General features: G+C 39.0%; 1 protein-coding gene across 3 annotated transcripts; it reads right to left on the reverse strand.

Moving 5' to 3' along the window:
* Nucleotides 1–36030: 36030 nt before the first annotated feature.
* On the reverse strand, nt 36031–120694 carry LOC134529421 (sodium/potassium-transporting ATPase subunit beta-1-interacting protein). 3 transcript variants are annotated; one of them, XM_063363477.1, is made up of 7 exons: nt 120469–120694; nt 106091–106228; nt 72497–72577; nt 71739–71942; nt 59211–59271; nt 52037–52150; nt 36031–36903 (listed from the first exon to the last, which is right to left on the reverse strand). In XM_063363477.1, exons 1-7 carry the CDS (start codon nt 120520–120522, stop codon nt 36260–36262), a joined length of 1296 nt encoding a protein of 431 aa, XP_063219547.1. In that variant the 5' UTR covers nt 120523–120694; the 3' UTR covers nt 36031–36259. The 3 variants fall into 3 exon arrangements, with proteins under 3 accessions (XP_063219547.1, XP_063219549.1, XP_063219548.1); XM_063363479.1 differs by lacking the exon at nt 106091–106228; XM_063363478.1 differs by lacking the exon at nt 52037–52150.
* Nucleotides 120695–139012: the final 18318 nt, after the last annotated feature.

Consider the following 139012-nt stretch of genomic DNA (forward strand, 5'->3'; position numbering starts at 1 on the left):
ATTTGTTTCAATAAAATAGTTAATATTAATTAATAAAGTAGCCAATAAAGTTTTTGTTATGGCGAATGAGTACTGTGGTCTAGTATTTTAGTAACAGGACAAACATTTTTAACAGGGTCAGAACTGGAACTATTTTATGGCTAGTAACAAGCCGCAGTTAGTCTTCCAAAATATTAAAAATACTTAATACCCCTAAGTCTGGCCCCCCCCTACAAATTATCATATGGGCGCCCTTGAGAAGAAGTTGATGTACAGTTGGTGCAGTCTGTTAATGAACAGGATGGGTAGCCTTTTGGTGGTTGAGGTTGTAGTGTGTAACCCCCAAAAGGGAAAATTGTGTAATGTTTATGGCTGTATGTAATCGTAATTTACTGTTTCTGTCTTGTCTTTTTCTGTTGTATATTTTGTGTTGGAAATGCTTGAAAAAATGTACAAGTGATCTGGTATACAGTTAATAAAAGAAAAATTAATTGTAACAAGTTGTAATGTCTAACTTCATGTGGTAAATAAAACACAAAGTTTCCTTTGCTTTACCAAGTTTTCATAGAAACTATACTGCTTGAAAATGATTCATGCAAACTGTGGTGCAACTTTTTCATTTGATGAATAAACAGAAAAAAAGAAACTGAAATCTATATATACTAAAGATCACATTAAAAATTATAAAATTGTTTTATATCTCTACAATCTTAATTTGTCCACTTTCTTAGTAACTGTTGCAGCCGCGTCTCCGATAGAGAACAGGATTGTAAGGCTGAAGTTTGCCTGGTGTCAGCACAAGGAGAGCAGCCCCATGCCGGTGGCAAATCGGAGACATTGACCCAGATGCAGATGCCGTTGAGAGTAACTCCAAGAACACACTAACTTGCCTACAGTGTTCACGGTCCGGGGCCATGCCTCCACCCTAATGGCCTAAATAGCCGGTTCATTAGCCAATACTTGGGAATGTGTTCACTCCTGCGGAATAATACGTGCACCTGTCCGGTCATAAAGCTGTTTTTATTGTAGCAGTGGGAAGTGCAACTATAACAATACATATGATGGTTAACACTAGTCTACAAAAAAAATATCTTTTTATGTAACATGAATACTTTTTACTTATTCCTATGTACTTTTACCTGCTGAATCCGAAAATGACACTGAAAAACATCTACCAAGTCTGGTTTTTTTGTTATAGAGACACTGGCAATAGAGTGGTAAATATAGGAAAAATAATGCCACAGACTTATTATAAAAACAAAAATTTGTAATGTAATTGTACACATTAATTTTTTTCTCTTTCAAACAACTTAAACACATTATTTTACCTATGAGCATCTTTGAAATATATACATATATACAGTTTGTTCATGTTTTTCATTTTTTTCTTTTATGTGGAGTGGCATCTTCCTTCTTCAAAAACCAACAGTAATCTCCGAGCATTGCAGGATCCCAGCGGCCTTGGTATCTCGTTTCAATAGTTGCTATATCCTGGTGGAATCTCTCACCTTGTTCATCACTTATAGCTCCAAGATTCTCCGGGAAAAAGTTGATTGAGTGAAGGAAGTGAATTTTAAGGGACATTCGGCAACCCATAGCTCTGTATGTTTTCAAAAGGTTAAGAACTAAAGTAGTTATCTTCTCTGTTGTTGCCAAGAAATCCTTCTACCACCTTCACAAATGCTTTCCACACTGCCAATTCTTTTTTGTTTAGCTTTTTTTTTCAAATTCAGCATCACGTATGACCTTCCTGATGTCAGGTCCAGTGAAAACACCTTTTATTTTCGCTTCACTAAGTTTTGGGAAAAGTTCCGACAAGTACTTAAAACCGGGTCCCTCTCTGTCCATGCCTTTTACAAAGTTCTTTATAAGACCCAACTTAATGTGCAGAGGAGGAAGTAGCACGTTTTTAGGGTCAACCAAAGGATCGTTTAACACATTTTGGTCCCCTGGAGTATAAGATTTTCTTGGCGGCCATGATTGTTTAACAAAGTGCTGTTTTTGGTCCCTGCTGTCCCATAAGCACAAAAAACAAAAATACTTTGTAAAGCCACCCTGAAGTCCCATTAATATAGCTATCACTTTCAAGTCACCATAAATTTGCAACTTAAAATCTTCATACTTGATTGCCCTTAGAACTGCACCCAAGTTGTCATAAGTCTCCTTCATTGAAACAGAGTAAGCAACTGGAATTGACAGCTTTTTATTTACATTGTGGAGTAAACCAGCCTTGAGGCTAGACTAGGAGTCAATAAAAAGTCGCCACTCTGTAGAAACATTAGTTAGTCCAAGTTCATTCATTAACCCCACAATGTCGAAACATACACACATAGGCCCCTCAATTTTGAAAAATACAGAGAAGTTAGCATTTCTCTTTCTAAAGGACCTTATGGTTGTGCCTTTTGCTAAAATATTCCACTCTTGTAATCTTGAACCTAGTAGTTCAGACTGCTGCTTTGATAAGCCTAAGTCACGGGCCAAATCATTTAGTTCATTTTGCTTGATAAGGTGAGGCTCACTAGACGGAGGAACATATGTAGGATCAATGGTATTTTCCAACAACTCTTCAGTTTCCGAATGTAAGTCTTCATTGTCATTTAGTTCTGGAATTACCAAATCTTCCCAGTTCAAAGGTGGAGTTGGAACGGGTAGGCCTTCACCATGAGGAACAGGTTTAATGGCTGAAGGTACAGTTGGATAGTCAATGTTCTTCTTCTTCTTTGAATAACCTTCAGTATTAGTAAGGCAAAAGTAGCAGTCATTAAAGTGGTTAGTTGGTTCACGCCAAACCATAGGTACAGCAAATGGCATACTGCTTCGGTTACCCTTCATCCACTGAATAAGTGTTACGTGACAGCTCACACAACTACTATGTGGCGCCCATTGTTTATCTTGGTCTCCTATTTTGCATCCAAAATACAAAAAAAAAATGCTTTTTTTACATCTTCATTCACATGCCTACCTTGAGATTTTAATACATAACGTCCACAAATATAACAAAACTTATCTGGTGAATTTATACAAAGTCTTCGCTGCTTTGATGCCATTTTCGCACAAAACTTTAAATGAAAACACACATAACCTCAATTCACAGATGCAGCACTTCACTGTCAGTGACAGAAGAAAACAAAGAACATCAAACTGCCCCCCTCCCTATTCTGCAGTGTTGCCAACTGTCGAGCTTCAAATAGAGAAATAATGTGATATTATGGTAAAATATGATGGTACCATATGTTGTTCACATAAAAATGGGACGTGATAGCTATATTTTACTAACTATTTCGTTATCAGGAAGGTAAACACATAATAAAAATGCTATTCGGATCTGTGTTACATACACCTTGTTTACCAGTGTAATTGTAAACCTTTGAACAAAGGCACAACCAGTCGAAACATGTGTGTTGTAGCAGCCACGTGTGTTCATAGGCGAATTAACCAGAAATAATTGTGTGGAGACGGTCATGAGGTATATTGTCGCCTGCAATGCGAGCCAAACATGGCAGGGCAAAACTGAACACTTAAGCCCTTGTTTCAGGAATTCAGGAATGGTTAGAGCACACGTAGAGGCCAAAAAAAAAAGGATCAAATTAAATTAAATTATTGAAACTAAAGAATCTGTTACTGCAAAAATACACGCTGGACCTACACAGGACTGTGTCACTATGTCCGTCCCTAGCAGCAGCTGTATTCAGACTGGTCATTACTACAGGGATGTTACTTGTCATCAAGGGACAAGTTACGTGTACATAACACTTGATTTTAAAAATAACACACAGAAGTTTTTTTTTTGTAAAGGTTTAATGAAAACACGTAAAAACCAGTATATTATACCATCCTTCATTTTCTTACTGTGGTAAGAAATGTTTATATTTGTAACTGATGCTGATGCCAGCAGTGGCAGTGTGCTTGGGAGGAATGGGAGTGTGTTTCCCATGTCCCGCTGCGTTGCTCACAGGGCTGGACTGGCTTTGAATACTGTCCATGTCATAATCTTATATTTCTCCTTTCAGTGAACTTGAGTGAAAACCAGAGAAATTTAATTCTTGTTTCCATTTGCACACTTGGTGCTGAGATGTCCAAGTTGTGCTGGAATCGCTGCTTCAATAGGATTAGTCCAGTTGTGAGCTAGAACTTGCATTTCTACAGAGAAGCAAGGAGAACACATGCAATCAGCTGCTTGTCACCACTGCTGTAGCCTTGAAGTAACACCTTCTTAACTTACTTCAGTTCAGTTTATTGCATCCATAAGATTTTTTTGTGTGTACAAGTTTGCACAAATATTGGACAAATCATGTAATACAAAATAAAATAATACAATGGCAACAAAGAAGTTAAATAAACACTTATTTCTTCTAAGCTTCTATTTTCTGAAACACACTAGTGGCCTCTAATAAGGCTCTCATGCCCCACACTAGCATGATCACTGTTCATGTCCAATTTGATATCTGACAGTACCCAGCACAATAATGGATGAATAAATATTTCTGGGCAGGCAAGTAGAATAAGTTTGACTCTCTACCTCACCATACCCTCAGTGAGAAGAACCCAGCTTCCAGATTAGCAACAAGATGGCAAGTTGTACAGAGCCTATGGTTAAAATCCACCACTCAAGACATTTTTATTCCCCAATGATTAGCCAGGAATAATGTGTTGGCTTGACCTTTTCTGCAAAGAAAGCTCCAAATGTGACAATTTTCCACCGGAGTACAAAGGAATCGTGATAAACGAGAATAAATAGAATTCCCTACACTTATTACGAGGAACTAATACTTTAGAAATAAAAATTTAAATTGTGAACACAAGTCACCACAAAACTAAATAGAGTTATCAAATTTTAGCCTAGTGAGACATTTTAATCAAGGCAGATTGCCACCTTCACCAGAGAAACATGGACCTTGATGATTTGCATTGAAGGTCTTCAACAAAACCTTAACACGAGTGCAAAATGACTACTAATGAATTAGGTAGGTGTAACCTTATACTTGGCACACAAATTTTCAGTTCTCTATCACTAGAATGATGGGTTGTAAATTTCAACTAAATAATTCTTTGGATAGTAAGGAGACAATTGAATTAGTATAACTCCTCTATTGAAATGATATAAGTATCATGATCAGTTTTATAAATGCTTAAGTGAACTACAGACAAAGAAAAGTTGCTGTCCCAAAAACTTTCATGTCTTATTTTTTTTTTGTATGAGTAAACATCTTAGCTCTCTGTATACAGCATTTGGTAGGGGTAATTTAATGAAAAAGTGGAACATAATTCGCTGAACTAAAATGAGTCGCAAAGATGGCAGACCCTGAGGTAGCATTATAAACCCATATATAGTCACTTTCATAAACATTAGGGGACATAGCAAATGTATTGGTGTGCCAAATGAAACTTTATGATAATGAAACTACCCTTGAATATATTTGGATAGCTAAAATGGTCATACTAAAAAGTAAAAAGTAAAAAAAAAAAAGTTTTAAAATATCTAAGAAAATGGCATTTCAATGATTACAATACAGATGCTTCTAATCTCCCAAGAGGCTTACTAGTTTAGTAATATAAAGCATGCTTGGCAACCTCTAGGGGCAAGGTTCAAATCTAGTCATTTGAAAACTTTTTGACGTGATAATGTCTTATAAATCGGTGAACGCCGGCTGCACGCACAAAAAATTGTCACGTTCCGCCTGACCCGAGCGTGCAAGAACCGGCAAACCACCGTGCGAGAAAATCTTCTATAATATCAAACAGGTTAAGGCGGGATTTTTAACTAATTGTTTGTGATTATATTTAAACAAATTATTTAAATTAAATTTGCAAAAACTGTAAATAATATTTGAAAATTAAAAAGTATGCAATTTTTCATCAATGTTTTCTCATGACGTTATCACGTTATCGTCCGTAAACCGACTTTACAAACAACCCTTCCCCCCCCCCCCCTTTTTTTTTTCTTTTTGTAATAGTAGTGAATTTGAATCAGCTCTATAAGATTAAGGTTTGTGTGTAGGAAATATTTGCAGACTGATTTCAGTCGTTTAAGCAAAACCAAATATACAAAAACATACCTAGCTTTATAACTTGTGTATTTTAGTACTGCCATAGAAGTATAACTTGTATCATGTGCGGGAACTTTATAGTATTAATTGTTTAGTGAATTTTAACAAGATGGACAGTCTTTTAATAAAATTCCTTGTTCAAATTCATGTCTAAAGCTGGGGTTTTATCGGAGCCGTTTCTAATAGTTTAAATTTTTTCGTTGTTTCATGCTAATAATTGCTATCATCTGTGTTTGGTGGTGGCAAGCAACATTTCAATTCAGGTAACAAATTCTAGTGGTGGGCGCAGAAAGTGCCTGTGTTATTTGCATTCAGAAATTTTGGTATTTGAAAAACGACTATTTTATTTATCAGTTTATTTATCACGCTCGGCGTTATTTTAAAGAATTATATGTTAATTTTTGTGTCAGAGTTCTGTATTATAAGTTTATTTGCAACAGGAACAACATGATAACCAAGAGATGTTTACACATCACTGGCAAGTATTGACAGACTCGGTCACAGTTTTTTTAAATTTATTTATTTGATTTAAGTTTGTCTCATGCCCGCCAACAGTTGGGGAACTTTTTAGGTAGATACCAGGACAGTGTAGGCTCTACAGGCAGGCAAGCACCAATTCCATGCAGGCACAAAGTGCAGTTAGGCACCATCTGCCAGCAGATAGCCAACTGACACTACCTCGTACTACATAGCTGGATGGACTACAACACATAAATCTGTAGGATTTGCAAGGGGGGCATGCACAGTCCAAGAGTTTTGCACTTGGGTTTTAACCGACTTCAGTCATCTCTGGATAGGGTGCTTGCATGTTGTATACTGCCCTTATTTTGGCCTAAATGCTCACAATAAGCAGAAAATATTAAAATGTACACAAAGTTTTCCTTAAAACATAGTTTAGACGTTTATGTTTATCAACCTCATTTCACAGTTACGATTTTGCAATAAAGGGCTTCGTAATTCCAGGGGAGGGGTGAGCCCCCTGGCCCCCTGGGATATATGCCTATGCCAAAGTACGATTCACATAAAGACAAGAGCAGGCATAATAATTACATATATCAATCAAAATATATATGCCAACACAAATCTAATATGTGTACATTATCAAATGACATAAAAAAAGAAAAAAACACATAATAAGAAAAAAAATTATAAGTCAAGCTGGGTAATATTAAAAACAAAATGGAGGTAAGTTGTAAGAATTTATATTAAATAATTATTATAATTTTAAAAAACTTAAAAAAATGCCTTTATCAGTACACAATAAAAAGCAGAAGAGTTCCACTATCTACCTCCTGGCTCCATCATATCATTTTTATGGTACCAAATTATTGCATTATCATTCAAATGACATGACTTGCAAAATTTGATATCTATACAATTAATAGTAGGTTAAAATATAAAATTGAGTTCCAAGATTTGTTTACATCATTAGTTGAAAGTTAAGTTAATACAAGCATGTTAAAAAGAAGACAAAAAAAGGTGTGTGTTTTTGTGTGTGTGTGTGTGTGTGTCGCCTCATTAAAATTTTTTTATTTATATAAAATAGCACCAATGTTTTTAGCCCTATTATACTGTCAAGAATAGCAATTTATCTAGGTCATTAAAATTGTTAATCTATATATATTATTAATAGTCATTAATAATTTTATTGAGTGTTTGATTGAACTCTGAATCCAAAATTATCAAGGAAATAATTACAACTTATTTTGGAACTACAGTAGGTGTGAACAAAGAGCAAATCTAAATGATTTCTGAGTTCATTTAAGGTCAGGGTAGGAAAGGTTATGAAAGATGCTTTTGATTTGTAATTTTAAATAGTTTATTTTGTATGTTTTTTTGTTTGTTAATGTCAGATGTGATGAGTTTCAAATTACTGAACCATACCCTAATTTAGTTATAACTAATAAATAATAAATTGTAAGTAATGAGTCAACATTTGAGGCATAGTCAGTAATGTATTTAATCAAATCTATGGTTCTGTGTGAACTAGATACCAAAGAGTTAATATATTGTTAAAAATATAATTGAGATATTTAATACAGAAAGATTTTTCTAAAAGTAGATTATCTAGCTTTTAATCATACTGAATATAGGAAATAGTGCCCTTGTGTAGGAAATGACTTAAGTTTATCTTTATTGAACATAACCAAATTAGCTTTATACCTTATTAGATATTTCAGAAATGTCATGCTGAAGTAGCTGACAATCATTTTCAGATGTACCTAGCTAGATGTAATAATTGGCCAGGAGAATAATTAAAAACCTGAGTTATGCCATAAATAAAATGTTAAATAATAAAAGTGATAGTGTGCCTCTATTTTCAGGGACACCAAAGAATGCTTGGTGTGAAGAACAGTTAAGTTGTTTACAAAAACAAAAAAGCATCTTGTGTTTGAGATAATTAGAGAACCAACTGAAATATTTATCACTTACACCGAATCTTAAAAGTTTTTCAAGTAATATTGAGTGGTTCACTGCATCAAATGCCTTAGCAAGGTAAAAGTAGCAAGCATCAACTTGACTCCTATTAGTTACTTACAGAAAGTAAATTTGTTAACCATCCCAAATCTAAAACCATGATGTTCTGATAATCTGTTTTTTAAGGTTGAAATTTAGTTCCCCAAATACAAATTTTGGGAAACCATTTAGTACTTGGTACCTTGAAGTTTACTGCCTTTTTTATGAATTGGGATAATCTTAGCAATTTGTCTTTTGTAGGGGAATATTTCTGTTTTCAAGCCAACACTAAATATAAGCTCTAACAGAGGCATGATTAGATGAGAATAACCTTTTAAGATGGGATTGGGTTTAGCTACCATCAGGTCCTTTTGTATTGGTAGGTTTTAGTACCAAGCTCTCAGAAATTAAGAACTGAATCAAGGATGGGATTCACAGTAACATTGGGAGCATGACATTCAGCAATAAATGAAAACTATAAATATACTGACGTTGACCCAAGTGTCTCCCCGGCTCCTTCCGGCCGTTATGCCTCGTCAGCGCCCTCTCTTGCTTTAGTGGTGCAGCTCAGTGTAGCGTTTTGATCAGGGACGCACCCGCGTGTGCCCTGGACTGCTCACGGACGGCCACGTATTTGTATCATGTTTGTATTTTATTTTGTAATTCATTTGTATTTGTATTTTTATGTATATAATGTTATTTCAGTGCCTGTGTGAGTGTGTAGATCCGCCGCCTGGCCCACCGCGAGCTCGTGTTCTCCCGCGCCGGCCTGCTTTCCCCCCTCCTCCACGGCCCGCGTGGGCGGGCGGGCGGAGTGTCAGTCGCTGACTAGCTGCCGCGCGGAGCAGACCTGCGTCGCTCCGCTCCGCTAGAAGTTACACGTCACGTAAGGTCGAGTTTCGCGATTAGCTGCGTACATTACGGGGCTGCCTACAGCCGTCTTACGAGACCGCGTTTTCATCATTTTTGTAATTAGGGAGTCCGGGTCGCGGCTTGGGAGAAACATCCGTCTCGCGACGTGGTCGGCCAGGCTGTGATAGGGCTTCCGTTAATAAATCCCGCTCACGGAAACGGACAAGACGTACTTATTCCTACCGCCTTTACCAGTACCTCCAATTTCCCCGAAATCCTTTCCCTGTCCCACTCATTCCGGTCCCGGCTACGTAGGCCTGAACTCACTACTCTCCGGCTGAAGCTACGCGGGCAACTGAACGAGTTCTCAGGGCAATCTTCGACGGGGACCAAGGGACATAGAGCCGAAAGGACGTCAATACTTAGCATTTAAAATTAAAATAGGGTTTTCTGAAACAACCCCATTGACATTTTAGGATGAATTTTGTTAGTGACCATTCTTCATAAGTTTGACATATAGTCAACAATTTTTTTTTTCTGTTTTCTTAATGTTATTGTTTATCTTACATGACCAGTTGATTTTGTCTCTTTTATGCTAATAAAAAAATTATGTATAATATATAATATTATTTCTTAGAAATAATTTATGGAAATGTTTTATTTTATTTCAAAGCTTAAATTAGGTCCTTGGAGAACCATTCGGGTAATTCGGAAGTTCAGGCAGACAACTATGGGATAAAAGAGTTTGTATTATCACATAAACACTTCGATAATTCTTATTCTTTTATGACATTATGAAAACTTAAATAATTACTGTTTTTTAATTTATATACGTGGAGGGGTCCTTATTTGTGATTAAATAAATTTCCATAATGATTTTAGTATTGAGAATAGGATGTGGCAGAGCTTTAACTAAAGCATCGGCTGCTTTTGAGGCCACACATTCCGGTAGATTCGTGAAACACATTGTAAGATCTGCATTTCTCTCAGTTCTGATAGTTAAATAAAGATCAGTACAGTAATGAAAGTTGTTAACTGTTACCACGTTTCGGTAAATCATAATAATGTTGAATATGGGCAATATCATCAAAAAAATCCAGTAGATTTAGTTTTTAAGCCGCTAACATTTTTGATAAATTTTATTTCCTACTTTTGGGGCAAGGCATGGATTATGCCATTGGAACTCCTCCCTACACCATGGTAGAGATGACATCTGAAGCAGGCTTATCAGTATTGATTTTAATATTTGTAGCACCACAAACAGTTGAACTGTCATGAGCAAGTTGTTCAGGATCAATTTCCCATAGACTTGACTAGTGAGGCACCCATTAGGCCAAAAGACAGAGTTGTTTGTTCTAGGAAATTTTTTTTCTAAAATTGAGAAATGGAATTAAGCATATTTGGTGTTAAGTTTAGTTACTTTCACTTGTGAAAGATTCAGTTCATTTGGGATGTAATCAGTAATTTCGTTTTCCTGCACAGAAGGTTCAAAGTGTTCCAAAAAATGCTTTTGTTTTCTTGACTAATGGTTTTACTAATTGTTTTGAGTCTAGTAGAGTTCCTAATTACAACTTTCATTGGTGTTTTTTTATGTTAATTTGAAAGTGTGCTAGACTCGTGATTGCTGTTAAATTTAGGTATGCGTGTGTGTTAACTAGAGTTAGCTTATTCTGAGAACTGATAACGTTGTGTTAACACCTGAGTCATATGGAGGTCAGCGAATGAGCCATGTCACCAGATGTTGCCACACATTCCTGCGGACCACTGCTGCCTGATGTTGCCTGATTTTGCCTGATGTTGATTCACGTTTTGATTTTGAATTCCCTGAATCTTGTTTGAGAACTTGCCGTTCTTAGCTCGTAGTCCTGCTTTATTTGGGTGATTTCCTGTTTTAGCTTAAATACTTACGATCTAGAGTCTAATAACATAGTCTTTAAAACATTTTCAGATCTAAGGTCATCAATTTTCATATCTAAAGATTTCACCAGACTAAATAAAGCATTAAATTTACAAGTTTATATTTTGAATTCCTTTGTACTTTGATTCCACTGTACCAGTTTTTTTTTCGGAGACTGGAACAAGTTTGTGGGGGTGTAAAGAAGAGTTAAAGTTGTTTATAGAAACAAAAAAGCATCTGTCTTCTAGATAATTAGAGAACCAACCTAAATATTTGAGGGCATGCCGGTGTTACGATCTGAATTATTGGTGGAAATAGTGGGCGCCACCACGTGAGTGGGCACGTGGACCCGGCTTGATACTCTTGCTCAGGGCGTTACGTGGCCCGTGTGCGGCGAGATATTAGCCCTCCTGATATCTAATTCCACAGCTGTCCCTACCCTAGCCCGCTCTCAGCGTCGGGCACACTTTTACTTAACCGCAGTGGGCTATTAGGGCATCCCACACGCCGCTGACTGGGTTAAGGATCCACGTGGCCCCCCCGAACACAAAGACACGTGACTCAATTAAGTTGGTTTTATTTACTTCTATGTTACACGTCCTCATACAGTCCTTCCTTTACACTGTTAAAAACGCCCGAGGCACGAATCGGTTTAGTTGAGGAGGCGGACCACACACGTGGTTGCCTCAAACTTTTACGTAAAGCACAAGTGGTTAAAAAACTCCTGAGAGCATAGAAATTACTAATTAAGCAGCCCCACCGACCGAGAGAGGCACCGAGGAAGAAAACAATTTGAATAATTATTATATAACAGAACTACTTATCGATGAGACAACGGTGATGTCCCCGGGGTGTCTGCAGAGACGTCCGCTCTCGGCCGGCTGAAGAAGGAGACTGGGGTGAGACAAGGGCTTGCGGCAGGAAACATGGCGCCCTTCGTGCCCAACACAATTACCGTTAACGTCTTAGCTATTGCGTACCCCGGGTTATTATAAAAAATAACATGAACCCTTTATAAAATTACCAGATACACATCCATGACCAGACCATCTGTAATAATTACTTATGTGGTAAATTAGTTTGAATAAAGTTACATGTTGGTTCCGTCGTCGCCCGCTAGGGAGCGTCCTTGTCCGTGCTTGCACGTACTTTATTACAAAAAATATAAAATATTAATAAAACAAAAGACACTCACTTACTGATTCGTCGGGACACTATTTTAGGGGCGAAAAGAAAAGGTTACAATATTATTAATTACATATAGAGGTGCGGCGCACTGGCTCTACAGCGCCCTCTTGCCGGGCGACCAACACGCACGCACGCACTCGTTAGTGGGAGGTTTGAACAGAGGGTGGTGGTGTTTGGGCGGTGGCATATCGGGTTGAAAGGGGCCGCAGGCCTGGACGACGTCATATTTATCACATGCACTAAATCTTGAAAGCTTTTCAAGTCATATTGAGTGGTTCACTTTATCAAATGCTGTAGCAAGGTCAAAGTTGCAAGCATCAACCTGACCACTATTAGTTACTTCAGCATATATAGGGTTTATAAAAGAAAGTAAATTTGTTGTTAACATCCCAAATCTAAAACCATGTTGATGTTCAGATGGTTGATGTCCAGTCAGTACTTATGGTTACCAGAAAACAAGGGTGATCTTGAAACACATCTGTCGTCAACGAAATTGCGGCCGCTAGGTGAAAAGTTTATATTTTTCAATTTTTTTCAACATTTTCAGTAATTTAAGAGCTGTACCCCCGAAACTCAATTTAGTCTAAAAATGTAACGAATTTAGTTCATGTTCAGAATGGAAAGCACAAAAATTTTGTTGGCAAAATGTCAGAAATCATTCACAAAACTATCCCAGACACCATATTAAAAATTAGCTCTACCGGGAATTTTGCATCTATTCTTAACTATTTGACTGGACTATAATGATTCTATTAATATAAAGTAATGAAAGCATATTTAGACAGTTATATGTATTTGTAATAGTTCTTACGTGTATTGAGTTATTTTTATATGGAAGAGAAATAATTATATTATTTTCATAAAAATGTTTTAAATTGTAACTATTTATTTCCAACTATACAACTAGATATAACTGGTAGCAACATAATTCTCAAATTTTGTTTTATTTAAATTAAAATTCTTTTTGTACAATAGTGTTTTGTTAAAAGAGAAATTTTAGGCTTCCAGCATTTTGTACCACATTTCAGTTTAGTGCGATTGGCATGTGTTCATGAAACTATGAAGTAACTTAGTGTAGTATTAGAATGTTTGGCTGGGCCCATAATTGTCTGCCAGTCAGGATGTAGTGCACAATCATGTACTGCACCAAAGTGGCTTTGTAAATACAGCAGCTATGTGATTAGCATGTTGTTGGAGCCACACCATAAGTGGATGGTGGTTTTAAAGATAAAAGCATCGGTGGGATCATTTTCAGCTTCTGGCTTAAGCTATAAAAATTTAATTTAAATCTTTTGGCAGGTGTCCGTCCGAAAAAGTAATTTTTTTATCATCACTTAGATGTTTCAACCTTCAAAATTTGTCACAATTTGTGGGCTACAGATGGGAAGCCTTTTTTCTCCTTGTTGACGTGTTCACGAGTGAGCTTAGTAATCATTAAGTCATTGCAACCTTCACAGCCCTTTAGTGTGTAACAGCTTCTTGGGACTGTAAAATCAACAATAAATAAAATATTTTGAGAAGCAAGTTTTTTCTTCAGGATTTTAATCTCATTTAAAATTTGTTCCGTAATAATCACAATTAAATTTTAAACATATTTAGGCTGGTGGCACCCTAACCATCCAGGGAATCTTCAATTCACCATCATTAAAATTTTTTGATCAAACATCATTTGGTAGCACTGAATCCCTCTCGTAGTCATAATGAGGTAGAGTAGTGTGTCACTCATAAATACATATACATACATACGTACACACACACATACATTATGTCTACAGAGGCTACTAAACAAAGAGAAGAGCTTTATACATGTTTTTTTTATTATGATAATGGTAATTCTTTTAGCAATGTTATCTCTGTAAAAAAAAAATTGATTAAAAAAATTGAAAATGGTTAGTATGTGTTGATTTATTTATATTCACTTTTTAATAGCCTTGTCACCTGTGCCCTTAATTAACATAAAATAATTACATACTACCAATATGCAAGTGCTATAAACAAAAGTTTAAGCTTATGAAAAACCATTAATCTTGGCAGTGTAAAGGTCACGTCAGAAACTGTAAGTTAATCAAATGGCCATTTGGAATCCTGCAGCATATCTTTGAAATAATTATCACTTGAGTTTAGGTATATGATTACTAAAAACATAGCTTGATAAATGCTGTTATTATTCCTATATGCTACAGTACATAGTCTCATTTTTTAATATTTGCCCATTATTTTTCTAAGTTCAATACATCAACTCAGAACATAACAAATTAAAATATTCAAACCTATAAAACAAAACTTTGAAGAGATACCTACTGCAATGAAAGGTACCATAAGCTATAACATGGGTGGATTTATGTTCCCATTAGCTCTGTTACACAGCAATTTACTGTTCACATTATATCTATTAAGGGGCCTCCCTAGTAGCATCAGAAGTTAGCGGAACACAATGTTTTTAAAATAATGATGGGACTTTATTAATCGACACAACGAAACTGAAAATTTTTCACCCACGAGAAGATACTACACGAATTGTCTGTATACTTTTACATTTTTGTTTTTTTCTATCAAAATATGAAATAAAAAATCACCAACTTGTCCAACTTTGGGGCCATTTTATACTGCTTAGGAGAATGACAGAAAAAAAGTACAAGTCTAGAAAAAATGATAATTTTTTTCTGAAGAAATTCATGTATTTAAAACATATAGTCATCGCTTTGAATTCCGAGATATCTTTTCCACAATTTCTGCAAATCCTGAAAGTTTTCCGCCGTCTCGTGCTGCCGCTCGGCGAAGCCAGCTCGCAGCCCACAGCTCAGGTAGCGTGGTGGAGGAACACGTGGCCGGAGGGGAGGCAGGCTACCTGTGTGTGCGTGCGTGAGAGGGAGACAACCCACGGTAAAAGATAATCCCGTGACCGAAAGAAATTCTCAGAATTGCTTTTAGCGTGCCTCGCCACAGTACCATGTGCTCGACTTACTCTGTGACTATATTCACGTATCTCTAAAACATTGCTTTTGTTTAAACTACAAATAATATCCTAAAGCTTACCATACTAGATCATGTATTACGAAATAAAGTATTGAAACTAATCAATCAACACATTAAAAGTTGTCGTACAAACTATTTATTGGTGGCTTTACAGTCTCGCTAGCTAATTCGACAAAATTTATATTTAATTTTTAACATGAAAATACACTTCATTGTTTTTCCTTTTATTTTTAATAAAAATTCAAGAAACAATTATTATACTACTCAATATTTTTTTAAATTATTATAGTTTTCCAAAATGATTTTACACATCTGACAATGCCGGGGAAAAATTTTATACTGGTATTAACCAAATGGTTAACTATTTGCAAAAGTTTTGATACTTAAAAATGTAGGTTTACCTATATAAAATGTATCTTAAATTAAAAGAAAAATCGTATTTTGAAAACTAAATGTCATTTTGCTATGCTTTTTGGTTAGATAGATATCTGATTGTCTGCACTGTTTTAAAAATGTTCATGGAATGATAAATAAAAAATAAAAACTAGGGAAGTTCTATATTAAATAAGCTAGTCAGAATTATGTAAATGTTCCTCCTGGCGCAGGAATCACGAGGAGGATTGAAGATGAGGTCAGTGACCGATCGCTCATATATGTAGTTATGGAAGGTACATTATTAATTACAAAATTCAAAAACCATTTTGAAGTTAAAAAGTATAATTACTGGCAATGTTTAATAAAGATGACGTAAATTTTCAGATCAACTTATTTCTACAGCTCGATTAATTAATAAGGGCAGTAAATAAATTTTTTACAGCAATTATACAAAATTATTAAAATTTTACAAACCACAATTAATTTATCCAAAAACCAAAATTAAATAAATATTGCCCACACATTACAACATCCAAGAAAGAACCTTGCAAATAATTTTTGTTAGATGCATTATTTTGCATTCAAGTTCTTTATTTTTTAATACTTCACCTACTTAAAATTGTTACATATTTGGCACATGGTCCGTCACGTCCAATTAAAGGGCCTGAATAAGTAGAACGCGTTTCTGATCAAATTGCACGCCTGTTACTTTACCTGCAACCCGGAGCGGTGTGAAATAAATTATTGTACATTCGTGACGTTGGCAATCAACTTAAATATTTATGAGTTAAAACAAAACATAACTATAATGGATAATCAAAGAAATTGTGAAATTTTGAAAGCTTGTTCTGTTTTTATATAGTACACAAAGCAGTTAAACCATAAATTATTTGTTGTTGAAAAAAAATAATCCTTAATCTTTCGTGATTTTTTTCATTTTTTTTATTACCAGATATTTCCGTTGAAGTAATACTTTATATATATATATATATATATTAAAAACAATATAACAATCTAGAAAAAAAATTAAGGTAGCCTTATTCCAAATATGTTATGATAGACGTTAGTTAACTAAGAATATAAATTTGCTTTACAACCGCAGCTTGTACACAAGTCGTAAAAAAAACATGGGTTCTACTTACAGGCTGTATTGAACGTAGGGTAGGTTTATGACAAATACAACAGCAATAAACATATGGCTGAGTCTGCTTTCATGTACACTTTTTTTTTAAGTTATCACTTTTAAAGCGGGTAAAGTGTACCTATCAAGTAGCTTAGCATTACCCAAAGTGAATGTCGTGCTCCAGAAAATGTTCGAACTATGTAATATTTGTATCACTGTTGCGATACAGACCTGCAACTTTTTTCAGTGCGCGATGTCACTCTTATGTAAAAATATGTCGTGTTTAGCGCAAACGTGTTCGAATGAATCCACATCGAGCTGCCAAAGAATACCTATCGATGTCGGCAACATACATAAGTATACAAACCAACGTTTACAAGTGTATTCATACGTAAGTATAAAACTGGCGGCGGGCCATGATGCAGTTGGTTCTTCGCGTACAGTCCACTGACGGAATAAGAAGCGTCAAAGATCTTATATGGCTATTCTGTAAACTTGTATGTCATTTCACTGCCTGCTTTAGACAAATAAGATCCATTACTTTTAGCTTTGGCTTGAAAAGAATTACTCCGGCCGGCTTTATTATATGACTTATTTCAGCTCCCCGTGCGACCAGTGTGTATAATTTGTCCGCGGCCTTATCTTTGGGTGAAAGTTATTTGTAAGGGAAGTTGTATCGGTAATGTTCATCATGTATTACATAACAATTCGACTTAGATACGCACATGTGTTTTTAAAATATATGTTTAATAACTTGCAATACAAAGTATGTGTTGAATTTCATGTATTGAATTTTTTTTACATTATGTACGAACATAATAATCAAAATATTTCATGATAAATTTTTAAAACATTTTACAAAGCAATCTCTAATTTCTTCCACACCTCATGGTTAACCTTACTATTTTATTTCATGTTTCAGTTGATTTAAACTGTTTCGAATCATAATATGACAGACAATGAAGAATATTAGTTTCAGTAAATTTTATGAGAGGATTTACTTATTACATTAAATATACCTCAATTTTTAACCTCAAAGGAAAAAGGTTGCATATCATAAAATGATAAATATTTGTTTCCCATTAATATAGTTTATGAACATAACTTATTGTGATAATACCTACATTAGTTAAATTGTGTTTTTGTAATGCTCTCCTATTGCAGTAAAATTTCTGGGCAAATTGAATAGCATATAGTAGATCTTTAACATAAGCTTTTGGAATACATAAATGTAATAAATTATGTTCTCGTGATTAAACAATTAAATATTTCTTCGCATGAAAAAATTAATTAACTAAAAAAATATTTCAGTAAATTTATACTCAAGGACTAAAAAATTTTATTTTAATTTTAAATAATATTGTATGTATGTATACTTTTCTGAAAAAAGTAGATTCAAGAAAACAAATTTTCTTTTTTTAAATTTTATTCTTGAACTTACTTGACAAGCGATATTGAACTTCAACTTTATACTTTCGGTATAGCACTTTTCGATTTATTTTCTCCAAACGGGAATTAAAAGTAATGAATAAATAACATTTTCCTCTATAATATTGCAGCCGTATAGTGAAAAGTTTAACTTTCCTTTATTTGCATGACGCGGAGCGCCTAACTACACAAAATTGTTGTTATTTATTTTGAACTTTATATTTATGTTTCCTTACAATCTTAAATGAACCTCTTAACATTTAATTTCATCAAAAGTTATACAATATAAGTATCAAGTTAAAATATTTTTAAGTGAATTTGTGGCTATTTTGTTGTTGAAAATGACACTCTTAAGTTTGAATGAAAGTGAGATATGATAAAATTATATTTGTAGTTAAAAACAGATAATTCATTTCAAATTCAATCTTTTGTTACATGCATATTGCCAAATAAATTTCACAATAGGTATATTAAATTCTATGCATTTGAATCTATTCGTATATTCTGCAGCATTAATTCCTATAAGCAAATACTTATTACGTACAATGTACTTTTAGTCCTGTCGTATAATTATGCAAAAAATTGTATCTAAAGTATTGTTTCTTCTATGCGGTTATGGTTGAAAAAAAAGAAGTAATTTATATTATTTTTAAATTCGGTTGTCAGTAAGAACACGTATTTAGTGTAATACGACATATATTATTCTGTTTAATAAAACATTACTATCGATAACTCTATTTTAGATTTATCTGTCTATGTTATATTTAAAATTGATTTTTTTTCTTCGGCTTATGACAGCAGCAAATTTTGTTTTATCGCATATGTAATGTTTTTATGTTTTGCATATTATAATTAATGAGTTAGTATTGTTGGCGGGTGAGGCTTTTTCACAAATGGACGCGTTCTTGGCGGCTAGCAGATAGGACGCGTGTATTACGCAGGCTGGATAGGGAAGTACGACTGCGGGTGAGCTCCAACATGATAGAAGCAACGGGAGTAGTATCACTCGGCTATTTGTATAGGTTGGGATAGCTGTGCGAATGGTAGAACAGACCACGGGTCTATGGTGAGGAAAAAGGTCCCAAGCTCGACATCCCGACGATGAGACCATTTACGAACTGTCGATGGATCATCAGGAAAGTCAACAACTTCTTCAGAAACTTGAGTCCCTCTTTCAAAATTCAGTTTAATACCTGGAGATGATTATATTCGGTGTTTTACTAAGCGAAGCATACTCTTAATTCATTACTAGTTGATGTTTAATATTTTGACGCAAAATAAAATTCTGAATTAGCCTACTTTGCTCATGCCAGGTTTTACAAGTTTTGTCAAAGTTAATTAAATGAATAAAAATTGTGTCCCTTTGCTGCTGGCTACCCGCAAGAAATTATCATGGTGAATAATAATAATTTTAAGTCGACATGTAATATTATATGATTTTTATGGGATTGTGTTTTGGTAATGGTGTGTGTAACTGTCTTGTGTATTTTATTACATTCACTTCACGTAACGAAATGTCTGAACGTAATGTTATTGTTTGTTTGTTTTAATATTTCGTTTTATTGAACAAATATACATAGTTTGCCGCTTCGAGCGACTACAGAAATGACAATACAATTAGTTTACAGTGTTCTAAACATTTTAGTTTCCTCTACTGTACATGGGGCGAATATTTTTTATGTTATGTTTACTGAAACCATTATACGCGCTAAGTGAGATGTTGCGATTGAGTAGAAGGGAAAATATGTCTTAAAACCCTGCGTAATGTTATGAATTTCATTCATTCGTTTACTCTGTGATCCGGAGGGTCTGTTGTTAAGACTGAATACATGTGCACTTCCTCTATGTAGAGTGGCTTCATTGAGATGAAAGCAAAGCTCACGTTGATGAAATACTTATTAATTAAAAAATAAAAATGTTATTTTATGCTTCACTTTCTGTTAGTGTCGTACACAGATTAAAAATGTAATGCAGAGTTCCTCAGTTTTATGTATATTGAAATTTGCTCATGTGTAGAGTAGTTATTAAAAGCATAAAAAACAGATATGAAGAATTGTTGTGTATTATTTCCATTAGGCGTGACCATGAATATAGATAAGATTTTATCATTATGTGAAATATACATTTGAAATGTTGGCGTTTAAATATTTATGAAAGCGTGTGATCTTAAAGCACTATTTATCTATTTAGGAAGTAGGTAGTTTCTTTGATTTTAGAAGGGTTTTTTAAACAAACAACTAAATTAATTCAAAAATTTGAACTACTGCAAGCAAAAAATACTTTATTCCATTTTTATTTTAAAATTAGCCATTGTATTCTACCTTGCTTACACTCTATTATCGAAAAAGATTTTTTTTGACAGAGATGAATACCGTAAATTAATACACAAAACATACATGTTTTCGTATGATACAATAACAGCTAGTGACAGTGACGAAACCAAAATTATTTTGATAGTTTGTATAGAAAATCCCCAACAGTTGTGGTGGTATATTTAGGGATTTTTTTGTAGATGGGTACTATTCCACAATAAAAAGGAGTTATCGTCAATTATCAAAGCAGCCATATTTCGTATCTTCTTTGACAGCCTAAATACAGCACCAAATGACGTACCTACTTGGCTAAAAATTAATTCCAGCTGCATGCGTAGATTCCGGGAGGAGGGGAGAATCTCAGGGTGGCCCGAACCTCCCTGAAATAAAAAAGTCCGTCTGAGGGGGCCCGCTTGCATTTGCAAAATCTTCACGTTATTCCGCGGGCCTCATGGGAATCCTACAGATTTTCTCCCGTGATTCCAGCTATACACTTCACTGACACCTTGAGCACAACAGTCAGTGCACACTGAGTTCTTACATACCACCCGCACTTGTCTTCGATAAAATCTGAACTCAGGTGGATTCAGCGTGACTGACTAAGCCTGCAGTCTGAATCCACCTGTTGGCCGCTGTTGCAACAGCTAAGAAATTTACACTGCTCGTAGTAAACAGTCAGTATGTAACTCGGAACGGGATTCCAGTTCATTCGTGTATACTTATTCATCATATTATGCAACGTTAAAGTCATTAAAAAAATATGCAAAAATAAAATAAAATTTTAAACATGTAATAAGTGTGAAGTGGTCGGTGCGCTGTGATTGAACTTCCCGCCGCGCGGCGGGCTTTGGCACTCCTTCCCTTCCTCCTTTCTCCCCTCCCTGCGTCTAGTTCTGTGTTTGACTTCCCCTCTTGAAGTGTCCGCGCATGCGCGTGGCGCCCTCTGTTTTACTTAAAACTGCGTGTATTGCCTTGAAGGCTCTTCTTGTTCGTTAGCACTCATGTAGATTGGTCGTGATAACCTGTCGGTGCTGGTATCGCACTGAATTAAGCATGTAGGTCAGATAGTTGATTGTAGAGAGAGTGTGACAGCGGGGAGACTGCACGTAAGTGTTTGTAAGGTGGTGACCCTTACAGTCATGTAACTGGTAATAGCTAAACTCTAAATTGTTTATTCGGCCGTCACCTTCTAAATTCCATTTGGCATTTTTTACCCTATTCGTTTTTTTGATTAATTGCTCTCTTTGCTACGTGTAGGTTGTCTGACGTTTCTCCCCGTTATGTCTTCACTCTTCATTAGGACTTGTCTTTCGCTTTTACGTAATGTATGTAATGTGTTAATTTGTTACATTTGTTGGGTTTTCTTTTGATGTCATGCTTTAAAGTAAGTTTCATACTGCCAAGTGTAGGTTAGGCCGCGGTCGCCTGCATGTCCATTTACGGGTTTTGTATTGTCTAATGAGGCATTAGTCTGTGCTAACGACATTCTTGGTCGCTGTGTGTTAACGTTAATTTAACTATAAAGTATTCTTTATTATCCAATACTATCCAATACTATCTGTCTAAAGTAAATACTAAAGTATTTGTAATATAAAAATACGTTCACGTATTTTGCCGTGACATTTGTACTAGTGCTTTTCTTGCTAATTAATCAGTATTAATTTATATGTGAAAGAATGGTGTAATTGTATGAGGATTTACATGAGGCTTTTGCCCATGATTAAACGAAATGAGTTAATTTAAATACTTGCTAATTTAACCTTTGCATCTCTCCTTGGCTATAATTAATTGGAATACCCCTTTGAACACTGTTTACTCAGCTCAAATTATTTTATTAATTTTTAAGGAATGTGTTACACGCGGTTGAAGGTTCTCGTGAAAGTACTTCACCTGTTGACACTTTCCTATGAAGCTCATGGAAGCCTTCAACTGCGCAACTCTGCTGTTTTGCGCTGAGTGCTAAATTGTTTGTTTCTCTTTTGTCTTGCATGCACCATGGGGTCACCGGTCACGGGATGGGTGTATCGTCTGCGCCGTGACGAGCTGGTTCAAATCCTCTCCGAGGAGGGCGTTCCCTTCGAGGAGGGTGCTACCGTTGCTGTTCTGAGGAGCCTACTCGTCCAGCATGTTCGTAACTCCTGGGAATCGGCGGAGGAGGTACCGTCTCGGCAGTTCCCACCCCCTTCTGGCCCCGCCTTGAACTCAAAATTTAATTCAAAAATATTTTTTCCCAACCTCAAGCTCCTTCCTCGGCTTGATAGCTGCGAGCCACGAGCTGTTTTGGATTTTTTAAGTGCGGCTTCACGTCTTGAAGGGCTGAAATAAGTCAGTGAGGCAGAATTGTTAAAGGCCCTACTAAGTCTCTGTGGAGCCGCATTTTTTCAATTACTTACTGACACAATTACTCAGAATCTTTCTTTTGCTTAGTTCAAGAGCTCAGTTTTGCAATTTGCCTGTCCTCCACGTGTGCTTGAGAGCTGTAAACGGGACTTAGTATTTAGGTTTCAATTGCCTAACGAGCCCACTCTTCAGTTTATTAATTCCGTGGCCAATTATGCGGCCGTTCTTAATTTAAACCTCACGGAAACTGAGTTAGTACAAACTATATTAGGGAATGTCTCTCCGCTTGTGCTTCAACATAGCGCCATGCTTAGTCCTCCAACAACCTTGAATGCCTTACGCAAGTGGAGCTCTGAAGTGGAGAAGCGCTTGCTCGCAGTTAGAAAATATAAGGAGGAATTTCCCATTTCATCTACATCGCGGTTTTTTAAGGGGATTGGTGCAGGACAAAAAACAGTCATTCGTCAGAATTTGTTGGAAATGAGCTTAAGTGTTTCATAAATGCTTGTTTATTACTATTGTAAGGCCAGCCAGCACGTATATAAGCTAGCGGCTTAGATTTGGCAAGTTAGTGGCGAGAGAGCTTCTGTGAGGGGAGCTTGTCGGAGGTTGCAGCTCTGAGGCCTGCCATCTAGCGGGAATCTTTCGAAGGTCTTCCACAATATCGCCTATCTCTCTCTCTCTCTCTCTCTCTCTCTCTCTCTCTCTCTCTCTCTCTCCAACACGGACGGAAAGCGAACCACGAAACCAGATCTTATCTTCGCTTCCCATCTCGCCCTATCCTTCATTCTCGGATCAGGTAGCCGCCCTTCCCCGCGTAGACTTTCGTGTTACTCCAGGAAACCAAGACTTAAAAAGGCACAAACCTGCGAAAAATTTGTCCAAAGCTGGATTTTTGTACTGTGGTAGAGTTGACTATGCTTAATAATATACCGAAAGTTTACCGCTGTAGACCTTGTGCGTTATCACCGAAAATTTGCATTTAAGTCCTAGGTGACAGCAACTTACATCAGTCCATTAAAATGCTACCCAAGTATACAGTTTTTAATTTTGACTGTCCGTAAACCTACCAAAATAATCTAGAAACTGTAATACACCCATTAATGTAAGAAAAAAAATTAAATTTTTATTATTTAAGATATGATATAAAGCGATTAATTCACGACATATATTTTTTTTATCTTTGCCACTCAGATAAAAATACGATTTACACCGATTTGAAGAGCCCAATGCGAAAAAATGTCTAAATAAATGGTTATAATTATACTTTTAGCTTTAAGATAGTATATTTATAGAGAGTCTAGCATAATTAGTTGCCTCATGAAAGCTGCCCGAGCGTTGCAGTGTACTGCGGCCGTACTGATCTCGCACGGCCACCGCCGCGCCGTTCCAGCGCGGCATTGCGACACACTGCGTACTGCGACACTCATTCAACTGGGTCTTATTTAGGGATTACTTAAAATATATTTAATGCATATGATAGGGTGTATTCATTTTACATCTATTGAGATATACTACATATTCTTTTTTCTTATATGAATGATTTTTGATACATTAAAATTAACAATAAACAATTTCTGCTTGGAACTTGTAAATCAAAATTTTAGAGGACCTCTGGTTTTATATATGTGTGTTCGTATTTTGTTATAAAAATTTAATTATTAAAAATTATTTTAATACCAAAAAATATAATTATTTTTTTATTTCTAATACATTATATTATTTTTGATCAGAACTACGCAAAATTTTAATGTAGCCTATATTATAAAATATATATATATTTAATTGTATAAAATTAGTTTACTAAATAACAATTGAAGAAAACGATACACCGTAAATGTGAGTTTTGTCACTTTTATAACATAATTCGTATGATAATATTATTTTTCCCAGAAAATAAATAAAACATAAGTTGTGTTATAAAATGTATTGATAGAATTACATATTTAGTATTTTTTTCTAAGTTAATTTATTGGAGTGCTGCACCTAGCTGACTTCGTTGAATTGCTAGTGGCAAAGAGTGGTGGTGGATGTTTTTGCAAGAGTTTGACCGTATTTTATGACTCTAGCTGTGAGAGGGTGTTCGTCCCATAAATCCTAACGGTCAAGGAAAATAGCCTTTCTCTGTAGTCACGTACGGGTCTGCTACTCGCGCAATATCGTCAGTTTATCACAACTTTCTAGGAAGTTCTATTGTTGTGATTTATTTATAATTTAGAAATTAAAGAGTCCATCATACTAACATTTTTACCTAAGCAAATCGCATCCTGGAAGATTTTTATCTACGTTTGCAGAAAAAATCACTTGTAGTTAGGAAACGTTTATTCTTTCAGAGTAAAATTCAGTCTGGAATTACCATACATTAAAAACCTTAGTTTTCTGGAGCAAAAAACGTCCCAGCACAAGCGACTTTAACACTGCTGCAAACACACTACGCAGCTTGAAATACATCAGTGGTCAGACTATTGTACCAGACACTCAAAATATACACATTTAAAACTTAAAAAAAAAAAAAAAAAAAAAAAAAAAACAGACAATATTTATGAAGTGATTTTGACGCTACGCACAACATATTTGTGTAACATGTAGTCAAATTTCTATAAAAAAATATTTTTTTCTTACTTTTTATGATTAAAATTACCAATTTAATAATAGGACGTTTAAACTTTGAGGTGTTTATCACAATTACCATGTAGGACATTCTTTTATATTACTTTGGTGCCATAATGAGAACCGACTTAAAAAAGTATTAAAGTTATTAAATTTACGAAACATTTTTGTGGATCATTGTAGAAATTATCATTAAGGACTCAACTGCTCATTATTGGTGTGATCACAAGGTTTCATCGGTAAACTTTTGACGTGTTACTAAGAAATGTTCATTCTACTAATGTACAAAATTTTTGCTTTGGGATAATTTTTCATGTATTAAAATTTTTTGTTTCCTAACAGCGAAATTCGTCCCAACCCGAGCCTACTTCGGCTATCTCGCAGTAGTATACACTACGCGGCTCGGATCGCTTTAGTGGTCAGACTAATTGTATGAGACACTTAAAAAATATACCAATTTAAAGATGAATAAATATGCAACAACGTTTACTTTAAGCGATTTCCACGTTGGGATCTTTAAGTTTATGTAAGATGTATTTATATTTCCTTAAAATTGAATGAAAGTGAATTCGTTAACTTTAATGATTTAAATGGTCTATTTTATAGAAACAAATTTAAACTTTGTGCTTTTTATCACTATCCTCAGATAGGGCAATGTTTCTAGATTATTTTGGGTTCCATACTGACGGTCTAATCCATAAACTGCATTTGCAATATCCATTATTGTGGATCGTAGCAAAAAAATGTCATTTTGGACTTAACTGCTCGTTTTTGGTGTGACGCACAAGGTTTGCGGCAGTACTTAAACTTTTGACGTGTTACTAAGAAATGTTCATTCTACTACTGTACAAATTTTCGGCTTTGGGATAATTTTCCATGTATTAAAAACCTTTGTTTTTTCACAGCGAAATTCGTCCCGACCCGAGCCTACTTCGGCAACCTCGCAGTAGTATACACTACGCGGCTCGGATCGCTTTAGTGGTCAGACACATTGTACCAGGCTCTCAACAAATAAACTAATTTAAAATTTAAGAACTAAATCGTGATCGTAAAATGGCCGCCATGGTGATTTGCGAAATAAAAGCAGTTAAAATTTTATGTAGTTTCCAAGATACATTATTACATCACCAATCATCTAAAGTAACAGGTTTACCATAATTTCAACATATTCAGTAACTAGTCAGTTTTTTTTTCAAATGTGTTACTATTAACAATCTAGACCATATCTAGTCGGAGAGGTCTGTATTGTTACAGACTATCTGTATTCTGGTATTTGGATTTTGAAGCTACTTAATGATTCGCTTTCAATGTCTATTAAAATATACCTAATGCTAATTGCAGGAATATTTCTACTCGATTTCAAAGTTATAATTCCTGAACATTTGTAGCGGACACATTTCAATGTAACACTTACTGATTTTCGAGTTGTGTTGAGGTTTCACATGCGTGGCCCCTGCTCTGGTAACAATGAGTCATCACAACCGGTGCCGTCTGTACGAGCGTCTTCACAAGTTATCCTGAAATATGTTCTTAAATATTAATTCAAGTGAATTCTTAAAATCCTACACACCTTATCTTAAGTGTCGTAAATTAATCGTTATATTTTATAAATCCATATAATATAGGAGCCAACATGGCGCGAAGCGATGGACGCGAAACGAATAATATATATTTTTTTTTACTAACCACTACATCAGTAAATATTTATGGTTTCCATTCGCTATGGATTCAAGCATGTAACATTTGTACTGCTTCTTCAATTCGGCCACAGTTAAATGGGAGGCTCTGAATCACTAAAAACTCCTCAACAAAATCAACGATGAATCACAGGCATTACAACAAACAGTTGTCACAAGTCAAGTAGCCAATGAGCAGGTGACATTTTTCGAGTCCGTAGGGGATTGTTGAGACTATCGTACAAGTCATTGGCAACGCGCCCTTACGCGCATGGTTAATACCCCGCATGAGTAGAGTGTAAAGGCGTAAGCATGAGACACAGGTCCTCATCTAACCGCGCACACTTAGATTTAACTCAGGATAGGGTGAAAAATGTTTACTAATTTTGCAGTCCTAACAGTCACCAACGAAACGCCAGCAAAATAAATTAATAAGCTCACGAAAATTGTTTGTGAATGAAGGCGAAGCTGATACTTTGGAAACGTTACCAGCAGATATTAAATAATGTTTAACTATTATTTACGTAGCTTACGGTACTTCTTAAAACTGCATTCATGTAAACTGATTTTGTGTGAGACTATGTTGAGTGTTTACTGCTACACTTATTTTTCTGAAAAAAGTCTATTGTGGCTTAATAAACTTGTTAACATTGATGCCTGTCATAAAAAAATTCAAACGTAATTATACGGATACATGTTGAATATAGTTTATGAACGGTTCACGCATTGCTGGAAAAAAAAAATCATGTTTACAATTTTACACATCTTTTTGTTGTCGCATCGCGTCCATCGCGTTGTACATACGCAACTCTGAAAAATAAATGTATGGTAAAAAAAAGCTATAATAAAATAATCTCTTATCTTTCTTTATTCTTTTTTCTAAGCGCTCTAATGGCTTTCGATAGTTTTGTTCTTTTGTGTACTCTGCTTGGTGGAGTTTCTTCGGCATTTTATTCCTGAATAAATCTCACGCTTACAACAAAAAAACATCTGGCTAAATCACTGTGCTAAATAATAACAGAGAATAACCATTCAATTATACGCCGAGCTAGACCAAGCACGTTCTCTTATCTACTGAAAATGAGTACGTTGGCCTTCATATCAGTTTCGCGCGAAATCCCGTCTCCCCTTCGTAAACAGCAGACAGCTGTGGCAGGGTGGGCTGGCTGCAAAAAGTTGGGGAAACAGTCGCAAGGTGTCACTACTGTCCAGCGCGCTCCATAATTTCTCGTATCCGAGCTTGCACGCTGCTCAAACTTCTACAGCTACGTTTTTACTTTAGGTCCGACTGCAATAAACTAAAGACTAAAATAAAGTCAATCATTCAGCCGACAGATATGTTGGCGTTTGAATTAAAAATGAAAACGCGAATGTTATTAAATTCGCAAATGAATATCACGCAATTTCGTAGCAGCTCAGTTATTAAAATTCAAATTGTAAATACATTAAAATAATAATGATTACAGATAAAATAATGGTCACAGTCATATCTCCCGTGTCTGAAAATTTATCTGCGAAAGTTTTACCACTGAATTCTTTATAGTTTTTTAATAAAGCTTGAATTTAAAAAATTCCCGAAAATCAGCAATAACTAAATTAAAATTAAAAAATTAAAAAATTTTTTTACACCAGAATGGTTCAAATTTTCTCTAGCAGCTGAATCATTAACAAATATATTATTTTTTTAATACGATGCTGGTGCACCAATCCCCTTAAGCCCAAAAACTTTGAATTTCAGCCTGCTGTGAATGTTTATTCTCAGTCCGCTCGTGCTACTCGCGCACCGCAGCTCGTCGATTGTGCGGTCAGTGTAACCGAGCCCCTTGTCGGGGCCGGCCGCGCCACCGACAGGCGCCCCCCTCCCACTAATGCGCTTGGCCTTAAGGCCAGCCGGTCCAGGTGTGCCAATTGCGGAAAGTTCGGTCACGCGGTGTCTGAGTGCACGCAGCCCGCCGTGAGCCGCGATTTACGCAAATGCTTTAGGTGCAACCGCGCAGGGCACTATAGGGATCAGTGTCCGGGAAACGGGCCCCGATCGAGGCGTATGAGCGGTCGCCGCGATCGTCGTCAGAGAAAAGCCGCCTTTCATAAATTTTACAACTTCGTTCATGTTAATTTATTTAATGACATTGTTCCGGCTTTAGTGGATTCTGGAGCCACTCGTTCCTTGTTGAGTGCTGATTTTTTGATTCCTTACGTAATAAACATCCTGCATTGCAGAGCCGTGTGACTACTTGCCCTGACGTAATTATTTGTGTAGCTAACGGAGAAGTAGTACGTGCTAACATGACAGTTGAGCTTCACATTAAAATTGCCGGATTTTCCTGGAACTGGCATTTTTACGTTATTCCTGGTTTGTGTCATCCACTTATCCTTGGTCTGGATTTTCTGGGGAAAACTCGTTGCTTGATTGACGTGGCTAATCAGCATCTTGTTTTTGGTTTTCGCCCTTTATTAAATATTAATTTAATCCCGCAGGATGCCGCCCCTGAAGTCATGTCTTGTCCCGACATGAATGATGTGGCCTTCAGAGACTCTCTGATTTCGGACGTCTTCAGTCGTTATCCTGACGTAATAAACAGTCGTATAGGTAGGTGTGATGTATTGCCCTACAAGTTTTATTTAAAGGATTGCACGCCTGTTAAGGCCAAAGGCCACAGAGTATCACCCCCTAAACTACAAAAAATGAAGATTATTGTTGATCGCCTCATGGAAGCTGGGGTCATTGTTCCTTCCATTTCTGATTTTAGCTCGCTCACCTTTCTAGTTCCTAAAAAGGAGGCTGGAGAATTTCGCTTGGTTCACAACTTCAAATCTTTAAATGATAAGGTCATTCAGGACTCTTATGAATTACCGACGGTAGAGAGCGCTCTACAACACCTAGGAGAGGCAGCCATTTTTTCCGTCATCGATTTAAACGCCAGTTTTCATCAAATTCTCTTTCATCCTGATTGTCGTAAATACACCGCATTTTCTACCCCTTGGGGACAATTTCAGTTCAATAGGGTGCCCATGGGAGTTTCATTTGGTAGTCAGGCCATGAGCCGCGTGCTGGACCATATTCTTTCTGATTTAAAGTATACATTTGTCTTTAACTATATTGATGATATTGTTTATAGCGCTAGCTTAGAAGAGCACAAACAACATCTAACCCAGGTGTTTGACCGTCTTTGAGCGGCTAGGTTAACCGTTAATCCTGACAAACTTCGTTTGGCCCAGGACCATGTTAAGTTCCTTGGTTACATTATTTCCAAGGGAAAGCTCATTATGGATCCTGACAAGGTTTTACCCATAGTTAATTTTCCGCCCCCTAAAAACGTCAAGGGAATTCAGAGATTCCTAGGCATGACAGGTTACTATGCACGCTTTATACCGGACTATGCTGCGGTCTGTGGTCCGTTGAATAAGCTGCGCAAGAAAAACATAACCTTTGAATGGGGTGACGCACAACAGAAAGCCTTTGATAATCTTAAGGCCCTTGTCTCTTCTCCCCCTGTTTTGATCCTTCCGGATTTTCAGCGTAGGTTCGCACTTCAGGTCGATGCGTCAAGCATTGCTCTAGGGGCCGTCCTGGGTCATCTCGAAAATGAAAGATTACGTCCCATAGCTTATGCTAGCCGATCGTTGACAGGCGGAGAAAGGCGTCTCGGCGTGTATGAGAAGGAAGCGCTTGCATGCTTGTTCGGCGTTGAGAAGTTCGCCTCGTACCTGGACTGTCAGGAATTTGACCTGTACACAGACAATCAGGCGCTTAGCTGGTTATTTAACCACCCTAACCAGCTAGGAAAATTAGGGCGCTGGGTGTTACGGCTGTCCCTTTTTAACTTTAAGCTACACCATCTTAAGGGTAGTGACAATGTGGTCGCGGACACGTTGTCACGGATGTTTACCCCTGAGGAGTTTGACACCAGTGCTTTGCCAGTATCCTGTTCTGAGCCAATTAGTGCCGCAGTGTGCAAGGTTTTCCCAGAGTCTTTCCTTAGTATCCGTGATTGTCAGAAGGATGACCCGCAGTGTGTTCACATACGCAGGGATTTGCATCATGGCACTGTTACGCCCTACGTAGAGGAACAAGGTGTAATTTATTACACAGGGAAGTCTGGCAAGCAGAGGAAGGCTGTGATCCCTGCCTCCCTTCGTCCGATGGTTCTTAAGTATTTTCACGACTCCTTGTTGGGTGCTCACTTGGGTATAGAAAAAACGTTCCGCCGCATCAGCGCGCATCTGGCATGGCCTGAACTACGAGCAGACGTACGTCACCACGTGAGGTCGTGTGTTGACTGTCAGGTTTCTAAACCCCCGCAATGTGCCAAGGTTGGCCTGTATTGTGCGGATCCCCCGGCTGCTCCATGGCACGTTCTGCATATGGATATTTTTGGCCCCCTTACATGCTCCAAAAAGGGAAATATTTGCATTCTAGTTGTTTTGGACATCTTTTCCAAATTTGTGTTGCTACTCCCCTTAAAAAATATGAAGGCGACTAGTATTGATAAAGCCTTAAGAGAGCAAGTGTGGAAATTTTTTGGTGCTCCTGCTATGATAACCTGTGATAATGCCCGTTACTTCCGGTCTGTATTATTTAAGGATATGTGTTTTGAATGGGCGATTAAACCCATTTACAGTAGTCCCTATTGCCCCCAGGGCAATCAGTCTGAACGTGTAAACAAGGTGCCTAAAGCCACTCTTACTGCTTATTACAGGGATGATCAGTCATTGTGGGACAGTGACCTTGAATTCATCAACGTGGCGTTTAATTCTGCTGTCCATATGGCGACAGGGTTTCCCCCTTCCATCCCCTTTCTGGGCCGTGAGTTGACCCATCCCTTGCTTAACTCCTGGGAACTGCCACCTCTGGAACTCGCCTCTGACAGTGATTCCCTGGAGGCCATGCTTGACGACGTGAGTTGCAATCTTAAGAGGGCCCGCGAGGCTGTAGCCGCCTCTTATAACGCTACGCGGAGACCACATGGTTTTGCTGTTAATGACTTGGTTCTCTTAAAGAATTTTAATTTGCCAAAACTGGCTGATAATGTTAATTCAAAATTAATTTCTGCTTTTGTTGGGCCGTTTGTCATTGATAAATTTTTAGGAGACAACACGGTCCTATTGCGTAACCCTTCTGGTACTAGAAAATATAAAAAGGCCCATGTGGGTTAATTGAAGAAATTTCACCAATAATTTTTTTTTTTCTCTCTCTTAGACAATAGTTTTTTGTTGTTGTTTGGGTGTTCGTGTTTCTTTCCCCCTTTTTCTTTTTTTTTTTCCTTTTCTCCCACCGATGCTCCCGCCACGCCCAGAAGAGGACTTCGCGCCGCAGCGCACCCGACGCTCCTCGCCCTGCCCGAGATACCGTGACCGCAGCCGCCCGCCGGGTTCGTCGTGTCTGCGAGGTCACTTGCTTGCTGGGACGTTGGTCGCCGTCACGTCACCGATGAGGAGCGGTGGCATGCGGTCGCCGCCGTCTCCTGCCCGTGAGGGGCCGTGACGCTTGCGGAGACTAACTCTTCTGCAGCGGCCGCTTCGGATGGCCCTGCCTGCCAGGCGCCGAGCGTGGGCAGGCGGTGGGGACGCCCGCCGTTCTCGCCCTGGTGTTGCGCTGGGTGAAGGCATGCTGTTCCTGCTACTCTGGGATGAAGGGGATGCTGCTCGAATGGTACTTATTAGGGACGTCCCGTACTCTAAACTTTCTCTTCAGCACTGAAGAGTCTTTATTTCAGTGGAAACACTGAAGAATCCATACTATGTGTCTTACACGGAAAATTATGCCAGTCATGAACTCGCTTCAAGAAATCGTCATTTAGAAACACTATTTGTTATTGTATACACATGGAAATGTGTTGAGCTCGCTTCAAGAAATCATCATTTAGAAACACTTTTTGTTATTGTATACACATAGAAATGTGTTGGTTATTGTATACACATAGAAATGTGTTGAACTCGCTTCAGGAAATCGTCATTTAGAAACACTTTTTGTTATTGTACACACATAGAAATGTGTTGACTTGACATTTGAGATTCTTTACTTCAAGAGTGTTGTGACCGGACCTGCAGTGCCTGCTCGTGTCCTTGAGACTTGGTAGGCGAGGCTCGCGGTTGCGCTCCGTCAAGGGTGGGGGAGTTGAAGTGGTCGGAGCGCTGTGATTGAACTTCGTGCCGCGCGGCGGGCTTTGGCACTCCTTCCCTTCCTCCTTTCCCCCCCTCCCTGCGTCTAGTTCTGTGTTTGACTTCCCCTCTTGAGGTGTCCGCGCATGCGCGTGGCGCCCTCTGTTTTACTTAAAACTGCGTGTATTGCCTTGAAGGCTCTTCTTGTTCGTTAGCACTCATGTAGATTGGTCGTGATAACCTGTCGGTGCTGGTATCGCACTGAATTAAGCATGTAGGTCAGATAGTTGATTGTAGAGAGAGTGTGACAGCGGGAAGACTGCACGTAAGTGTTTGTAAGGTGGTGACCCTTACAGTCATGTAACTGGTAATAGCTAAACTCTAAATTGTTTATTCGGCCGTCACCTTCTAAATTCCATTTGGCATTTTTTACCCTATTCGTTTTTTTGATTAATTGCTCTCTTTGCTACGTGTAGGTTGTCTGACGTTTCTCCCCGTTATGTCTTCACTCTTCATTAGGACTTGTCTTTCGCTTTTACGTAATGTATGTAATGTGTTAATTTGTTACATTTGTTGGGTTTTCTTTTGATGTCATGCTTTAAAGTAAGTTTCATACTGCCTAGTGTAGGTTAGGCCGCGGTCGCCTGCATGTCCATTTACGGGTTTTGTATTGTCTAATGAGGCATTAGTCATTGCTAACGACATTCTTGGTCGCTGTGTGTTAACGTTAATTTAACTATAAAGTATTCTTTATTATCCAATACTATCCAATACTATCTGTCTAAAGTAAATACTAAAGTATTTGTAATATAAAAATACGTTCACGTATTTTGCCGTGACATTTGTACTAGTGCTTTTCTTGCTAATTAATCAGTATTAATTTATATGTGAAAGAATGGTGTAATTGTATGAGGATTTACATGAGGCTTTTGCCCATGATTAAACGAAATGAGTTAATTTAAATACTTGCTAATTTAACCTTTGCATCTCTCCTTGGCTATAATTAATTGGAATACCCCTTTGAACACTGTTTACTCAGCTCAAATTATTTTATTAATTTTTAAGGAATGTGTTACACGCGGTTGAAGGTTCTCGTGAAAGTACTTCACCTGTTGACACTTTCCTATGAAGCTCATGGAAGCCTTCAAGTGCCAGAAAATAATAATATGCAGTAATATTTAGTGTAACTAAATACGACGTGAACCCTAGAATACAAAGTTGACGATGTGTCGTTGGTGGGAACACTTGTTTGTTCCTGTCATTTTTTTTCTTTACAGAATTTTAAAGTGAGTTTGACATGCACTTTTTCTTCAGGAAGTAAGTTAAATTTCTTTGTCGTTATTGCAACTTATAAAGTTGATTTGTGTCTAAGAGTAAAAATATTTAATATTATTTTCATCATTTTATTCCCAGTTTTATTACTCAATCTATTAGTAGGACGTGATTTCTCGTCGCGGTGCGGAAGACTTTTATGAATGAAAGCATAAATGTTCGTGCAAAACCATTCATTACACAAATGTCAGTTCGAAAGTATAATGTTGGAAATTTTTTTAATGATATAATTTTTGCATTTTTTTTCTGAAAACACAAGCTAACACATCGATTGTTGGTGACAGCATTTTTTGTAATGTATGTAAATCTCTTAATTATGTAGAACGTTAATTAAAAAATAAAAATACATGTTTTAAACAGAATTGACTATTGGTTGTATTTCATGGATATGGACTGGATCGCAACAGTAATTTAATGTTTCAAGTTAATAAACACTGTCAGGAAGCAAGCAAGGCAATGCGAGAACATTATCCTTTTGGTTGAATGTAGCGAAAGGGAAAAACAGTCACCTTTCTTGCCACGATCTTGTTCGCAGATAACGCAGGTATGAGCAGCAAATGGACTCCACACAATGACAAAAGAGCCTTCCCCTCCAACCCTCCCATTATTCCGCCCCCCTCGCTGAAACGCCCTCTCCCCCCTCCCCCGCGGCTCAGGCGACAGGCTCAGGTATATTGCCCCGCCCAACCACTGGCTGTAGCACGTGGCCAGTGGCCCAATGCGCTAAAAATATTTACTAGGGAGGCCCCTTAATAGTAGAAATTCAAAATATTTAAGCAAAATAATAGCGAAACTTTAAATATATTAACTAATGACAATAAATTCTAATTATTATAATCATAAGAAAAATTAATAAAAATACAGAGCTTTGTCACCAAAAACGGTGAAATTAAATCTAAGAAAAAGCAAATATATCACTGAATGTAATATACAATTTTAAAAGCAAACTAAATGGAGGTAATTTTAATTTATTCACACTGCACTGGAATTCTAAGAGATAATATAATCCTGGTCAAAGGGCCTAGTCAACCATAATTTTTTTTTTTATGGACATAACTCCTGTGTATACAGTTGTCTTTCTTACCAATTGGATTACATGCTTCAGTTAAAGCAAAATGTTTTGGGTCGTGATGAATACAAAAGTTATCAACCATTTTATCACATTTTGTGTGTTAAAAAATGTAATTCAAGGACACGTATAATCCATGATTTTTGTTACAAAACTTTATAAATATGTACTAAAAAATTTTTGTGCCTACTCAGCAAAGTACACAAGAAGCTAATTTGAACAATGTTAAAAGGCTAATGCATGAAATTATAACTGAAAGAATTATAATTTGTTTGCAAAAATATTTTAATTCTCTGTGCAAAATATACTTATTTACAACACATTGTTTAAAAGTTTGCATTGTGCACCCAAAAATTTACAAATAACTTCACTGACAAATGTTCCAGTTCTAACATCTCACTGTTGTCCAATATTAAAAAAAATCACATTTTTTATGTAAAAAATTGTGTAATATTTGGTATAGAATTGTTTACCATCGACATCTATTATCAATTTTTCATATAGCAGTCTCGGAATTGAAATTTGCACTACTATCGTACGGAGGAGGTCCACTGTTTAGAAAAGCTGTTGTCGAAGGAGTTCTGTGGCTACTACGTCTGTGTGTATTCGCAACAAACACTTGTGGGGTGGCCTGGCTACCAATGTAATAGGCACTTGCACCTCCAGGTTCCACAAAACAACTGATGGGTCTTGTCCCATGATAGTTTGAATAACTTGATCTAGCAGATGATGGTCGATTATTGTATATGTCATCATTACTCAAAGAATGAGTACAGTTCTGCTGATGCAAAGGATTCGTATGACTTAAAGGCTTCTTCCAATGTGGAGAAGATGATGGAACAAGACTAGACTGTGACGAGACAGGGAAAGGAAGCTGATTCAATTCACTAAACGTATTTGAACTGTCAAGATTGTGTTGCTGTTGTTCTATGATGCGCGTAACTGGATTTTGATGTAGGATTTTAGGTCGGCGGTAAGAAGCCCGATTCGATCCGTGGAGTGTATTATTGTAGCGCACACTTCCATGTTTTTCATGTTGCGATGAACGACTCGTTGACCCACGTGAGATAACACTGCGACGTTTCACTCTTCTTGGTGTCATTGGTCGAGGAGAAAGTGGTCTGCCGCCTGGCGTCCTGCCTGAAACATTTCAATATCGAGATGGAAAAACTTTCAAGTGAGTTAGGTACAGAACTAGGAAAATATAAACACTGGTTAGGTAATTACTTAGTAATGAAACTTTCTAAGATTGCAATTTATTATTTTAATTATTAGTTTCTAATTAATTTTTTGGCCCACATACAAAAATGTGAACGTAGTTGCAGTAATAAAATCTATCTAAATACATTCTGAAAATGATGCCATAAAATGTATTATACATAAGTTTTCTATGTGGTGTGCTAAACACAAAACAGACAAGACAGTGTTAAACAGCTCTGTTGTCAAGCAGTGAACTAATTTTCATTATGATACACATTTTAACACATAACTTAATACTAACACAAATTATCAAGAAAAAATTATAAAAGTCAAATAGCAGTTCAAAAGTTTCATTTCAAACAAAGGACAGATTTTTTGGAGACAAAAAACCATTCTGCTGTCTTTGGATCCATATTTACTCAAAAGAAATTGAATCATTATTGTTTGAGACATAACATAGCACTATCAATGACGGGATGAAGACTGACTGGAGCAGAGGCGAGGCGTCCATAGAAGCTGTGGAAGCGGCGCTTCCCTTCCATTAACCAGTAAACAATAAAAATATTTAATTTTTATATTATCTAGAAAATGTAATAAGCAACAAACAATATTATCTAGAAAATGTAATAAGTAACAAAAAAAATCATGGGCAGTGTAGATGCATGTCACAATCTAACCGTAGATGAGCAGTCCGCCCATACTAACAACGACCACTTCGTACATACTAAACCAATGGAAGCTGCTGCCTGTCGGGCCTTTGCCAGTATCTGCGCGCGCAGTTGGACTGGTGCTTCTATCTAGGAGGGATATAAGGAACTACGAACTGGGCTTGCGGGAGTTGCCGTTGGCCTGGAAGCGGCCTCGCCTGCAGCTTCCAGTTGTGCAAAAACAGTATAAGAACCACGTGTGAAATATAAAAGATAAAACATTATACGCAGGGACGTCGGAACAGGGGGGTAGCAGGGGCGAATCGCCCCCGTGCAGTTATGCATGGGGGGGCGAGAGTAGCATTTTGCCCCCCTCCTTTTCCCAGAATAAATGTTTGGTCCTTGTAGTATTTTTCTCAACCAGTAGTTACAAACGTTGCATTGGTGATCACATTGATTATAAAATCAAATTTTGATTGCCAATATACTGTAAAACGATTACAAATTCCTAGATGGTATTTTATTTAAATTGTACTACATCTACTGTCATAGTATCAAGCCATTCCATGGCCCAGAACAACAGAGCGGCGATTTGTCGAGATCTAGGGATGAGCGTTAATATTTATTACATACTACGTCATCAAATTCTTGGAATGGTATATTTAATATTTTGGTTTGGAAACTCATTAAATAGCACAATTTTGCATCTAAAATCCCCGGACCCCACGCTCTAGGACTGAGGTAAGTGTGATACATCTTTTTGCCCCCCCCCACTCATGAAAACGTTCCGACGTCCCTGATTATACGTATGTTTTAACGTTAACTAATGAATATAGAGTATCTTAAAATATGCTTAAACGTTTTGTTAAGGTGAATAGCGGTGGTCTATAAATAAACCGTAAACTTTTCTTTCAATACACGAGCTGCGATACCTATGCATGTGTAGTGTGGCGGGCTATACTGCGGGCTGGAAGCTGCTGTGAAGAAAGCTTCCACGCCAGAATAATGGCGAGTAGTGAGGTTTCTCAACCTGGATTTTCAGGTAATGCTTTTTTGTTGGGCTCAGAGGAATCGTGCGTCAATAATTGTAAATGTATTATAGAAAAACTAATAAACAGTCCATTTAGTGCTTTAACTTTTGAACAAAAAAAATGAAATAATCCTCAGTGGCAGACCTATACCTCCGTTAGCTCTGGAGACAAAAGTAAAAGCATTAACTAGGCATTTTCATCCACACACTTAAAAAACATAAAACCTGGTTATGTGGCTGCAATAAACTGATGAAACTTTTTTGTTGGCCTTGCTTACTCTTTTCAAAAGAAAATTCAGTGTGGAGTACTTTCGGCTTTTGCGATTTAAATAATCTTCAAAAAGCAGAAAAACAGCCCAAATTATCCCACAGCCACATTATGTGTTTGAAAGAACTCAAACAGTTAGGTAAAACGTATTGAATTCGCAGTAAGCAGTCAGTATCGGCTAGGCATTGAGATGCATAATGAGAAAGTGCGGAAAAACAGACGGATCGTTAGCCATTTGATAAGAGCAACTTGTTTTTTGGCTAAACAAGAACTGGCTTTTCACGTTCACGATGAGTCTACTTTGTCACTTAACAAGGGTAATTATATAGAATTTCTTAATGAATTGGCTGAATATGACAATGAGCTCAAAGCTCACCTTGAGAACTCAACACAGGTTTATCGAGTGACATCCAGAATAATATTCTGTTTTCTCTGTCTGACTTACTGACACGTGAAGTAAAATAAGAAATATCAAAGTCACCCTTTGTGGCACTGATTTTTGATGAGACAACCGACATAGCAGTCAAATCACAACTATCCTCAGTACTACGCTATGTTACAAGAAATGGGGATGTTGAGGAAAGATTTTTAAAGTTCGTGGATGTCAGTGATGATAAAACAGCTAATGGACTTTACCAACATGCCATACAAATTTTAGAAGACTTTAAATGTGTCGATAAATTAGTAGCGCAGACATATGATGGAGCTGCAGTGATGGCTGGAGAGCATGGTGGACTGCAAACAAAACTTAGAGCAGTCTGTGATCAAGCTATTTTTGTTCACTGTTACGCCCACAAGTTAAATCTTGTTCTTTCACAGTCTGTAAGTTACATCAAACAGTGCAAGGTATTTTTCATCTCTCTAACAGTGTTTGGCAGTTTTTTTTTGGAAAATCAACGAAGAGGATGCAGGCTTTAGATGCAGAGGTGAAAAAGACGTTTCCCGCGCTTGCTCCAACTCGCTGGAATTACAATAGTAAGCTTGTAGAAACTGTGTACAAACACAAAGAAAATATAGCAGATCTTCTAAGAGCCATGATAGAAAATGCTGACAAGTGGGATTCCGAAACATTATGTTCTGCCCGTGGTCTTTTATCATATTTGAAAGATTTCGATTTTAATTTCTTTCTTGTCATATTTTCGTACATTTTCTGGCATTCTGATTCAATTTTCCAAATACTTAAAGCTAAAATCAGTGACATAAATTTCTATATGAAGAAGATTGAAAACTTTAAAACCTTTCTAAATGGTTTAAGAAATGATTTTGACCGAATGTGGGGAAATGTTTGCTCAGAGTGTGAAAATACTCTCCCAACAGCAAAACGTGCTCGTGTAGATTTTTCCTCAGGTGAGGATAAAAAAAGTTATTTACAGAAGACTTTTTTTTCAAATTGTGGATGCCATTATTGTGCATGTAAATCAAAGATTTTCAGAAGTACCCAAGCTAAAATTTGTAAGCTTGTTGGATAGCAAACTTTTCCTTCAGCATGCACAAAACTTCCCGGAAGAAGCTTTTGTATCTCTGAAGAAAAACTACGGGAAATTCTTTGATTTGTCAAGCTTAAGAAGTGAGTTGTACGTTTTATTCACGGACAGTGACATGCACAAATGTACTGTGTCAGATTTCCAATTGTATTTGGTAGCATCCGAACTAAGTGACGTATTTCCAGAAACACTAAAACTTTCAAAGCTTATCTTGACAATGCCAGCTACAAGTGCTTCAGCTGAGAGATCATTCTCAGCTTTGAAGCGAATTAAAGACTACTTGCGGAACAGCCAGTGTCAGGAAAGATTGTCTGCCCTTGCACTACTCAGCATTGAAAAAAAAACTGCTGCAGAAACTAAGTCGTGGATCATCTTTCAATGATGATGTGATCAATATCTTCGCAACTTAAAACTGCAGAACTGAGCTGAAATATAACATTTAAGGTAAGAACTACATTTTTATGAGGTTCTTCTCTTTATTTTAAGTACTTACTTTGCCATGTGTTGTCTGTTTATATATTTTGTACCAGATATTGATGATACTACACTCCCACTTAGTATATAAATAATGTAGAGTAGGTATTTTATTATCAGAATAATGTAATTCAAACATTATTATTTTTCAAAAATAATTTATAATTTTAAAAAAATGTCAATTTTTCTACCTGTGGAATAGTCAATGTTCAGTTAAGAAAACTACTTAAATAGCACCCTTTTGTACCTTGAAATCCATATTTTCCCGGGGGAGGGCCCCCGGACCCCCCCCCCCCCCCCTCGGCCATGTTTTGGGGTGAATGGAGTTGTTGCTTCCCCTCATGTAAACCTCACGCTTCGCCACTGGACTGGAGGTGTTTGGATTAGGTGGAATTACTAGTGCAGAGGGCTAATAGAGGGCAATATAGTATATTGGAAACAACTGGTGCATGAAGAATTATGAAGATTGAGAAAAATGGAAGAGCATGAGCCTGCAAAAAGTAGAATCATCAAAAGATGATGAACAAAAATAACAATTTGTGACATTAATTTATGGCTCAGTGACTATAAAGTACTTACTTGTTTATTTTTATTAATATTTAAATAATAATTTTTACATATTACATAAACTTTACCCAAAATGTAATTAGATCCTTTGAAACACTAAAAAAAATTGTAGAAATTAATGCATTGTCTTAAGTATACATTATTTCAGAGCTTCCTTAATTTGTTCAGTTTCATAACTTCCCATTAAGACTGTGGATACAGTTTAAATGGGACTTCCTCACTTGATAAAACATCCCTGCTTGAGACGACTTGGGACTCTACTGCACTACAGAACTCCATGCTCAACACTTCTTACTTGCCTGCTCAAAAGAGCCTCCCCACTCTATGAGACTTCCTCACTTGCAGTAACCTTCTACCACTAAGGAACTTTCTTGCTCAACTGGGTGTGTTTTTTGCCCTGAAAATACATATTCTTTCTGTTGACACACGGGTTTAAATTTGCACAAGTTTAATGCAGTTTGCTAAACCTCAATGATGTTTGCAGTTTCAATGTTGTGATTGATTTGTACTACACGTCACAATAACAGTTTGATTTTAATCACATATTGAAATAAAAGTATTTACTACCAACTGTGCCAGAAGTCAAGAAATTATATTTTAAATAGATCATATTTCTGGAATCTCTTGAGTAATTTTCAACACAAGTAGAGGTTGGACTTACTAGCTGCACAATAATGATGTGAACCTTAATTGTAACCAGAAGAATGTGCTCCGAAGATGAACTGAATCTTACACAGTGACCTACGAGATATGATACTTAATGAATTATAGATTACCTTCATGCTTTTCAACTGTTTCTTCAAAAATGTATGAAAAAAATTATTTTTAGAAAAAGTTTGTGTATATAGGTATATGTAAACTGAAAACATTGGCTTTGTTAATCTGTTTATGAAAGTTTATTGTAACTAGCTGGTATCTTAGAGTGCTGTAATGAATCAAAAGTGTGCCTGTGAGATTCCAGAAAGAGCAATGCAATTTTCATTAGTTTGTGAATTTTTTTTAATCATACAAGTTGTGAAATTAAACTTGTTCCCACATGTAACAAAACAATAACTATGCAGCAACATGTAAATTGCTAAATATGTTGGTGGAGATAATGCCCAAAATTTTTAACCCCAGTATAATTAATGAACAATAAGTTTTAGTAATGGTGTGTGGGGCCGTGCTCTCATATATAGACACTGATCAAATTTCCACAGATTTTTGTGAAAGCAAAAATTTTTGAAAGCTGTTGTAATGTTCTTGCTGAACTTTCATTGTGCAAAATGACAATTTATATCACTTGGTGTCATGTAGAGCACATACTTAGAAAGTGCATGGCTGCCAAAGCCTTGGCGACTATCATGTCCTGGCCACAGCTGCAGAGGCACAGTCGCTCCGTGCACACACCTCTTTTGTTGTGCAGTGCTGCACTTTTAGGGTGCATGCACATATAATAGCTGCAGTGTTTCGGAAACCTTGCCACTTCCACTTGCTTACACAAGTACCCAGTAACATTTATCACTTTAATAAACAGCTAATAAGTGCGTGAGAAGTGATTCTGAAGTTAATATCAATCAGAAGCATGTGATTTATTTAGTGGTATCAGCCATACACAGACAGGATTATTTTCTAATTTATGATGGGATTATGTGATGGTAAGGAAATTTATTATTCATTCTAGGAATACCTACACCAAGAAGTAACCCTTTAAAAATTAGAACTGATAATGTAAATACCCGTTTCAAATACAATTAACTAAAACATTTTTGGCATTCCTGATAGCACATTATGGTCTAATATGGTATTTTAAACATTTAAAAGAATAAGTTTTAATTGTGTATTTATTCTTTAATATATAAAAATCAGATTGTTCACACTTTTAGAATATTCTGAACCAAGCAAACTCATACCACACTACCAAGAAAATTGTAGTATCTTAGAATTGACTAAAAAGGCAGTAGTTTGCTGACTACGAGTAATAATATTTGCTGTAACATTTTCAAGCTACTGTGGTGCTAATTAGTTAGGTTTGTGGCACTATATATACCTTTAAATTAATGACAACTTAATGATTTTTCAGTAATGTGATCCCACATTCATGTTTTGAAATTTTTATTGGGTTTTAGTACTGTTTGGGGGTTTCTACCTACTCCAGTGGTCTGTGGACCCACAACCTGTCTTAGTTCCCCACAGCCCCACCAGACTTCAGCCCACTTCATTTCCTGCCACGTGCATGGTCAGCCTTCCCTTCGGCTAGTCCACGCCAGTTATCGTATACTGCACACAGCCGTAGGGCCCGGTTGTACGGCCGTATAGTCATGCTTTTGTCTACAGTGCACCACGTCTTTTGTATGTAGAACGCTCGGGTTCCTCCCGGTGTGTGCACAGCGCAGCACTAATAATTATGCCAGGAAATGCCACGACAGCCTTGCTCCCACGCCAGGTAGCATTCCTAACTCCCCCCTCCCCCATCGCTGGCACTCAGCAGCACCGGAAGGACAGCAACACTCGTAGCCCTCCGTGAACTACTTAGGTGCTCTGGCTTCCCCTCCCTTCTGGTCCTAACACTACTTTTGCCAGAAAACAAATACAACTAAGCCCCAGATCCCTGGCTCTCGACTAGACGTTGGAGCGAGAAGTATATCGACCATCATCGTGTCTAGACGTGAGCTCCTTGTTTCGTCCAATTATTTTTTTTTGGTCAGAGTTTAAAGTGCAGACCTCTGCACCAGCATGTAGTCACCTATGTTTGGAAGAGTTTCCGAAACCACATTATGTAGTTTTTTGCTGTGATCTTTCATCTCTTTCTTTTCCGTCTCGTGTATGTGCCACGCATCTGGATTAGGAATTCTCCGGCACTCCAGCTCCTCCTCGTGATGCCCAAAGGACATAATTTGTAGCCACATAATTTAATTGGTAAATGGAACGTTATTTTGTCCTATGACACCCCCCCCCCCCCCCCCTTTTTGGAAGTAACGACCTTGCATCAATTTTTTAATCGAAAATTTTGATATTAATTACACTGCATTATTTTAAGCAGTGGGTCCCAGTTTCCCCATGGTTCTATGTCCTCTCCAGTTTATTTGCTTCCGATGATTTACTGCATCTTCCCGTTATCGGTGCTGAGGATGTGTCTCCGTCACAAGATTTCCAGAACATCTACCCAGCTACTGGTTTGAAGGGACGCATCTAAATTTATTTGATAATATTAACTGCACTGGAAAATTCTGATCTGATATCTCTTTCAATGTTGACGATCTAGTCATTAATTTCTTACACTAAACAAATGATGCACAAGGTATCTTTTTTATGTTTCACACTACAGCTTTGGATAATGTCTAATCCATGTTTTTGTTATATGTATAAACAAAACAAAAAAAAAGGAATTTCAGTGTGAAAGAATAATAAAGTATAGTGCATAAAACTTAAAGTCGATTTAGTTTTTATTATTTTAGCTTTAATTCCTGGTCATTATAAAGACTCTGATTCACTTAACTAAATTACATTTGTAACTGGTCCCTCAACCTCTGTCTTAGAACTCAGCACGCAATCACAATATTATTAACCAATTATCAATAACAAAGGGCCATTACACTACTGGATCAGATTAAAGTAAAGGAACTAATTAAAAATTTAAAATGTACCTTTTTAAGTATTATAATCCTTAAGAAGATGTGAAGCTGTCAAAATGGTTGTATTAAGAAGCTATCATTCTTTACAAAATTTTCCAAGTTCTCGTCTAAGCATAAACACATAATTTAAAAGGAAAAAAATATTCAGCATTTGATTTACAATTAATCGAGAATGTAAGTCATGCACAGTATTTTGTTAAAAACAGAAGTTATATAATTCAGTGGGTATGAGATTTAGATATTAAATGTAGGAGAAAAATCATTTATAAATTGAAACAAATTATGTTTATATCAGCATAAGAAACCATTTTATGTCTAGGAATATCAAGAATTTATTTTTTTGATAAGAAATTTAAGGTTTGATTTTTAAAATAATGTTACAAGTATGGTGGATGTGAGGCAACGAGCCAGGCTAGTTCGCCAGCCATCCTGCCTGCCTTCAGATGGGGCGTGGTCCATTACCTTACATTCCTAATCGGATTTGTAATGGAACCTCACTGCTACTACCCCCCGCCCCACTTCACCCTTCCTCGCCAATCATTCAGTGAACTCTCCGTCCCTCTGGAGGATTCTGCAAGCTCCGGGAGCCTACCGTGTGGAGTGGTGTAATTAGGATGCCATCGTTCTGGGAGCTTCGGGTGTCAAGTCGACCCTGATGACGCAACACTTCAAAGAGGTGCGAGACCATTCCAGAAGAGGGCAGAGGGGTATAAATAGGGACGCCAGCCTCTGAGGTAGTGAAGTGAAGAGGGCGAGTGACCCTCTTGGTGAGCGAAAGCGGAAGACAAGAAAAAGGGTTCGTGTGCAGAGACTGGTGCATCGGGACTGTGTTGTGTGCAACGAACAAGTGTGTAGTGCGAGACAGTGTGTTGGGACAGACGTGCGAGGTAAGAGACGAGCAGTAGGGAGAGCCACTGTCAAGTTGAGCTCCTGTGGGGAGAATAAACTGTGGACTAAACGAAAGAGTGATATTTTGTAGATAGACATTTTAAGTGTTGTAGTTTTATTAATAGTGTAAATAGTGTTTAATAAATAAAACTGTAATAACTAACTGGCCAATCTTTTTTGAATCTGTTTTCGAACTCATAACAATTAAAATTAAAAGTTAATGTAACTAAATTAGTCATATTTTCAGCAACAGATCTCAGATTTTATTGGCAGAAACTTCCCAGCCCCTGTCTTATTGAAAGAACTAAGATGCCTGCCATCTTAAACAGCATCATCTATTCATGGCACAGGTGAAATACATCCTCTTCCAGAGGAGGCATGGCAAAGGCAGACATTCGGCAACGTGCATAAATAACTCCAGAATTATAAAAATTATCCAACGCTGAACCAAAACACCAAGTATCACTGGGTTCGCCATATGCGTAACATAAATTCTGTGATAAAAGGCAGACAAGACAAACATGAGTCAATAGTTCAAAAAGTAAATGAGTGCTAAATAGGTAAAGTATAAATGCAAATTTATCAAACAAACTTTTACTAACCAATTTACCATTGTACTTTTGCTAGCATTTTTTTTACAACCATGAATTAACAAACTCAAAGAGTCGATCATGCCAAAGAAAAATAAATGTGTGGTCTTACCACAACTTGAAACTTATTCGTAATCACAAAATAATTATACATTAATTTAACTTATTTCAAACAAACTGTGCCCCTGACCAAAATACATAGTTAATTTTATTTCTTAAAGTCCCAATAAAAATCATAATGACTGTGACCTAAACCATGTCTCATAGATTTCATAGTTTATTTTAGCCACTTATTTTGTCTCATGCCCAACAGTTCCATGATGTAATTTCCGTCATAGCTTCCTACTATTCGGCGATTCCAAAACCTGCATCATGTGGTTAATGGGCCGGACCAAATACACACTCACTTGTATGTCTATAAGCCAGTCAGTAATCTCGGTTCACAAAATAATAGTAAATGACCAAACGTCCAGCAGTCTTGTTATCAACGATGTACTCAAACACATTTGATGCTTTTCGTATAAAGTGTTTTATTAGAAGTTCTCTCAGCAAGATATAGTGATTCAAAGTTTACATGCTAACCAACTTCTACTTATTAGCGACAAACTCCTCACTCATGGCGTGTGGGGGAAATTTAACTCCCACTATACTTACTTTAAGGCCAGCTGACATACTACCAAGTAACCATAAATATCACAAAGTAGAGTTTTAAACAGTAGTTCCTCCTTTCAAATTTTGTAGATGAAAATGTCTGACATTTTATAACATTTCTCAAAACTTATTTAAGTTTGCCAATAAATTAATAAATTTAAAACAGCAGGTCTTGGTTCGCACAATCCACGGGCATGGTATCAGCACTCGTCCATCTCTCGACCTACACTGTCAAGTCATGTCCAATCCACCTGGCAAACACGAATTCGCCGCGACTCTCGGTGTGCGCGGCCGCATTCATCCGTCACTTAGCAGATGCTAATTCCCAGTTCTCGTGCACTCCAATCGCTGGCTCCGTCCGCTACTTTCCTCACAACATGAGTGCAGCCTTCGGTGAAACATTGAACCTCAGTTGGTCAAAGCATTTCAACTTCTCAGAAACTTCCACCTCCTACCTAGGCACAGTATTACTATCACTAAATTAGCAAACTAAGTTAAAAAAAATTGGTTGTCTGTAAAGTCGGTTTACGGACGATAGTTTAACGTGACGTCATAACAAAACATTGATGAAATTATTGCATACTTTTATGAATAAAATTGAATCATTTTTATTGAATTATCACTATTTTGTATGGATACAAAGAAGGAGTGAAATTATATCTACAATTTAATTGATAAATTTACTTTTATTTGCACTCATTAATTCAAATATGTTTATTACTTTAATGAAGAGATTATTTTAACTATAACTTTTATACATGTTTGCTATTTAACTTCTTCCAATCTGTGTTATTCTGTTAAGGATCGGACGATGATAGGAAAAGTAGGAAACGAAGGGAGTGTTTCAAGTATAATGTGCCTCGAAAAAGTCAAATCGATGGTTGTTCCAATCGAGTGGACGAGAGATAGATACGGCGCAAGCGTACAATGAGTGTAACGGGACACAGCATAACGGGACACTTTTTCGTGGGTGCAGCCGGCGTTCATCGATTTATTAGACATTGTCACGTCAAAAAAGTAATCAAATGTCTAAAAAAATCCTTATATGTTATTTAATCACAACTTGTTATTTTTTCACAATGAAAACATTTAATTTTTTTATTATTTTAGACCAGCCATGAAACTTCATTCCTAAATTCTTTAACTCGGCAGGTCTTTCAAACAAAATAAGCAAACTTACAATACTCTGTTCCAAAGAACATAAAGCTGCACAGACCCAAAACATGGTAAATTTCCTTAAAATTAATGAGGTAGAATATCTGTTTTGACCAGGAGGTCACACAGGTATAGATTCACACATCGACTGTCACTGGTTAATATAATTTTAAGGAAACTATCCTTCCTGATAGTAAATATCTGGTAAAGTTTGTCAAATGTTATGTGTTTTGGATGTAAAATTAGTTACTAACGGAATATTCAGTCACACACAGGAAAACCACTCTTTCAGCACCATGAGAAAAATCTGGGCCATCAAAGTTGTTTTATAGATATGTTTTTGGTTTGAAGAGATACATTATCTTCTGTGATAACTCATTTACATAATACTGACAAGGGAATTTGTCTGAAAATAAATGTAACAATAACAAAACTATTAGGAAGAACAAACCTTCTGTTGGTGTTGTTGCTACTTTTGTCAACAGAAATGTCTATTTTTCTTGAACAAAATAACTTTTTAAGCCTCACCCAATCATTAACATCTATTTATTAATTACATAAGACAATGTTTTGGTTAGTTGCATGGAGCACCACAGGGTGTGGTAGCATTGCGAGCCACAGATGTCAGTGGTAAGTATCAGGTGATCACCACTGCAATATATGTCCAGAATGGCCTGGAGGTTGTACATGTGCGATGGAGTGAAGTTAGCATGTGTGCAGCAAAAGGCACATGGAAGTGTGATACCTGATATGGCCATGAATCTTCGTCATGTTTGATCAGAACACTCTGGGGCCTCGTCTGACAAGTGACAGAGCCACGCAGCACTAGAATGGCATCCTTTAGCACAGAAAACTTTAGTGCTGGATTAAAAGGGCATGATGATGATTGCATGAGCCCAACTGTTTAGGAGTGTCAAGAAACACTTTTCCTGAGGTAGACTAAGCTCTGGAATTTTAAAAATCTCTGATTAACTTTTATTTTACGTAAAAGAAATAAAAAGTGGTTACAAATTTAACTTTTTGGTGTTTGATCCATCATAAGGCCGTTGCGCCACGAGCGAGCATGCTCCATATTAATTGAATGGGAGCAACTTGTTTCATCATTGAGTCACTTTGAGACTTTATTACATATATGGGAACTGTCAACCTTCTGGAGGTCACTGAACTTCAATTTATTATAATAATGTTTAACACAAAGGAAATAAAGGCGAGAACTGTTACATGTAATGTAGCAAGACAGTTAACTGAAGTAGTTTGATTTATAGGGTTTTCTGGGACATTTAGGGTAAAATTTATATATGTTATTAATCATTGCACCAATTTATCTTGCTATCATGAAGGTGTCGGTTTTAAGCATAAATGTTTGTTCTGTGCACATGCATATGTTTCTTTAAGTTTAATGCACTAATCAAAGGTTATGTTAAGCTGAGACAGAAAATGGCTGTCGTAAGTAATTTCGTGAAGTTAGTTAATTGTACTGAGCTGGTGCTAACTCAAATATTTAAAAAGTTAGCATATTTTATTTGTTTGATTTCATGAGTAAACCAGCCCATGAACATGCACAAATTTTAATATTCTTATTCCTTATACTCTGACGTCAGCCGGGGCTTCGCTTCGTAAGCCTGGTCCGACTCCATTATCCTGTTCCCCTCCTTCCTGGCATTTGTACCGCCGACGTATATAAACGTGTGTGTGTTCAAATTGCGCGCCATGGACTACTGCAAGATGGCGCTTAGCGGCAGTGCGACGTCACTGAGAAACCAATAAAAACAATTATTATTTAAGTATTAATATATAAAGTAGTGGATGTTTAAGGTTCTGAGCCCGGATGAAGGATTGTATAAATTATAAGAGTGTTTTGGCTCTTCCTTAAAACTAACCCTTGACGCGGGATCACAGGATAAGAATGACGGTTTTGTTCCGGCGAGAAGCTGCCTGCTTCCCGCGCGCAGAGTGCTGCTCGCCCCAGTTCCTCTTCGTCATCGGCCGAGGCCAGACGTGCGCGGAGTCATCAGAGATGTGTGGCCACGTGTCGCCAAACCCATGGGTATCCTTGTAGGCTGATCAGTGTGGCGTGCCCGACGCCTAGAGCGGGCCAGATCTTAAGTTTATAAGCTCGATTAATTAGAGGACTAATATCTCGCCTCACACGGGCCACGTAACGCCCTGACCGGGAGTCTCAGCCGGGTCCACGTGCCCACTCACGTGGTGGCGCCCACTACAAATAGCCTCGGGTAATAAGCAGCTATGTCCTCAATTCTTAAAAGGTAAGCAAGTTGTTCAAAGGATAACAGTAAAAGGCTAAAATCTAAAAACCACCAAGCAGTTAGAGATTAAAGTTCTGCCAAGTATGCCAAACAGACACACATTACATAAAATAGTTTGATACCACATATGTAGGGAAAAAATGAACAGAAAGTCAGTTAAAGTGTTCACAAAGATTCTAAATATTTCAGCAGTGAATGTGTACATGCTGCTTACAAAACTAGATCTCATTAGAATTCAGAAGTTATTGAGGTAAGCAATTTTTATTGAAAATATGGATGTGTCACTAGTATAAGAGATCAAAAAGGCATTACTCTCATGAGGCAAAGTTCATGAGTTCAATCTCAACCACCCGGCATGACTGCATGCGCAACGAGTCAGGACCCAAGTGGTTTGGACTGTGTATAATGGTTCCATTACCTTCACCAGTACCAGAACACACTCATTGATAAGACATGCTTCTAAAGAAAAACAAAATAATATTAGTATATCAAAAAGTACTTGATAAAGCCAGCACAAAGCATAGCATTGTGCCCTCAATCAGAAAAAAATAATTTTAAAACATCTGTGTAAAATCTGGCAAATACCTATACTTCTTAATCTCATTTGCTTCAACTACAAACCAAATTTACTTGACACCGCATTGCTGTATACAGCCATTTCAACTGAACACAGACTGAAGATAACATAGCATTTTAAAGTACACAGTATAGATTATATAGCAGAGGACACAGCATTTAAGTATGTACAAGCTTAAATTAATTGGGTACAACCAAGCATTCCAGTTCTTTAAATAGTTTAGTCATCCAATAACTACAAGTTATGCAAGTAATCAATATAACTTGTAAATTCAGAAATACTACACTATAAAAAAGCAAGACAATCTGAATGTAAAGGCAGTAGTGAAGTTTTGGTGTAAAGCAATTTTGAGTGCCATTGTTTAATCCAAGACCTCATGAACCAACTGATTACTGCTGTAATAACTGAAAGTGAAAGAGCAATGACTATTTAATACTACAAAGGCATGCAAAAAGTGCTGATAGAAAATTAAATGGAAACATTGTTCCCAGCATGCTTGGTATTCGCTGCATAGAATACTTTATAGGTAATAGCAAAGACCTATAATTCTCGACATTGATTGACTACTAAATTTGCATTAAAAATTCAAAACATAGATAAAAGATTTCTAGTCTCTTCCTAAAATACCCTTTTTCTCACCAGATTCCCAAACAGCAAATAAATTCCTTTCTTATTCCCAGTTTCCTAAACTTCCTGGCTTGGTGGCCACCCTGTTTTCTGAAAAATATTGTAAGCATTACATTATAACTGTGTTATTGTTTTTTTCTCAAATGTTGAGCTCAAAATTCTTGCTAATGTTATATATAAATAATTTAAATATTTTAATTCAACAATTAAGTAATAAATTAAATTTTCACTTACTTTCTTCTTCATACTCAATGTTGTCATCAACATCATGTTGACTGAATTGTATAGAGTATAAGGAGGTATGGTTAGTGCCACCATTTTGCTTCGCATTGAACTTATTTTTTACTGCTGTAAGAAAAGTGAATGCAAAATATTTTAGCAAGTTAAGAATGCAAGGTATTTAACAAGAGCACTAAACAATTCAAAAATTAGCACCAGCTAAATTAAAGGGCACCAAAATAAATGCTTTCACTGAGATAGTTTCCAACTTCGAAAAACTTATTATTTCTTTTTTGTCAATTATTATTTCATACAGATTGTCAGCATGACAAAACAAATACACGTACTAAGAACATAAACATAAACATATGCATTGTACACCTGCCCCTTGAAGTAATACTGCTTGATTTGCATGGTTTTGAAGAACGAAGCCAATAAATTACGGCATGATTTGAAGCGGCGCAGTGTAGATTCAAAGTAGCGCTATTTTCTTTTACAAGAATTTTTATTTCCATGCGCGCATAATGGCAACAGCACTTGTGTAGCATTAAATACAATGCAAAGAATTTAAAATGAGACGAATCAACAAAAAATATTTTTCTCTTTCCTTAATATTTATTCACTTCCATCATCGCATATTTACCTCCAACGACGGCCCGAGTGTTAAGCCAACATTTATAGTACGCCATTCCATATGTCAACAGCAGTTCTAGTGAGAAAAGCCAGAAGATTTCAAGGCTAGTTTACCTCATACTTAGTTACTTAGTAGGATGCACTACTGCACTAGTGGTAAAAATGGCAGACACACCTTTAGTAAACAACAGTGTTGGGAATTACATTAACAGGTTAAATATAAATAATCTTTCTAATAATAAAATTGTTACTGCCCTTGTGTGGTTACAGAAAACTTTATATTAATTATGTTATAAAAGCCCTAGAAGCTGCTTTAAGTAAGCGAAAGATACAACATTATACTCATAGAAACATTAACAAAAAAGAACTCACTTCTCACAATAGGAAGTAGAAAATGGATCATATTTCAAGTAATAAATAAAACGAAGGTTGCTTAAAGCTTACCCTTTTTATTGTTAATTATAATTTTCATTATTTTCTTTTGATGATCTCAGAAATTACCAAATTACACTGATCAGAATTAATGAGGGGGAGGGGGGGAAGCGGCTGACAGAGGTTATCAATTACAAATAAATTATAAATTGCACAAATTTAACAATCATGTTTGCACAAAAAATAACATAAATAAATTTAATTAGGAAATTGAAACATTTGTTAGCCCAACCAGTGCAGGACCATATAAATTCTGATTTCACAATATTTGATCGCTAACTGTTCACTGGCAGTGACTAGAAGTGGGAGATACTCTTAGAATCCATTTGAGAGGGAAAGGCGCAAATTTAGTTGACTTCCGGGATGGGTTGAGCCGGAGAATACCCTGCACTCTTGCACCATCTCTTTGACCCCACTGGAACCAAACGAAAAAAGAGGTCCAGTGGTCAAAAGTAGAAATTAAAGAGTGAAGCCACAACAATCGAGAAGTTAGGGCAAAAGTTAAATAGAGAGCCAACTATAGGCAAAAGGGTGTAGAATTTTCCACTTACCATTCTGGGGGTGGAATGAAGAAAATCACTCCCTAGGAAGCTGCACGAGTGCTCGTGGTAGCCACACGGGAGTCATGCTAACGAGATTACCTAGTAATCAGACCTAAAACGACTAGCAGACTAGAAATTTAAAAAAAACTTGTGATCACTCCCGGACTCTAAGGATCACATCCCTTATTTTAGTCGCGGCAAGACTACTTCTAAATAAAGTTGCAGGCGATAAGCACCGGAGAGATGCGACCACGTTGACGACAGAAGGATTATTCCCTCAATGCATCGGAATGCATGTAATTAAGAACTTGTGTAGGGGCCCGGAGGCCTAGGGAGTGGGGTAATTAGTCTCTGATTGGCTGGAGGTAGCACATGGGGGGCTCGCTCTGCCGACAAAAAGAAAAAAAAATAACAAAGATAGCTGGTGGTCTAACTTAAGGGGCATTGGAGGTTAATCTCGCTCCAAAAGCAGTGCGCTCTGATCAGGGAACAGGCGGAACCCACTCGGGGTTAGTACGCAAAAGTCCCGCGAGGTGAACTAGCGTAAGCCTGGCCCTTATGGGGCCAACTGGTTCGCACTCTGTCCATGGGCGTCGCAACTGGTGTGGTGGGGGGGGAGGGGGGGACGGGGGACAAGTCCCCCCCCCCCCCCCAATAATAAAAGTCTTCATTTTCGTCCCCTCCAATAATATATTTAGTTTCGTAGTTATATTAAAAATATGATTTCTGTGATATAACCCATATGTTGCGCATGATGCATTTAGTCCAATCGTGGTAATGCGAGCACTTTTTAATTCGATCTTCGTGTAAAATCCAAATCAGGTCCGATACCGAGGAGAGCTACTATAATAATAGTGAATATAATCACTTTATTACTTATGTTTGTGTACATGTGTGAAATATTCTTAATACTGCTGCGGCATTTAAGTGTAACATTCAGGTTTCTCCTGATGTTTAAATTAATGATTTTGTGTGGATATAGCACCAGCAGATATGTTAACTGAGTTTTTACAAATTTGTTCTCTGAAAATATTTTTTATAAAAAATAAATCATATATTGCAACCAACATTAATTAAAATATTTAGGAAAGAAAAATGCCTAAAAACCACCTTTTTGCACCTTCAAACCCCAAATTTTCCCGGGGGAGGACCCCGGGACTCCCCGCTTTTTTCCCAGGGGATGGATATTCCTCAACAACTAAATCAATTGAAGTCCCCCCCAAAAAATATATCTTTGCGACGCCCATGCTCTGTCGGGCTAAAAGGGAACTAGAAAGAGGTGTGATTGTTGCCGCTAGAGAGCACGCTCCAGCGCCGAACTAAGGTAAGTTAGTTGGCCTTGTCGCCGCGGGATGGCGACTGCAGGCCTTTCGCCGGCCAGCAGAATGTCCTCGCGGCTTAGGGAGGTTAATGGCCCCGGTCGTTGTTCTGGGTGTAGTTCCTGGAAAAGATGGAAGAGAGGGGCCTGGTGGCTTCTTGTGAGAAAAGACTTAAGCCAGGCGCCGATACATGGCCGACAGCCCTGGAACATTATAATGGAGCATGACTGGAGCTGCCAACCTCAGCCAAACTCTGGGAAGTGGGTGCCTTGGGAGGTATCTGAAAAAAGCTCTCTTGGTCACGAAGCCCGACACTGTTACTGGTCATGTTCGTGGCCAAAGGCAGGAAGAAAAATAATGGCTAAAACAAGCCTGGCGAAATCACATAAAACTATCAGTTACGGCGCTGGGAAAACGTCGCGGGACTCTAGTAGGAAAGATTTGATCAGGATGAACAATGGGCTAACAAAGTTTATTTTAGGGAATTTAGTTGAAAAATAAATTTGTACCAAATATTTCAAATTTGCAGCAGAGAATACATTTAATTTATTATTTTTTTTTAAATCTTACTATAATTGAAACATCTCTTCTATTAATAACATTATTATTTTGTAACTCAGAAATATTGTTAGAGCCTCTTAGGAATGTTATGCACAAGCCCTACTATGTAAACAATGAGGTCTGTGAATTCTTAAATTTAATTTTAAGTTGTTTAGTCTCAAAATGTTACTCAGCATTTATTTAAATGTACTTAAAATGTATTTAGACACATAATAGTACTGTAAATTGATTTCCGGGAATAATGTCTTGATTAAAATATTTGTCAGCAAGCACACTTACTTGATTGGAAAACAAATTATTTTGACTAACGTAAACTTTTATGGAAAAATGTATTTGTTTTGCGCTGTTTTGATTAGCGCTCCTTTTTCCTAGAACAGATTAGGACATTACTTTGAGGGGCGGGTGTATATGAAATATCATAAGAAACACTATTGCTATCAAAGAACCTAAATATACATCTAAAAAAATACATTTCTATTAAGTTTTTGCATCAGATACATAAGTCAATCTATATCTAAATATCTGTTAACAGACCAAGTCACAATGCCATTACAAACACAACTCCATCAAAATAACAAAACCTTCCAATTCCTAAACTGAATGTCATCTGATATTAAACTCTACTAAACTATAAAGAAACAGTAGCATACAAAGTAAGGGTGCTATTATCTGTTGTGAGAGACTGAACCCATATCTGAGTGCCAACCCTCTAAGTTACCAAGTCTGGCTCATGGCCGAAGCAGAAATGCAGGTCACAACCAAAATTTCTATTTAGACTGAGACATTTCTTAATTTCATATTACACTGTTTGCAGTCAAGTAAATTATGATGTTATCTTGAACACACCTATAGATTGTTTCATTATTTTTAGTCACCATGGCAAAGTTAAGGTATCTAAAATGAAGATTCTTCAAGATCCCATGGCATCAAAAATTACATTTCTGAGATAAAAAAAAATTACTTCAAAATCAATATATTGTAAACAAAAGTTTGGTTGAATATAATCCTCATTTATGTAGTTATTTTATTACATTAGACCACTTTAACATGTGCTCTGCTTAAATCATGAAAATGTAAAATTGCACTCAATTTCTGGCCACAAGTTTTTTGGACATGTCTTGCCACACCCTCGATATCCAGTTTTGGCAACCAATTACCAAACCCTTGGGACTTGGTTGGGTACTTCCAATAAAACACAGTTTGAAAAACTGAATCAAATTCCCAGATGGGTTTTTTTCAAGTGAAATCAGAAATAAAAACAATGTTTTATTGATTAACAGTGACTTCGTCCAGGGGCTGTGCCCCTCGTTAATCCCACTGCATTAATCCCATAGCATTCCAGCCCATTCCTCCTTTAATTTTTTTTATTTATGCATGTGCATGTGCATGAGAATGCGTGTGCATGTGCATGTGCATGTGTGTGTGTGTGTGTGTGTGTATGTGTGTGTGTGCACGAGTGATTTTGAGCACACCCACCACTCCAAGAAGAGAGGGAGGGTGTAGTAGAGCAGAGCTCAGCACCTCTTAAATATTCATGATAGAATTATTATTTGCTTCTTTTTGCCCCAAGGGTTATGTTTCTTCCACAGGCACAACCAATTGTCTCAATGCCTTATTATGCAGTAAATTGTACTGGAAAAGAGATTGGACCTGAACAAACCCCAAGTTGACATCATTTAAATTATATATCAATTGTGTCTTTTAATAAGAGTTAAGTTTGCATGAGAGGGCTGGTTATAATTCTACGAGAGTAACTGTATATTCTTTTCCTAATGTCTGTGGCACTTTTTTGAATAGCCCAATGGAATTTTGTGTGGTGCGGAGATACCATCCAGCACCCGTTGTGATCAGTTCTCAGCCCAGTTGAACTTCAAAACCGCCCGAGGCCAGATGCTACCAGCCTCCCCCACCGGACATCATCTTTGTGCGCTACTGATAATTTTATTTCCATTGTTCTCAAATCAACTCAAACCTTTTTTCGTACATCCTCAGAGCCCACCTCGAGAGGCAGACTGTTTTGATGAGTAAATTGTAACCCTTAATTGAGTCTATGAAACTAACGTAAGTACTTCTGTTCTGCCAAGTGGGTGAGCTGAACTGCAATTAAGCTGATTCATACTGCTGGGCATATAAACAGTTTAATTATATTTTGTTTTAGTAATTGCTGTGTACTCTTGAATTGCAAAGTGTGTAATAAATATGTTCTGCTGGAACTACTTGTTGCTGTTTGACCATGTGGATGTGCATGGACATGTAGAGGGGCTTGCCCTGAGAGTCCATGTGTTCGGTAAGCATTAAGTATGTCCGATGCTCAGAGCAGACCAGATCTTTGCTAAGGCATCACTATAAAGAGAGGAGGGGGGGGTGAGTCTCATTTTCCCCTCATGGGCTTTGTTACACCTTGAGGTAGGGGTCTTATTGGTCCGTATGCCACAAACATACGATGGCGGCCTTAAAAAACACATTAGTAATTGGTATCAAATACACCACCATATTCTTAAAAGACCCATATAAAAAAAGTCAAGTGAAGTAATTGTGCAGTAAACCTGGTGGCCATTACCTTGCACCCTCCATGCTAATCAAATGGTTTGGAAAAATTACATTCAAGAAGTCACAGATAATAAAACTTACGTGATGTTGTTTTGTTGGAAAAGTATGAATAGCTAATACTTTTAAATGTTGCACATCTTCTGAGGTGCAACATTTACACGTAAATGTTTTCTGTGTGCCCATGTCTAAAATAAATGTTAAAGAAAATGAAATCACGTTGCAAAGACCTAGGTAAGACATAGCATAAAACTAAAGTAGTTGTTTAATAAAATGTTATAAATCTCAAGCTTTCCAAATGTACTGTAGTGCCCAGGGTGATAATTCTTATCACTTGCATGTGAACCGGATAGCTCAATATCTAACGACACACTGTATAAATCAACCAAGAAACTCAATGCGAGGCACATCCATGACATTATCATGGCCCTTGCCTTCATATGGCCATGACTACGTTCAGCTGACGTAATCAAATAATTTGTGGTGTAATGCAGCACCTTACATTCCAATGACAAACGCCCTGGCATGCCCAAAGTCTGTTAGAACCAGTTCTCCCCACTCCTTGGCTGCCCACTATGTAACTACACCCAACTGTGGAACACCATCTTTCTTCTGGTCACCGCCGACACTCTTGCTGATCACTGAGCACTAACCTGGGGGAAGACTCAAGGTGTTAGAGATCCGCTCTGACCTCAGTAGTAGGGGAATGATAGTAAAGTGCTCTTTGTTTTGACATTGTGCCAGCCGTCTTCCAGAGTACATAAATTGTATTATTTATTGCTTAGTCTGTTTTGCATTGATTTGAACCTTGCTGCCCAGGTTCATAGTAAATATTGTTACCAGATATTTTTGGTGCCAAGTTAAGTACTACAGTTGTTATTGGATTGACTTCACTGGGTGGGGTATGCTTGATGTAAATTGGCTTCCTTCACCCATATTAAGGCCATGTCAAATAAACTTGACCTCAATTTGTTTCTGTTTAGCAGTCAAGGAATGAATTGCAAAGGTTTGCTAGTTTGAAAAACTCAGGAAGTAATTAATTTGTGACAATTAATAAAAACCTCAAGTTTAGAAGTTAAAAATATTATTAATTATTTTTAATGTTGGAACTGTAAAGCTTGTCCGATATATTGAGGAGAAAATTCAAATACTTACAAGGTTCATTTTCCACATTAAATACACAACATAGAGTAGCACCGCCAATACCACCCAAAACCTGAAATCCAGACATTATTTAATTATATAAACAGCATAACACTGGCAAACACACACACACACATATATATATGTATAATACTTTGTATGAATACAGTTGCATAAAATTCTATCAGTATAAATTTTAATCATAAATTAACACAATAAAAACAGTAAGCCTCAAAATCTATATTTTATTTGGTTCTTCAAGGATTTTGTGATAAACCACAATAAATAAAAAATTTTTGCCACAAATTTTTTTTTAAATTTAGGCTGGTACCTAAATCACCACAGGTTGTTTCTACTAAAGGAAAAAAAAAATACTGAGTTACTGTAATCCACTGATAATAAATAACATAAGTGTTCCTCTTTTACTATGTATGTTTATTTTATTTTTAAAAACACACAGCAGACTACACAATGACAGCAATAAGTTGCACAAAACTGAAGAATATGAAGATGCAATTAACACATTATATAAAGTTGCAAATTTAACAACCATTAACCTGTCACAGGATTAAATTAACTGAAGTTGAATAAATTAAAAATACAAAACAGCACAAACAGCAATTAATAGATGCTACTAATGAGTTATTGTGCACCAATTTAATCTGCATTTTGTCCACTACTTACAATACTAAAAGGATGTTTAAAGAACTTCTGTTCACATTCTTAAACAAAACTAATGATACAAATATTGTCACACATGTGGCAAAAGCTGGTTAACACATACATTACTAAAAAAATAAATCATATTTCATAGTGAAAAATCATCATTTGAAAAAAAAAATTATTTGAAATAAACCATGGTAGCTTCAACATAAGACCACTAATTTCAATTTACTCTTATAACGCTTGAAGAAAACCAATTAATTAATTAAATTATTGCTACATTTTGAGTGCCAGCCAAACAGTCATGGAACCTAGGGCGTTATTCATATTTATGTCTTGTGCAATTCCTTTGTCAATAAATTTTAATGCATTCTTCTTTAAACATTTGTGTGCAATAGATGTTGCTTGAGATTGTCTCAAGTGATTGTCTTGATGAAGACCGTCTTATGATAGACCCATATTTCTTATTTCTGAGAGAGCATTCTCCTGTCTCATAGTCGTTGATTGAGAACACCATTTCTGAAGCATGTTTCATAGTCATTGAGACTATGTGTTCCTAAAGAACACGAATAAGACCGTCTTTGCCAAGACCACTGCAGACATGTCTCAAGCAACTGCTTGTTCAGATCGCAGATGTCTGATTCTCGTGAACCTCATATTTTTGAACTTATATAAATCCTGTATAAACTGCTAAAGCAAATTGATAGTGTTTTAAATAAGTTTAGTGTTTGTTTTGTGACGGTGGCTACCCTTTCAAGTGCTAAGCAGACCCTTTTATTTTCATGAGTACAATGGATGTGGAAGACGATGCATTTAATGATGGCTAGAAAAATTAAATATGCATTCGTGATGCCCAGAATCTATTAAAAAAATAATAATAATAAAAAAAGACAGTGGCATTATACTCTTGATGACACGTAATATCTCATTAATTCCTCAGAGCCTCGGTGGCATAATGGTTAGAGCGTGTGGTTTGGACACAGGGGTAATGATATTAATATGGTTCAAATCTCATCACTAATGAAACTTAATTTTTTTATATTACAGATTATTGAATATTAAAAATATAGCTTTAAGAAAAATGTATTAATAATTTTTAATTATCTAATTAATATATTTCAATGCATAACTCAAACCATTGGTTTGGTTATTTCATACTCATTAGATTTTGCGACATACTGACTGTATAGTCTTTATGTTTTACTTATAATAAGAATAAATTATAATATCACAAGTAACTTGAACAAGAAAAATTAACTTAAATTATATTAGGAAATGAATGTCAAATATTATTGATGAATAAACAAATACTTCATAGGAACTTAACTACATGCTGTTATAAATGATAACACGAGATGTTTTTTTTTCACTTAGGATTTAAGTTTATTATGGGAACATATTCATTCTAAAACCTCCCTTGGTAAAACATTTGTAAGTTGAGTTACAATTTCCCAAAGTAGGATTATAAGTTAATAATCAATTAAAATATTTTAAAAAAGGTGAATCGTAGTTTGAACTCTTACAATGAAATTAGCTCAATGAGCTGTCTTATAGTGTAATATTATGAATATATCATAAATAAATACATTAAAGAAAAACCCAATACCTGCTTATAAGTTTAATTTTATATAACTAGAGTTTAAAAGTCAATCTCGTTAAGTCTCAAATTCCACTAAATTTTTTTAACACTACAACAACTTGGTTATTTTTTTGCAAGTGATGTGCAGAAGGTAAAATATTAAAATTATTCATAGATTACATAATTTTAGAATAAACAAGTTAAATTTTATACCATTTCAAGTACACCAATCCCTCGCTTAGCACGTCTTCAAATTGCGCAAATTCATTTAGCAAGATGTTAATTTTACTGCTCCAGTCTTGAATGGCACGTCTGTAAATTTCAGTTAGCATGCAATAAATACAAGCAAAAAAAAAACTCAGGCATGATGCCACGAAGTCTGCATCAACTTGGAAAACAACAGATGTACTGTAGCATATAGTTAGCTATACAAGGGGGCGAAAGATGCACACGCAGGTCTGACTACGCTATCAACTGTTGTACAAACATCAGCTATATCAAGTTCAGTTGCGGTTAATAAGTGTAAAGGACTAAATGTTTTTACGTCCAAGCGTATGCCATCATACCATTGTCGCCCGGCTACAGACCAGGCTTTGATGAACTTCAGTCTAGCTAGTGGCAGGGAACTCGCACAATACAAAGCAATGTCTGCACAATCGTCTGCTGGTAACTGTACATGCGCAAGCACCTGTAGTTGGAATCATATTGGAATCATGGCTTCCAAGTGAGAGCATAATGCATCGTGTTCACATATTTGAGACAAAACTAGAAATGTTATGGTATGCAGAATGTCATGAAAGCCACACTTAAGTTGGTCGTACTTTAGTTTTAAGCAAGCCAACTGTGCGCACATTTGTACGAAATACAGTTGATCTCGCGTAAGACGTTCCCTCTTACCACGTTTTCCCGCTTATTAAGTTCACAAAATTATTCCCTTGATCACTTCCATACATCCCTAAGTTCATTTTTCCCATTCATAACGTTTGTGTTAATAGATGCTTACCGCATATAACATTCAGCGTTTGTGTAAAAAAATAAAATAATAATGTTTATCTTTAAACTTTTAAACTCTATTTATCGTTAATTTTTAAAAATAAACTTATTTCCGAACGATAACCAAATACTTTGAACTTGCACAATACCATCGAAACCTTTGCCAGATGCCTAACGCTGTTACAAATGTATTTCTCGACCAATCATCTGCTTGCATTTGTATAGACTGAGAGGCTCTTCCATCTGCATGCCATTTCCCCTATTCAAGACAGAACATCTGACAAATGAGAAATGTTCATGACCGTCGAAACCTGTGCCAGACGCAGCACGCTGTTACAAGTGTATTTTTCGACTAATCATCTAATTGCATTTGTATGGACTGAGAGGCCATTCCATCAGCACACCTTTTTTTCCTACTAGAGTTATAACACATGACGAATACGCAGCAAACCATATTTACCCCCAGCCCTTACTAATTTTTTAGGTTTGCGATCTTTTAGGTGTGATTTTAAGGTTATCAAGCATAATAAATGTTCCGGTTGTGTTAAACAGTGCATAACGGCATCTACAAGTAGTGGAGAACCCATTAAACACAAGGCTTTATCGTTTGAAGAAAAACTGAACATAATATCAGAAGTTGATGTGATTCCTTTGATACCAAGAGTGAGTACGGCAAAAAAACTCGGGGTGCTGCCGTCTACTTTGATCGGAATCATGATGAAGCGAGAGCAACTTTTTGCTAATGACGTTTCGTCAAAGTGTAAAAAAATTAAGATTGGTAAATACAAAGAAGTTGAAATTTTACTCTTGTCATGGTTTAAAGAACAGAGGGCACTTGGAATTCTGACAAACGGCCCAATTTTAAGACAGAAAGCTGTACAAATAGCACAAAACACAAGTGTTGAATTTCAGCTTTGAATGGCTGGCTCGACAGATTTAAGAACAGAGTAGGAATTGTCTATAGAACTGTAAGTGGGTAATCTGAGAGAGTGTGTGTGTGTGTGTGTGTGATGATACTGTCCAGAGTTGGATAGACACAAAGTGGTCTTTGAAGCAAAAAATGAATTCAATGTTGATGAATGTGGTCTGTTTTTCAACATGCTTCCAAACAAAACCTTTGTTTTAAAAGGTGAAACATGCCATGGATGCAAACAAAGTAAGGAACGTGTGACAGTGTTATTGGGTTCCAACATGGATGGCACTGAAAAGTTACCATTGCTGGTAATTGCGAAACCAAAAAAACCACCGTGTTTTAACAACATAAAGACATTACTGTGCAAGTATGCAAACAATAAGTCTGCGTGGATGTAGGCAGCATTTTTGAAGACTATGTGAGAGCATTGGATGCAAAGATGGGGTGTAAAAATCAGAAGATTTTGCCCTGCTCATCCCAAGGAAATATCCAACCTTAGAAATATCCAGATTGAATTTTGCCCACAAAATTCAACATCCATGGATCAGGGAATTATAAAAATTCAGAAACAGCATTTCCTTAAGCTACTTGTGTTACAACTTATAACAAGAATGAAAAGTACCAAAACGAGTGGTTATAAAATCAACATTCAGGACACCATGCATTTTCTTGTTGCTTCATGGGAAATGCTTGACTCAACCATCAGTAGCATTTGCATCAGAAAAGCAAGCTTTGGTGCTCAAAAAGTTAACGATATTTTCCCTGAAGAAGCATGTTAGGACAGTGAACCAATTTCATGTGCAAATTGGAAAACTCTTCAAGAGCACCTAAATTTTTCATGTACTTTTGAAGATTCTGTCTCAGTTGATAATGCGGTTCTACCATATGAGCCTCAAACCATCGAAGATATATGTGCACAACACAAGGATTTAGCTGAGGATGAGACTGGCAATGGTGACAGCAATGAAAGTGATTCCACTTCCATGCCAACTTACTCCGAAGCACTTGACAACCTGGACAAGCTGATATTATTTGTTTATGGAACAACAAATGTTCCACATAGTGTGAGGAAGAGTTCATGGGAACAAGACAATTTTGTGATGCATCAGAGCGAAAATGTGTTGAAACAAACTACTCTGATGCAGTATTTTTCAAAACAGTGAATGTTAGTTTTTTTATATTTTTTATGTGCTTATTAAAAATTTAATTTTAAATAATTCAGTTTACTGATATAATTGTATGGTTTTTCCAGCATGTCGAAGATAATTGGTAAGTGTAATTTTGAGATAAGCAGTATGTCATTTGAGTAAAATTTGTTTTTATGATTCAAATGTAATACCTTTTTAAGAAGTTTTCCCTGTTTAGAAGTTTTTAAAATCCAGTCCCTTGAAAAATGTCTTAACAGGGTTTTACTATAAGGACTCTATCAAACATTTATATAAGTCTGATGCTGCTTGCTGGTTATACAAGCTGGAATATATTTGACATTAGATACCAGAACAGAAAAGGTTGTTAAATGAATGAAGCAATGAAAAAACAAACCACGGGTCTGACAGGACTGGTGTGAACCAAGCGGTGATATGCAAATAAGCACTTTAATATTTGAAAAATTAAATTATTAAGTAAATTAGCCTTGCTATTTATGGAGACTAATGCTTCAGAATACACAATTTTGAATAACATGAATGTTTTTAGGAATGCATTAGTCATACTAAGTGAGGGATTGGTGTATTTGATTAAACGGACGATAATATGTTTATCTTATCCAAATATGCTTGCTTTGATCAGCAAATGTGTTGGCAAGTTTTCTGTTAGCACTTTAAGTATAGCGTGTATGGGAAAAATAATTCTTTCTCCTCTTCTGCTATATAAACTATAATGCCCACTTTTAAACCAATGGGTATAACAGAAGGTATGGCAGAAATTTGGTATTGTGTAGGGTGGGCTTAATGTTAATAGTGCATGGACTTCAGAAGTACACAGTAATCAAGTGCTTCCTGTGCCTCCATTGACCTAACTACTTGTTTGTCTGTGATATTTTACCCCAGAGTCATTCCAGGTAAGCGCATTTGCTATAAAAACATTTGTCAAGGATTAAGTGCCAGACAATAAATTATTTAAAATGCAAGGTTTATAAGGTAGATTTCGAAGAAAAAACTGCCCATTGTAGCTGTTACCACGGTGAGACATGTGCTTCAATTATATTCATTAAAAGTTCAACACTGTGTCATCCTTCAGCAAGCATGACCATTTCCGCCCAGAAGCCTGGGCTGAACATCTTGAACAATTTCAATTTTGGTTGGATTTGAAAGGGCAAGTGACTAATGACCAGAAACGAGGGTTATTGATCGAAATACTCAATTACCATACCATTCGTGATTCAAACAACTGGGCTGCGCCTAAGACCCTGCGTGATTGTACATACGTAGAGCTCGTTGACATTTTGAACAGTAACATTGCGCCCAAAGTAAACCCCATGTTATGATACAATAAGTTTGTTAACATGGATCAGATGAAAAGTGAGAATGCTGTCGTCTACATGTCTGAGTTAACGTTTAGCATTGCTCTGTAATTTTGCAAGCAATGCCACAACCATGATGCTATACCAATTTGTTTGTGACCTGCGAAATGCTGACATACTAGCAAAGTTGTTCTCTAAGACAAGAGTTAACTACCACTAAGGCCTTAGAAATAAAGTAATGGTTGAACGTTCAGAAGCCAATGTTTTGGAGGTTAGAAATTCTTGCATGGACGAGGTTCACAAACCTCAAAATATTGGAGCCAATCAATTCAAATTTGTGTCTCCATCTGTTAGTTTTACACCCTGTTTCAGATGTCTAGAGAAGGGACATACTGCTAGAACTTTCCTACTACTCAGAGAATAATTAAAATATCAGAAATTTAATAAAATTGGGCATGTTGCAAAAGTTTGCTAGCACAAGGAGAAAACATTGTCACATTTGGTAGAGGAGGATCATACAATTTCATTACAGTTGACCAGCAGACACCGCACACCCCACCACAGGCGGGTACATTGGGCCATTTTTGTTCATTGCCACAATCTGAAAGCTTTTTTTTTTTGTTGACTGATTCATGCTCATATCTAAACAAAAAAAACCTTACTTGATGCAAGAACCGATTGACAACTTAATTGTGCACTTTTGGGTTAATTCTGGCGGGAGTGGGCCTGACCTTGCGGGGAAGGTGATTGTTGCTTGAGGTGTCGGGCCGTTCTCGCTCTAGTTATCAGCGACATGATCAAACAGGTTCAGAGAATAGGTGCAGTGAAGCGAATATATAGCCTCTCCGCACCAATGGCAAACCTCTGCCTCTTCGTGGCACCGCTGTTAGGGGGCATGATGGTGACTATGCTGAGATGGGTTTCCTCAGCCCCTGGTCATAGCTACTTCTCTAACTAAGGGGGACTCTACCGGGCGTAAACCCGCCTCACGGAATCCTCCTCACGGAATCCTCCTCACGGAATCCTCAATTGCCTGACTGGGACCAGAAATGATGAATGGGCTGAATCTGCGGACAAAGGCAGATGCTATTAAAACCTTTCTGGGGGGTTTGACTGCCGAACTCTGGTGTCTGGGTCCCAAAGGCCCCTCATAATGAATGAGAAAATGCCCATGGTAATGGTAAGGACTGAGAACGCCTGTGGCGTGAATGGGGGCACCCAGGCCTAAAGGGCTGTAAACTGTCTGAGCTCTGCCCAGCAGTTGGGGGAGGCACTGAGATAACTTCGAGGCCCTCCTGCTCTTTTACACAGCTAGGTGGTTAGTTATAGCCACGGCTTTCGTGGTCACCGTCGGAGGAGTCCAGGCTGGTCCGGGCCTTAATCAGCTGTAAGCCCGCAGAGCGGAGGTACAGCGGGTCAGAGGGTCATACAAGAAGACAAGGTAGACCCAATGGAGTGACTCAGATACACAGCTGGTCGGCTAGCTGTAGGTGAACAGTCCATGCTCAATAAAGACACAAGTTGGTAATAGTACGGGAACGATCCGTAAAAGTGAAAGGATCCCCGTTGAGGTTCCCTCTAAGGCCCCGAATCAGATTGGGTAGGTCTCGCACTTGGTGGTGGTGCTCCGATCGCATGATTGTTCCCTAGCCCTTTAAAGAGTCGACGTTGTGAGCAACGACACAGCTCTGGTACTAGCCTGGATAGCTAAGAGAGGTTGAATAGGACTCCACCGGACCACGGGTTCACTGAGTGTTTTGAGGAGTCCCAGTGTGATGTGGTAGATCGGGTAGGTGCCAGGAGTGCTGATATAGTCAAAGGGCTAAGAACACAGCCAACTATCTGGTTAGCTGAGAGGCAGGGAGCCGAGGTGGTGACATGCTGGGATGGATAGCCCTAGCCTCTGGTCATAGCTGAAGCTATAACACCTTTCCCGATTCGTGTATACGGCGTATTCTGTATCCCCACCCACCTCACGCCGGTAGGGCTAAAGCTAAGAGGGCTGGGTTAACAAACCAAAAAGTGGGAGCAATCCCCTACGACATTTATTTATTTATTTTTTTGAACACTAATTAATGTGGTCACATTTAATAGATATTGTGTAAATAGGATCAACCAACCTGTTCTGTATCAGACACCAATCGAGTTGCACACATGGGTATCTCAATTACTGACTTAATGGTGAATTCCAAGCACCCATTCAGCACAAGGAAGTCACAGTCATGTTGCCTGTGCTCGTTGTTGAGAATCTTCTAGGTCGTGATGGTTTGATGCCCTTGGAATTTTCAATCTGTGTACATTTTCTGTATCCTGATACACCCTACCACAATGTCAAATGAGAAATTTTTGCAAACAGTCATGAAGCTATGCTGTGTCAGTCATTGGGACAGGTTGCTCTAAAGGGCCACCACTGTATCTAGATTTAGAGCCCACAGTTCCTCCAGTGTATAAGCCTGTTACATTGTCTTATTCTCTCTCTACTAAGATAGCAGACAGCATTGAAGCAAATGTCAACAGAGGGATATGGATTCCTATACACCATGCTGGATCCTGGGAAACTGCTAGCTATTGTGCCTGTCCTAAAGCACAATGGTTCGTTACAATTGTGTGCTGATTACAAAGACTCTGTTAATCATGCTTTGTCTGCTGATACCTACCGCTTCCCTACTGTTGATTAAGTGTTATCTGGTTGTCAGGTGGTGTATAATATGGTACTATTGATTTAGAAGAAGCTTACACTCAGATTCCAGTTACTGACGAGACTTCACATGCTCTGACTGTCAATATTGCACCAAAACAAGTTGACAGACGTGTTTATTAAACTTTTATTTTTTATATAAGATGATTAATAACATTTGGGTCTATGAACTGAAGTCAGATCTACAACACATAACTCTATGCCTCAGATTGGTCCAGTACAATTTCATTACTCAAACTCTTCTAAGGACCACTGACCCTGTCAGTGGACTTAATTATTATTTTTATATAAACTATAACACTTTCAGTGTGATTATACTGCATAAACAGCGACATTCCTCACTTAAACTGTATTGCTGACAACTTATTTGTGTGATTGTTGTGCCGAAAGATGTTGGTCAGCACGGCAGTCCAGCCAATCAGCAACCACCTTTCCTACTTAAAGTGATTTTCGAACTAAGTAACCAAAAATCCTTCTACTACGATGGTGATGCATGATATGATGACACTTACGTGAAGCACGGAACACAATTCCGAAAGTGTTAGCTGAAATTAGTAGCATCTAGTTGCAACCCAATGCTAACTTGAAAGTTTTAAGTTAATTAATGTAGTGTGTTAAGGCAGTGCTTAAAAAAGAACTGTATTTAGGAGTGAAATGTGCAAGTATAGTTCTTCACAGTAAGTCTCTAATACACACACTACCATCATCATTTGGACCGTTAACAGATGCCGAAAGCATTACTTAAAAAATAAATACTATACAATCAATTTAACTGAAATAAAGTACATGACAAACGTAACTAAGAGTTCAGTTAAATATATTACATTTTATACTGCAGAAATGCAGAAATGAACTGATTCATCCAGTGGCCTCAATTTAATTTGTCTCTTTGCTAACCACTGTTTTAAGTTAGCTGCAGAAAACCCTTATTAGCGAATCAGTGGAGTAAAATAAAGTGTTGCGTTATATTTCATTTTAATCTGAAACTGAGACATTATTACAGACGCTATAGTTATTTTCATGTGTCATTCCCATATCTGGCGCATTAACCAGCTAAATTGTGTCAAACCCTTAAAAAGCCCTGGTTTAAAAATATGTCATACTGTTGATGACTTAGTATCAATTTGAATTAAATGCATTAATCAGAGAGATAATAATAAATTTTGTGTGCCATTCAGATGTATACTTTGGTCTATACAAAGGATGTAGACTATTGTAAATTGATATTCTACCAGTATATAAAATTATTTACATTTTTTATTTCAAACTTATTTCTCTTGTAAGTGTTTTTGTCTACCTTGTCATAACACATACACCTATGTGCACAGTCAGAAATTATAGCACGGACTTATGAATCTGTCAGCCATAAAGTAATAAAACTTTTTCCATTTACTACTACAGAGTAGTAACAATAATTATGCAAATTAAGTAAAATGCAGAAAAATACGGTTCAAGGCCTACACAGTGTCACATGTTTACCTTTCAGTGTCAAGGTGGCATTAGCCGCGTTTGAAAGAATGGTTGATGGCTTGTAAGGACCTGTCAGGGGAGTTATTGCATACCAGGATAACATATATATGAAAGGAGCAACATTAGCAAAACACAGCTTCCGGCTCACTCAAGTTCTCCAAATTCTTGGTGACATGGGTTAGAAGTCAATGCTAAGAAACATTGTGGCAAGCTACGTCGATTAAAATCCTTGGATTCTGGGTAAATGACAAGGGTATTTATCCTACTGCTGAGAGACAACTGCTATTACCAATGCTACTGTTACACATAAGAAACAAGAACTACAATCTTTGCGGGGAGTGACTTCAATCAATGGCAGATTCTTCAGAGAAAAGGCCAAAATTCTGAAAATCTTACACCGCTTGCTCAATTCATAGGCTACATGTGACTGGACTTCAAGGCACCAAACTGCACTCCAAACTGAACTTCAAACTGTAAAAACTATGTTAATTTTTCCTCAGGTATTGTGCCATTAGAATCCTAAGTTACTGTTGGTCGTTATAGCCCATGCTTCACTGGTAGGGGTTGGTGTGATTCTCGCACAAATCATATTAAGTGATGACCAGCTAGGTAAAGCTACACAAGTATCAAATGCTTAGGCATCACTATCCCTATCAAGTTGTACATGATTATTGCAAGTTGTTTTCTGAAGATATAAATTCTTGTTCCATTAATATTGGTAAATATCTTCAAGGCAATTAATGCAAAGAAAATATAAAAATAAATAACTCTTGTATAAGGCGTTCTTAATAATCCTACACCAAACTCAGTTAACACATATTAAACTTGTGCTGCAGTGTCACACTGGGCCCTAGTAGATTCGTTCCCTACCATGTGTCATTCTCCTCAATTCCCACATTACTTTCAGCATCAACCTTACATGCACATTCTGGCTTCACTCCACTTCCATACTCATGTTGACATTTCATCCATATAAAAAACTGCACTAATTTAAACAAGCTCATATAGCTGAAGCATTTACAGTTTTCCTGACCATTTCCTTACTTTCAAAGAGTTGAAAAATTCCCTGATTATTCCAGGTTTCTCCATAAATCACTTTATGTTTCTACTTTAATATTTGTAGTATCCAGTTTTGAATTAACAAGGTGTTACTCTACAGAGAAGTGAAAGAAAATTGATATAGTTAATAAAAATTCAAACAAGAACCCCTTGTCATTGAAAATTTATAAATAAAATAAAAATTACTGGGTAGTCAAAAAAATTTTTTAAAAAAAATTTAATGTAGTTGGAAACTAATTTCATATATATTAAAAATGGTTTATTTATGGGTATGCACAATTGAGTAAAGATATGAGTGAAGATGATATGAAATTTATTTCATTTTGATTTCATGTCATAAATTAAGGCATAATGTCCAATCAATATTAGGTGTATTAACTTAAAAAAAATTACAAATGAAGGAAGGTGTTATGTTCAGAACTAAGTAGAATTTAAAAATGAATGCGAGTATAATGGGCACATGATACGTATCACCTTCATTCACTCATGTCTTTAAGTATGAACATGTTAACACCTAGGTTGGCATGTCATAAATATGGGCAGCAAGGTTTATTTGTGTTTAAAACCACTGTAATTAGAATATAATATACATATATTACGACTTGTAAGGGAAAAGCTGTCACACATTTTGTCTTTTCCGAAACGGTTATATTAACAAAGTTCATTCTTTATAACTGTTTAACAGTACATAAAAAATTACTTACTGCAAAGAAACACTGAACAGCAGCATGTAAAGTTTCAATGTATTGATATTCTAGCACACATCCTGTAACTTGCTCCGGACGGATGGGCCGAAATGGGTATGGTTCGGTTAATGTGAGGTTTGTGGAGTACACTGGCCTGCACCCTGCGCCATTCACTTCCCACCAGCTGGCACTGCCAGTGCCCAAGTTCAACACATCACTGTCCTGGAACAAAAAAAAAATTATTTGAAATAACACCCACACTTTGGAATTAAATATTTATATCAAATAATCTCCAGGAAAATAAACTAAAAGTTAACTTGATTATAAAATAAATCAGCAAAACTTCCCACATATTTAGTAAAAAAAAAGTCTGGATTTTAATGGGGGGAAATCAACAAGTCTGATATCACAGCTGAATTCCATTATGGTCAACATATGCTTATTCTCAGGGCCTGTATTACAACCTCAAGTTTCTGCGCATCATAGGCCTCAAGTTTCTGTGCATCACAGATTGATAATGTATTCCTACCACCACATTGGGCATACAGCAAGTCATGTGACAATGCAGATGGGCCAACAAAATCACCTGTTCTCTGCAACTTGAACAGCAAGACTTCATGCAAGGTAAGGAGATTGAACATATGTCAGATTTTTATGCACTATAACTGCACAAACACATATTTTATCATAGTTAAATCTTAATTTTCCAAATAGCTTTATTCATCAAACTAAAAAATTTCTATAAATATCAAATTAATAAAACAATACTTCCTTACCTTATCAAAAATGCCTACACGTAAGTAGAAGCAAATAATGAAGATGTTCCAAGCAACCCAAATAACACACCACACCATGTACTGCAAACACACAGAAAGTCAATTATGTATATTTGTTTCCTTTTGCTTAGTTATTATAACAGTAAAAACATGGTACAAATCACATACATACATACATCTTAAAAGAATGCAAGCTAATTTTATTCAAGATGCTAAATTAGCACGAGGACCTCTTTTAATTTTATAGCAAGCCTTGATCTTGTTTGAGATCAGGAAGTAGAACACATTCTGTAGTTATGCAAAGCCATACAACCTGCAGGGAATGAGCACATTCTGTAGTTATGCAAAGCCATACAACCTGTAGGGAATGAGAAATTTATTTGATGCTCTTGCACTGGTCATGTGACCTATTGTTTTTTTACCAAAGAGGTAAGAATAATATAAAATTAAAATATTTTGTTTCATTTAAGTGTTCTTTTTATAATTATATTTTGACGTATGTGTTACATAGTGTTTTTGTTACATTTCTCGAACATAGGACAGTGAAGGAAAGAAAGATGTGCGACGCTGATGCGCAGAAATTATAGAACATACTTATTGTATACTGTGTTAAATATAGACAGAGACATTCTCCAGGACTCTGGGAAAGCTCTCTGACCGAGAAATCACCGAAAAGTAGTTGTAGGAATGATTTTTGTAGCTAATAGGAAGGCAGCTTTTCCAGAGAAGTCCCCAGTTTGTTTCATTTTGTGTGTTTTTTGTACTATGCTTTGTCTCATCAGTCGTTAGCAAGCTGAACCCAGAGGTCGCGCCCGTTCGGCGGCTCAGCAAAATGTAAATTTGCATCATAAGAAGCTGTATGAGCAAGGAACAGTCCTCTTAGCTGGGCACAATTGTGAATTGTCACAAAATAAATAAATGAATGAATAACCTGCAGAAATGAATTAGAATATTTTTATTTTCTAAACTTTTATATTATTTATTTTTTAAATATAAAAGTGGTTTTAAGGGTAAGTTCTTAAGTAAAGTGTTAGGTTAAACTTTTGTGCCTGAAAAAATTCTGCTATCACCTTTTGCTTGGCTATGTAATAGTGCATTTCTACAAACTGGATTAACTTATACCACTAAACGTGATTAACAGAACTTGATGAATTAGACCTTCGCTTTAGTTTGGATTGTGTTCAACCATTTTCCCGAAAGTTTATTTTTCTCTCGCTATTTAAGTCTGCTGAGTGACCTAAATATCTGTGGAAATGTCCCAACTGACATTTTCTATAACGAATCTCATTTGGACAGACAAGAACAAGTAAGTTTGTGTCATACTCTGTCACTTTTCAAGAGTAATTCTGAGAGAAAAGATTGCCAAGTTTTATATTTTAGCACTCATGATGGATTGGGAAATAATAAAGGTATGAAAAAATCAGAAGTAAAGAAAGTGTAATACAGTCAAACCTCTATCTATCGTTTTTCAGGGGACCAACAAAAAAATTCAGTAGATGCGGACATTCAATAGATGTGGACTTCACTTTAAGAATTTTTAAAAAATATTTCAACCTCAAAATTAGTGTCAGAAATATATCAGTTACTTGTCATTAAAGTTAATTAAATCAGTTGAAAAATAAATAAAAATGGAAGTATTTTACTTAATTCAATTTACACTTGCAAAAAAAAAAAACATATGCACAATAAATCTACATAGAAATTAAAGTCTTTTTCAATATCCTGAAGTCTGAAATATGTTTACTCATGTCATCAAATGTAGAGCTGTACTGAAGAAGCAGATTTTGCCAATATTTAGTTGAATCGGCATTTCTGCCGACTTCCGATACGCTTGTTAATTTTCGGCCGATATTACTGAAAAACGAGAGAGACTGCCATAACCTAAAAATCCACAATTACCCTTTTCGCTTTTCGTAGTAGTACTGCATTTTTCAGATCGCATTATTTCTTCGCAACATGTGCCAAACGTACATATAAAAATTTAACATCCTATTTTTCAATAATGTTCTTTATTTTTAATATGTCATAAATAAATACATTACCGTCACGGTAAATATATATCTCGGTTGTTACGGTAACTGTAGTGCAAATGTGGTAGCTATCGTGCTTCTGTAGTAATTATGGTATCGACAAAGAATCTTTAGTTCTTTTTATGGTAATTATCTTAGGATAACAATTGAGTTTGTACTGTAGATATGGTACATCATCCATATTTCTTCGTAAGTTGTTGTTCATTTGTCTTTTCTTCATATTTACGTGCTCCATTACTTGGCTGCAGATTTAAGTTGATTTTTACTACTGTATACTATCGTTACTGTTTTTATGATGGTTTCTTTCTAATTAATGGTTATTTCTGCAAAATCTTTATTGTTAAACGATCATCTATTATAATTTATAGTGACGGGACCACATATTTTGTACGATCAATGCGGACAAAACGATAATTCGAACATTGGTACAAGCGGACTTTTTTAACCTTAGTTGTATGGCAATTTTGCCGGGACCGTAGAAAGTATACGATAAACACGGACAATCGATACATGCGAGTTCGATAGATAGAGGTTTGCCTGTAGTAATGCAAAGCAACAAATGGAAATACTTGGGAAAAGTTTCATTGGTAATGTAATTAAAAGATTTGTAAGGTTGTATTTTACCATGTAAAACAAATTGTTTTGATTGCATTAGGTGCATAGTACTAATCTACAAAGATACATAGCAGTAATTGGCCACCAGGACCTAACCAGATGTGTCGCTGGGCTTCACGGACCTGGAAGTAAGCCTTCGGAATCTGAAAACCACAGCCACCGCTCTTGTAGTAGAGAGCTTGCTTGGTCAACCATGGTTAGCAGAACATGATGCGGTAGTTGAGGTGAAATCAGCTCGCGTCCACGTGGGAACGCATGAGCGGCTGACGGTGTACGCCATGGGGCTGACTCCCGAACAATCTAGCAAAGTACTTACTCAGGAACAGTTCCAGCATGACGTGCCATCACAGTATCATACTGCAGTCAATCACATGCTACGTGAGCGGCAGGATGTGTTTTCTACAGCAGACCCGCTGCGACATACCACAGTAACGGAACATCACATTCCAACTACTCATTACCTGCCCATTCGTGAGCCTCCTCGAAGTCTTTTAAATGCTACATGATGGCGCCATTGAGCTCTCTAATAGCCAGTATGTAGCATTGCACAAAGAGGATTTGTGATATACATAAATATTTCTTTGGGTCATAAGAATATTGATTAAGAATAATTTTGATATGAAAGATAGTAATTATTTAATATGTAGATAAGGATAGTTCAGAGTTGTTAAGAATTGTTATTAATTACTTTGGTTAAATTTAATGGAAAGCCTTAAAATACTTATTTCCTTGAGATACTTAATTATTAATTTGAGGGATAACTCCAGTTCATATTAATTAATTTTGATATTTGATAATTAATGTCAGTAATTGTTTTGTTTAAAGCAGTATAGATTATAATCTTACAGGACATCATTTTTAAACAAAAGTTTCTAATATGGTATGAATTTCAACTTTGTTTACTAAATTTTGAACATTGTATTTGAATTTGTTGGGTAATTTTAAATTCTATTGGATATTGCTAGTGTAATATCTTGAGAATAGTCTGGAAGGTACAGAAGGAAGAGCAGACAGGCGCGACACTCTGGCGCCAGAAATTATTTTTCACTTTGTAAATGCGTGTTTGGGATTTACGCGTCACGTTGTACGCACAGCAGTAGCGACTGTCTGGAAGGGTCTCTGGAGGCTACCACTAGCCAGCCAATCAGGGTGAGCCCTGGCGTCTAGTGATGTGCCCGTACAAATTTCCTTATATGGTCATGTTTTGGAATTATGTGCGCTGATTGGTCAGTTGGCCCACGGGGTTGCCTCCCTTGTTTTCACCTTTACAAGGGAAGTTAATCTCGTCGACCAAGTCACTTGTTGCTCGATCGTCGCCGAACTCGGTCGCGTCGCAAGACAAATGGAAAATTACTAAGAGATAATTTAACGCCTAGGGGCTGGGGCCAGGCCATAATATTTCAACCTAAGTTCATTGTTTTTCGGATTAATTAACTAGAGTTTTAGGCCCTAGGCGTCGGCATCGGCCCGACTTCGCGTGATTTCGGTCCGCGATCGACTGTACCTTGAGTTATGTAATTAACCAAGGGACATTACTAAGTTTTTTTTTCTTTGGCGAGTGACAAGACTCCTCGACCATCAACGGCAAGATGTATGGTGCTGTGGTATGTATATGGACCTCATCCTATCAAAATTCAAAGACATCGTTAAAATTTGTATAAGAAAAGACAAAAACTGTGCAAGTAACGAAGTTTTTCTAACTAAATTCATTTGTAAAATTGTGTACTGAGGCCATGTAACAATGAGAAAAAACTTTTTTTTTTTAAAGAAATAAACAAAGTGAAAGTTAAATTCTTTATGCTGCTGGCCCCTAGTAGTGGTAGCCACTGTAATAAAACCTCCTTGCTCTGTATTATATGGTATTCAACTCTCTCTAATTATTGGTATGTTCTCATGGGGTTCTTGGCGCCTACCCTCTTTGCAGTAAATACCAGGAACGCTGCTACTGGATGGTCTGCCCAGACTGATAGTCTAGCTAGCATGTCACTGCCCTGTGTTACTGTCCAGAGAGTAATTATAAAAAGGAAATTTAGTAGTGTTGTGTGAATAGTGGAAAATTTGCATATAAATGAAATAATAATAACTGAAAAACATATGATTTTACTGGGTTCTTGAATATGGTGTGAAGTTACGTTTAACATGTGATTAAGCGAGAACAACCAAGGTGTCAAACCTAGGTGTCGGTAATTAGATGCAAATAACGTCACTGGAACACATTGAATATCATGCCGGGTCTAGCTATACGTTGTCGGAGGCTTGAGGCTCTCTTCACAGGACCTCCAGGTGGTCTGCTGCTACACTGGAACACTGGATGCTGTAAGCTGTAATTAGCGAACTACAGAAGGTCTGAGGTAGCCGGGTATCTGCTGAAGACTCGACTTCCCTCTCATCCTGGAAAGTCTGGTTTAATCTGGATCGGTCTCACCAATCGTCGTGGCCGATCGCAGCTGACGCTGCCCTCAGATGTCTGGAACCACTACGGGACGAAAACGGGACCGACGCGGAAGTTGGCACTCGATGTCGCCGATACTCCCTATCTAGGACTTGTCTAGTCCAGATACAATTCTCTCAACTTGCAGAGCGGAGAATTCTAAGTAGGACACGATCGCGGATGACGCGAATCTTCTATTTCTCGGGCGGCAACCAAGGCTTTGGTTCGCCCCAGCCCGAGAAACGTCTTCCCGCTGAAAGATGGCGATGGCGTCTCCCTTCTTCCTCCTTATAACTATTTACTTTCAGTCCCTAGCAACAAAGGAGCTATCGATGTCAGAAAACAGAATAAGCTGCATAGTGAAATAAAAACTTGGATGTTAGAGTGTAAGAGTATCGAACTAAGACCAAATGAATAAAGTTTCCAATGAATAATTCTTAGAAGACCCTGAAGTTAAAAGTGTGTTGTCTATGGCAAAAAGATGTGTTATATCTGTTATACCTTGGTTGTCCTCTTTACAATAAAATAATTAAATACATAATATTCGCTCATGAATATACAATTAATATTACAATAATAATAATAAAAATAATAATATAACTGTAAACAGTTGTACTGGTTACAGAGCCGCTTCAATGTTTGTTGTGATCTTTTCTTCCAGAAAAATCAAAATAAAATTTCTAAATATACATTGAATTAACATGACTATGTTTTCTTGAATAACAAATCTTAAAATTCTCACTTCTCTTCGTTGAAAGTCTATCAGAGTCTGTGTGAGATAAATTTCATGAAGTTACATTCAGCATATTATAAAAGTAATAATTATTAACATAATATTCAAGATAATAAAATTAAACATATCCCTTGTCTTAATCTAATAGGTAACAAGTTGTTATCTTTTCAATCAACATCATCACTTATTTAATACAAATCAAATTATCATAATATATATACACAATATCACATCATCAGTATCTAGTCCTGAATAAAGTGACTTAGTGTTTTTGTTTCTTGTAGATAAAGATTAATAAAATATTTAGCTGAGAATAAACATGTACAATAGACACAAGTACGTAGAAATGTTATTGACAAATTCGTAGATCGTTGACAAAATACCTGACAATGTTTTCAGTTCAGATAATGCACGAAGTTACAAATAACAAATAAAACGTTACGTTGTTATCAGGTATACACACTCGTGTTCTTGAACACTTTCTCTTTGTCGACGAAAATGCACTCACTAGTGTTCACTTTCTTTAGTTTGTCTGACAAAAATATTTTAAATAAATGGTTGTTCTCTGCTTATGCAAAATTGATTATAATAGTATTGAAATGTCTTTCTTACCAGCTCAATACTAATGGTTGAGTATAATGATTCTCAAAATTAGCTCATAAGGCAAGCTTTTTCTTTTGTAAGAAACATGTGTCAAATGACAAATTCAATTAAATGAAATCTCATCAGATTCATATATTTCATAACCAGAGTAATGAAATACTAGCTCTTTGTTTAGCTTAGCGTGTAGAGTGGAAACAATTCCTAAATAGAAAATAATTTGAATGTCGAAGCTAGGAGAAATGAAACGAAGTAGTGTATGTGTAAGTGCGATAGTGACAGAACGGTGTTCAGATATGTAAGTCGGTTGAAGGACGAACGGTAATGTGAACTATATCTCAAAAGAATCTCAGGTATTAATGATTGTGTATGTGACAGTGACGTGTTTCGCCTGACTAACAGCTGGCTCTTCTCTCTTAGATGACGCCTCTCGACGAACGCTACTGGATCTTAACGAGTTATCTTCATGATCTTCAAATCTTCTATGACGTAGACATACAGTAGATATCAAATTCTTCAATAATTTCAAAGATAAAATAAATATGTGGCATGGCTCAAATCTTACGCACTGGCTAATAAAAATTCACACCACCTATAGGTGTGACAAACATCGACGACGAAAATCGCATATCCGCGAAAAATGTCCGCACTGGCCTACATGCTCAGTGGACAAAATAAATCGTCGATACGTGCTCTACGCACAGAAATGTCCTCACTGGTACTCCGACACAGTTGACACTAAATTAGCCTCAAGCATGCGTGCTTGTTTTAGCGATGCAACATATTGCTCCCTTACTGTTGGGATAAACATTAATTAAAGCCAAACAATAAATCTCCTTCATGTCGAATGTCACTGATGACTTGACCAAACATCATCTCTTACATATACGTTATAGATCAGCGTATCTAAGCCTTAGGTTGCTTATAAAGCCTTAGCTGTGTTAAATTAAATCTTCCGATGACCTTGTCACTGTCAGTTTCCTTGAGAGTGTAACAGTTCTCATTTATTCGTTCACAAACTTGAAATGGTCCTTCGTATAATAAAAACAACTTCTTCGCCACCTGTTTCCACATGTCACTAACAGGATTAGTTCGTTTAAGCACTAGGTCTCCTATATTTAACTTCGTTATTCGTTTCGGCTTCTGTAGCTTACTTCGACGTTCTGCAGCTAGATGTAGACGAGCTGTAACAAACTTCTCTATTTGTTCCCTCATATCTTCGCTTATTGATTCTGGTTCTTTCGTGTCTTTATTGTGGTCGGGTAATATGGTAATCGGTAACGCCTCTGATCGTTCCGCAGTAATAATCTCATGGGGTGTTAATCCTGTCGAACCGTGTACTGTATGATTAAGGATGCATTCTACCAACGGTATATAATCTCGCCAGCTTTGTTGTGCATTATGACAATACGCCCTAAGCATATTTCCTAGATTCCTCATCTGCCGCTCCACAGGATTACTTTGAGGATGACGGACAGAAGAAGTAGTAGGGATCACATCTAAACTTTGCATACCTCGCTGCCACTTAGCGCTGGTGAATTGCGTTCCACGGTCTGACAAAACGCACTCTACTTTTCCTATTTGCGAAATGAATGATTTCATCTTCCTCACCACGGCCTCAGAGTTTGCTTGCTTAATAGCAAAAAGCTTAGTATATTTGGAAAATATATCCATAATTACTACAACGTATTTTACGCCTGCCTTGGATGTGGGTAGGGGTCCATAAAGGTCAATAGAGACTAGCTGTAGTGGTTTTTCAGGTAAAATTGGCTGAAATGTCCCTTCCATACTTTCGTTAGAGTGTTTGGATTTCTGACATAGGTCACATGTAGACACTATTTTTAATATACACTTCGGCATATTATTCCAGTAAACTTGTCTTCGTAGCATTTCGTATAGCTTAGGAGAACCAATGTGACCTACCAATTTGTGTATTTCTCGAACGATAGTGTTTTGCATGCTAGCTGGTATCACTGGTTTCCAATACTTTTCCACTGGTGTTTTAGGTGCATTATTCTTAAAGAGAATTCCTTCCTCTGATATACTATACAATAGATGTATCTTGTGAGTTTGTGGTAATTCCAATAATTTAGTTTTGACAGCTTGGCAAAACTCGTCCGTTTCTTGTGCTCCCTTAAGATTGCAAAATATATCCTGTAACTTAGGATTTTCCTCTATGGCTTGCGTGATTAATTTCGCTCCAAGGTACTCCTTACTATTTCTGTTTTGAATTGACGACTCGCCTAACATGTCCGGAGCTCGGCTAAGGTAGTCAGCTGCTATATTGTCTTGACCTTTCACGTGGTGTATTTCAATGTCGTATTCCTGGATCAGTAAGCACCAGCGCGTTAATCTGCTACCGAATGTCTTGCCAGTTTTTAGACACGTCAGTGCCTGATGATCTGTCATTAATTTTATTTTCTCACCAAGGAGTAAATCTCTAAACTTCTGCAAAGACCATACAATTGCCAACGCTTCCCGCTCGGTTACTGTATAGTTTCTTTCCGCTGCGTTCATAGTACGACTCGCCATAGCAACTGTTTTCTCTATGCCCAGTTCATCATATTGCGCTAGTTTCACGCCCAATGCATACGCTGATGCGTCAGTGTACAAAATAAACGTTTTCCCTTGGATTGGATGGTGAATTACATGTTCTTTCAAAAATATGGCTTTTAACGATTCAAACGCTTGCTGTTTAATTTCAGTCCAGTTCCATTCTTTACTTTTCTTAAGTAATGCAAAAAGTGGTAATGCGATCTTAGCAACTTGATCCGAATAATTTCTGTAGAAACCTATCACTCCGATAAAAGCTCTGAGCTGCTTTACATTCCTCGGTGTAGGAAAATTCACGATAGCATTTAGCTTATCAGGTGCAGTTCTAATACCTGAAGGTGTGAGTATGTGACCTAAGAAAGGTACCTCTTCCCTGCAAAATAGCGATTTCTTTAGCTTGACTGTCATTCCTGCGGCTCTCAGTTTCGATATTACCATGTTTAGATGTTGCATGTGTTCTTCAAACGTACTGGAAGTTATCAATATGTCGTCCACGTATGCGCGCGCAAAACTCTTGCATTCCGGACCCAATGTCGCGTCTAAACAACGAGTGAACTCCGCCACCGCATTGCAAAGTCTGAATGGCATGACCTTGAACACGTATTGATGATTTCTGAAAAGAAATGCGGTGTACTGCTGTGACTCTCTCTTGAGCGGAATCTGCCAATAACCTGCAGATAAATCAAGAGTAGTTAAGTACTTGACTCCCTGGTATAATCTCAGTATATCGCTCGTGTTGTGCGGACTTTCACGATCTCTTACAGTTATTTTGTTTATTTCTCGCGCGTCCAAACATAGTCTTACACTACCATCCTTCTTTCTTACGCAGACCATCGGATTAGCGAATGGGCTAGCTTCTCTGTGAACTACTTTCCAGTCTAACATTAAATTTAAATATTCTTCGGCTTCCCGAAAATACTTCGCAGGTATCGGATACGATTTCTTGTGGAACGGTTCTCCTGCTTTCACAACTATTTTAGCTTCATACAAGTTGTTCCGACCTGGTTTATCTGAAAATACAATTTTATGGTTTTCCAATAAATTATACAGCTCCTGCTTCTGATTATTCTCGATCGTCTTTACCTCTAAAACGGCTTGCAACAAATCTTCGGATGTGGCCATTAAAGATTTTCCTTCACTCACATTAGATATCTGGTGTAATCTTATCTCTTGCTGTAGCAATCCGAATAATTTATCAGATACCTGCCATTTTGTTGTAGTGTTTGGTACAGTGCTGTCAGTAGTAGTTACTAACCATCCTCCAAAGTCTAGTATAATGCCGTACTTTGTTAAGAAGTCTGTTCCTAGAATGACTGGTTTAGCTAGACCTCTAACAATCAATGGGTTAGCTGTTTTAGTGTGTCCCAATCCTATAGTAATCATTGCCTCTCGATTCACTACTGGGCTTGCTCTAGATGTGACTCCTAATATCTTGAGACTTGAAATGGGTAATATAGGTAATTTAAAAGCTGTATCTTCAATTGCAAATACTAAACTTTCGCTAATGCAACTTATCTCAGCACCACTATCCAATAACACAGGTGTGAGTAATCCGCAAACAAATAAATTTAATTCCGGACAAAATGCTTCTGGAATTTTAGTAACAATGTCATCTTCGTTTGACAAGAAATCTCTCTCATTTTCATGCATTACTATTGTACACATACTCTTACTGTCTTGGACTAGGATTAACCCCTTATTACTATTCACGATCGGTGCTCGGGGCGTACCATCACCGACCTCTTCTAGTTTAACTTTCTATTTTCCTGGCTATTACCGGCGCTAAAAGTCACGGTACTGGTCGTAGACTTAGCCAGTATCGGTTCTATGCCTTGTGGATTCGCATAGTAGGTGATAGGATTGACGGGTTCTTGTCTCGCAAAATACCCTGCGTACTGTGATGAAGATGAAGGTTGATTCTGGAATGTATTCTGTGAAAATTGAATAGCTTCATTACCGGCGGCTTCACTTCTCAGTTGGTTAACCGATAACTTGCTAGGAGAGTTTGGTTTGTGTGGCTGTCGGTTCCGCGGACTACCGGATGACTTCGCTTCTCCTCGATTTTCGTAATAATGTTTCGAGTTGTCATAGTTTTTACTCGAATATTTGGGCGAATGTCTGTCGTCCTTATAGCGCGGCGACCTGGGTGGCCGTCTCGGTGAGGTAGGCGGGGTTCTAGACTGTTCGCCCCTACCTTCTCGCCTAGGCGTTGAATCATAAATAATTCCTCCGCGTCTGTATTCTCCGCGTTCCTCGCTGTTACGCCACGAGCGGTTGTGTTTTGAGCGTTCAAACTCGCGTGACTTCGAACCTCTATGGTAAACATCGTTGTTGTTACGGCCTGAATACCAAGTGTTTCGTCTATGGGCCGGCTTATTCTTGCCCCAAATTAGACTGTTCACGTGCGGCTGTTTACGTTGGTTGTTGTCTGGATAATTTTCATTACGCCGCTGATTCCAAGGCTGATACAGCGGTGGTTGTCTGTTTACCGGTGATTTTTCCGATTCCTCTCGCTGGCTATTTCTATTCTGACGGTCGAGCCTGTCATATGCGAGTAGCTGTTCCCGGAAATATGCTATCCCGTAAAAGCTTCTACCTGTCAGATGTAATTGGTAGCGCATCGGAAGTTGGCCTAGAATCATTGCCACGAATTCATAGTCGCTCATGACAACGTCTAGATAGCGGGTACGCTCAAACATGTCGCTTAAATGAGCCTCCAGCGTTTTGTTTTTCTTAGGATCGTATTTTTCGCCGTGTAACTGAGCGTGTAAATTCCCCTGAATTTTTAAGCTCCAGTGTTGTTGTAGGAAAGCTGCTTTAAACTATCCAAATGACAATATGGAAGTTTGGTGAACTTCCCACCAATAATATGCGGTACTTTTCAAGCAGTTGTTCAAACACCTCAATTTTTCTGTGTCCGAAAGATTAAATCTCTACGCGTATTCTTCAAATAATTTTATAAATTTACGTGGATTTTCCGTGGTTTTTGAGGAAAATACAGGCATTTCATCTGACCAATGCCTAGCAGGGACATTTAAGGCTGCTGTATCCACTAATATTACTTGTTGTCCGGTCGCAGTGTTAGTAATCACGTCTTGTGAACGGTAAGTAGGCGTAGCCTGGTGTGACGACGCGGATGTGTCTCGCTGCGCTGACGTCATCGTTTCCGCCGCAGACGCGCTCGTTGTGTCAACGTTTATCTGTGTATGCGCTGCCGCTCCAGACAATGACAAATGCTGCACGCAGTTCTCGAGCTGGATCAATTTTCTGTTCACGGTTCGAATGTCGTCTGCACTACTCGCTTCATGTCGTTGTAGCGCGGTGTTTACGTTCGCGAATTGTGTTTCGCTAAGCTGAACGTACTTGTTGAACTGCTCCTCGGCAGTACGTTTTGCAACCTCTATGCACGTAGTTTCCGTGTTAATTACGTGTTGTTGTAACTCGGTTACTTGCCCATCAATTTCCTCAAATCTGTTCATTACTGTTTCACGAATGTTATGAACTTCCTCCTGCGTATCGCGAATTTGTATCGCTAGTTGTCTGGTTACGTCACCAATTTTAGCTTCTACTTTGTCTATCAACTCAAAGTGTTGTCGCGCTAGCTCTTCAGACAAATTTTTAGACTGTGCGGCCGCTTCGGTACGTAACAAATCTGTAACTTCCATACGCTGAGATGCTAACGCAGTATCCATTTGCCTAGCCATTTCGTTAGATAATGTTTTTGCCTGTTCCGCCGCTTTGGACCTCTGCCTAGCCATCTCGTCAGATAATGTTTTTGCCTGTTCTGCTGCTTCTGACCTCTGCTTAGCCATTTCGTTAGTTAGTCTTTCCGACTGTAACCTGTTTTGTTCTGTTACTTCTACACGCTGGGATTCTAACGCAGTATTAATTTGTATAGTAACCACATTCAATGCTCGCATTAGATCCTCCATGGAAATATTATTCGTGTTTTCTTTAGCTGCCTGCATAACTGGTTCTGAAGCATTACTTTCCTCTATGCGCGCGGGTTCGGGAGCAAAGCAAATTTCCTGACCTTCCTCAATGCTTAGTGTGGGTGTGTCCTCTTTGTTTTCGCTTTCCACAACGCCTAGCATTTCTTTCTGGTCCTTGACTGACGTTTCCTCCTTGTCAGAGCTGGTCTTTTTGTGCCTCAGGAAATACATACCTTCGTCGGCCATCTTGTAGTGCTTCCGACGTACTGATATGCTACGTTACAGCAAACTACACAAAAACGCTTTATGTAGCTCGTTCAGTGTGTGTCGACCCTCGTCGAAGCCCCTAAGTTGGATCGCCACTGAAAGTTAAATTCTTTATGCTGCTGGCCCCTAGTAGTGGTAGCCACTGTAATAAAACCTCCTTGCTCTGTATTATATGGTATTCAATTCTCTCTAATTATTGGTATGTTCTCATGGGGTTCTTGGCGCCTACCCTCTTTGCAGTAAATACCAGGAACGCTGCTACTGGATGGTCTGCCCAGACTGATAGTCCAGCTAGCATGTCACTGCCCTGTGTTACTGTCCAGAGAGTAATTATAAAAAGGAAATTTAGTAGTGTTGTGTGAATAGTGGAAAATTTGCATATAAATGAAATAATAATAACTGAAAAACATATGATTTTACTGGGTTCTTGAATATGGTGTGAAGTTACGTTTAACATGTGATTAAGCGAGAACAACCAAGGTGTCAAACCTAGGTGTCGGTAATTAGATGCAAATAACGTCACTGGAACACATTGAATATCATGCCGGGTCTAGCTATACGTTGTCGGAGGCTTGAGGCTCTCTTCACAGGACCTCCAGGTGGTCTGCTGCTACACTGGAACACTGGATGCTGTAAGCTGTAATTAGCGAACTACAGAAGGTCTGAGGTAGCCGGGTATCTGCTGAAAACTCGACTTCCCTCTCGTCCTGGAAAGTCTGGTTTAATCTGGATCGGTCTCACCAATCGTCGTGGCCGATCGCAGCTGGCGCTGCCCTCAGATGTCTGGAACCACTACGGGACGAAAACGGGACCGACGCGGAAGTTGGCACTCGATGTCGCCGATACTCCCTATCTAGGACTTGTCTAGTCCAGATACAATTCTCTCAACTTGCAGAGCGGAGAATTCTAAGTAGGACACAATCGCGGATGACGCGAATCTTCTATTTCTCGGGCGGCAACCAAGGCTTTGGTTCGCCCCAGCCCGAGAAACGTCTTCCCGCTGAAAGATGGCGATGGCATCTCCTTTCTTCCTCCTTATAACTATTTACTTTCAGTCCCTAGCAACCAAGGAGCTATCGATGTCAGAAAACAGAATAAGCTGCATAGTGAAATAAAAACTTGGATGTTAGAGTGTAAGAGTATCGAACTAAGACCAAATGAATAAAGTTTCCAATGAATAATTCTTAGAAGACCCTGAAGTTAAAAGTGTGTTGTCTATGGCAAAAAGATGTGTTATATCTGTTATACCTTGGTTGTCCTCTTTACAATAAAATAATTAAATACATAATATTCGCTCATGAATATACAATTAATATTACAATAATAATAATAAAAATAAAAAATATAACTGTAAACAGTTGTACTGGTTACAAAAGATAATTTAATAAACTCTTTTATTTCCAAATAACGCAGAACCTCAGGAACATTGTTTGGTTTGTTTTGTTTTGTTACGTTTCTCTGTGTGCTTAGCCGGGCAAAAACATACAACGTAACAACATGGCTGCCCAGTCGTGGGGCACGAATTTAGACACTGCCTGATGATAGTAAAATAAACATTCGGAAAAACAGTAAAAACTTATCAAGTAAAAGTCAATCATGACTAAATTAACTGTGGCAAAACCTTTAAGAACATCGGCAAAATTATAACTTGTGAACGAGTGATTCGATAGTGGATCGTGTGATCTTCGCGTCTTACTTGTAAACATCAACAAACGAAAACGAGCGTGAGAAGCCAGCATTCACCGTATAAGAACATAGCGGGACATCGTGGGAAAGGAATGCGACGAGAACTACATTGTAGAACATCGTAGAACAGCGCTTCGCAGAACATCGTGGGACATAATTCCAGCAACATAAATCATCTCGGTACTTCGCGGGACAACGAGGGATGAATCGCCGGAAACAGCAAGTCTAAATTGGACAAAAACTTACATTCTTATGGTCTAAATTTTTGTATTTATAGTTGTCATTGTATCAAGGTTTTTTTTTGTGTTTTTAAAGGGTTGTTTACGTTATTTATAATAGTAAAAACAAAAGAAAAATGAGTACAGACGGTCAGGATGACCTTGCGGGTTTTCCTGAAACTTCAGGAATGTCCGATCCTAATTTGAATATTGAATTGGTACAGGAACGGTCAGAAAACATGGAACAACCAGCAAATGGTAGTCCAGTAGAGGTTATGGGGGGGTCAGATATATCTCATCAAATGTTAGAAAAATTAATGACAATGATGCATAACATGTCACAAGGTCAGATTGAATTTAGACATATAATGTTACAAGGTCAGATTGAATTCAGACATATAATGGAACAAAAATTTGATGCCACTGAACAAAAATTAGATGCCACTGAACAAAAATTAATCAATACATTTGAGAGCCGATTTGATGCACTTAGGAATTATCTTAATGAACAGATCTCATCTTGTATCGGCAAAGTAAATAAGTGTGAAGTGCAGATGGAGGAGGTACAGTCTAGATTAAACACATGTGAAGGAATAGTGGGCCAAGTTCAGGAAAATTTGATACAAACAGGTAAAAAAGTTCAAGAGCATAGTAAAAAATTTTCTGAGTTGGTACAACATAGTGAGGGTGTACAAAACAAAATTGCCGAAATTCAAGATGATGTCAGATTTACAGTTAAAAGTGGTTCAGGAAGTTAAGGGGAATTTTGAAGCTAATGTTGAAGGGACGTTTACCGAAAGTTCAAAGGTGGGTGGCCAGTTGGAGAATTTTAGGTATGATGTGGGTAGAGAATGTTTACAGGAAATCGAGGAAGGGCTGAGTAAGATTAGAGGGGATGAACAGTGTAGCATTGGAGGTTCTGTTTTGACTGTAGATGAAGTGAACACTTTTGAAGGGACAGTGATTAAATTTTTTGGAGATGATCGAGGGGTTACTCCGATACAATTTGTAACCAAATGTGAGAAAGTAGTTAGCTATTTTAGTGGTTCAGATGATCAACAGGTAGAATTGTTTATCACTAAATTGGATGGTGTTGCATTGCAATGGGCAATACATAAGAAGAATGAATGGAAAACATTTAAAAAAAAAATTTTTTTTTGCCAGTTGTGTTTGTACTTTTTTAGGATAATTCAATGAAACATTATTATGGACAATCAACTGTACAAGGTTGATTATTGTGTAAGGTATTTTTATGTTGATATTGTAAACAAATTGTGATCAAGAATTTTATCAGGTTGGACTAAAGACACTTCACTATAGTGAATATTTTGTATATTTTTTAAATGATAAATGAACATGAAATTCCAATGAAATGTTTGGTAGTGTCGGTATAACCTGTTGAAGGTTATATTTGCTCTATAATCAAGTGTTAATTGTGTTCTTTGTGCAAGATTGATTTGTTACTTTTTAATTTGGTATGGAGAATTGAAATAATTTTGTGTATGTAATTTTTCAATGTTTGGGTTATAATTTTGTAAATTTGTTTTAAGGAGTTATAATCATATGAACAGTAATGGTATGTTGTTATTGTGTTAAAAAGATATTGCAATACTCATGGTCAGATTAATTTGTGGCAATTGTTTACACTTTGTTGATTTGTTATGGTATTTCTTTTGTATTCAATTGACACTTGTGTAATTTTTGATTTAATTTTTTATAAATTCAATCAAAAAGTAGGGGGGGTTATGTAGCATTGCACAATGAGGATTTGTGATATACATATATATTTTTTTGGGTCATAAGAATATTGATTAAGAATAATTTTGATATGAAAGGTAGTAATTATTTAATATGTAGATAAGGATAGTTCAGAGTTGTTAAGAATTGTTATTAATTACTTTGGTTAAATTTCATGGAAAGCCTTAAAATACTCATTTCCTTGAGATACTTAATTATTAATTTGAGGGATAACTCCAGTTCATAATAATTAATTTTGATATTTAATAATTAATGTCAGTAATTGTTTTGTTTAAAGCAGTATAGATTATAATTTTACAGGACATCATTTTTAAACAAAAGTTTCTAATATGGTATGAATTTCAACTTTGTTTACTAAATTTTGAACATTGTATTTGAATTTGTTGGGTAATTTTAAATTCTATTGGATATTGCTAGTGTAATATCTTGAGAATAGTCTGGAAGGTACAGAAGGAAGAGCGGACAGGCACGACACTCTGACGCCAGAAAGTTATTTTTCACTTTGTAAATGCGTGTTTGGGATTTACGCGTCACGTTGTACGCACAGCAGTAGCGACCGTCTGGAAGGGTCTCTGGAGGCTACCACTAGCCAGCCAATCAGGGCGAGCCATGGCGTCTAGTGATGTGCCCGTACAAATTTCCTTATATGGTCATGTTTTGGAATTATGTGCGCTGATTGGTCAGTTGGCCCACGGGGTTGCCTCCCTTGTTTTCACCTTTACAAGGGAAGGTAATCTCGTCGACCAAGTCACTTGTTGCTCGATCGTCGCCGAACTCGGTCGCGTCGCAAGACAAATGGAAAATTACTAAGAGATAATTTAACGCCTAGGGGCTGGGGCCAGGCCATAATATTTCAACCTAAGTTCATTGTTTTTCGGATTAATTAACTAGAGTTTTAGGCCCTAGGTGTTGGCATCGGCCCGACTTCGCGTGATTTCGGTCCGCGATCGACGGTACCTTGAGTTATGTAATTAACCAAGGGACATTACTAAGTTTTTTTTTCTTTGGCGAGTGACAAGACTCCTCGACCATCAACGGCAAGATGTATGGTGCTGTGGTATGTATTTGGACCTCATCCTATCAAAATTCAAAGACATCGTTAAAATTTGTATAAGAAAAGACAAAAACTGTGCAAGTAACGAAGTTTTTCTAACTAAATTCATTTGTAAAATTGTGTACTGAGGCCATGTAACAATGAGAAAAAACCTTTTTTTTTAAAGAAATAAACAAAGATAATTTAATAAACTCTTTTATTTCCAAATAACGCAGAACCTCAGGAACATTGTTTGTTTTGTTTTGTTACGTTTCTCTGTGTGCTTAGCCGGGCAAAAACATACAACGTAACAAGTACAATGCCTCTGTAGTGTTAGCACCAGAGAAAGACGGTTCCCTATGCTTCTGAGTGGACTTCCGCCCTTTGAATGCTATAACAGTGAGTTCCCCACCCCCGCAGATCAGAGTCGAAGCCGCACTAGCCGGCCTGGGACACACCAAAGTAATCAGCACACTGAACCTCAAAGCCGGCTATTCGGCTATATTCATCGCGGAAATAGGGAAAAGACAGCTTTTACCATATCAGATGGGCGGAGGTTTCAATTCCGGGCCACGTTCCATGATATGATGACCCGAATGATGGAGGGCTACGTACAGCAGTTTGCAATCACCTACCTAAACGTCATTGTGTTTTCAGAGACGTGGGAGGACCACATCCAACATTTGGCACTAGTCCTGGAGCAATTAGTGACTCATCACCTCACAGCTGCCATCCACAAATGTCATCTGGGAGATATTATCTGGGAGATATTATCTGGTGGATATTTTGGGCCATGTGGTAAGCACCAACGGAACCGCACACAACCCAGGCAGCTGCGGAAGATCGCAGAGGCGGAAGTACCGTGAACCCGTAAGTAACTGCAACAATTTGTAGAACTAATAAACTGGCTCCGCTGCTACATTCCTGGGTTCTCCCAAATCATTGCCCATTTGACAGACCTGCTGTCACCACAACAATGGTATAGGTGGAACAAGACCGCCCAGCATGCTTTCGATCACATGAAGGCCACATTCCTTCGCTGTGTTCAACATGCTGGCATGAGTCGATCCAGAGCGACACCTATATATAAAAACGGATGTGAGTGCTCTAGGGGTGGGATCGGTTCTTTTCCATGTCAATGAGGAGGGAAACCAACAAGTCATTGACTACGCTAGTGCAAAGAGCTTGGCCCGGCCGAGCAGCGCTACCATAGCAAGGAGTAGGAGTGCTTGGCTGTGGTGTGGGCCATGAAGAGGTACCACCCACACTTGGAAGGGAAAGCATTCACACTCCACACTGACAACCAATGTCTCATCTGGTTACATATAATGCAGGGTAGGAAGGGAAAGCTGATTCGGTGGGAACTGTTCGTCCGGTCTTTTGATTTGACAGTGAAACATGTACCCGGGCCAGAGAATCAGCTCCCTGACCTGTTGTCAAGGGAACCGGATGAATAGAATAAACTGGTCGACAACGAGGACAGGGAAGGCATGCTGCCGCCAAGCCATGACGATCGACAACTTGGCGCGGAACCGACTTGCGCACGTATCATAACCGACACGCCATTGGAAAACGATAGACCTGCACCGAATAGTGCTTCAGGCACAAAGAATGTCAACAGATGCGGCTCGACGCCGCCAGCAGGCGACCACCAAAGCGCAGGGGACATGGTGTGTGAGGGAGAATACCGTCATGAATCACACCCCTGGAGCGGATACAGAATGGAAGACGAATGTCCCATCGGAAGCGTGTGAGGCCATGCTCAGGTTTCACCACGACCACGGCCTGGTCGGTCATCCAGGCACAGATCAGACGAGGAGGGTGGTCTACCAATATTAACACTGGCCCAGAGTCGCCCGGGATATGCGAGAATACGTACAAGAATGCGAAATCTGCCAATCGCGCAAGGCCCGAAGGCGAGACAGTGAGCAGCAACTATAGCCGAGGGAACACAAGACAGCATTCCAGACTATCGCGCTGGATGTCATAGCGGAAAAGGTTTATTATTGTTGTTACTGATATGTTCACTAGATGGACAGAGGCGTACCCTTGCGGAAATGCGAGGGCTGCCACCATCATTGATTCAAGACCCGGGAGTTACTACCACGATGGGGGTTTCCACAGTCGATTCTATCCGATAACGGCAGCCAGTTCTTGGTGTGACATTAGAAAAAATGGTGCCAGAAACAACAAATTTAGCACCACACCACTCCCACGTACCACCCCAGAGCCAACCCAATGGAAAGACACAATCAGGAGCTGAAGGCTCAATTGCGTGTGCATCGGGGCAGACTGCACCCATGTCGCAGAGGCCCTATTCTGTGTTCGCTGATGGGTCAACAAGGCCAAGGGAATGACTCCCGCAGAGATGGTACATGGACATAATCTACCACTGCCGGGTGAGTGGGCCACCCATGGCGTGCCCCAGTTAGACGGAAGAGCGGAGGAGCATAATCAGCGCCGCAGAACAAACCATGAGCAGGCACGGGACCGACAGAGGACCTATGCACAAGAAATTACACTAACCACCCAACACCCACTGTGTGAGTGGGAGACCAAGTATTTGTACGTGTGCACCCACTGTTAGAGGCTCCCCAGAATTATTATGCGGGTCCGGCACCACGCTGGAAAAGCCCTTATACAGAACAGCACAGGCTCAGCCAAACGACCTACTTAATACAAATGGATGGGCACAAAGTGAAAAAGATACACCACAACAACCAGTGTCTCGTCGCCCTACCTAGGTTCACCTTATCATGAGTACCGGGCAAAGACACGACATCGGATAAGGCGGGTCTGGGAGAGATGTCAAGAGACACAGTAACAACCCCCCTGGAGGAACCAGAGGTGAAAAACATGGAGACCACACCAGAACAGGGTGGCGCGATACTTACATATACCCCGTGCCAACGACACCACCAACGGAGAAGGCCATTGCCATTCATCATCACAGACATGTTGCAAGATTCAGAGAAGTCTGGCACAGATTACACCCTGGGCGCTTCACCTCTTGTAACTGAACCAGGAGAGGTCGAACCAGACTCACCCTCACCACTCACCCGGGGGCCTGGGGCCATTACACACCGCTCGCCAATGCAACATTTCGAACCAGGATAGATGAGCCTGGAGACGAACAAGTGGGTACTTGCCGGCAGAGAGGGCGTGGTCACCCCACGAAAATCCGAGAAACAGATGCCAGGCGGGAGACTACCCCAGATAGGGAACCACTGGACGTCTGTGTTGCATGTGGATGGGGTACCTGGCCGATTATCACACCGGAAATATGCCGGGCAGCCCGACGCCGCTCCCTGGTTCAACCCCCCCTGCGGTCATTGAGGTGGCACACCCGTTCCCTATGGAAAACATCCCGGGTGCCCCGTCTGGCAACACCGACCCTGGGTGCTCGTCACGACCTATCACCAGGACGCAGGTCATATCAGCCGCGACCGCCATGAGCAAGACGGAAGCAGAAGTGCTACTTACGTGAGGGTGCAATCACGCCACGGGGAACTAATCATGGGGTGAGACGGGGGCTTCTTGAAGGGGGGACGTCTGATGTATCTTCTATGGTCACCAAGCCTGGTTCCCAACCCGCTAATATCTATCCCTGCTGGCGGCATGCACCCTCGCATCACATCCACGCAGGGCCCGTGGATGATGGAAGGGAGTGCCCAGTGAATCCCAACCCCCACCCCCGTAAGAATGTATATATCATTTTATTCTGGTAAAAAACTCCAAACAAGGAAGTGAACTGTAAGGATGTGTGTGGTCCATTCAGGGTATTATAGTAAATCAACACTGATTATTTGTGGGTACTGCCTTCAGCACTATTTTATGGGGGAAGATTAAGTATGTAATATTAAATGACTAGTCCAAGCAAGTGACAAACACTCTTTCGTTTGACTCTAGCAGCCAATAATAATCGTTACTAATATTATAAACCTGAAGAGTTTGTTTGTTTGTTTGAACGCGCTAATCTAAGGAACCACTGGTCCGATTTGAAAAATTCTTTCAGTGTTGGATAGTACATTTATCGAGGAAGGCTATAAGCTATATTATATTATCAATAACATTAGGGATCCTTACTAAAAATCCAATAAGGTAACCCAAGGTGTAAAAAAATGACCCGAAAAAATCCTTACACGGCGTGCGCTGCGAAACCTATTGATTATAGAACAAAACAATGTACTACCACTTTGCAGAACATATAATTGTCTTCAAAAAATATTGCGTAACCATATGTCTAACTATTGTAGTTATCTCACAATTAGTGTTTTCTTTTATTTTTTTAAATAATTAAAATGCCGTCGCTTCAAAAACTCTTTATTGTGTACCTTGGTATTAATCCTTATCAAAATAAATTACTGCACATTCAAGACGAATTCAATACCTTTCTAGAACTTTTTGAATTATTCAATTCGGACGTTTCATTCAAAGTATATTGCGATATTTAAAATGTAAGTATTAGTGTTGTAGCCAAATAAGTATTAAGTATTGCACGCACATGTGGTGGGAGGTCATGAGGGGCAAGGGGGCAGTAGCCTCTGCGAGGTACCATGCCGCGCGGCTCACTCGCGCGGTCGGCTCCTTACGGAACTGTTGTGCTTAACGAACAACATTTTTTGTAATACTTCTTAGACAAAATTTTTTTTTGTTTGGTTACTTTTTTAATCATCTTTAGGGTTTGATTTTGGCGTATTAGGCGATATCTCATCATCACATAATACTTTAATTAGAATTTGTCGTATTTAATTATCTTTAGGGTATTGTTTTTTTTTTATTTTGTAGTATTAAGCGATATATACTTATAATACTTTCTAGATATAAGTTTTGTTTTAGTTTAGTTATTTTTGTGAATTCCAGTGTCTAATTAGACACATAAATTAAATTTTGATGTATTTTAGGGTAATTCTTCTACCGTGTCTCATTGTAAAATAATTACTATTTTTTAAGTAATAATTTAATACCTCATAAGTTTTGATTATGTAAATTATTTATTTAGTAAGTTTTGCTTTTGTTAATTTCCATTGGGAAATTACAATTTAAATTGTTTTATTTTATAGATAATGAAATGCCTAGAAAGAGACCCCAACTTTCGCGACAGTCTGCCACTGCAAAACGACTGTGACTCATGCGCAGCAATGAGACAGTGGATGAACAAAGGAAGAGGTTGGCTACTCAACGAGCAATCGCTGAACGAAACTGCGCTAGAGAAACAAGCGTTGAACGAACGCAACGTTTGGCTTCACAAACAACTCGAACTTCGTCGAATCGACAACGGGAATCAAGTGCTGAACGTTTTCAACGTTTGGCCTCACAAAATTCCCGATCAATAGCAAACCGTGAACGGGAAACAAGCAATAAACGTTCACAACGTTTGGCCTCACAAAATTTCCGATCAATAGCAAACAGTGAACGGGAAACAAACAATGAACGTTCACAACATTTGGCCTCACAGAATACCCGAACATTAGCGAATAGGGAACGGGAATCAAGTGTTGAACGTTCCCACCGATTAGGTCAACAAAATGTAAGATCAGCAATGAATAGAACTCGCAGATAGCACAATGTATTGAATTCTGCTTTTGCTTATGACTTTAACTTTGACTATGCTGTGCTAAATGATGTCGACATTGGTAGAATGGATAAAATATACAATCAATGTCAAGCAAAGAAATGGAAGACTGAAGTTCCTGGTCTGTGTTGTGCTGGTGGAAAAATAAATATACCAAAAATCCCTGAACCAACATCAGTTTTAAAGGACCTGATATCAGGATCACACCCTTCATCAAAACATTTCTTAAATCATTCAAGGCAATATAATACACTTTTTCAAATGGCTTCATTTGGTGCCAAAGAAATTCGAGAGGGGAACTTTATGCCCACATTTAAAGTGCAGGGACAAGTTTATCATTTAATCGGTAACTTACGGCCGGATGAAGGTGCACAACCAGAGTTTTTGCAAATATATTTTGTTTCTCATGCAGATCAGGTATCTTTGCGTTCTAATTTAAACCCGACCTTACAAATTGAACTTATCGATGCGCTTCAAAAATATCTTCAAGAAAATAATACGTATATTCAAAGTTTTAAATACAATCTCGGAAATAGACCAGTGAGTGATTTAAAACTCATAATCATGCTGATGTTAAACCTGTCAATGATCATCGAGGTCGGTATAATGTGCCAATGGTAGACGAAGTAGCTGTTCTTTTGACAGACGAGGATAAAGGTCCCCGAGATATTGTGTTGAATGCGAGAGATGGTCAACTTCAACGAGTTTCTGAGATTCACAGATCTTATGACCCAGTTCAATATCCCTTATTGCTTCCATCTGGCAATGACGGGTATTGCATAAACATTCCACAACAAAATTGTGCTGCTAGATCTAAAACTGTATCATGTATGCAGTTTTATGCCTTTATATTCATGGTGAGAATATGTGATTACATTACTTTATTACATTACATAATTACATTATTTTAAAGGATTATTTAATCAAAATTGTGTCGATATGGCGGCAAAAATAATATCTGAGGGGCTTGATTTCATAAAAAAAAATTTAAAAAAATTGAGGGCTGAAGAATACATACATTTAAGAGATGCCGTGACCAATGATGGCAGTGTAGACGCTTCTAATATTGGTCAGCGTGTTATATTGCCATCGTCATTTACAGGATCCCCAAGATACATGAACGAAAAAAGTCAAGATGCCATGACATATGTCAGAAAGTTTGGAAGACCAGATCTCTTTGTTACATTCACATGTAATCCTGAATGGACAGAAATAAAAAATGAGTTATTACCTGACCAAAAATCATACGATCGGCATGATTTGGTTTCTAGAGTATTCCATTTAAAACTAAAGAAAATGATAGACCTATTGACAAAAAAACATATCTTCGGACCAACTCAAGCTTTTGTTTACAGCGTTGAATGGCAAAAAAGAGGTTTACCTCACGCCCATATTTTATTATGGCTAGCAAACAAACTACAACCGGATTCCATAGATGAAATAATATCGGCTGAAATACCTGACAAACAGCAAGATCCCGTACTTCATAATATCGTCATAAAAACATGATTCATGGTCCCTGTGGATTTCATAACCCTACGTCACCATGTATGAAAGAAGGCATATGTTCTAAAAAAGTATCCTAGGCATTTTATTTCTGAAACACAAACTGGTGATGATGGTTACCCAACCTACAGGCGCAGGTCTCCAGATAATGGTGGAAACACGGGTATTGTTCGTGTCAAAGGAACAAATATGAACGTGGATAATAGGTGGGTGGTTCCTTATAACCCAGTCTTATCACGAAGTTTCAATGTACATATCAACATAGAATTTTGTCAATCGGTCAAAGCTATTAAATATATTTGTAAATATATTCATAAAGGTTCTGATCAAGCCTCATTAAAAATTACAAAATATTAACAATGAAGTAGAAAAATATTTAAATGGTCGCTATATTAGTTCATCTGAAGCGTTTTGGAGAATTTTCCAATTCTCCATTCATGAACGCTTCCCTGCAGTTATTCATTATGCAGTTCATTTGGAAAATGGACAAAGAATTTATTTTCATAATAATGAAAATCTCCAAGATCGGATAAACAATCCTCCTGCGACAACGCTTATAGCGTTTTTCGATCTGTGTAGAAGAGATATATTTGCTAAAACTCTTTTGTATCAAGAAGTACCCCAATATTACACATGGGAAAGAAATACATTTTCCAGAAGGAAACGAGGGCAAGATGTTGATGGATTCCCAGGTGTAAAAAAGATACAGCTTTGGGCCGCGTGTACAATGTGCATACGACACAAACGGAATGCTTTTATTTGAGGATGTTATTGCAACATGTTCGCGGTCCAACGTCATTTGAAGATCTTAGAACCGTCAATGGTATTATTTCACACACATATCAAGGCGCTTGCAAGAGTTTAGGTTTACTGGAAGGAGATCATCACTGGGAAAATACTCTATCAGACACTGTTTTATCAGAGTCAGCCTCAAAGTTAAGAGAATTATTTACCATCATCCTCATATTTTGTCAGCCATCCGACCCATTCGCGTTATGGAGTAAATTTCTTAATGATTTCTGTGAAGATATTCTAAATAGAAATTGTAATAACTATCAGGAAATGACATTACAATATAATGATACGATATACAATGAAGGACTTATAATGATTGAAGATATTATTCATGAGATGTGTGATAAATCTTTAACTGATTTTGGACTTCCAGCATCAAATAGGGATAATTCAAATATTAATAAGGATCCGTTGAAAGAAGCATTGCGGAAACCATATGATGTAAATAAATTAAGTGATTATATTTCTGAAAACGAACCTAAGTTAGTGGATGACCAGCTGATAGCTTATAATTGTGTTTTGAACAGTGTTCGCTTAAATGACGGGAAGATTTTTTTTTTGGATGCCCCTGGAGGAACCGGCAAAACGTTCATTACCAATTTAATATTAGCTCAAGTTAGGTCCCAAGGAAAATTAGCTTTGGTCGTAGCATCATCGGGCATCGCAGCGACTCTATTAGCGGGTGGACGCACCGCTCATTCAACTTTTAAACTGCCTTTGACTGTTTCTTTGCAGAAAGATAGCGTGTGCTCGATCCGTATAAATGGACCTTTGGGAAAAGTTTTGCAAGATGTTGATTTAATAATATGGGATGAATGCACTATGATTCATAGAGCTCATGTAGAGGCTTTAGATAGGACTCTTAGAGATATCAGAAACTCTAACAAAATCATGGGTGGAATCTCTATCATGTTTGCTGGTGATTTTTGCCAAACATTACCGGTGATAGTCAGGGGAACTAGAGCTGACGTTGTGAAGTCTTGCTTAAAATCTTCCCCATTATGGAAGTTTGTTCATACCCTAAAGCTATCTACAAATATGAGAGCACATTTGGGTGGTGGTAGTACAGGATTTCATTCAAAGTTACTTTTAATAGGAGACCGGAAGGTACCTTATGATGATAACAAAATTGAAATTGACCTTGATTTAGGTGAGGAACTAACTAGCATTGAAGACCTAATCTCTAAAGTGTACCCAGATGTAGTCCATATAGAAAACAAAGACTACCAGTGGATGTGTCAAAGGGCAATATCGGCAGCTAGAAACAGTAGCGTTGACGACATCAATAACATGATACTGGGTAAACTTCCAGGAGATAGAGTGAACTACAGGTCCATTGATAAAGTAATGGATCAAGAAGATGCGGTACATTATCCACAGGAATTTATAAATTCTTTAAATCCGAGTGGCCTTCCCTCACATTCACTCAAATTAAAAACTGGCTGTCCAATTGTGCTGCTAAGGAATCTTAAACCACCAAATTTATGCAACGGAACCAGACTCTAAGTAAAATTCCTTCGCGATAACGTGATTGGTGCTACAGTATTGACTGGTCCAGCAGTAGGGCAAACAGTGCTGATACCTCGCATACCTATGATACCAACGGATTTGCATTTTCACTTTAAGCGAATTCAATTTCCGGTGAAGGTATCGTTTGCGGTAACAATTAATAAGGCCCAGGGACAAACATTTAAGTATGTAGGAATAGATTTACGCCAAGAGTGTTTTTCGCACGGGCAACTATATGTTGCTCTGTCAAGATCTAGTTCGGGAGAAAATCAATTTCTACTTCTGCCGGAAGACAAAACTAAAAATATAGTTTACACAGAAGTACTTTAATATACCATTTATTATGAGTGTTTTGAGAATAACCTAAAACTGTGCATCTACCAAATTATCTCAGAAAGTCACAATACCCCCCAACAAAGTCCACGCGGACAAAGTCACGGGCACTGCTAGTTTATAATATAAATAATAACATAAATCATAAAACCTGTTAAATTAATGTTGAACATCATTTAATAATTTAAAAAATGCTGTAAGACTCTTAGTCTGTAAGTCTATGTAAGAGTAGTTAAGTTTTGTTTGCAAGGAATTGGCGCAAGAGGATGCTACCGCCCCTCTCACACCCCTTCCCATCACTGGCAGCTTGCATCCAGCCGCCGCCCGGAGTGCACGCTTTCACGTCGCGCGAGAACCTTTAATGTTGCAATTTTGATTGAGAACTTATGTTCCTTCAACCACCGGGTGACCTTCCCACGCACGGTTTGCCTACGTACGGCACTGGCTGAATCCCGTCCGAGATCTGCGGATAACTGTGTCGTGCACACACCTACCGACTGCACTATAATACTATAAATATATTTGTGTGTAGAACCCACACTACGGGACTGACCAGTTAATGGTACCTTGTGCACTGTCCGCAGGACACGTGGTTGAAGAGACTGCCGCAGAATTAGGTCACAATTGTGACCTTGTTTTATAGTGTGCGATGCAACGTGGCTGTGTAGCATCCCTACAAACGCGTATGATTAAAGTTATTGACCAAACAGTTTTAATTATATGTAGTGTTTTCACCTGTCCATGTTAGTAAGTGAATCAGCATCATAAGCTGAGCAGGGGAGTGCCGCAATAATAGTTATAATAGGTCACGAACTACCACAGCCTCGAACTCAGTGTACCACAGGGGACCAATGACCCATCCCTCTCTCGTGTTTAGCTATGGAAACTGGCCTGGCACTCTTCGTATATTAGTTACCAATGATACTACAGTAGAGCACCCCTCAACCGTAATTCCCACAAACGGAACTCCCGATATCCAGAACTAATTTTCCAAAAAAATTAAAACATTACAAAACATCTCCAAAACATTTCTGCACTGGAACGAGGCGTTTTTGCTTTTGCCCGACTGTACATGTCTTGTAGGCGCGCGCGCACGTCTGTCAGAGAGCTAATTATAGCCAGTCTTTCCCGCGCATTGCGTAAATACACCGCTGGTTTTCGCGTCGGACGTGAATTACTATAAAGATGTTTATGCTATAAGTAGTTTTATTGTTTCACTGTGTCAAGTAAACGGAAAATTCCGGCCGGCCCGGGAGTATGTACACCGACTCCCAATATACACGGTGACACACGTGATAGCCAGTAACATTTACTTCCACAGGGTGTCTACAAAACCAGCTCTACAAAATTCCGACTTTTCCCTGTTTTCCAGATCAAAATTTGTGATTTTCCCTGACCTTTCTTGTAAATTGTAAGATTATTTTTTAATTTTGTTTCCCTAGTTTTGGTGTGGGAGTGTGTGTGTGTGTGCATGCGATTGCATAATAGTATCTATACGGAAAAAAAACCTTATATATTTAACTGAACAGACCTTCAGTGCATTGTAACATGTTTGCAAATAATGAAAAACTTAAACTAAAGGCAAAGTAAACAATAGTGTCCTTACCATGCAATACAAATGTTTTAACTTTCAAAATAAGTTTAAGTATTTCAAGCAATAAAATATTATGCATATAGATAAACAATACCATTTAAATGTAATCCCAACATCTGTACTAATCCACACACAAACATATGACCACACTGAAATAACACAGCACTACGCAGAAAAAATACTGATTCCTCAGTGTGTCTATTTCAGCTTCCAAACCACTTGCTTCCTTTGCAGCATCTTCCAGCAATTTTGCTTTTTTTTTTTCTCCAAGTCTTTCACAGCAATTTCAGCATACCTTTTTTGCCACCTTTCTTTTTCCTTGGAACAAGCATCACTGGACACTCTAGCTTTCACCTCTGCATACTTCGCTCAAGAATTTCTGGCTGCATGAATAAGAGATTTGGTGATAGGAACATCTCTCACTTCACCATAGGATAGGACAGCATCATAGACGATACGCCGTGCAATCAATGAGGTCTCCTTCTGATTCAACATTAAACACTCAGAATTTACAGAAAAACCCCGTTCAACGTTTGAGTTTCCATGTGACAGAATCATGATCATCTTCATTACTCTTAGAACTGATGGATTACTATCATTCTCTTGAAAAATGCTTTTCCAAAATGAATTCAATCGCACTGTACTTCTAGTGTACTTCTTAAGAGATACTGTTACAGAAGGAAGAGAACACACGCGCTGAAATTCTGTAAGAACATTGTCAGCGGTTGAACCAGAAAGCCAACGATTTTCCGTCAGAATGTCAAGCAGAGAAGTCATTCGCCGTGCTCGAAGTTTGGGATCAGCTGCGACAGAAGGATCAAAGCATGTAATTGCTCTTGTCAGTGGATAAGCTAAAGGACTACGTTCCAACAACTTTGACACTATTTTCGCTAATGCATTGCGACAATCACGACGGAACTCCATAATCTGAAGGTGTTTCACAGATTTCAGCAACTTCTTTAGTGCAGCATGACATGCAAACCCTATATCAATTTTTTCAAATGATGTTAGATTCTTAGTATCTTTTACATCTATAGATTTAGGACTACTTGCTGTTTTAAGTACCTCTTCTTTTACAAACCTTGTCATTAGGTTGTTCAAAACAGATGTGAGAGCACTGTGCAAAAAAGGGGCCAAAGGTAGATCTGATTGGAATTCAGTGAGAAAAGGTTCAACATGATTGGCCAGGGTTATGAAGAATGCAAGTTTTGCTTCTAATAGGGGATCATTAATATCAGCAGAAAGAGTTTTGAAACTATCAATTTTTGGAGCTTTCCCTTCACCCTCTACGCCTTTCACAAAAGCGGTCAAATGTGGCAAAATACTGACTGCTTTCTGTGCTACATTTGCATTAGCAAGCCAACGCACAGAACAGAATTTCAATGGAAAATCTGCAGACCCTGAATGCTGAGTATAGATTGCTCGTCTGGCAGGAGACATGTTGAACAGGTAGGATGCACTCCTAAGGAACTTGTCAATATCCCACTGTGTCTCTTCAATGCCACTTTTAAAAACTCCGTGAACTGTATGAAGACCACAGCTGCCCAGTTGTAAGATGACGGAAGCAGTAGGATCATCCTTCTTAAGTTCCAACCTAAAATCCGTCAAAAACTTGTTATTCACATTTGGACCATCCATAGACAACTGAAAAATCTTTTTTTCACTGAGGGGATATATAGCTTCCCTAAACCCTTTTAGTAAATCACTGGCGGTAGTACGGCCAAAGAAAGCAGACATGAGGTACCGTGTGCTCACCTCTTCTGTAGCAGAATTATAGAAACGAACATTGATGTACATTTGCTGCCTCTGTGCCACTTTGTTCAGAGATTCATCAAAGCCCAGAACAAAGTATTCACAACTATGAAGAGTGCCTTGTAAAAGGTCTTTAAAATAAGGCGCTAAACCATATGTAGTCAAATATCCAAGCTTGTCACGCTGTAACTGCATTTTTGCTGCAATCTGGCTATCAGGGAACATGTAGCTAAAAATTCCAACATTTTTAGCAGCAGCCCTCACTGATGAATGTGTAGCAATGCTCTCTAATGTCCAGACAATTTCAGCTTTTGTAACATCATCATTCAACAAGTATGACTTTAGTCCACTAGACGTAGAGGCAAGACTTTCCTGTGCAGTAGATGATGCTGGCTGCATTGGTCCAGCCAGTGTGGGTGAGTAAGATGATGCAGCTGATGTAAGTGGTTGTGCTACAGTTATTGTCTGTGGTGAAGATGTAGACTGGGAAAAACACTCACTCTGATAAACTATAGGATCTTTTTTCACCTTTAACTGTAAAACTGCTTCTAGGGACATTGAAGTTTGACTGCTGTTGAAAGGTTTCTTGTGCTTAACACTGTTCGGATGGCTTGTAACTGCTCTTGTTCCCATGTTGCTCAAACTAAAGCTTTTATTGCATATGATGCATAACGCAGAATGAGGATTCGATATTCATTGAATCCACGTGAACTGGCGCAGCCAGTCTTCATTGAATAATAACACATCGGTTGAACACGGGTAATAACATCCACACACACGAATCCAGCTGGCAGCCATTACCAAAACATAAAAAGAAACTGCCTCTGGCACAGAACAAAAGAAACACTAGCACACCCTACCGAAAAGTACGGTACTACGCAACTAATTTTGTTAAACGTCCTAGTAAAACCGTAACAGAAAATACTGATGCCCAAGCAAGCAGTAATTGTACATTTTAGTAAAATAATTATTAATTGCCTTGAGAATTTCCCTGACTTTTATGAGGCTAGGTTAGAATTCCCTGACATTTCCCTGACTTTTCCAGAAAAAAAAATTTCCCTGACATTTCCCTGTTTTCCAGATTTGTCGACACCCTGTTCCAACGTGTGATGCTTTCAGTTTGTAGACAATAATTTAGTGTACAAATATGTATTATGTACATATTTATACGTTAATATATGGTTAAACAGTCTACATTTACCTGTATTTCTCTATCTCTGTGTTTTTAAACGAGATGCTTGAAGTGTTATTCTTTGTGTATGTGAAATGTACAACTGTGCGTGGCAGTGACTAACTGTATTGTATAAGTGCATAATGTGTCAGTCAAAAGATGACTATTTTGTTGAAAAAGTATTACAAAATATTTTAGTTTCATATTTGTTGGATAATACATATTTTTATGAATAAAGACAATGTATAAAAATAAAAACTATAACACAGAAATATTCTGTTTCATAAACGAAATTGAAATAAACCCATAAAATCTTATTCCTACTTCTGACACATCTGATATTTGTACCAAACAATGTATTAGGAGAACTTACTTAATATGTATACACAAACAACTAACTTAAACTACTATGAAATCAATAAAAATAAATTAAATCAAAATTGTCTTTTTAATGATTGTAATTAAAAATATTTTCACAACAAAATCAGTTTAAGGGAGCAAAACAATGTATTTATTTCATATTACATTTTTTATTTAATATTTATTTCAAATCATTAGCTTTTCAAAATAAGGGTCCTGTTACTGTAAGAAAGTAGACACTTTACAAGCTACAATGCAAAACAGCTGACATTCTACTACCTATCTTCAGCTATCTGACTGTGGACCATCAGCTGTCTTTATATAAGATGCCTTCTCAAACAAATACCAATTGACTAGCTGCCCATTTGGTCCTCTGCTGGATCTGACATTGTTTGTCAGGTAAATGTAGGTTTGGTGCTTGTGTAATGGATGATTGTAGTTAGGATGCTGCATCCCCTCCCTAAGCTGTGTAAAAATTATTTATTTTTTCAATGGCATCCTGAATTTTAATATTACCAGATTACTATAAATTTTTTTTTTAGTTCCAAGTATTCCTGCTCAGATAAGTAGAATTTACATTCACAAAACTATCATACAAATCTGTGATGAATATTTTTAACTTTTCCCTGACCAAAACTTCAAATTTCCCTGACTATAGAAAATACCACCTTCACCATCCCCACATATGGCATATTAGGCATAAAACAAAAACGATCATTCAAACAGAATCTTGCATATGCCATTTTATAGTGTGTATGATAATGAAATGAAACACCAACTAAAAAAAACTGATTACAGTCTGGGTGATGGCAGACAAGAGCATGACACATTCTCCTCAAATTATTATCACTGTGGAGATTTTCATTACTTGTTAGGATTACCAATAAATTTCCTGACTATCTCTGACCAATTTCCACTTCTCTGAATTTCCTCTGACTTCCCAGTCAATGATCTGATTAATTGACTTTCAATAACTTTCTGTTTACTATGATTTTAAACAATCAAATGCTGACTTGCCTATTACTAAAAAAATTAATTGAAAATTCACCAAAATAACATTTCTGAATAAGCAAATTAAGTACTCATGATGAAAACATTTATAACCAAAATATTTACAATGATAGTTATCCTACAACTACATACCATAATTATATACTTCTGTTTGTACTGGAAACCTCCGAAAAAACCAAAAATAACAAAAATTATATTGAAGAAATTGGCAAGGATTGGAGCCCACATGTATCCTAGAAAATCGAAGACTTGGCGTTCAAGGGTTAAAATCTGCAACATAATCAAAAGGAATTTTACTGTCCACCAAAACATCCAACAACCACCACCAACAATACTAAAACAAAGCAACACTCAGACCAAGTATAAGAATTAAATGCATAAACTTATTTCATACAAACGTGACAACCATGGGTGATTAAATGCTGGGAATAGTTATCATCATAATTGTCAAAATAAATGAAGCATACACAAAATATTGAACTGCTTGCCCAATAAGAAGTCGTAAGGTCCTGGGTACAGTATCGCTGCAAGATAGCCTACCAGTTGTTTATGCTTGTAAGTCGTTAAATGAAAATCAATCAAAGATACAGCTTGCAGTAGTTTTTGTATTTGAAAACTTTTTACACTACATATCCTGGTAAAAGTTTTCTATCAAGTATTCAAGTTTATCTTTTGATCCTCATGGCATGATACTGTTTATTCTGATCCTGTGGTGAATGATGCTCGCTGTTTTAATTTACTTAGTACGTCAAAAGATCCTGGACATTACAAAAACTTCTCATACAATAATTATGATCATAAGTTTAATACAAATAAAAACATTTTCACAAGACCTGACATAAATTTGTTTGTATTGTGATATTTTGGTTTTTGTTTGGCCAGGATCTTTTGACATACTAAATTAAAACAGCAAGCATCATATAATAAAGGATAAATATATACAGGATCATGCCTTCAGAATCAAGTGATAAACTTGGATACATGATACAGAACAATTACCCATAACCTATAATATAGGTTATGGGTTCCAATTGGAAACAATTGGAAAGAAAAAATAGCTTTTGTAGTTATCACTGACTATTAAAAGTTCTGAACATATCTATATCCAGTTAAAAACTAGTAACCTTTGAAATGGCAGCAACATTAATGACTAATAAAAGGAAATCATATTTGTGTTGAATGTATAGGGCCTACTTTCATTTACAAATAATTTTTGAAATATACAGCAGAAAGGGGGTAAGCTTATTGGGAAATTACCACTGAATGTGGATAATAAGTTGGTAAAGTAGGTATTGGTACATGGTAATGGCAGGAAAGGATGATCTGAGATTTCCTTCATGTGTTTACCTGGTGTACAGGGAAATGTAAATATTTTAAGTCCTGCTCGATTTCCATTACATATAATAACACTGTAATTATATCAAACATGTGTATACTAAAAATATTTTTTCAAATCTGTAAAAACTAAATGTAAAAAATTCTGAAACTTGTTTATCTCTTAAAGAAATGGACATGTTCTTTTGTTGCAAATGTATATTGTAAATATTCAATGATTCATATACAAATGACATGGTACCCACCATAAACAAAGGCTCAATGGAATACATAAAAGAAAAAATTTGAGCAAGTCTTTCAGTACTCGCCAGTGTTGTGTAACTTGGTAACAGGCAAATTCAGGAGTTCTCATATTGCAAATACACTTATATAACAAAACTTGAACACAAATTTTACACAGAATTATTTAAAATAATGCCGAGTGTGAGAAATATACGCAAACTGTGATTTTTACTACATTTCTTGATGCTAATAACAAATCACATGTAGTTTTGCACCCGCCGCAAGAATTTTCTGTTGGAGCAGCTAAGTCGACTATTGAATCATTAGAGTAGCGGACCAAAATATTAAAATATATAATGAAACGGCTCCGATAAAAGTGAAAAAGACTTGAAAATATACAAAACCTCGGCTATGGACCTGATTTTCAACAAGGAATTTCATTAAAATATGCCCCGCATGTTAAAATTCACTTAACAGTTAATACAATAACATTTCCCTTTGTGATTGTGAACTTTTATGTGTGGATGCATATGATACATAGTTTCCTTATCTGCAGCTAGAATTCACTGCGAAGCAGCTACATCGACTATTGAATCATTTGATTAGTACACCAAAATTTTAAACTATATAATGAAATGGGTCCGATGAAAGCAAAAAAGACTTGGAAAAAATATTAAACCTCGACTATGGACCTGAATTTCGACAAGGAATTTTATTAAAATACTGCCCATCTTGTTAAAATTTGCAGCGGGCTGCACCATAGGTTCTTTGTAACATCAGCCGCCCATCCATCATTTCCCCCCCTCCCTTCACTCCTGATTGAGCAAGCCTTCCTTTCCTCCCCTCCCCCCTCAATGAGCTTGCGCCGGCACATTAGGGCTCTGCCTTGCCTTTTTAAGCCCGATCGGCCCCTTATTACAAATCTGATCCTGTCATGAGGCGCCTCTGTCTATGCTTTTAGTCAGTTAATGTAAGTCATGGTTGGAGTAGCTTATTCGTTGCACACGAGGTGGCCTGATGGGTTTGTGTCGTTTCCAACCAAGCGTTTATGTTACTTTGCGCCAGTTCGTATCTAGTTGGATAATGTTTGCTAAACTGGCTTGCATTGCCAGTTTTTCACTGATCCTTGTGCATGGCAGTAATGTGTTTCGTATTTTCTGTCTTACTTGCCATGAGTTTGAGACCTCAGATACTTTCTTGTTGGGTCGCCTTGTCCTGTTTTTTTTAGTTTTCCTGCGGCGATCTCTGGCTACATAGTCATGCCTAATTCTTAAAATTTGCTGCCGTAATGTAAGTTGCCTTTCCTTGTGTCTTTTGGCCCCCCTGGCTGGTTTGGCCGTTTCCTGCGCCTCATGGTTTTCTTGTTGGTTAACTGTGTTTCTGTCCATTTGCGTAATTTGCGCTTTCAGCATGATAGGGCATAAACTCACGATGGGAAAGGGATCTACCAGTGTCACGATACTGTAGTTAATTTGGTAATATACATTGTTTTGCGTACGCTCATATTTGCCATGTTTGTTAATGTTATCATATTAAGATAAATTTTTCCCGCAGCTCATGTCTGCATTGATTGTGTAATGAGTGATAATATGAATCTAAGAAATACCGAAATGGTTGGTCACTTTTATTGTTGCCTTTGATTGGGCTACTTTTTGTAAAGTCTTTTTTACTATGCATATCACATCGAGTAACACATGTTTTCCAATTTAGTGCATGTCAGTTTGTTAAAACCTATTTACCACTTGTCTTAAGTAAGAAATAAATATTTATGGAACTTAACCACCCTCTTTGCAAAGCTCACTTAACTGTTGAACTTTATAGCAAGGATTTTTGCACCGCTTAAGCCTTGTGCTCTGTGTTTTGAAGCGCAGTTTGGAGGTTGCTTGGCACCATGTACAAGGGCCCTTCAAATTCATTAAACAGTTAATACTATAAAGTTTCCCTTTGTCTTTATGAATTTTGGTTTGCACTATCTACCACAGATGGCAGAACCGTGGTTGTTACACATTTCTGTTCCTTGACTTCCATCGCATTCACAAAATTACTGCCACCAAATGCTGTGTACTGAGAACTAGGATGTTACACGTAAAAAAAAAAATAAAAAAAAATGTTCTGCTATCTTAAATTGGCCTATTTCCAAGACAAAACCTTTATTTTAGTATGTTTCAGTGAAATTCATTACTAGAATGGGATTTTTTTTTTGTATTTTAGTTCCTGAATATTTCCGAAGCAGCACTAAGCCAGTGTTTCCCAAGCACCGGGCCGTGGAACATTTTTGACTGGGTGTCAAAACATATTTAGGATGCAAAGATTCTTTTAGTGTTTTTTTTAATATGTATTTTAAATCTGACAGGGTGTCTACCAGATCTAGTAAATGAAATTCCCTGATTTTTCCAGGTTTTCCAGGTCTAAAACTGAATTTTTCCAGGTTTTCTTTAACACAATTACAACACTCCACGAAACTGAAAAAACTGCATAACAATACATTGATGGGTTTCAAAGTATTTCAACTTACTTAAATTAGTAAAAATATTACCTTCTTCTAGACGTGGCCAAAGTGACTCAATTGATGGCAAATAAAACATGCTGCTACAAATATTTCACACACAAAAAACATTAGTAAAAGGAAACTCCCGTCAATTTTGCAGTGACTCAACTTTTGCGTCTATAGCACTTGCTTCAGAACAAGCCAAATCCAACACTAGAGCCTTCTTAAACTGCAATGCCTTGATCTCCTCTTCAACTCTTATTTTTTCTGCCTTCTTCTTGTCTGTAGCTTCCTTTTCTTTTTGTTTTGTTTGCAGGGCTTCCTTACGCCTACAACTAGCATTTCTTACATACTGTAACATGGACTTGATGATATCAACATGCTCTACACCTCCAGAACGTTGAACAAAGTCATACACTTGTCTTTGTGCAATCAGTGTTTCTTCCTGCAAGTTTTCAGTCAGCAGATTAGAATTCACTGAAAATCCTCTTTCCAATGATGCATTTCCATCATCATCCTCACAAACTTTATAAGGCCTGTTTTGGCAAATACTGTATGTGCCTTAAGAATGAGCATACACAAGTGATCAAGGCGCCCATCTTCTCGAGAAAAAGACGAAAACAGTGCTTCAGAATCTTGCAAGGAACATACCAACTGATATGATCACTCAATGTTATCAGCTTCTTGTCCTGATAGCCACCTGTTTCCAAGACAACATTCTAAACTGTACTTCACACGCTGTTTCCTCACACCCGAATTTAAAGCCATAGACGTACATAAGCAGGAAATTCCTTTGGTAAGTTTGTACTTCAGGGGACTTTTGTCTTGAACTTTTTTACCATAACCTTTGGACAAGTCCTAACATCATTTTTTCAGTAACAGGACAGACTTTTCTGGTACTTTTTCTTTCTTCATGGCATGGCGTACTGCATAACCCAACTTGATATTGTTAGCAGTAAATAGATTTTCCTGGTTATCTACATCCAATCGAGATACATTGTGTTTTTCCCTAAATTTCTTCAGTACCTTTGGTTTCACAAACTTTCCTGCCAAAGCTAATAAAATGTCTACCAGTGAATCATACAGAAAAGGTGCCATGGGTGCTTCACTTTGGAACATTGTAAGAAACAATTCAAGCTCTGATGCCAAAGAGTGGGAGAATGTAAATTTTACTTCTAGAAGAAACAATTCCAGCTCTGGTGCCAAAGAGTGGAAAAATGTAAATTTTACTTCTAGAAGATTATCTTCAAGAACACTTTCCACTACCTACATTGAAAGACAGATGAAATAGAAACTTCACTAACAAATTTCTTTAGGTGGGGTAATGTTTTCATGGCACGCTCAGCAACTGCAGTATTTTCTAACCATCTGATTGCACAAAATTTCTTGGGAAAAAGCTCTGATCTAGTTATTCTAATGTAATCTGCCCTCCTTGCAGGTACATGCTTAAAGAAAAAGTAACTGTGCCTCAAAAAACTAACAACGTCCCATTGTGTAGCAGAAATTCCAGTTTTGAAAGCACCATGGACCGTATGAAGCCCACAGCTACCAATTTCTAGCAGCGATGGCGAATCTTCACCAAAAGTGTCTGTGATATGTATTTTCAAAGCAAACAAAAATGCCCAGTTTACGTTGGGGGCATCCATAATTACTTAAAATTAAATGCACCTGTAGGTGTAATCTGAACGCGGGAAGCACATGCCGCAGCACGTACATCAGCAGGATAACAGACCAGCTTGAACTAGTTTGTATCAAGTGATTTAACGCCACTTCCGAATCCGATGGTAAATAAAATAAAAAAGGACGTGGGAACTGTTCCTTATTTGCCATTCAAAAATAAAAATGGGAGGGGATACACTTGATGCTACGTCAATGCAAGCTGATCAATAAACAAAAAAAAAGTATTGCCAACTACAACCTACCAAACAAAAATTCTCTGATTCTTGAAAAAATTCCCTGATTTTTCCCTGATTACAATATTCCCTGATTTTTCCAGGTTTTCCAGGTTTTCCAGGGTCAGTAGACACCCTGATCTGAGTAAAGCCCCAATGTTTGGTGCCAGCTGGCAGTTTTGGCAAGTGCTGTGCCAGGAATTTGTAACCAGCTCAATGCATAATCAGACCAGGCACATGCATTCTATAGGCCCAGGCTAAGAGAGAAAGTGTTTGACAAATGCCAAGAACGGGTGTGTTTTGAGTCGATGCTGCCAAATATGAAACTAGGGATGTTGCAAAGTGCTGTTCCGATAGTGTTTACTCAAAGTCAGTACATAAAACCCGTAAACATATTTTTATTGTGTTGACAATGTTTTTCGTACACTTCCCAACCTTCCAACTAAAGAACTCTGGGTTTCTCTGCAAGGGATCTTACTCACAACTGGTTTGTTTTTGACCTGTAGAAAGCAAATGATTTTAATGATACCAGACTGTATATAAACAGATTATTATTTAATAAATCATGTTTCTTTGTTATACTATTTCACCAACTGTGTTTTTACTATCTTTACGTTAGAGGGCCTTAGCAAAATTTACTGACTGTCAGGCTGGCTGCGAACCAATGTTCACTCTTGTGAAAAGGGTCACCTACAACCTAAACATATAAGCACCGAGCTGGTAACCAAGTGGTTTTTGAGTTCACTTTAAAACTGGAAATCTCATAGCTCTAAGCCTCTGTATATAAATATGCTATGTAACTGCACCTTTATGTTTTGAAGCCATGCCATATGAGACAATGACACTCCAAATAAATTTTTTTGCAATAATTTATACAGTATGATTTGTGCTCAAGAGAGAAATTTTTTTTCAGCCAAAATTAATAAAAATTTTATCAGGATTTCTCTCAGTAGAATATCAAGTTTAGTCATCAAGAGACTATAAACATTATTTTCACGAATTTAAGCTAACTATTTTTAGTCATAAAAATTAGTAAATTAAGGATATATGTCGACAAATATTTGCTTTTAACCCTCTACTAGAATAAGTGTGTTACATTCCAGGTTGGCCCAGCTAAGCAACCCAGAATAGTAACAAGACATGTTTAATCACTTGAATAATTTGTTGATATGCAATGATTCTGAATTTTTGTTTTTAAGAATGTTTTATTACCAATTGAAGTCAGGTTGAGTACCGGTAGGTACCTACATGTTTCAATATCATTACTTACACTCTTGAACAACGTTGTCCAACTCTATTCAGTAGAAGATACCATGTGATATACAAGAAATAAATTTAAGTGCTAATTTTCTTACAATTTACACATTCTAGAGAACATATTCAACTAGATTGCTTATGCTAACAATAGATACAATGGTACGTAATATTATGTTTGCAAAGCCTAAAATATTTAATATGTTCCAAACAAACAGTAGGGAATGCATTGTACATCAACTCCGTGCAGTTCATCAACTTCATGGCCAGGGCATTCCATGGAGTTGATGACCACGGAGTTGATGAAATGGTGTTAGTAATTTTGCCATAATTAAGATTTTTTAGGTTAGGAAGACATTGTTTTATATTTTACAAGTATTCTTTCTTTGCTTTTAATTCACATTAATCTGGATGCTTTCAGCAATTAATTCCCTACTATTCAGAGAGCATGGAGTTGATAGGTAATAAACCTACTCACCTAATATCTCATTTCAAATAACTTAATCCTACTAAATCACTCACTACCACCAGAGAATCACTTTTCCACATGATACATAATGGCTTAATCTATGGAACTGTTGCAATTAAAATATTGTTGCCAATGCCATCCTGTTATTTTTTTTTTACAATTTCTTGTTTTCTATGTTTTCTATGGAGTTGATGGCTACTTTGGGAACAGAACTAGATAGGAGAGTACCACAAAAAAAAATTTTTGTTATTTTTTATATATATATACACACATATATATATAGTACAGAACTACTCATTTATATTTATTGCATTTTCTTTTCATACAGTATTTTAATTGTAACTAAAAAAAACTGTCAATTCCAGTACTTAAACTACATATAGATGTAGTGAGCTACAGTCCATGGAGTTGATATTTCAAGAACTTTAAGGGTTTCATTAATTCTAATACTGATCACATTCATAATTTGTGAAATGGCACATATTTAAAAAATTACATTGAAGTTAAGTTATATAAAATCTGTAAATTTACTCAATATAATAAGACTAAAGTAGTTTGTTTCATCAATTGTCCCTTTTTCTGAGAATAACCCATTAATGCCTGTATTGGGAGTCTTCACTGCTTCAGCTGTGCTCACATAATATTTGATGAAATATTCAACTATTAAAACTTATTTATGTATAAACTGTTTTTTTTTCTACACCAAATCTGCAATTACATTCTTGAATAAAACTGTTGTGGATAACTAGGTACCATGGATGCCAAAGAGGTTGTTTACTTAGCAAAGGAGCCAAACCAGTTAATTATGCCTAAACGTCCCACAATATTACTACGATATATGTACAGTACCTATTTAAGTTTACATGTACATTTATGTATTTTTAAAGCATTCAATCTTTCATAATTATTTAAAATGAGGTAAAAAAAATTAATAACAGAACTAGGTGAGATAGTAATAACACAACAATAGAAATTATATTATGTCCCAAGGGAACCCAAAGCAATTGAGATCAAAATGGATAGATAAAGTAAGAATGATTGATAAAAAAAAAATAACAGTTTTCAAACAAAGGTGGTATCCTCAATTCACCAATTAACAATACATTTAGTTTCATTTATCCAAAATAGCTTTGCAAATAAAACTTAACCAAAAAAATTAAATGCAGCCCTCCATGTCCAAATTCTTAAATATTCCTTAGAAATATATGTGTGCGTTTCTATTAAATATTTAGGAATTTTCAAAAAAAAATTGTTTGCTTAGATTATTTTATTCTCATTTTAAAATATTACATACTTACATCAACCTAAAATCTCTCGAGAAATGTGATACAGCCTGATATTTCTTGGTTAATTCTCAAAGCTGTTATATTTGTCTTAGTTGACATCACTATATATAAATATAATTTACTGTCTTACATACCTTAACTGTTAAATTAGTATTTAAATTTTAAGTTAGTGCTGTTATTTTATTCCTGTATAATTTTTTTAATGACTAACCACAATAAAACTTATGAGCTATAAGAATATTAAAGTACTATAAAGTATACAATTACCTTTTATGCAATGAATATGCACTATTTAAATAAAATTTTACAATATTGGTTGAAATTATATTTTTACTAAAATAGATTTCCATTGGAGACTTAAACATTATGAACAAGTATTTAAGGATCATCATAAAAATATGTATGTTAATTATTGGGATTAAGTTAATTTTTAAAGCATTTGTCATAAAATTATAACAAAGGAATTTTTCATTTGGAGTTACAGGGTATAGCCTAATAACTTATATAAGTACACTGGAGTTCCGCTAATCCAAACTAATTGGGGCCGTGATTCAGCAATAAATAATGTGCACCTGCCATCTAATGTTTTGTTGCGGACCAGTTGAGCGCTGTCAATGTGTTGTGTTCGTTAGCACATTACACTTTACCTAGGCCTAGATTTAACTACATGTGTGTTCCTGTTTTGTGTTAGTACACAGTAAAATTGTCAAGAAATCTGAACATAAAACTTGCACACTTAAAAGATAAATTAGAAGCTTTAAATGATTTGAATAATGGTGAAAGTGCAGGTAAAGCCACTATAACTGATTGGAAGAAGAACTGTGCCAAGATTAAATAGTTCTGTGCAAATTCTTCAGAAAAATCTTGAAATTCTACAAACCTCGAGGCTGTCAGTATTCTGTGGTTTACACATGAGCTGGAAAAGGGAACTCCTTTGATTGGTCCTCTCCATACAAGAAAATACAATTCATGTCAATAAATTGATGAATGGTGACATATTCAGTGCAAGCATAGGGTGGATAGGCCAGTAAAAGAAACGACTTAGAAACCATCACCTAACAATCACCAGGGAGCAATTATTGGGAGATCACACTACAGCTAAAGAGTATTTGACCAAGTTATTGGATTTAATTTTACAACAAAATTTTTCCCCGGAGAAAATATACAATGCTCATGAAACAGGTCTAAATTTCAAGGCCTTGCTTACAAAAAGTCTGGCTTCAAAAAAAAAAAAGCTCCGAGCTTCAGAATGAGCAAGTTACGTGTGTAATGGCAGACCTATAGGAGGGGGGATGTGAGCAATTTCCCCCCAACCCCCCCCCTACCCCCCAAAAACCCAAAAAAAACCTGGAGCAATAACAAAAACAATCTTCTCCACACCACACCTGTCTATAAAGTAAGTTCAATTTCTTTTGGTAAAAATGTGTAATTCTATAAATAATTTTACAGCTACTGTGTGCCGGCGGCAAGGAAAGGTCCATGGACATAAAATTCCCACCGCTTCGTGACGTCACCTTCCAAATGGTCATTGTTCCATCTCCTCCTTTCCCTCAGCTGTTCCTACCCTCTCCCCACATGCGCTGTGCTCGTCCATTATGTCAGTAATTTCTTGAGAATGGATCGTTCTCCTTCGTGCAGCAGTAGACAAGTCATCATGTACTAACTTATTGCATTTATTAATGCTTTAACTATTGAGTGTGTGTGGACAGCACTAATGTAAGTTATATTTCTTATGAAGTAAATTTCTTTTAGATTTATTTTTAAAATTGTTTCAGCCTGTCCTTTGAAATTATCTTTTGGAATTTTCCGTTAGTATTTTTGCAATTTTGCAGATGTTGTCAAAACTGTGATTTGGAAGAAGCATGTTCTCGTTCAGGGCTCAAATCAGGTTTCACAAAAGATAACATGGTAGCATGGTTTGTTAATCACGTGGCCATTCAAATAAATTTGGGGATTTATATTTTTGTGTACTGAACATGTCTTATTACGTTAACTTTGAATTGTTACATTTTGGTATTACTTAATGCTCTCTGGGAGCAAAACGGTTAAGGGTAGTTGGTTGTATTCACCGCAATTTGTTTGACGGTGTATTATGGTTCTTTATTCGTGTTTATTCTTTATTCGACATTTCTGTCGTGCGAATGTGTTCACTTGTACTGGGTTGGAAGGCACTTATGTTGCCTTTTACAATAAGCTGAGAGTTGTAAGTGTAGTCATAGTTTGGTTCCGATGACATAATGTATCATATTCCAGAATTCTTATTGGTAAAAGAGAATTATCGATGGCCATTCAAGAAAAAGCTTGTTAATTGAGGTTGATTGTATACGAAGGCAGAATGCAGAAAAAGCGCGTGAGTGTACGCGGGTTACATTGAGGACGTGGGTTTACGTATGACGACGTACATCAGACAGCACTGTTTCATGAAACCAATATGAAAGAGGTTTTATTCTCCTCAAATAGTTGTTTTCTGAATATGTAATTATTTATGAACTTAATTCATTGAAACTGTAACACGTCATTTGGTAAAGCATATGTAAGTAATCTTTATACTTTAACTTAAATTTGTAAACTAAACCTTTAATAATTGTTATATGCTTATGCGTAGCGAATTGAAGACACAAAATGTTACATGTAAACCTTTGGTTCTGCTAAGATAATGTACACTTCTGAATTGCGGTATGTTAGATTTAAAGTTAAGAGATATACTTTGGTTTGTACACAGTAATAATTATGTTCATTACTCTCGTTGAGTAGGCACATGGAGAAAAAAATTAAGGTGTGATAAGAGACGGGCATCTTGTTAACAGAAAAAAGCAATTGTGTAGTTTAATTTCATTGCTGCGTGCAGAACACTTGTGACCTTATCTACTTGTGAGCTCACTTAATAACAATTCTTTTGAATTCTGTAAACTAAAGTGGCAGCTTTAGTATGTTTGATGATTTATACTTAATTAATGTAAGGCTGGTTGCCAATGCTACATGGATGTATTTATCAGGACTTAAATGTTGTACCTGAAAGAAGTTGACAGCATTAAATAAATGTTTAGCTGTTTGATTGAAAGATTCTCGTGGTATTTTTGGCCTTGGATCTGTAGTATCCTCTAATGTCATTTCATTACATTTTCAAATAAAGACTTAAAGCTGCAATTAGTATTTCATGTTTTGTGGTTAGGTTTTTTGAGTGATTAAAGTTGGACTCAGCCCATGTTAGGTTCAACTGTTCAGTGTACAATTAATTTTATAACTTTTTAAAAGGCATCAGAAATGCCATGGTATAGCTTTCTAAGTGGCAGTGTTTTTATTAATATTTTTGGACCACCCATTTAACTGGGAGGTATTCTATACCACTCAACACTCTTCGGTAATCCACCTGCCCCTCCCAAAATTTGAGGCTGGGTCATCAATTGAATTTGTATGATGGCTTGTAGTAACACTGCAGGCAACCATAAGTTACCATTGATGTTTATCGGAAGATTCGCTAAGCCTCGTGTATTCAAACATGTTAAAATTTACGATCTTTCAGTGTTCTATAAACACAAAAATAAAAAAACATTGGGTGAATGGGAAACTTTTATTGAGGGGTTATAATGTCAATTTGTTTCTGCAATGAAGCATTTTAGTAAAGAAAACAATTTAGTATCTCGTGCGATTCTCCTACTAGACCATGTGAGTGAACTACAGCATTACTTCTACCAATGGACCAAAAATTAAAGTTTATGTACAGAAGACAATTTCTCAGGACTCTCATAGAAGGTGAGAGGAGCAAACTGAAATCACTTCACAAGATAAAAAAAAGTAAACAACAAGGATGCAACTTATTGGGCTGCTGAATCGTGGAACGGAGTGACCCAGCAAGTGCTTACAAAAAGCTTAAGGAAAAAATAGCACACCAAAATCTGTGGCTGTATATTTTAAAAATCTGTAACTATAGTCTGTTGCTTAGCCAGCAAATTTCATATAGGCCTACACCTTTTTATGGGCTCAATTCTATAATTCGATACCAGATTCATATTGGTTGAAAATAACAGCGAGGAAATTAATGAAGTCATGAAAGTTGGCCAATGATAATAAATTGAATAGTGGAACGAAGGAAAATATATTATTAGCAACAGTAGTATTGGCAACAGCGAATGATAGTGCGAGTTTTGGAACAAAAGTAGTGGTTAGTTATAGGAGGAGCGAATTAATAAGTAGAATTGAATATAATTTTAAATTTAATAAATAAATACACAATAAGCATTAAGTAGGTACCTACCTAATAATAATTTTATTCTACATGTAGATCAATGAGTGTAGTAGTCACACGAGAAGAGGAAAGTCGTGTTTATTTATATTTAAATAATATAATGGTACAGTGCAGAGAGAGAGTGTGTGGTTGTGACTGTAGTAGTGACCAGAGATGTGATGGTTCAAGTTTCGTGGTAACAAATAAATTAAAAGGAGGAATGGCAGATTGGTGTAAATTTATAGTCTTCAATAGAAATAGTGGCAGAAAACAATTATTGCCATAATGCTGAGAAAGGTAAGTGGTTTTATTATGGCTTTTAAATGTTTGTAATATGTAATTTTATGTGAATTTTGTTAGATGTGTTAGGTGAGAGGTGTGCTGTGCGTTTCATTTGCAATAGTTGAGTGAACGATAAAAGTTATTACTTAGGTAATGTAAAAATGGCTTGTTTTCCTATGAGTAGTGCATTCATTGAAGTGATAATTACAAAGCGAAATATTTGGTAAGTGTAGGTCATTTTAGTAAATTACAGGTGGAGGATATCATACAGGAGACTAAAATTATACAAGGTCTAGTTTGTTTTGTGATAGCGGTATTTCATTTGTATAAAATAAGAATTTTCATAATTAAAAATTTGTGATATTATGAAATAGAAAATAAGTCCACCAGGTCTAGTCTATTTTGCAATACCGATATTGAATTTTCTGAACGTGAGACGCTTAGAAATAATATTTTCTCTGTATCATAAAGTGGAATAGTCCCACCTGGTCTATTCTATATTGTTATACCGTGGTGTCGCCAAATAGATTAGAGCAGGAGGAAGGGAGGGATTATAGTCTAGTTTACAATAACAAAACAAGCATAATATTGAAAAAATGAAATATGCAAAAAATAGTGTGTTTGTTTTTCCCCGCAAAAAACTTCCATATTCCCGTGCTTGTCCCGAAAGAAAGTAAGGGTGGAAATGACGTACACGAAGTCATCATCGTGACGTCATTAATAATGTTATGGTATCACCAACTAGAATAGTCACTTTTATGTTATACATAACTGTCAAATGTATAGTACGAACATTCAATTTTTTTATATTAAATACATGGTGTACAGCGACTCAAATCTTTAATCGAAACTCTATTTCTAAAAATCAAATAACTTTTTTTTATATTTACAACCATGCTTTAACAGGAAATCGTTGTCTGTTACTTAATTTTTTTTCCATGAAAATCGCAAAACTACATTATTACCAATATGTTAACTTATTCAGAAATTTTAATAAGTTAATTAAAAACATTATGACTTAGCCCTAGATAGATAACACTAGGACATCAAGACTCACCAACTGTAACACACATATTGACAGAAGAAAGTAACGCCGTTTATATATTTCCATAGCATTAAGCCTTCAAACTGGTATAATTCCGGGAATCGTTTTCTCTCACATTCCATACCGCAAATATGTTAACCACAATTTATTATAACACCATGTTTATTGTATTGTTGACAAACAATGGAACGCACGAAGCGTTCCCATGCCAATGTTTCAGCAAAGACTAAGAGTGAGAGTGGGTGAGGAAAGCTCCGAGGAGGGGGAAGTGACGTCGGGGGTGCCACAGGGGAGTGTGCTGGGGCCTCTGTTGTTCACAATTATGATAAACGATCTGGGGGAGGGCATGAAAGCCAGATGGAGGCTATTTGCAGATGACTGTGTAGTGTATGAGGTTGTGGGGGAAGGGGGATGTTTAACAGAGGACTTGATAAGGTTGGAGCAATGGACGGAGAAAAATGGAATGTCCTTGAATGTTGGTAAGACAAAAGTTGTCAGATTTACAAAGAGGAGGAAAGTCACACGAAATGTATATTACTGGAAGGGGCAGGAGATAAGAGAGGCAGCAGGATATAAGTACCTGGGGGTGACACTGAAAAATGACCTAGGATGGGCGGAGCACATAGAGGGGGTGGTCAGGAGGGGAAGGCAGGCGCTGGGGTTGCTTGGTAGGACCCTGCAGGGAGCTGGGAGGAGGACAAAGGAGAAGGCATACTCCACATTGGTCAGGCCAATGTTGGAGTATGCGGCGGCGGTCTGGGACCCCTACCTGGTGACTGAGGTGAAGGAGCTGGAAGGGGTGCAGCGCAGAGCGGCTAGGTGGGTGATGGGAATGTGGAGAAGGAGGGAGGGGCAGGATGGGAAACTGCATAGCCCAACGGAAATGATTAAGGAGTTGGGGTGGGAAACGTTACAGAGGAGAAGAAGAGTGGAAAGGTTGGTCAGGATGTTCAAGGTGCTGAAGGGGGAAGGGGGATGGGGGCAATTGGGAAGCAAAGTACATAGAGGGGAGTACAGAGGACGAAGAGACCACAGATGTAAGCTCCAGAGGGTGTGGAGGCGGACAGAGAGAGGGCGGAACACCTTCCTGGTGAGGACGGGGAGGGAGTGGAATGGGCTGGGGGAGGAAATGGTGGAGGTCAGGGATGGGAGGGAGCTGAGGAGAAAGCTGATGGAGGGGGGGGGGAGAGGGGAGTGAGTGGGAGTTCTTGCCACCGGGTGAAAGCCCAATTGCAGGTTAAGTAATAATAATAATAATACACTGAAGACTGTCAACGTAACAGACCAACAAATGTTTGTTTGATTAGCACTCTCTTTACGCTCCTCTGAGATCGAAAACTAATTGAGATAATTTCATGGAAAAAAGATTTGAAAACGACTTTGATCGAGGTCTACAGATACCAGGTCATCTCATTCCGCTTTTTTGCTGTCACTGGTCAATAGCGAATGACGCAGAAATAATACTACATTACCGCGCGAAATTCAAATTTTACACATGATTAAATGGCACTTACTGAAATTTTTGTATTCATATTAATTGATGTAATGTATATACAATTAAAATATACCGTAAGTTTTCGTAAGAACTATACTAAAACTTTGTAACGCCTTCAGTTATTAAATCATAAATTAGTCTAAAAATGTTATTATAAAAACTAAACTTGTGCAATGTTGGTAGACATCATGATGATGTGCGATCTGCTGTTCTTGGTTCTTGCAATATAAACAATAACACTGTGACGGCACTCCCGTTGCCTGATTAAGTCTTGAGTGAATTTTAAGTTGAAAATGATCTCGGGGGGCAAAACGGGGGCTCTGCCTTCGCCCTCGGCACCGGCGGGGGTCCGCCCCCAGAGCGCCAACATCAAGGTCAGCGACTCGAAACACCTCGCCGGCATCGACCTGTCCACTATTCCGACTGCTACCTCGTCTCCTACTCTGTCCGTCTACACCACTACCACCACCACTGCCTCTATCACCTCGCCCATCGTGACTGCCGCTCCCTCCTTACCCGTTCTCGTCGTTGACGCGCCTGTGGACCCCATGGACACCGCCGCTCCAGCTACTTCAGACGACGACTTTGGGTTCGTGAAGCCTCGGAAGACCACCAAGCGGCCTCTCCGCGACGTGCTCTCTTCGGATGACGCCGTCCCAGTGGAAAACCGCTACGGATCCTTATCCTCCTTGCCTGACTCTGACATCGACGACGCCGCATCATCTGCTCCTCCTCTCACCGCCAAGCCTCGTCGTACCCAGCACCCGAAGAGACATAAGACTGTTGCCGCGCCGCCCCAGCCTCAACCTTCTACATCTGTCTCCCCTCCGCAACCTCAGCCATCCACGTCTCAGCGGCCGGCCACCTCTGCTCCGTCTGCACCTAAGCCGCCTCGCATGCCACCCATTGGCATTCGCTCCTCGCCGACCGCTCAACCCTTCCTCCACATCAAACACTTGCAGTCCTTGCTCACCGGTCCACTCACCGCCACCTCCATTAACGACCGTACGTCTTTCTACACTGCTAATCCTCACGACCATCAGTTCCTCTACGACCACCTCAAGAGACATGGCTACCAGCCCTACACCCACCTGCGTCCCGACGAGCGCACCGACCGTGTTGTGGTCAAACGCCTGCCCTCCTCCACCACCGCGGACGAGGTCAAGGAGGCTCTCCTGGACCTCGGCCTCCCGGTGGGCACCGTCTTGCCGCTCCGCACCTCCGCCGACTCAACAACCCGGCCCTTCCTCGTCTGCACCAACGGACTAGGGGAGGTGACGCGGTTCCTCAAACTGAAGACGCTAGGCTGCTGGGTGGTGACCGTAGAGCGCTACCGGGGCTCTGGGAGGGTACCCCAGTGCTATCGGTGCCAGTCCACCGGACATCCATCGACATGCTGCGAGCGGGACCCCAGGTGTTTCAAATGCGCTGGGCACCACTGGTCGCGAGACTGCACCTCTACGACTAAAAAGTGTGTCAATTGCGACGGGCCGCACTTTGCTACCTCGACGGACTGCCGTGTCATACAGGCATACATCCGACGACACCCGCCGCGACCTGCTGACCCGACAATGACGACCGACGCTCCGCGCCCGTCTGCTCCGCTCCCTTCTGACGTTCGGACTTTCCCGGCCCTGCGGACTCCTGCTTGGCAGGGCCACGACCCGCCTTCCTCCTCTTCCCGGGCACCACCTCTTGCTCACCTCCCCTCATCCTCTTCACAGAGGCCACCCGCCACGTCATCCACTTCCACTCGCCCCGCCGATGCCGACTCAGACGACACTTCGCTGACATCCATGTTGAGGGAACTCATCACGCTCATCCGCCGCTACCTGCCACTCATCCGCCAGGTCCTGACGGCGCTTTCCCGTGCCCAGACCCCATCGGAGAAATTTGAGGTGCTCCTCCAAGCCCTCCTCAATTTCTTTGATGAATCACGCCCCACCCCTTAGTATCCTTATCTAGAACACCTTCTCCCTTCCTCCCAAACTCCACGATCTTCTCCACCTTCTCCGGGTGCATTCTCCCGATGTCGTTTTCCTCGCAGAAACCTGGCTCGACCCCCCCACACCCCTCAATATTCCGGGGTACGCCGTTCACCGCGCCGATCGTGATGGTCGGGGCGGAGGGGTGGCGTTACTTGTCCCACCATCGTCGTCTCGTTCCGTCTTCCCCCGCGGCCGAGGCTGTCGCCGTGCGTTTGCACGGTTTTCCGTACTCCCTGACTTTGGTCTCCCTCTATCTCCCGCCCCAATTCCCCTTCCCTACCGACGACATTGTGGCCCTCGGGCGGCTTGACGCCCACGTCGTGCTGGCCGGGGACTACAATGCGACCCATCCTTTTTGGGGCTGCGCTGCCGCGAACCGGCGGGGCAGCTCCCTCCGTCAATTCCTCCGGCGTACTCGCCTTTCTCTTCACGCACCACCCACACCGACCTTCTATCCGGCCCAGCGCCATCGCCGCCCCAGTGTCATCGACCTCGCTCTCTCATCACCCCTTCCCGTCATTTCTCACCTTCGCACCATCACCGCCGGTACTTCCGACCACTTGCCTGTCCTCGGCTCGCTCCACTTCTTTCCTCACACCAACCCTCACCTCCCACGGTACGACTTCATCCACGCCGACTGGTATGGCTTCCAGGATTCACTCTCCGCTGCTCTGGACCTCACGCTTCCCTTCGCCACTCCTGCTCAACTCGACGACCGAGTCCTCTACTTTTCCGACGCTATCTCTACGGCCGCTTCTTCTCACATTCCGCTCGCGCCTCCGCGCCCTCTCATCGTCCCCTTCCCGCCGTATCTCCGTGATGCCGTGTCCTTGCGCAACCGCTTCCGTGGTCGCTGGCAGGCGAGCCGCTCCCCGCTGCATCGCCGAGTTTACCTGGTGCTCCGGGGGTGGTGCCGCCAGTTGATCGCGGGGTGGAGGGCCCGACTGGAGGCGCGGCGCCTCGGCTCCCTCACCGCTACCTCTGGCTCTCTGTGGTCTTACGTCCGTCGCCTTCGTTCCGTCCCCGCCTCCATCCCTCCCCTCACTCTTCCTGTCGGGGTGGTGGAGACGGCTTCGGAGCGGACCGAGGCGGTCGCCGCCTACCTCGCCACCACCTTCGCCTCCGCCCCCCACCCCACCTTGTCGTCGGAGTCCTCGGACGATGATGATGCTCCTTCCCCCTTGTCCCGTCACGTCACTCTCCCCCTCCTCCCTGATGTCCTGCCCTTCCCGCTTGCCACGCCTTCTGAAGTCACCTCGCTGCTCTCCCATCTCAAGTTTCGTTCGGCCCCCGGCTCCGACTCCATTCCCGCCCCCGTTCTGCGCCATCTTCCCCGTAAAGCCACTGTTTTTCTCACTCACATCATTAACGCCATGTTCATCCTCTGCCATTTTCCGTCTCCTTGGAAACTCGTCATCGTCTCGCCCATCCCCAAGCCCGGCAAGCCTTCCTCCTTACCTTCCTCCTACCGTCCTATCTCTCTTCTCCCCATCCTCTCCAAGATCGCAGAGAGAGTCATCCACCGGCGCCTTCTTCTTCAAGTCAACACCCTTCACCTGCTCCCCCATCACCAGTTCGGTTTCCGCCCCCGTCATTCCACCACCCACGCCATTGCTCGTGTGGAACTCCTGGTGGTGCAGGGGTTCGCCAGGCGGCAACACACGGGCATGGTGCTCTTGGACCTGGCCCGTGCATTCGACTCCGTTCCGCATTCCCAACTCATCTCTCGCCTCTCCGCCATCGGTCTTCCGCCGCACCTGGTCCGTCTCCTCTGCTCGTTCCTGGGGGGTCGCTCCTTCCGGGTTCGAGTAGAGGGGACGCTTTCCGCACCCCGGCCCATTCTCGCCGGCGTCCCCCAGGGCGCCATTCTCTCGCCTCTCCTGTTCGCCCTCCACATTTCCGACTTGCAGCCCCCGCCTGGGACCTACCTGGTGCAGTACGCCGACGATACCTGTCTCCTCACCTCCTCCGTCTCCGAGCGGCTGCTCGGCGACCGCCTTGCCCGCGGACTCACCTCACTCAACGCCCAGTTCCTTGCGCACGGCATTGGCTTGAATCACTCCAAATCACGCTCTATCATTTTCTCCCGTCTTCATCCTCACCAGGACCGCCCCCCCCGCATCTCCACCGTAGTCGTCCCCTGGTCGCCCACCCTCCGCTATCTCGGGGTCACCCTCGATCGTTCGTTCACTTTTCTTCCACACCTGGAATCCGTCCGCACCAAGTCCCGCGCCATCTTGGCCCAGCTGGCCACCGTACTCAGGCCGTCCTCTGCCGTTCCGCTCCCAGTTCGCCTCACCGCATATCGCTCATATGTCATCTCACATTTCATCTACGCCTGCCCCGTCTGGGTTCACTCATCTCGTTCCAACCTTCGACCTGTCACGTGCTCATATTTTCTTGGTGCCTGCCTTCTCCTCGGCCTCCCTCGCGCCACGCTCCGCCAGACACTGTTGCACAGGACGGGACTTCCACACCTCCACCACCTGCTCTGTCAGACGACCGACACTTTCCTCCGTCGTTGCCGATGTAGCGACAATCCGTACATTCGGCAGCTGGCGGAGCCGCCGCCCGACGCACCGCACCCACGACGTCCGCTTTTCAGTTACGATCACTTACTTGACGAAGGACAGCCGGACGACGTAGGCGCGGCCGGTGGACCAGACAGATGACCCTGGGGCCTCCACGCCGACTGGTAGCACTGTGGGAACCCCATCCTCCTCGGCGCCGCCATGATGATCTTCTCCCCGCTGTTCCGCGCCGGCCCATCAACGGCGCGGCACCATTCGAGCCCTGAGGACCCCCCAGCAGCCGTGAAGAACTCGCCCATCAATAAGTAGCTGAGCGTCAAGGACGACCTCGTCGGGGAAGCTCTGCTTTGTTGAATAAAGACTATTGTCACCTTGCAGGCCTTGTGCCCATGTACCAATCTTTTACTGTACCTTGTGCCCTTTTTTATTAAATGATGGATTTTTTTGTGGGTGACTCCCTTCAGTGGGAGTCCCCTTTGTAAAAAAAAAAAAAAAAAAAAAAAAAACTTTAACAGTATTATTAAGGTAGCGACCTCCGTGGAGGACTGCTCCTACTCCTACCTCCTCTGGTAGGCAGTGACTGCTCCTACCTCTCCCTGATCTTGGACAGCGATCCCTGCTCCCCTCTGCCCCTCCATCCCAAAAAGGGCTGCCCCAGTAGGAAACATCGGAGGAGCTGCTTCACTGGGCCGGTGACAGCCCATCTCTGCCAGACTTACAGCACGGCTGTAAGAGCTCTTCGGCCCAGATGCCTGATCGCGTCACTAATCGGGGGTTTTTACCCCCACCTGAACCACTCCAGGATCCCCGCGGAAGCCCAGGACAAGTAAATTTGGCGCCCAACGTGGGGCCAGTCAGCTTGGATAAGCTGAGGACCACGCCCTGCCTCTACGAGAGCTATCAGCTCAGCCGGAGCAAACATCCACTTCCAGGAGTGAAGACAACACCTGGTGACGCCCAAAAGAAATACCGCAATGGAGCCTTCACCGTGTGACGCCCGATTGCCGTACCCAGGATGGACCCCAAACCCCCTGCGTGTGTTGCAGGACATTATTCCACTTGCAGTGACTGGAACGCAATAATCGAGACATCGATCCCCAAGACTTCATCCACATATGCCAAACCTGCCGAGAACAATTGCGAGACCAGAAGCCAATGTCAGTTGTACCACACCGATGCTTCGCCCGAGACTGCCCACGGACTGCCCTAGTGCTTACCACCTGCAAGAGCTGCTATTGGGAGTACCATCTATCCTGCCTAGGCTGGGATGACACCCCACTGAACCTCGCAGAACTCTCTTGCAAGTGCGGGATATGTAGGAACACCCCAGAAATTACCAGTGGCGCAGAAACGAAGATGACACCGAGGCCCTTCCGGGGACAAGACCATAAGGATCCTGTCAAACAGCTCCAGCACTGGGAGCAGGCCCTACAGACCCAGGGGATTCCCCAGGGTGAATGGATTGACCATGTCGGAGGACTACTAATGGGAGAAGCTACTGGATGGTGGAAGAGTCATGAAGGACTTTACGACACTTGGGAAGATTTCGCCTCAAGTTTCGCCAACCAGTTCGGCAGCCTGCCACGAATCGCGGAACTTAATGCCCAGTTGTTCAGCCACAAGCAGAAGGACAGCAAGGAAATAGAGAGTTTCCTCGCCCGCAAGAAGAAACTATATGAATGCCTCTACCCTGATAGAAATGTGAAGGAATTCCTTCCTACGGCACTGGAATTGGTCAGACCCAACCTATGGCCATTCCTCAGACACCCACCTCCCAAGGATTGGGCATAACTACATCTCCGAGCAACCGCAGTGCAACAGGACTGTCAAGAGACCCGGAGCACTCCCACGGGAAAAGTGAACGCCTTCCCCACTCGGGAGGAGAAACCCGTCAGCCGCCCGGAGGTACCAAAATGCTGGTACTGCCCTGAGAGGCACTTCAACGAAGAATGCCCGGTCCGACGCCAACAGCGGGATACCCAGGACAAGAAGCCCTTGCAGGGAAACGCCTAAGGGGAAGGAAACCTACCTCCGGAACCTTCCCCAAGGGAATGGAGGAATACAAGAACCCACTTGCCATATCAAGAGAACCAGAGGGAGCTGGGCAAGTGATGAGCATCCAGCAGGACCACCCTCGGGTCCTACCCCGCCTTTCCGTACAGCTGGGCCATCACCAAATCTATGCAATACTGGATTCTGCAGCCACTACCAGTTACGTAAAAGCCGAGTTGGTTCAGCAGACTGGAGCCGCCATGACCCCACAAGTACAGTATGCCCAACTGGCACAACGAAACACCCGTATTATGCTCCAAGGCAGGACCTCCTTGAAATGCCACATTGGAGACAGGGAAGTGCCAGTTTCCTGCTGGGTAGCCGAGGACCTCCATGAAGACATGATACTGGGGCAAGACTGGCTTATTGAACAAAAGGCTGTTATGGATTTCGAAGCAGAGCGGATATGTTTTGGAAATGCTCCACACCAAACCCTCTACTGGGTAGCCCGGCGAGTAACTGAGACATCACTACCGGAACTATCATTGGCAGACCTGCAACAAGCCTTCCCTGAGTCTCTTCAACAACAATTGGTTGATATGCTCCAGCCCTATAGAGTTGTCTTCATGCGCAATGGAAACCTGCCACGGACTTCAATTGCATGGCACCAAATCACGCTGAAAGACAACCGTCCCATCTACTGTTGGCCAGGGGATCCCCCACACCACAAGCGGAAGTTGATTGCAGAACAGGTGGCTGAAATGCGGGAGGCGGATATCATAGAACCCAGCCAGTCTCCATACAACTCGAAAATTGTCATAGTGACAAAAAAGGACAAGACACCACGCTTTTGCATTAACTTCCAGCCGCTGAATGAGGCGACAGTCAGTGCAGTGCCCCCGGCAGTAAATATCCACGAAACGCTTAAAGCCATTGGGACAGCAAGGGTATTTTCCACCCTGGATCTTAAATCAGGGTACTGGCAGATTCCCATGCACCCAGACTCCAAGCATTTGACTGCCTTCACCACTCCAACAGGGGAGCGTTATCAGTTCAAAGTCATGCCCTTTGGCTTGAAGAACGCCCCTAGTACGTTCCAGCAAATGATGTCACAGGATGTATTACCGGACCTCATTGGGCAATGCTGCTTTGCCTACCTTGATGACATTATTATTTTTTCCAACTCTTGGGAGGAGCACCTAACCCATCTAGCACAAGTACTGGAACGGTGTCAGTTACACCATCTAACTTGTCATCTAAAAAAATTCCACTTTGGAAAGAGCCAATTGGAGTACCTGGGACACATCATATCAGCAGATGGAAATGGAGCTAATCCAGAGAAAATACAGGCCATCATGGAAGCTGAAGCGCCCAGATCGGTATTTCAAGTCCGGAAGCTATTGGGTCTCTGCAATTGGGTCAGGGAATTTGTACCACATTTCTCTAGTATCTGCCAACACATTACCGATATGCTGAGCCCGCAAGTGCGCTTTCACTGGGGGGCCGAACAAGCACAAGCCCTGGCAGACCTCCGCAAGACATTCTCCCAGATCAAGAGGCTAGGCCGACCTGACCCAACCCAGCCATTCACACTACAAACAGATGCCAGCCAAAAGGGACTAGGAGCGGTACTATACCAGGAACCGACTCCGGGAAACCGAAGGATCATCTCCTATGCCAGCACCAAGCTATCACCGGCAGAACAAAAATACCACAGCAATGAGCTGGAGTGCTTGGCCATCATGTGGCCATTAAGCGATTTCGGCCATACCTGGAAGACCAGCATTTCACATTGCGCACTGACAACAGGGCACTTACGTGGCTGGGATCCATGAAGGACAGTAAGGCGAAACTTGCCTGCTGGGCATTGATGCTACAGGAGTTCGATTTCACCATTGAACATTGTGCCAGGAAGGACAATGAGTTCGCAGATGCCTTGTCCCGAGCACCCACAGGGCCACCACTGAAAGATGACTTCCAAGACTACGACAGGATGGTCGCAGATCCAAACCCACTCCCTCCAACAGCAAAGGAAAGGATGAGCCTACAGCAAACAGAAATCCCAGGGGAAAGTCTCTTCCAAGCCGTAACACAGGGCCAACAAGCAGACCCAGGCATTTGTATGATGGTGCAGCGCTTGCAGCGCATACATAATACCCCACCTTCTGAGCAATCGCCCGCTGATCAACAGTTTGCTCGCACCCACCGCCTCCACCCCGCTGGCCTAGTAAGATGGCCTGACAAGGGGGCCAACCCACAACTATTAGTTTCCCGAGCCTTAAGGAAAAAGGTAGTAAAGGAATACCATGATGCGGATCTAGCCGGCCACCCCGGCATGGCTGAAACCCGGAGGGCCTTCCAAAAGGGATATACATGGGACGGCATAAAGAGGGATGTAGAAGAGTATGTAGGGCAATGCTATCGGTGCAACATGGCCAAAGCACACCGACCTGCGGGGCCCGACCACCTTCATCCTCGCCGCCCAGAGAAACTCTGGGAAACAGTAGCAGCCAACCTCATGGGGCCATACCCCAAGAGTGCCCGGGGAAATCGATTCCTTTTAGTAGTTACCGACCTTTTCTCCCGATGGGTGGAGGCATTTCCCTTGAGAACCTCTAAAGCACGAAAGTTAATACAAACCTTGGAGAATGAAGTCTTCTCACGCTGGGGATATCCCAAACAGATCCTTACAGACAATGGGAAGCAATTCACTGGAGAACAATGGGACAAAGCCTGCAAGCAATGGCGAGTGAACCGATGGACCACCGCACTGTACCATCCCAGGGGGAACCCCACAGAGCGAAGGAATCAAGAAATTAAAAAGGGATTACGGATTCCGCTTGGGGAAGACCACCGCCAATGGGACTCGCATATCCCATCGATATTATTCTCCCTTCAGAACAGATACAATGAAGCGCTCGGCTGCAGCCCTGGCCAGTTGCTGCTGGGAAACGAACTTACCCGACCTGGAGAATGGTAGTTACCCACTACCCAACCCCAACAAGCCGAAGAAGCACAGGAGCAAATTCCGCACACCGGAGCCGAAGCCCGACAACAAGCAGCCAGAGAACATCAGTCTCAATACCACCAAAGGGTTCAACCTGCTCCTCCTGAAGGAGTACAAGAATCAACACTCCAAGTAGGGGACTGGGCCTACTGGCGGACACACCCAATGTACTCACAGGAGGAGAACTTCTGCGCCAGCCTCTCCCCTAGGTGGCAGGGACCCTACCCAATCATGGGGAGACAGTGGGAAGTTATCGACCTTGAAATGAATCCTCAGAAGACCATCAAGGTCCACCAAAAGGACCTACGAAAATCCCCACTAAGGGATCCCACCAGAAACCCTAACCCGGGCCCAGATAACCTCCCCAAATCCCCATCATTAGGGACAACGTCATCAGGACCCCAGGACACTCGGCAAGAAGAAAACACCACTCCAAGAAGACACTCCAGTCCATGCCAGAGGCTACGACCACGGGACCGCCTCACCAAACCGGCACAGTACAGGTGGTCATAAAGCGAAGTGTAGTGGCCAGTGTAGAGGAGCCAGCCCTGGGACTGAAGCCCAGCGTGCTGACTCCTGGCATGTGCAACGATCCCAGCCAAGGCCATAGAGGGAGGGGGGCGAATTGTCATGTCCACCAGTTTGGCCTCGGCTGTTATGATAGCGCAAGCCCCAAGTGCGCCACCCATCCTACATAATCTATGGGGAGGAAAGTTAGTTCGCCACCCGCCCCTAGATGGCAGACAAAGGATAATGTAAATTAAAGAAACTTTGTCAACCTGCCCAGCATAATTCAGGACAAATATGTAAATACCCAGTGTTGTAATAAGAAGCCTTTGAATTATACAAGTGAATGTAAATATTATTGTAATTATACTATGGATGCACAGGAATGGTACAGGTGTGCCCACCCTGATGAGTATGTACATGCATTGTATATTTACTCTGGCTGAGCTAAGCCAGGCAGAAAGCTCTTACCAGTAATTTCTGGGGAAATAAAATTTGCATAATAATTGAACAGTCTTATTTAGGTAGCGACCTCCGTGGAGGACTACTCCTACTCCTACCTCCTCTGGTAGGCGGCGACCTTTCTGGGGGACTGCTCCTACCTCTCCCTGCTTTTGGGCAGCGACCACTGTCGGGGACCGCTCCCGCTCCTCCCTTCTGACTCTCCATACCAGAAAGGGCGCCGGCCGCAAGTGCTCTCGCCAGCAGGGACGACCCTAGAAGGAGACATCGGAGGAGCTGCTGAAGCCGTACCAGCTGGGCTACTTCACTGGGCCAGTGACAGCCCTCGGGACCTGCGGCCGCAGCCGATCTCGGCCAGACTTGCTGTATGGCTGGAAGAGCTCTTCGGCCCAGACGTCTGATCGCATCACTAATCGGGGGTTTTACCCCCACCTGAACCACTCCAGGGTCCCCCGCAAAAGCCCGGGACAAGTCAAGTTGTTATTCACTTTATTTTCCAAAACAGTGTTTTTCTCCAAAATTACCATGAATGCTAACAAATTGATTCCAATACAAAAGCTGAGAAAAAAATTGCAAAATGAACAACCAGACTATTTGTCATGACAAAATTTTTATTTGGATTATTTTACAACCTGCATAACAAACATTATCGACAGGTATTCGTTTTCAAGCTGGTGGTCTACAACCATGAAGAGAGAGATCATTCCATAAAAAGATGAAGACTCTACTATCCACATTTACTAGTCAGCAACAGAGGTTTGCTGACATCCCAACTGCTTCCAGAGTCAACACTGACATTTCAATTGCTCCTGGAAAGTCTTCTGAGGCAAGCTCTTTTATATCCCATCCTAGTGCCCCATCTTCAATGAGCCATAACCCATTAGTAACAATTGCTTTCTCAAAAGCCCCTTCTGGTAACAATACCACATCGGGAGTTAATGTGGTGCAAACAGTTAAGAAAACCAAACATTCATGGATAATGTTCTCAGGAGAAATTAGTCCTACTGCCATAAAAGAAATCGGAGTACATTCCAAATTGTTTTCTGAAGATTTTGATGATCGTACCAAAAACCACAAAGCTCCATTTTATGTGAAAAATGCTTACGATCACTAGAAATGATTGCTTACCTTCTGCAGAAAGGTGCATCGTTACATACATGGCCTTTGGAGGAAGAAAGAATGGAATGCTCAGTTTGTCATTCGTAATTTGCACAGGACACTCCAATTTCTCATGTTGAAGATTCGTTGAGAGAACAAGGTTTTCGTTTCACTAATATCACTCGTATGAGTAGTAGGGATCCCATATTCCCATTCCCTGGCCACTTTTTTGATCAAGTTGGATGGAATGGCTCAATATCAGCAAGCTCTCAAAATGACTCATTTGGGGAGGATCAAGGTCAGGTGGAGCCATACCGGGAGACTCTTGTCGTCGATCAATGTTACAGGTGTCAAAAATTTAGCCATACTTCACACACTTGAAATGAACTCCCAGTTTTTGTCAAAAGCATTGGTCAACATTCTGTGGTAACTTGCACTAAAGCAGCTGATGAACCTCCTTGTTGCTGTCATTGTCAGGCAGCACATCCAGACAATTATTCATTCCCTCTGGAACAATCAAAAAGGCTAGATACCAAGTTAGTGGAGAAAGAAAAGCGACAGCAAGTTCAAGTCCACACGAAATATTCTACTACCAGACCCACTCTCAGCAAAGGACCACTGTCATCCACAGGTAACCAAACTTATGCTACTTTTGTAAATAGAGCTGCTGTTCCTATTACTATAGAAGATACATAAACTTCTCCCATTTCAGACTCCAATCTTGTCACAGATATGTGGGATATTATTTTAATGCTTAAACAGCTCAACATCTGTACTTCTGGCTCATAGTCACAAATTATACTCTATGACAGTTAAATACAGCCACATCTAGCCTAGAAATTTGTGAAATATTATTGAACGCCTGTCAGCATTGTTTATGGCCTTCACCAACTCTGATGTTACTACTTCACTCAGTGACGGAGAAATCCCAATATAAAATTCTAGTTTGGATTACCAGATCCCTACTGACTAGTTTAGCAGAGTTTCATTCTTACATGGCATATCACCAACCTAAACTAATGTTTGTCATAGAGACTTGGTTGCCTGCTTCTAAGCACTGTTTAATATGCCATTCACCAGACTGACAGAATTGGAAAAAGAAGACATGGGGTTGCAGTTCTTGTACATACATCTGTAAAACCTTATCGTAAATTATTGCCCAACTTTCCTGATCTGGAGGTTTCTGCATTTATTGCACATGATAAAAACACTTCATTTCTGGCAGCTGCTGTCTATCTTCCTCCTAACAAAACTTTTCCAACTCAATCACTGCAAACTTAATTACATTTACAAATGTATGCAACTGTGGCCGGTGATTTCAATTGCAGCCACCAATCTTAGGGATGTCATACGACAACTACCAGAGGATGGTCATTATTTGACCTCACAACCATGCTACAATGGAATATCAGTTCACCTTACAGTACAATGTTTGTACTGACGCCAACCGCCGGTGCTCCCTCTGGTCCGCAAAGGTCGTTATGTCACAACAACACTTACTCTTAAGTGCGTTGAACACGCCCGAGCATGATGTCCGCCGAGTGTGTAAAAGTGCGCCGCGACGAACACCAAGGTGACGACAGCGCCCGGCCGGGTGTGGCAATGCGCCAAATTAAATATGTAATTTTTCTTTTAGATCAAAAAAACTAAATTAATAACAATTAAAAGATAATTAATTCAAGAGATATTATGGCCAATTGTTTTATAATCATATATTGTGAAATATGTCATTTAAGTCCAAAACTGGTCGGAGCTGTTTTCCTGTGCTGCAAGTGTCGAGGCGCGAGGCCGTGGGGCGGTCTCGAGTTCAGTTACAGTCGGGGGCTCGCAGGGGTCGGACACTCCGCGAACGCAGAGCCATCAACTTTCGCGCTACATCCAAGTCTCAGCAATAGTGTAAGTTCTTAAAATCCTTTTACCAGCTCTGCGCCGACCCCACTCAGTCGCACGATATTTCGTGCGACTCGTTAACTAATTAATTTTATCCCAACAGGGAGCTTTGCATTTATTACGTAATTTCATGTCCAGAGTTAAGGACAGCATAATTGAGTTACGCAGTTTCGGCTTCAAAGCCAATTAATTGTTATCGTCGAAGACTCTTAGCAACGTGTGTCGAGTTCTTACTCGTTAACTTACGCCTCTTAACTTTCATCGTCTGTAAATATGTAACTTGTAACTTGCAATCTAACCGAGTAATTTCTGATTAATAAGTGACTGTAACGTGTATGTTTCCAGCTTACCAGGTTACGTACTTTTCGGGACCTTAATATTTCGTCATAGGTTAGATTGCAAATAACTTTGGAGCGTCCATTTGTATGTGCTGTTTTCCATGTTAACGTAACTGCCTGTAGAAGCTATTGCAGCACAGGAGATCCATGACTATCCGCCGCACCTTTCACATTTATAATCGGCCACTGTATAAGTCCGTGTACACCACTTTGCAACCTATCCTGGTCGCGCGTACCGTTTACGCAGAGAGATACGCGTGTCGCAGTGGTCAGACAACAGATGCGGCCAATACCTGGACCAATAAGTGTATCGGTTCTGAATAAAGTGCAGTGTCATGTTAACCAGTTTAGTATTTATTTATAAGGCGTCCTGGGTGGCCTGAACAGCCCGGGTAGGTTTCGATTCACGACGTGCTCCTGCCTGCAGCCACGAGGCCGAACCCCCGTTAAAACCCCTGAGATCACTTTTCAAACTAATAACTACTTAAAAAATGTAGACAGGCAGCGGGAGTGGCGTCAGTACCACCAAGAATGCAACACAATGCCTCAATATTTGATATCATTATAACTTCTCATTACCGAGGTGTAAATTATCACAACTGATTAGGATTTAAATTTTGATCACCTATGTGTTCTTGGTAATATCAGTGGCTTTGATACACCTCTTACACGGAAACTATTTTACTTACGCTAGCACAATTATTGATTTGGACTGTGCAATAGAGTTTTTTACTGAATTCTTACACATAACTGCTGATTCAGCCATTCCTCGTTAAAGTTTTACGAGTGACACCTCTCCCCATTCAAATTTTAAAAAAATTATGTTGTGGTAACAAAAGCCATCTGCTGAGAAAAGATGGAGAATTGAATTAGAGTTTAGAAGAATTTCTAATTTATCTCGTACTTCTGGGTCACTATTGAAGTTTATCAAGTATCTGAAAAGACATAAGGTTGTAAGTCCTCCACTCAGGGTAGGTGCCAACCTCTATAAGTCTACAGAAGATTACGCTGAAACAATGGCAGAGCATTTCAAGAACACATTTACTACTCATCATTCATCCTATTCAGTTGGTGCCCCAAGTGTGTTGAATGTCCAATGTTCAAAGTCACTCATTTATGGTAAATTACTTAATACACCCAAATAAATTTCCAAAGCAAATCGAAAACTTAATTCTAAAGCTGCTCTTGGCCATGATAACATTTCAGTACTGTTAGTGCAAGCACTCTATTGGAAAGTTGTTATATAGATGACAAATATAATCAATGAAAGTTTTAAGATGGGATATTACCCAAATGTGTTGTGCCATGCCATCATCATATCAATCTTGAAGCCAAAAGCACTTTCCAATAAACCTTCTACATATCGGCCAATAGCACTTTTACCAGCTCTTACAAAAAATCATGGACCTTGTTCTATTAAAAAAGTCATGCAGAAACATTTATGATTCTTCCTAATCATCAATATGGTTTCCATACAAAACATTCTATGGCTCATGCCATAGCCAGGTTGGTTTGTCAGATCACGAGAAGTTTTATCCATCATGATCATTCCATAGCAGTTCTGATAGACTTTACCAAAGCCTTTGATTTCATAGTTCTAGACATAGTTCATGACAAACTCCCATATTATATATTGCCTTGCTATATTTATCATATCTTAGGCAGTTTCATTTCTTGCCTTTATTTTTCTGTCCGCATGACAACACCATCTCTAATATTTACCTCATTGCTGCAGGGGTTCTACAACATTCCACAATCAGTCCACTTATTTTTATGATGTATATAGCAGCCCTTCATGTTCCCAATCCATTACAACTGATTTTCTATGCTGATGACATGCTGCTGTCCTGTACAGGGGAAGATGCAAAATTGTTAATTGACAGGGTCCAAGGTGGTCTATGCCAAATTCAACTGTATTGTGAAATATTAAATCTGAGATCTAATCAAGCGTAATCCAAAGCAATATTCTTTATCGAAAGAAGACTTCTTCCAACCAATAAAATAATTTTTATTGGCATTTCACTTCCTTGGCAAACAGAAATACAGTATTAAGGTGTGGTCCTGGATAAAACACTCAAATGGACAAGTCACCTCACCACCAGTGCTAAGAAAGCCAACAATGCATTTTTTTGTATTATAACCATGAGGGTCTCTTCCACTTCATGAGCATTTTCATATTTTTCATATTTTTGTTCTGCCCATACTGTTGTATGCAGTCGCCACATGTCCCTAAGTAGCATGTTCAGCCGAGACTTATTGTAGGGAAGCAATTATACACTCCAACGAGAACCCTGCTAGAAGAAACAGAGCTACCTGCACTGCGCGACATCATTTTCAAGAATGCAAGAAAATTTTTTCAGGAAGGCTTCAAGACATCATAATCCTCTCATTCGTGACCTGTCTCAAGATAGGTGTCCTGAAATCCGAAAACATTGGACCATGCTGGACTGAAAGAATCTTTATCCCCTATAGGGATTTATGATTTTCCCCATGTTTAATAACAGTATACAGTTTATTTTATGGGTACTATAATATGGCATTTAAATTAGCCTTTAGAATGATGATATATTTAGGGGATAGAATTAATTTTATAAATTTTTTCAAATGTTTATGTTTTTACATTTTAATTTATATTGTAAACATTTTTCCATTGTTGTTCTGTTCGTTGTCACAGATTTGAGGTAAATGTATGACGCCGACCGCCAATGCTCCTCTATGTCGCATAGACCGCTATGCCTCATCAACGTCTCACGAAAGCGTGTGCACCGAACGCGCTCGGGCGCGCACCGGAGTGTAGAAAGTGCAACGGGGCGAACGCCACGCAATTAGTGACGCGTCGGCGGAGGAGACCGGCAGGGTGTGGCATATCCCTCCGCCGAACTAAAAGAGTGTTTATGTATTTTTTCCACAGGAACATATTAGACTTAATTTTCATTGTTTTCTTCCAAAATTATGTTTCACCGTGCGCCTTATCCCGAACCTGGCCGATTCAGTTTCCCGCAAAAATCAAGCGTTTTCCGTGGGAGGGCTGGCGGGGAGGGTGGTCGCGTTTGGTGAGGGCGGCAGTATCCTTCCGGAGCTCACAGAGGCCGGCAACCTCCGCACGTCACGGGACCAGCATTTTCTTTATTTTCACCGATATGTAGTTTACCATAATTAAGCAATTCTTAAAACCTTTTCCTTCAGTTCTGTGGTAGGCCTCGATTTACCGTGTGGTATGTAACTTAATTAATTAGTGCTCCAAGACG

The sequence above is a fragment of the Bacillus rossius genome, chromosome 2 (genome assembly GCF_032445375.1).
Source record: "Bacillus rossius redtenbacheri isolate Brsri chromosome 2, Brsri_v3, whole genome shotgun sequence".
Classification (NCBI taxonomy): Eukaryota; Metazoa; Arthropoda; class Insecta; order Phasmatodea; family Bacillidae; genus Bacillus; species Bacillus rossius.

Coding starts and splice junctions, on each gene's coding strand:
- LOC134529421 (XM_063363477.1), bottom strand. CDS start 120,522: ATGGAAATATATAAACGGCGTTACTTTCTTCTGTCAATATGTGTGTTA. Junction 59,272..71,738: donor CTGTTCAGTGTTTCTTTGCA/GTAAGTAATTTT, acceptor TCTGGATTTCAG/GTTTTGGGTGGTATTGGCGG. Junction 52,151..59,210: donor TAATGTGGAAAATGAACCTT/GTAAGTATTTGA, acceptor CTTTTCTTACAG/CAGTAAAAAATAAGTTCAAT.